Source organism: Melospiza melodia, chromosome W (genome assembly GCF_035770615.1).
Source record: "Melospiza melodia melodia isolate bMelMel2 chromosome W, bMelMel2.pri, whole genome shotgun sequence".
In the NCBI taxonomy this organism is placed as follows: domain Eukaryota; kingdom Metazoa; phylum Chordata; class Aves; order Passeriformes; family Passerellidae; genus Melospiza; species Melospiza melodia.
In genome coordinates, this window is record NC_086225.1 from 464,155 (window position 1) to 586,050 (window position 121,896).

A 121,896-nucleotide genomic window follows, 5' to 3' on the forward strand; every position below is an offset into this window, starting at 1 on the left:
GCCAGGAGCAGGCTGGCTCCATGGAGGAACTGCCGGGGTGGCTCCCAGACTGTCAGGGTCCCGAGTCCAGGATGGCAGCGTCGGCCCGGTAAGTGGGCCGAGAGAGAGAAGGAAAGAGAAAGAGAGAGAAGAAGAGAGAGAGGGGGCAAAAGAGACCCAAGGTATGCCCCCAGGGTCCCCATGACCGTGGCTGTTCTCCCCTGCTCCGGCCCTGCAGTGAAGTGGCAGCACCGGGGGAAGGGTGAAGAACGGCATTGACAGCAAAGCTGTGAAAAGTGAGGGAGGGGGCTAGCACTAAAAGATAAAATCAAAGCAGAGATTGCTGACTCTCCTAACCTCACAAAGTGGTTTGTTTTTCTTAAGTAAGAAGTTTTTTTGTTTTTTCTTTTGTGTGGTTTTTTTTTTTTGCTGTTAAAAAGAAGTTTGTTTTTTTCCTGAAGAATGGGTTTGTAAGGCTAAAACAATTAAATGCTGCCCAAGAAGTAAAAAGCAATAGATGTGATACATCTCGTGTTAAAATTGGTCTAGCTTTTCTTATTTAACTAACTGTAACTCACAGTAAGAAGAATTTGCCTCTGCAGCTATTAGCACAGCTGGATAGAAGAAGAAGAGGCTGCTGTGGAGAAAGCTTTTAGCTAAACCCAGAAAGTTTGGAAGAAAAACGAATGGTAAAAGTTAATGCAGTATTATCTTTCTTTTATTACTATGCTATTAAGAAGTCCTTTCCAGGTACTACTGAAGGAACAATCAGAATCGTGGAAATAGGGTGAATTCATGCCAGCAGAATAAAATGACTTGTGAAGAAACCTGAGGAATGGACTATCACATTTAAACCGGGTGATTCCGAACTGACTTTCCAATGGGGACTGAGTGGTAATGGTTTGGGAAAACCCAAATGATCCAAGAAATGTACAAAGAATAACACTTAATTAAGAAATAAGGCAATGCTTTCATCACTGGTTTCAAGCACTGCCTGAATAAAACATCTCCTTGGGGGAGGAATACTTCAGACAGAGGGGTCAAGACTGTTTTTGTATTCTGACCTTAGCCAGTGAATTGTACAGGGGAGAAGGGAAATTACCATTGTGGAAGGGGCTAGCAGCGGGCCTGTTAGCTAAAGGAGCGAGAAGTAAGAAGAAGAAGAAGCTGATAAGGAGCTTTCTCCAAGGCCGTAACCAAGGAGATCGAGAGAAGGAAGATAAGAACATTCTGCAGCTGGATGAAGCATTTTTAGAAAGTTAGGTGGAGTCAGAGTAACTTTTCACCAATGGCATGGTATTGAATTATTGTGGCCAATAGCTAAGGTAGAGGAAGGGTAAACAACTGAAAAGTGTATAAAAGATCAGCCATTTTCATTAATAAACTGTTGCCAAGTGTTACTAACTGAGACTGCTTGTGGTCTCTGCTTTATGTCGTGACCGCCTCGACTGCGACAACCATTTCCATCAGTACCATACTGTAAACTTTAATCGATTCATTCCAATACTGGACATGCTAGCTGAGTTATAAGTGAATGTTTAAATTGCGGGAATAATTAGTATTGCAGTTCACAAATTTTATGCTCTTCTTGCAGTTCACAAATTTTATGCTCTTCTTGCGAGAAGTGTTAAAGTAATAACTTTGTTTTGTGGATAGGAATTATTAGTGCCTGTTAAATGAGAGATACATGAAGAACGGTAAGAGACCACACTTAAAGGGTGTCAAAATCAATTTGCCTGGAAATTAGTTAAGAGAAAGTGACAAGGAAATAGAGGGCAAGACCAGATTGGCCTCTATATTCGCCACCAAGAAGATCAAATACACCTGCTGTGGGTTGCAACCTCACAGGCATGGGAGGTGGGAGTATAAGCCATACTGGACCTCTGTTATTACTGTTTCTGGCACTCATTTGTTGTCTTTTCCCTTTCGGGATACCAGAAAGATCGTGTCACAAATGCTACAGAAAGCATCACATGGAAAGAAACCAAAGTTCCTCTTTTATTACACACACCCATGTCAACAGCCACTGTTATAACCCATCCAAATTAAGAACCTGTAGGCAAAAAGGAGAAAATTATTGGGTTACAAAAAAAAAAACTTAGAAAAAAGTGGTAATAGATTTGGAATTGAATGTCCAAAAGAAGAGAGATGGATTTGTTTTACATTTAATCTTAAAAGATACGTTTCAAGATTCGGTAAAAAAACAAATAGTAAACAAAAAGGTAAAACCAGCACAGCAATTTAACTCTATATTGACCCCAAATTATATGTTGAATCGTATTACAGGGCTCCAAGCAGTTACAGAAATGATAGCAAATAAAGCCACCCAGGCATTAGAGTTAATATCAAGTCAGCAAAGCCAAACAAAAACTGTAGTGTATCAGAATAGGTTGGCTTTAGACTATTTATTGGCTAAAGAAGGGGGTGTTTGTGGAAAGTTTAATATATCAGATTGTTGAAAATTGATGACCACAGAAAAGTCATTCTAGAAAAAGCAAAAGAAACCAAAGAAGAAATATATATATATGCATATAATAACCCAGGTACCAGTCCAAAAATTAGAAAACAATGTTAAAACCTAGTTGGTGGTGTAATGTATTAGAAGAAATTAAGATCTTTCATTTTATGTGTTACAACTATTTTTGTATTCCTTCCTTGTGTAATCCCCTATTTTATTTTGCCAGCATAGTCAAGAAGATGCAAGTAGACAAGAGATATTGCTCAAGCCAAATGATTTACAAAGAATAAGAGTGGGGATTGTGAAAAACGCATGTATTTTATGATTGGCTTTTTGCAAATATTAAAATTAATATTATATGTGTTGTATTAGAAAGTAATGCTATATTAATTCTCTTAAGTAGTGTGGTAAATATAGTTTTAGGTTATAACAAAATGTTAAAGTAGAAACTATGTTATGTAGGATACTTTTTTTCTAAAGAAAAGACTCATACTGTGATAGCAGTCACAGGACACCTAAATCTTTCAGAGAAAGGGAATTTATTGCTCCATTATCAGGAGAAATGAACTTCTTCCTGCCTCGCACAGCCAGGATAACGCCTGTAGGCTTAGAGAAAGAAGTTGACACCGACCAGACAGAATCCTGTATTTGAATAGAATTTATGCATCATGTATGAAGTGTATGAATATGCAACAGGCTATTGTTTTTAAGGGTTAATCCTTTGTTAATGGGTGTCCTTTTTCGGGCTTGTGTTGCCCTGAAAAAGGTACCCGGACATCCGTAACTGTTTGTCTCTATTGTCTCATATTGTCCTAATTCAATTTGTCCAAATTATTATTACTCTAATTGTATTATTATTTTTATAACCATTTTATTACTATTAAACTTTTAAAATTTTAAAAACAAGTGATTGGCTTTTTTCACAAACCATAAACACAACAATGAGAAAAACTTGTAGAAAATGAGAGGGGTTTCAGGATTGCAAATTTCCCTGGACGGCTGCTATTCAGGAGAATTGAAAGCCACAAGAAAACTGTTTTCTTGTGGAGAAGTCTCCATAACATTAACAAAAGAGACTTCTTATCCTAAGTAAACTAATGAAAGACTATTCTAAAAGTGATAAACTAACTGAATTTTTGTTTCTTTACATAGTCATAGAAAAAGAAAAATTTGTAGGGAGAAGTATCATGAAAGCTTTGTTTTGATTCTTATTACTTTTTCTTTTAGTTAATAAATTTCTTGTTATACTCTTTTAAAGTTTTGAGCCTACTTTACCTTTTTCCTGTGAAAAAACCCAATTGTTATGAGTAAAAAAAAGTTACCCATTTTTTTTGTAAAAAGGTTGCAAAGTGAACAGGCTGGACCAGTTGCTGCCAAGGTGGAGTTCTACCTGTTTGTTATTGTAATCACCGGTCGTTTTCGTTAACTACTCCTTTTGTATCAGGACAGTCCTGCCTAAAAAGCAGGTTGATAGCCCTTCTCACAGCGAAAGGAGGGGACATGAAGGGGACACATCAGAGGGCATGCAAATTAACCTCGGAACCAGCATGCCATGGGAAGCCACCCCACCAAACTTACCGAAAAGACCCCAAAAACAACGAGCCAACACAGAATTAAGAGATCAAAGTGATGTCTGGACGTGAGGAACAAAGTACCGAGCCTGCAGAGATGCTGAGAAACTTTGTTGCCCCTCGCCCTGAGCAAAGACCTCAGCTGGAGCCAAGAGCCCGAGACGGCAAGGCTGAAAAGTTGTAACACGGGGTATACCCCCACTGCTCATGCGTGGACGGGACCCCCAGCTCTGCTCCCTAGCGGAAAAAGCTGCACATTACTACTCATCTGAGACACCCTGGGAGCGACGACGGAGAAGCTGCGGACACGTCGAGCCTCCCAGTCTTGAGCTGATCACTTGTAATAAATGCATTAAAAGGAGGAAAAGTCTCCTGCCCTGTTTATTTCACCTATTGTTGTTTTTAAAATTTTAAAAGTTTAATAGTAATAAAATGGTTATAAAAATAGTAATACAATAAGAGTAATAAAAATTTGGACAATCGGGATTTAGGACAATATGAGACAAACAGAGGATTAACCCTTAAAAACAATAGCCTGTTGCATATTCATACGTCTCATACATGACGCATAAATTCTATTCAAACGAAGGATTCTGTCTGGTCAGTGACAGCTTCTACCTCTTAATCCTAACGGCATCTCAGGGCTGAGCAAAGCAGGAAGAAGTTCGTTTCTTCTGGTATGAGAGCAATAAATTTTTTTTCCTCTGGAAGATTTAGGTGTTCTGTGGCTGCTATCTCGGTGCAAGTTCTTTCTTTAAAAAAAGTGTCTTACATAGCATAGTTTCTATTTTAACATTATGTTATAACTGAAAACTATACTTAACACGCTATTTAAGAAAATTTATACAGCGTAACTTTCTAACATAACACATATAATATTCATTTTAATATTTGCAAAAAGCCACTCATAAAATGCGCATTCTTCACACTCGTAATACTATATCACAACAGAAAATAATAAGCACATTCTAATAAATACACTAGTAATTAACCATCATTGAACCCACCACAGGTAGTTAGAGAAAGAATATTAAACATACCTTATACTAACCTAACAATTTCACTTTTATGTGGATTAAACAAGATGTTTTGTACTGAGGAGATGCTATGGCTGAAACTAAGTGCCAATTTTACCACTTTGGAATCCTCTCCATTATTTATCCATTGTTCAGGTAAAAATGTAATTCGATTTCTTATGTCGCTAACTGACAAATCTTAGGCTGACTTTTAAATAGCTTTCCATTCAACAATTAAGCAGAATTGCATGATTCACTCACATAATTTCAGCATAAAAATTCTAATCAGATTTATATAAAGAATGAATGAATAAACTTAATTTGCCCTCTTTTTCTGGGTTGTCGGGAGTTTAGTTCAAGCATGGCTTAAAGAAAAAGGCCATGAAGGCATAAAGTGAGAGAAAAGTAAAAGGTAGTTGCAAAGCAGTTCCAAAAGCAGTTCCCAGCCTGATTTCTATAAACAATTAGACTCTCTCAGGCATCACTTTATAAACAATAAGGTTCTCAGACAGTCTTCCCATAACAAGCAAAACACCCTCTCTGGGAAAAGATGGCACCCTGAGAACAGATGTGGAAGTTTTGGGAACCTTTCATATCACAGTGGGAACACTGGTTTTGTTTTGTGTAAACAATTATCGGTATTGTAAAACAAAAGGAGTGGTTAGAGTTTTCTCTGTTAGCCTATCATAAACTTGGATTTTGGAATATGCATGAAGTTAATTAACACTGTTATTTAAAGTGACTGATCGATCAATAAATCTGAGTTCGATGCATTAAAGGATGGTCGTCTCCACTTCAACACTGGGTAGTATAATAATCTCTTCACAGTACCACACTACACGAGGAAAGCTTGATTTATACATTGTGAACAAACAGCATACAAAGCAAGGTGGTATAAGAATAAAAGTATTCTAGAGTGCACAATCACTGTTCTTTACTGAAGTCGAATCATTTTCCAGACAGAACTATAACAATTGTGAATTAGTACATAAAGTGGAACATGGAAATATTAAACACATCAGCATGCACAAAACATCAGTGTCTACAGTCAGGAAAGTTACAGATTACATACAACACCTGGCCTTCTTACACCTGACAGGATGCATTTTTCTCAGAGGGGAAAGAGGATTTTTGCACTGGAGTTAGTGGGGCTCATTGATAGAGCTTTAACTAGACAGAAATGTGGAAAGGGACAAAATCAGGCTTGCCAGAGATGATCAGTGGGATGGCACACCCAAATCTGAAGGACTGAGTGCCAGTGAGATTCTTCAATCTGCCACACAAGGTATCAGCTACAGTAAACCACACTTGAAATGTTTCTCTACCAATGAGCACAGCACGAGGAACAAACAAGAGGTGCTCAAAGCCTTGGCCCAATCCCTGAGGTATGGCATCAATGTGTCCTAGTTTTGGCCAGGACAGGGTAATTTTTTACAGTAGCTGGCAGGGGGGCATGGCCAGACCCTAATGTTATTTGATATCATCTCACCTCACGTGTGAGGGGAGTAGGGACTCTCCTTTCCAGCAACACTCTCTCCTTTCCAGTGGCAGGTGAAATGGTCCAGTATTGTTGGACTTCCTATGTAAATAATTTCTTTGCCTTATACCTTTTGTTATTAATATTGTTGGTGTTACTGTTTCCTTATCTCATTGCTGTTTCCAGTAAATTGTTCTTATCTCGACCTGTGATTTTCACATTTTTGTGCCTCGAATTCTCAACTCCATCCCTGGAATGGGAAGAAGAAGGTGAAAGGGGAGTGAGTGAGTGGCATCTACTTTGGAAGAGCCTTGGTGGAGGCCCTGTTATGTACTTCGGACCTGATTAGCATAAGAGATCAGATAATTAGGATGCCTTGGCAAGAACAAACAGATCTTTGAAGACTGAATCAAGACAGGCTGACAGGAAAAGAAGAATCAACTTCTGCAAGCAAGAGATGTTGCAAAATATATAATTTTGTTTATGTGATGATTAACACAATCATTGTAGTAAAAAATTACTAGCCTTCCTAAAATAGTATATAAGCATACGTAGTCCACAATAAATTTGGATTCTGATCAACAGTCAGTCTCCCCGTCTCTCTCCATCACCGATAATTGGTTCCCCACATGAGGAGCAAGGAACAGCCTATCTGGCTCCAATCGGTGAGTTCCCCCAGAACTGGAAGTGCTGGTGTGAGAACCAGGAGCGGGCCCAAAACAATCCCTCCAAAACTGCCAGTATTTACCCTCAGTGCTGTAAGGGGAGGCAATATGCTAATCAATGTCGGTTCAAGTATGATTTTGAATGGCACCCGATATCGGGAAACCAGAGCTAAAGCATGGAGCAGCACCACACAAAGACACAGATGCCCCAGCCGATACCTCAGAGAAGACCACCTCAAGCCTCAGCCCAGCCACCGCCTCAAGCAGCCTTTGCCGGACCACAAGAAGCCCCCACTGGTCTGTCACTGACCAATATGCAGCCACCCCAGGCACTGCAGGACTGGACATCTCAACCAATAACACAGTAAAGTTGTCTGATTGCTCAGATTTTTGTCCCCCTACAGGAATCTATGGACACTTGAAACCTGGTAACCACGTTTTGCTTATAGGTAGATCATCTACCTCGATAACAGGGTTGTTTGTGCTGCCAGGAGTCATTGACTCTGACTCGGTTGGGGAAATAATGATCATGGCTTGGACCCCTCAGCCACCCTGTGTAGTCCCAGCTAGGAGCAATATAGTCCAACTCATGCTTGTCCCGGAAGCCAGCACCCCTATCTGCACCCCTGATAGCTGAACAGAGGGGAGGGAGGTTTGGTTTCATAGGGGTATCACAGATTTTTTGGACACAATGTATTACATCTCAGCATCCCACATGCCAATGCAAACTGACTCTGAAAGGAAAGGACATAATTTGAACAGGACTCATTGATACTGGTGCAGATGTGACTGTTATCTCAAAAAGCCAAGGGCCCAGTGATTGGCCACTAATGACTGTGTCTCAGGTACTCTCTGGCTGTGTGGGAATAGTCAAAGCTTGCAAAGCCAACACTTGGTGCAAATAACAGGGCCTGATGGGCAGATAGTCACAGTTAAACCTTTTGTGCTGTCTGTCCCTCTGGTTTTGTGGGAGAGGGATGTGTTAACAGAATGGGGGAATTTTTATGCATTCAAATTTTGTATAGGAGTCATTGAGACACCCCCACAATGGTCCCTTGCTGAAGTGCCTCAGGCATTTTCAAGCACTGGAAGGAGCAGCCCAGCTATCAAAGTGACACTTGATACAAATTTGTAGCCCTGAGTGACATCTCACCTTAGTCAAAACATTTCTGCTACTAGTTACTTGCCTTATTAACAAAGTAATTTTATTGTGAATCTTTTGGTACAGCTATTTAGTACTATATAACTAAATTTTTCTTGTTTTAGACTTTAATATTTATATCTCATTACTTTTATTAAGCCCAACTTAAAGCTATCCTACAAGCAATCATTAAAAGCTGCTGCAGGGGATGTGCCCCCCCCCTCCCCCCCAGCACCAGCCAGTGTTAAAATTTACCTTCTAATTTTAGTAACTTTTGATTTATGTTTTTTAACAGGATTGTTACTAGAAAAATTTGAAGGTGTTTGTGTAAAAGTGGTGTCTTCCAACATATTAGTAACATTGCAAAACTGCATAGTTCACTGAGAGTTATTAGATAAGTCGTAAATTCATGATTCTTTAGCTCACATATGTTAGAGACAACTGCTCACTTAAAAAAATTTAAAAGGCTTATTAAACCTTAACAAAAATTCAACAAAGGACTAAATAAGGAACAATTGCAGTGCTAGGAACTGCCCTTGTGGCTGCCTACCACAGGGTCGGTTTGTCTTCAAGATGGATGCTCAGTATTTTTATACTCCAGGGGGTTGCATCAGCCAGCCCTGGCTCCTCCCAAAGTCTGTCAGTCAACTCTTCTTTGCCATTTATTGGTGGAGACTGCTTTCTTGCAACTTGATTGGAAGGTCAGGTGTTGTCATGCCGTGCCCCCCTAGCAACAAGCTTTTCCATTCCCAACTGCCCCATGGAAGGGGCACATGTGAACACCTTCTTTCTACCTGTCCTAGACAACCCAGGCTGTCTGATGGCACCAATATGGGGGGTGGGGTGGTGGGAGGGAAGGGAGCTATGGGGAGAACAGAGGACATCTAAACTACAATAACATAACTATACATCAATAAAGCTTCTCTTAATATTCACACAATAGTCATCCCTTAATTGCAACAGCCAATCATCTCATTATCCATCTATAACACATACAAGACAAACTTTGAACTTTATTTGTAGTAGTTATTTGAGACTTAACTATAATTACTATATAAACTGTACAGTCAGCTTTATTCGTTGCTTACTTCTACTCCACAGTTTTAACAAAGTAATTTTATTGCAAATTTTTCTGAAAAGTTGTTATTTACCTTGATGTTTAATTGTTATATGACAAAGTTTCAGTACCCTTTTTGTAATAATAGAGTTTAAATGAGTTAATTCTTCTTAAGATTAATTTTGTTTAGTCTCAGTGATGTTAGCTATAAGTTTTTTTAAGTATATTTTTGTTATGTTTTACTGAAGTTAAGTTTTAGTGGAGCTGATTTTAAGTTTTGCTGAAATATACCTGTTTGAACAATAAGATATAAATTCTTTGGTATACAAGTGAATGACATAAAGCCTAAATTGATGTATACAAATTTGCTCATTTAAATTAAAAGATACAGCTATTTTGTTATAGAAATAAGAGCAATTTTTGCTTTTTATTTTTTATAAGTACTACTAAAGAACAAGTAACAATTTTATATTATGGCTGCTATCAGTTATAAGCTGTTTAATGCCTTTTTTGTTTTACTACTATTTAGCTAAAGATAAATGACAAAGCCATCTGCTTTACAAACCTTCACATATTGTTGCACAGCTATTTATAAGACATATTATTTTAAAGAACTTTCCTAACTACTATTACAAAGAGGTTTTCAAAATATATTAAAGAGCCTCTTCCAGTTAAGACCTGGGCCCTGGTCAAGTCCTAGTCTTAACTAGTGGAGAAACATACCAATAAAGCCAAGCGTTTTCTACACCAAAACTATACTCACGTCATTTTGACTTGCCAAATTTGGACATATAATAGCTAAGCCTCCTATTAAATACCTGGGAATAGTTCTCCAAGCCCTCACTGTAAAATGAAGTTTGCCAATTACTACAGACTCTAAGTAATAGTACAATATTTAGGCATTTTACAATGCATTATTTTAAATCACTATTCTATTTTTCATGTACTACTAATTGTACATATTATCTGATTTGTTTTATTTACTATAAGTTTATTGTTTTGTCACATATTTTGCTTTTATGTTGCCTTCATGTTCATAACGAGAAGCACACGCTATTTAAAAAAGGCAAAAAAACCAGAGTGTAGCTGCTCAAGAACTTTACACTAATATTTACACTAAAAATGTTGAAATCAAATCAAATCAAATTTAATCCCTTACCCTCCTGAAGTACCCTTGGAGCCCCAGGAATTAGAGCTCCGGGGTTCTGTGAAAAAGGATTTTTGTGTTAATTTTAAATACATGTGAAAGAATCAGTCTAAAACTTAAGATGCTTTTCCCTATCACCCTGTATATAAGAATCAAACCTTTTGGTACAATTACACTTCTGGCAGCCCTTCTAAATCCAGTAATGTCCCCCCTGCGGCTGCCATTGCGAATATTTTTGGTTTGTGGAGATCACACCTGTGCTTTTAGTGGCTGGGGTTTAGCATCCTAGCTAAAAGATTTTTTAAAGATAAGTATGCATGTGATGATTTTTATAATAATTGTATTAATCATGATACCTTGCTTGCTTCAATGTATGCAGAGGAAAATTAATAAAGCCATTAAAGGAGTGGTTTTGGTTGAAAAGAGAAGGGAGAGATGATGTACTTCGGACCTGATTAGCGTAAGAGATCTGATAATTAGGATGCCTTGTCAAGAACAAACAGATCTTTCAAGACTGAATCAAGACTGGCTGACAAGAAAAGAATCAACTTCTGCAAGCAAGAGATGTTGCAAAATATATAATTTTGTTTATGTGATGATTAATCCAATCATTGCAGTAAATAATCACTAGCCTTCCTAGAATAGTATATAAGCATACGTAGTCCACAATAAATTCGGATTCCGATCAACAGTCTCCTCGTCTCTCTCCATCGCCGATAGCGCTGAACTGGGGAGTACTATTCCTAAACCACAACACAGTGGCATAAGTGAAATGTGGTGGGATGAGTCCTGTGACTGGAGTGCCATGTTGAATGGTTGCAGGCTCTTCAGGGGGAATTGGCAGGGCAGGCAAGGTGGGGAATGGCACTGTATGCAATGGACAGGTGAATGTAGGGAGCTTGCAGTTGGCAATAGCATGGTTGAGAACCTCTGGGCAAGGATTAAGGGACAATCAAATAATGTGGATGTCATCAAGGGAATCTACTACAGACTACACAGCCAGGACAATGACACCAATCATACAATCATAGAATGTTAAGGGGTTGGAATGGACGTTAAAAATCCTTTAGTCTCAACCTCCCCTTCCATGGGCAGGGACACCTCCCACTAGACCAGGTTGCTCGAGGCCTTATCCAGCCTGGCTTTGAACACTGCCAGGGTTGGGGCATCCACAACCTCTCTGGGCAACCTGTTTCAGTCTCACCATCTTCACAGTAAAAAATTTCTTTTTGAAATCCAGTCTAAACTTCCCCTTTCAATTTGTACCCATTGTTCCTTGTCCAATCATTACAGTTCCTGACAAAGAGTCCCTCTTTGGCTTCCCTGTAGCCCCTTTCAGATACTGGAAGTTTGCTATGATGTCTCCCCACAACCTTCTCCAGGTTTAACAGCCCCAACTTTTTCAGCCTGTCTCCATAGGCAAGGTGCTTGAGTCCTTTAATCAAATTAGTGGCCTCTTCTGGACTTGCTACAACAGTTCTATGTCCTTATGTTGGGGACAACAGAACTGTATGCAAGGGAGGGTCTCACAAGAGCAGAGTAGAAGGGGAGGATCATTTCCTTCAACCTGCTGGTCATGCTCTGTAGCAGGCACAGGGTCTGCAAGGGCCCCGTGGTGTGCACAAGCCTAAGATAGGAAATGCCAAGTCATGATGAATGGGCTAGAAGCCCCTCTTCGGCCTTTTGAAGCCCCTGTTTATCTCTCTGTAACACTATAGGTCACTTTCCTTTAACCCTTGCCATTGGACAATTTCTGATTCCCCTGTACCCTATATAAAGGGCTGTTTTAGCCCAGCTCTGGCTAGAAGAGTTGTCACTGGGACCCTTCACAGAAGAACCAATAAATACATCGCTGTGGAACTCCACATGGCCTTCTCTCTCTCCCTGCGTCTGCCTGCCTAGGCACCTAGCAAGCTGAAGGGCCGAAATCACAATGAGCTGATAATCACTTAAGAGTTGATCTCACTTAAGCTTGCTAAGGTTACCTGCAGCTGAGAACTGCTTGGGAATTCGGACAGTCTGTCCCGAATAGGACTGCACTATCTGGGACCCTGCAGCCTGCCGGGGACACCCTGAAACCCAGCAAAGGCGCTTCAATGCTCCTTTGAATGCAGCTCAGGATTCCGTTGGTTTTCTGTGCTGCGAGCACACATTGGCAGCTCATGTTTTTTTATTAACCATCGCCCTCAAATCCTCTGCAGGGCTGCTGGGCTGCTCTCATTCACTTTGCCCAACATGCAGATGTGTCTGGAATTGCCACAATCCAGGTGTAAGACCTTGAACTTGGCCGTGTTGAACTTCATGAGGTTTGCACAGACCCACATCTCAAGCCTGTCCAGGTCCCACTGGATGCCATCCCTTCCCTCCAGTGTGTCGACCACACCACACAGCTTGATGTCATTAGCAAATTTGCTGAGGGTGGCCTCAATCCCACTGTCTATGTCACCAACAAAGATGTTGAACGGTATCAGCCCCAGTACCGACTCCTGAGGGACACCACTCATCACCAGTCTCCACATGGACAATCAGCTGTTGACCACAACATGGATTTGATGGATGGACCACTCAGTGGCACACAGACATCCAGCCAGTTCTTTATCCACTGAGTTGTCCGTCCATCAAATCCATGTCTCTCCAATTTGGAGACAAGGATGTCATACAGGACAGTATCAAATGCTTTGCATAAGTCCAGGTAGATGATGTCATTTGCTCTGCCCCATTCACCAATGCTGCAGCATTATTCTGGGAGTTAATGAAAAATACCTCAAGGACAACAGTCATGGGTCACAGCCAGCACAACTTCATGAAGGGAAAGTCCTGCTTGTCAAACCTAATTTCCTCTTTCGACAAGATAATCCACCTAGTTGACCAAGAAAAGTCTGTTTGGGATTTCTGTAAAGCTTTCAATATTATCTCACAGTATCTTTCTTGACAAAATGTCCAGCACACAGCTGGATAAACATATCATGCAATGGGTGAGCAACTGACTCATGGGTCAGGCACAAAGAATTATAGTAAATGGGATTACATCAGGCTACCGACCAGCCACTAGTGAGGTTCCACAGGGCTTCATCTTAGGCTCATTTCTCTTCAACATCTTGATAAATGACTTGGACGCAGGACTTGAAGGGACACTAAGAAAGATTGATGATGACACTAAACTGGGAGGACCTATTGACTCCCTTGAGGGCAGAGAGGCTCTGCAGAGAGACCTTGACAAATGAGAGGGCTAGGTAATCACCAATCATATGGAGTTTCACAAAGAAAAGTGCCACATTCTGCACCTGGGATGGGGCAACCCTACATGTACAGACAAACAGGAGAACAAGAGGCTAAAGAGCAGTGCTGCAGGAAGGGACCTGGGGGCCCTGGTCAGTGGGTAGTTGGATTTGAGTCAGCAGTGCCCTGGCAGCCAGGAGGACCAACCATATCCTGGGGTGTATGTAGCAGGCACAGGGCCTGCAATGCCTCCATGGCATTCAGCAGCCTAAGACAGGAAATGCCTAGTCATGACGACTGGACCTAAGAAGCCTGTCTTCCACCTTCGGACCCTTGCTTATCTCTCTGTATGACTATAGGTCACATTCGCCTCGACCCTTACTATTGGACAATTTCTTAAACTCCTGTATCCTATAAAAACCCCTACTTTTGCCCAGTTTGGCAGAAGAGCTGTCCCTGAGAACCTTTGCAGAAGACATCAATAAAGACATCTCTGTGGAATCTCATACAGTCTTCTCCTCTCTCTCCCTGCGTCTGCCAAAGGCACTTGGCAAGCCAAGAGCTGAAATCACAGATGAACTGATAATCACTAAAGAGCTGATCTCACTTAAGAGCTGAGCTTGCTAAGGTTGCCTGCAGCTGGGAGCTGCTCGGGAGTCCAGGCAGGCTGTGCTGAACAGGACTGCGCTATCCAGACCTGGAGCAGCCAGCTGGGGAATACCCTGAAACCCAGCCGAGGCGCACATTACTCGGGTGCATCAGGCACAGCATTGCCAGCCGGGCAAGGGAGGGGATTGTTCCGTTCTGCTCTGCATTGGTGTGGCCTCACCTCTAGTCCTATGTGCAGTTTGGGCACCACAATATAAGAAAGATATAAAGCTATTAGAGAGAGACCAAAGGATGGCAACTAAGATGGTAAAGGGTCTAGAGGGGAAGCCATACGAGGAGTGGCTGAGGTAACTTGGCTTGTTCAGCCTGAAGGAGACTGAGGGTAGACCTCATTGCAGTCTGCAGCTTCCTCATGAGGGGAAGAGGAGGGGCAGGCACTGATCTCTTCTCTCTAGTGACCAGTGACAGAACCTGAGGGAATGGCATGAAGCTGTGTCAGGGGAGGTTTAGGTTGGGTATTTGGGAAAGGTTCTTCACCCAGAGTGTGGTTGGGCTCCCCAGAGAAGTGGTCACAGCACCAAGCCTGCCAGAGTTCAAGAAGTGTTTGGACAATCCTCTCAGGCACATGGTATGATTCTTGGGGTGTCCTGTGCAGGACCAGGACATGGACTTGATCCTGATAGGTCCCTTCCAACTCAAGATATTCTATTGTTCTATGATTAACATAACATTCTCTATTCAATGCCAAGGTAATATAGTATGTAGTTATGAACGCATTTAACTTCTCATTGCTAAAGTGTCTTAACAAACTTGCTTTCCTATCCTAGGGAACTATCCCTGCCTTAGACTACATCAGTCATCTACTAATTCATAAGTCATAAGGGAGCCTGTTACTTTAGCATGATGGCTTGAGGATTATAACAATCATTTTGCTTATTAAACAGGCACTTTTTTACACCTACATTTCCAACCTTATCTTGATACACTACTTTGTGTATGGAAAGGTAGCTGTTCCAACATATCTGTAAAAGTTTATTCTAGTGAATTAATTATGTTTCATATAATATAAACAGGGAGGAAGACTTGTTATACAGCTCTGTTTAGCAAGGAAGATTTGCATGCTTACCTCTAATTGTGGGACTGCAGCTACAGTGCATAAGGTTAAACTCCATAGTAAGCTGCAAGGCGCTCTTTTAAGGGAAGAGGAAACTGGTCAGAGAAACGCCTCCAATTCTCATCCCCAACTTGATTTTTAAATCCATGAAGAATCTACAAATGAGAGGGGGGAGGGAAATCAAGATAATCATTAAGCAGTAGATACAAGATCATTATTTACTAGCAGCATATGCAGTAAGCCAGAAACTGCTGGATTCTGCATCTGTCCATTTGAATTTCTCAGCTTAATATTTAAATGTTACTAAGAGAAAAAGGAAGTCCAGGAAACTTCCTAGCCTGGTTCAGCTTTTGGACTACTATTCATTGCTTGTCCTCCATGTGAGTGGCAATGAAGTCATAAAGCATAGTTCAAGGGTGATCAAAAGAGACTTTAAACCCTTGGGATGGTTAGTGAGGGAAGCAGGAGCACAGGTTATTTTTTCCTCTGTTCTTCTAGGTACAGGCAGTAACATTGAAAAAAGCGGATGGACCCTGGCTACTAATGCATGGCTCCGTGACTGGTGTTACTGCAAAAATTTTGGTTTCTTTGATACTGGGATGGCCTACATGGCACCGGGCTTGCTGGATTCAGATGAGATTCATCTTTCTCAAAGGAGGAAGAGGATCTTGGGTCAAGAGCTAGCAGAGCTTATTGACAGGGCTTTAACCTAAATATGATGGGGGAGGGGGACATCATCAGGTTTAACAGTGATAAGGTGTGGGATGGCATGCCATCTCACTCATAGTAGATAGATGCCGGAGCCAGGAAGAGATGCCCAGAGCCTGAAGAAGGATCAAAGGTCAGCAGGAGAGAACCTGAAGGGCAGCACAAAGGAATGCCAGCCACTCCAGACAGAAAGTCAGCTTCATCTGGGGCCCAACATAAATGCCTCTATGCCAATGCATGCAGCATGGGCAACAAACAGGAGGAGAAAAACTATAATCTTATTGGCATCCCAGAGACATGGTGGGATGATTCCTATGACTGGAGTGCTGGAATGGAAGGATACAGTCTCTTTAGGAAGGATAGTCCAGGGGAGATGAAGAGGGTGTCTTGCCCTCTATGTCAATGACCATCGAGAGTGCATGGAGCTCTGCCTGGGGATGGATGAGGAGTTGACTGAGAACTTGTGAGTCAGGATTAAAGGGAGGGCAAGGACAAGTGACATTATAGTGGGGGGTCTGCTACAGGCCACTCAACCAGGAAGACTGAGTTGATGAGATTTCTGCAGACAGATAGGAGTGGTCTCACGTTCACAAGTCCTGGTCCTCATGGGGGACTTCAACCACCCTGACATCTGTTGGAGGGATGACACAGCAGGGCACAGGCAATCCATGAGGTTCCTGGAATGTGCTGATGACAACTTCCTTCTCCAAATGAAAGAGGAGTCCATGAGTAGAGGTGCTATGCTGGACCTTGTTCTCACCAACAAGGAGGTGTTGGGGAATGTGAACCTCAAGGGTAGCCTTGGCTGCAGTGACCATGGAATGGTGGAGTTCAAGACCCTTGAGGCAGCAAGGAGGGTGGACAACAAGCTCACTGCCCTGGATTTCAGGAGAGCTGACTTTGGCCTCTTCAGGGATCTGCTTGATAGAGTGTTGTGGGATAGAGCCCTGGAGGGAAGAGGGTCCCCAGAGAGCTGGATGATATTCAAGGATTGTCTCCTCCAGACCCAAGAGCAACGTATTCTAACAGAGGAAATGAGGGAAGAACACCTGTGTGAATGAACAAGGAGCTCCTGGACAAACTTAAACACAAACAGGTAGCTTACACAGGATGGAAGCAGGGAAAGGTAGCCTGGGAGGAATTCAGAGAGATTGTCCAAACAGTCAGGGATCAGGTTAGGATAGCTAAAGCCCTGATAGAATTAAACCTGGCACAGGGCATCAAGGGTAAGAAAAAAAGCTTCTTTAGGTACAGAGATAAAGGAAAAACCAGGGAAAATGTGGGTCCTCTCAGGAAGGATATGGGAGACCTGTTTACCCAGGACATGGAGAAGGCTGAGGTACTCAATGACTTTTTTGCCTCAGTCTTCACCAACAAGTGTTCCAGATATACTGTTCAAGTTGCAAAAGATGAAAGCAGGGACTGAGACCGGGTTTTGAAACCATTTAGGGTACCTGAAGGTGCACAAGTCCATGGGATCTGACAAGATACATCCACTGGTCCTGAGGGAACTGGCCAAGGATATCCATCATATTTAAGAAGTCATGGCAGTCCAGTGAAGTTTCCTGTGACTGGAAAAGGGGACACATAAACCCCATTTTTAAAAAGGGAAATAAGGAAGTCCCAGGGAACTACAGGCCAGTCAGCCTCAACGCAGTGCCAGGCAGGGTCATGGAGCAGATCCTCCTGGAAACTATGCTAAGGCACATGATAAACAAGGTGGTGATTGCTGAAAGCCACCATGGCTTCACCAAAGGCAAAACAAGCCTAAAAAACTTGATGGCCTTATATGATGAGGTTACGGTAGTGGTGGATGAGGGAAGAGCAACTGACATCATCTACCTGGACTTGTGCAAAGCATTTGACACTGTTCCGCATGACATCTTGGGCTCTGAACTGAAGAGATGTGGATTTGATGGGTGGACCACTCAGTGGATAAGGAATTGGCTGGATGATCACACTCAAATTATGGTCAACACCTCAATGTCCAAGTGGAAACCAGTGACAAGTGCTGTCCTCAGGAGTCAGTGTTGGGACCAGCACTGTTTAACATCTGTGTCAGTGACATGGACAGTGGAATTGAGTGCACTTTCAGCGAGTTTGTCAATGACACCGAGCTGTGTGGTGGGGTAGACACACTGGAGGGAAGGGATAGCATCCAGAGGGACCTGGAGAGGCTTGAGAGGTGGGTCTGTGTGAACCTCATGAAATTCAACAAGTCCAAGTCCAATTGCCCATGGGAATCACATAAGGTTTAATAAGAACAAGTGCTGGTGCTGCACCTGGGTCAGGTCAACCCCTGGTATCAACACAGGCTGGGGGATGAACAGATTGAGAGCAGCCCTGCTAGGAAGGACTTGGGGGTGCTTTTGGATGAGAGGCTGGACATGAGCTGGCAATGTGTGCTTGCAGCACAGAAAGCAAATTGTATTCTGGGCTACATTAAGAGGTGTGAAAAGCAGGTCAAGGGTAGGGATTCTGCCCCTCTGCTCTGGTGAGACCCCACTTGGAGTATTGCATCCAACTCTGGGGTCCCTGGCACAGGAAGGACATGGACCTGTTGGAGCAAGTTCAGAGGAGGCCATCAGGATGATGAGAGGGATGGAGTACCTCTCCTACAAAGACGTGCTGAGAGAGTTGGGGTTGTTCAGCCTGAAAAAGAGAAGGCTTTTGGGTGACCTAATTGCAGCGTTCTGGTAGCTGAAGAAAGATGGAGAGGGACTTCATAGAAGTTGTGTTTATGGACAAAAAGCATGACATGACTCAGCAATATGCACTTGCAGCCCAGATACCAACTGTATCCTGGGCTACATCCAGAGCAGCATGGCCAGCAGATGGAGAGAGGGGATTCTCCCCTTCTACTCCGCTCTCCTGAGACCCCCACCTGAGTATTGCATGTAGCTCTGGGGTCCTCAACACAAGAAAGATGTCTACCCGTTAGAGTGAGTCCAGAGGAAGCCACTAAGCTGATCAGAGGGCTGGAGGCCCTCTTCTATGAAGACAGGCTGAGAGAGTTGGGGTTGTTCAGCCTGGAGAAGTGAAGGCTTCAAGGAGACCTTAGAGTACCTTCCAGTACCTAAAGGGGGCTTATAAGAGCTGGGGAGGGACTTTTCACAAGGGCATGGAGTGATAGGACAAGGGGCAATGACTTCAAATTGAAAGAGGGCAAGTTTAGATTAGATGCAGTGATGGTGGTGAGACACTGGAACAGGTTGCCCAGAGAGGCTGAGAACTCCTTATCCCTGGAGGTGTTCAAGGCCAAGTTGGATGGAGCACTGAGCAACCTGGTCTAGTGAAAGGTGTTTCTAGCAGTGGCGGTGGATTGGAACTAGATGATCTTAAAGGTCCCTTCCAACACCAACCTTTTTGTGATTCTAATGTCTTTCTTAAAAAAAAAAAACCCAGCATTTCAGTTAAGGGTGACATATACAATATCGCTAAACACACAGATTAGCATAAAGTATATAAATATATATTTAATATAAATTTAAATATACATATGTGTGTGTATGTAGTTTTAATGACTATGGTGACAGCCTAGAGTGAGGCTGAACATTTTGTCAATTGATACCGTTTATATGTTAAGATTACTGTGTTCACATTCATCTTTTTAAACCTATAATATGTTCTGGGAGGAAAGCTGAGCCAGAGCCACTGCCACCATTTGACAGAATGAATGCCTGTCAATTTCTTGCAAAAAACAAAAGTATCCTGTGAGAGCTGTGTTTTTTCCATGAAACCTGTAGAAAAACTTACTAAAAAGGAAGCTATTAAAATATTTTGTGTTTTGAAAGAACAGAGATCCACAACATAAGAGGGGGGAAAAACAATCAAATCTGCAGGTTTCAGTCTGGACCCTCCAATGTAATAAATTAACTGAAAGCTACAAAAATTCAATGACACTGTCAAAAAGGTCTTAGTATTTTAGATCCTCTTAATAGAAAATAATTCAGTCTCTAAAGTTTTGGTTTGTTTTTCTTTTCTAAACTCAAAGGTACATAATTGTGGAACAGTCTATCATGAAAACATCCTCACAAAAAAGGCAATGTCAAAGTTAAAGCTCATGATACTGAGTTCACCCTCAACACAACATTCTCAAGCAGAGCTGTTTTTAAACAGCATGTATCAATAATATTACAGTGTCACAAGTTAATTTACTGCTTTTCTCCCTGAAAGAGACCTTCCACAGACAGATTCACCTCTCTTTCCTAACCCAAAGAGTCTGATTTGGCAGCTGCCAAGAAGCTACCAAAAAAAATCGAAGAATGTTCAGGTACAACAAAAGGAGCGCTTTTAAAAAGATATCTTACAGGACAATTTTAGCAATTGAGCTTCAGTTACAGTATTCAGATATCTTGCTTTTCTAAAACATTATACAATTAGGGTATATATGAGATCTCAACACTGGCAGCTCATGCACCTTTGCTCTTGGAAGGAGTATTTTCTCTCTTAGCTCTAGTGCTCCAAAACCAACAAACCAACCAATCCATTCCCCCAAAACCCAAACACCTTCCATTATCAAGAGAAAGACCTTGGGGGACTACAAATTTTTCTCATTATTTCTAAAAGGCATAATTATAATTGGAAAATATGTAACTGGACTACAATAATCATGCATTCAACTAACAAAAACTCATTCCAATGAGGAAGCAATCTAAAAAAATTGTATGCCATCACTTGAAGAAAGCTTTGTCTCTGTCCTTGCTTGGCAAAAACCACAAAAAATACACTTTAAAAAGCAAGGATGTCTTTATGCCAAGTGACCAAGAAACACTGTGTCTACTTTGAATGCATTAGATCCCACGTGGATATCCTGGAAAGAATCTGAAAAAGAGGAGCATAGCTTATTGAAGTAAGTATTGAATGCTGAAGGAGCAGGACAGAAACATGTACTGAAACTGCTTTGGACAGCCATCACAGACAGCATCCTGGACTTTCTTTTAAGCTTGTATTTCTTGTTTCCTTATGCTGATGCTAGAATACTCAGAGCCATGCATTTCCTGACCCTGATATTCCTTTGAAGGTTCTCAGATATTTGGTCTCCTAACTAGGACACTGAGATTTTTTTTGTCTTTGATACTCAAGTCAGGATTCCAATGTTCTAGTTCATTCTGATGCACACACTTGGCATTACTTGAAGAGGAAGTGCCAATATTGGCCCACAATTCAAGTATGTACTTAGAAATATGTTCCATTTTATCTTAAGGAGGACCATTAACTTTTGACATACATCCTTCCTAAAACTAGAGATTTCACTTTACAACATACAAGAAAAGCCTGAACAATACTGAACAATAACAGCATCTGTGCATGAAACTGAAATAAGTTTATTTTGTTCTGGTTTTTAACTGAAGACACTAGTGCATAAACACAGTATATTATTTTCTGTCTCTGTGTGTGTTTTGTTTATTTCACACAAGGCAAACATTCCTTTTGATTAAATTCTATTGACACTTTGTCTAGGGATGCATTCTTGGCTATATCTGTACATAAGTTTCTTGAAGACTTGCTTATCCAAGAGGAACTCTGAGGAGGGTTAAGCAGTCCCAAAAACTTATTTTCATCTGGAGCAAGATAAACAGATCAGGATACTACTGGAAGATTTTCCATTTTCAATTTTCTAGATATTTAAAAAAATATATATTCTTGGGGGGTATGGGTCTTAAACCACACAGATCTCATTTTCTAGAAAAGAAAAAAAAGGGGAAAAAAAGTTTTCTATGTGGTATAAAACCTCCTGTTCTTCCAAATGCAGCCAAAACATAGTAGGCTGGACATTATAAAAATATAGGTTAAAAAAAATCAGATTTTTTTAATGTTTTGTTTGACAGTTTATGACTTTGCAAGAAAGCCTTCATGACCACAAATACAGTAAGTTTTAATAATGGAAATAAACAACAAGAAAAAAAAAGGATCCAAAAATAACCACAGTTCAGATATACCGTCATACTAGAAACATTACCTTACAGAACATGTCTCGGAGATCATCTTTTGGGTTAATCCACGATGCAACAGCATCACAAAAAAAAATAAAGTCCTATAAGATTAAACAATCACATGGGTTAGGAACCTCACATTTATAGGTCTGAAAACAATGTCCAGTGTTTTTTCTATGAACTATGCAGGGTATCTGATCCTAACTCACAACTCTGCTTTTAGTTTTATGCCTTTATTTTCTAGTTAATTCAGACAATAATGGTAAGCTATTGTATGTTTAAGTATATGGAAATAGAAATAGCTGAGTGTAGGAATACCTTTGTTTCATAGGATTTTTTATTAAATTGAACCACAGTTAAAAACATCCCAAACCAACAAACAAACACCTCTTCCCTCCCCCACACCACACTTGTCTAACTAATCATTTCAGTACACATTATAAGTTTGAGAACCAATCATCTCAATAACAATCAACAAACTTGGGATCACACTTGCAACTTACTCTCATGTTTTTTCAGTTGGGAAAAAAGCTGTTGCATTTTTTTAAGCAGAGACAGAAGTTGTTTCTGGGATACACAGAATGTGTACATGTTCAAAACTAAAGCCACCCCAAAATAGCTATTTTGCTTTACCTCTGACTATACCATTAAAACATCAGTCTTAATGATTAAGTTGATAATGCATGTTTTTGGATAGGAACTGAGGATAACAACTACATAGGAGGAGAGCTTGGATAATGAAGAGTCCTTAATTGCTCTCTCCATTTAAGCTGTGTGAAAGAACAAACAAACAGACAGCAGAAGAGGAAAATGCTAAGTACAAGATAAGGGATACGTGAACTGAACTGAAAAATTCAAAACAAGATAAAGGTTCAATTCTTGCATTTCAGGGAGAAGGATTCCAGGCAGAGGAGAGGGAAATTCACCTTTATTTTCCTCTTAGAAAATATTACCTTCATACAGCTTTACCTTGGAGCTGCACAGACTAAAGAGCAAATCATATTCTAGAGATGTACAATTTATTTTAAAGGGATGCATCTTCCTTATCATGGTGACTATTTAAGCAATATAGCCAAAGCTGAAAGAGAATCTTCCCTGACCCAGTTTTAAGAATGAAGGGGTGGTTATTGTTTTTGTTTTGTTTCTTTTTTTAAAAGCCTAGATTGTATCTGAAAAACAGGTTTCAATATGCCAGCTTTTGTCTTGTATTTTCATACATATCATCAACATAAAAAAGACTGATAGAAGTATCAGAATACAGTTAATCAAAGTTCATTATTGACATATTCCTTGTAAGTAAAAGACAAAAATGAATTTAACAATGCTGTCTTCCTTTCCATAAGTGATAATTACTGAAGCAGAAATCCTGAAGTATCAGGATATGTATAATTTGGAATATAAACATTTTGGTCTTCTTGATGCCTAAAAAGAAGTTACAGCACATACTACTGGAAATCCACTTCAAGGTAAATATTTTTCATACTCCGTATACAGCTTTCACTAAATTTCACATGAGCAAAGAAAAAAGAAGTTAAGACCTATTTATGTATCTTACTTGGACTACTCCACTGGGGTTGACTGAGATCATGGTACATATCCCACGGAACGCTGAATCCTTTTCCTCATTGTCTCTTATGTTTCGCAGAGAAGTGCACCTAGTAAGTTGGAGAGCAAAACTTGAATAATTCTATTACTTTTTGATTCAGTCAAGTCAGAACTAGATGACAGCATTTGATGGAATAAGTCACACTGATAAGATTACCTGAAACACTATTTTGAACACTTAGAAAGTTACTTGTTGCACACAGTATTTACTAGTATATTCCCATTAGGTATCATCTACAGAATCTTGCTTTCCTGTTGAACTATATAGTTAGAAAGTGTGACCTGTATTCCATTAAATACAAAAGAAACACATATAAAAATAATTATAATTATAGAAACTATCATTATTAGAAGCAGAACATATAATACTATTGCAATATGAATTGTCAGATATCACTTAAAGAACAATTATTTAACCTTTACAGCAGCAAGCAAGCTATTTTATACATAACAAGTATAGAAATAGATTACTTACAGCAATTCAAGCTTCAGACTGAATTTTAAGTAAAGTAATGCACAGTTTAAATTTTAGAGTATTTGCATGCATTGTATTATCATTCTTGTGGATTTTAAAATGCTCTTTCATGGTCAAGCTTTAACACGCAAGCATGTGACAATCTTATCCCATGCATAAATTAGTCGTTAGCCACAACATAAAGAATACATGACAGTGCTACTAAAAACTCACAAACCTGATAGGACAAGATTAGTCACATGGTTGGCAATGATTAAGGATTGAGATTTTGTAACCAACTGAAAATATATCTAAAAGTGAGATAGAAGAAAGAAAGAAAGTGAAGAAAAATGAATTAAAAAAAATTTTGAATAATACACACCAGGGTCTTATAAACTGCTGTAGCATGGGAGCCACCTCTTGAGGACAAACGTAACCAAGACGACCAATTGTTATTGCTAAGGTAATGCAATCACGGTTATACACCACCAAACGCCAACCAAGACATGAGCAAATGAGGGGGGAGGAGAAAAAATAAAGAAAAAACAACAAATAACTCAGAAACAGAAGCCAACAGAATCTGTATATGATAGTAAACATAAGATTTCACCAATGTTGTTTATTACAACCCCTTGAATAAGAGGAAGCAACATATATGGTATAGTCTCCAGGGTAAAAGAAAAATTAAAGAGGTAAATGAGAGAACACCAAAAAACACAATTTGAAATACAAAGGCTTTCTGATGTAAGTAGTCATTCTGCTCTCTTCAGAATCACCTCTTACACCTACTTACACTTCAAAGTTTTTAATAAAAAGTACTATTATGGATACTAATGATAGAAAGGAATTAACCATTTTTGGTTTTAGTATCAAGTAGTCCTAAAAATTTAATTTTTTCAATATTTAGATTTTAAGATTTTGATAGGTCTACTATCAGTAAAAATACATTTATAAACACTTTTACATAGAATACATTGTGGTCTATCTAATAAACACCAAATAGATTAAACACTCTCAAAGAAACCCAAGTATTTGCTTTCTTCATAATCTTGTAGAAAAATTAAAGTGGTTGCTAGCTCATAGCAAGTGACTGGATAAAATTAATTTTTTAATCCAAATATTTTTCCTGTTTAGAAAAACTTCCTCATAAAAGTTGTATGATTATCTGACTTTTGATACAAAAGCATAAACACAAAAAAAGTAAAACTGCTTCTGTGAATGATTAGGTATTGTGGTCCTTTGTTCTGAGGGCCAGACTGAAAATAATATCATAATGAAAGTGTGTTTTAATGGTGTTTGCTCAACTCACAAAAGATTAATCTTCAGAAAAAAGAGAAGGTGGGAAATAATGTATCAGAATTACTTGAAGCAAAATCCATGAATAATACTAAAATCCAGCAGATTTATATGAAGCAAAGGAACCTATGTTCAAGGGACATACTATGCAACACTAATTAACAGGCGTTTGTGAACAGTTTCATGAAACATGTAGTAAAGCAGATGATGCTTTCTCCAATAAAAGTTTACTGTAGGATACACTAGCAGTTTTAAATGTACCCATTCCATGAAAGCTACATGTCACTGGTAATGTACTATTTTGCCCAGACATTAATTGATTTCAAATTTTCAGCAGATCTAACACAAAACTGCATTTGAAGTGATACTTTCAAATGAAAGTGCACTTTTAAGGTTTATCTGTAAATTCTCACAGCTAGAGTCTGTATGAGGAATAGTAATTTTTGTCAAAGGGTAACTTTTAGCATGTACTCATTATTTTCTATGCAACTATTTTACTTAAGCTGATCTCATATGTTTCCATAACAGAAGTGTTTTCATAGCTCATTACATAACAACCTACAATAGAAAACATGAATACTCTTGCACATACCAATGGCATGTAGCACAATATCCCACAAGAAACTTATCATTACATCACACTCAACATTTATTTACAGCTTTGCATCTGCATTTAAAGTAACTATTAAAATACTAAAAATAGTCAGTGTTTGGATGCCTAAAAAAATTCTCTGCCAGTTATGGAAGCAAACTTTTAGGTACTGGATGTTTCTCAGATACAGATATTACATGTCCATCAATACAGACAAAGGGGCTTGGGGGCAAGGGGTAAGAAAATTTATTTTGCTATACTATTCCATGGTGCATTTCATAACAAGTAATTAGCATGAAAATTATCTTTTCAAAAAGCAGTACCTATAATATGCCAGACAGCTAGGCAATTTTTCCTTTACGTTCACCTTCCATACTAAATGAGGGGATGGGGTGTGGAGAATACTGAAGGAAAAATATGCATAGAAAGAAATCCCAATTTATCTCATACTTAGCTCAAGCCCAAATGTAACTAGCACTGAATTTCCATAATTTCCAATTATGTTCAGTATAATGACTAAGCTATCATTTTTCTTACAAGACAGTTTTCAAACAGAAAAAAAAATCAAAATATTCTAAATTAGTAAAACAGTAAACCTGAAACTTGTTAAATTATTAATAAAGTTTTGCTGAAGTATGGAAGGTGTTCCTCATACCAGAACATGCCTTCTATAAATGCAAAAAACCAAGCCTCAGAAATTTCAGTTTAATAAGGCATTTGGGGACTGCTTCCAATTTGGAAGGCAAAGCAGCTGTCCAGAACATAGAAACATACATGCCACTGTTAAGACTTCTTTTCAGAAATTTGTCGTTAAGTGACCAGGTAATAGAAATTATACATAATTTCAGTTATGTTTTGGTAAAACTGCCATCACAGATCTAGATTTTTGTGCATATTGCTACAAAGTAATGTTTTTTAAAAAGTACATTATTGTAAATTCAAAGAGTTCATTATTTTTTATATATATGCCAATTACATTTGTTTCACGCTAGACATGTACATACAGTACTCATGAAAGGACATGCATATATTAAAATGAGTGTAAAACCACTAAGTCTTTAAGTGTTACTGCATATATCTGTCATATTGTATACATAAATAAAATTGGAGGAATACTTTAATAGATGATATATAAATATAAAATGCTATAAAGGTGAGAAAGCACTTTAATAATCTAGATATATGATAGATGTTTTTCTGCAAGACTGAGACTTGTAAGAGTTTCTCTAAAACAGTTGTTTTTGCTTATAAAAGCCAAACATATAGCAATAAAATAAGTTCTACTCAATTTTTTTAAATCATCGTAGAAAAAAAATTAATTCCCTTAAACATAAATTATTCAGTTTTTGGATACCTGTGTTCTCTAACAATGTCTTTGGTGTGTTGGGTCTGTTAATTATTTCTACAAGCTGGTGTAACACCATTGGAATATAATGCTGCATCTCTATACCTGAAACAGCCAAAAAAAAACATTCAGAAGAAAATGACCATTAATATATATAATCTATTTAGATCTGGTACATTGAACTTACTGTCAAAGACAAGAATTTAAAACTGAATTTAAATTTTTAACATGAAAGCATCACTAGAAATGGAAAACAATCCACAACCCAAACAAACCATTCTAAATATGTGAAAATTCAAAGAAAAAAATCTTACCCATTTGGATGGAGATTTCTCCAATTGCCCAGGTGGCATTGTTACACACAGAAATGAATTCAGGGTTTAGGTTTGTTCCCAAAATGGGCATGAAATCAGCTAGAAGGAACATTTTAAAATCTCATCACACAATACAAGCAACCATCTTGTTCTATTACTGTAAGATCACAAGGAGAGGGAGTTTAAAAAATCATATAAGTGTATTTAAATTCTTGTAAAGCATTACACTTGAATTAACAAGAGCTGTATTTTTGCTATATATCAGATTAGTCTGGAAGATACAACCTAAGCAGATCAATGCAAATCCTTTCAAACTACGATTTAAAAATATTTCTAATAGATTTTACATTGATGTAATTCTAGAAACCTTTTTTATCCCATTCCCGGGAGTAGGGAAAGAAAAGCACACCCGAATAGCTATGTATTCAGCTGTGCTAAAAAAAAATTACCAAACACATCTCCCCAAAACAAACACCCCCTTCAGCAACAAAAACAAAAAACCACCAAACACAACACCAAGCCCCCCAAAAAACCCCAACAGCCAACAACAATGAAGCCTAGAAAAGCAAATCCCAGCTTTGATTAAAATGACAGATGTTATGTTCTATCTTTGTGACTAATATTTCACTAAAATTAAAATTCCAAGCCTATCCAAGTATTCATAGATTCTAGTAGAGTAAAAATCCTACAAAGCAACTGTTCTAATTGAAGTGTAAGTACATCTGTTTTTCTGTATTCCAGCAAACGAGGAAGCATGTTACATTATAGAAATCAAGCAACAAGATGAATTTTTGCACTGTCTACAAAAAGAACAACACGTCTTAAAACACACAGTTTAAAGGAGAAAAGACAACAGACTCTTGCTGATAAAGGAAAACTAAAATCTACACCATGACAAGGTAACCCACAGAAAAGGGAACTTAAAAATGGCTAAACCATCCTCCTATCAGTTTATAAAACAAATTAATTATTTAATATGCAAAAGAAACATACCGATGCAAGGCTTAACATGCTGAAAACACGCCTTTGTCAGATCACCTAACAATGCAAAAGAACTCTGCCGCACCTCAGGCATTTTATCCTAAAGAGAGGAAGAAAAAAAACCTGACAATTCTAGAAGTGTTTCTGATTCTTTCTAGAAAGAAAATTTTGGATTAAACAGATTACTCATCTCACCTGCATACATTGGTACATTAGTGTCAGGATATTGCTGCAAGCCACTAGCTGTTCAATGTTGCCTCCAAGTCCTTCAGCTAAACCACTGAGTAAATCAAGAGCTACAATCATGAAATCTTTATCTGGAGCCTCATATTGGTCTGGCTGAGCATTGTGCAACTGCAACAAATAATTATGCATTTTCAAAATGAGTATTATATTTTCTCAGAGGCATGCATAAAAGTAAAAACAAACAAACAATTAAGTTTCAGAACTGCAGCTTCATTTAAAAATTCAATAATTAATACTACAAATCTCCTTGCAAACCACTAACTTTACATAGTTAATACATTGGTTTAAGGAGATATTCTGAAAACATTGGAATAGCAATAGAAAAATACCATGGCTTGTGCAAGAGTCTTCTGCACCAGATTGACACAACGCTGGTACACAGGCTCACAGTATGGAAGAAATCCAGATTGCAAGGCAGTAGCAACTGATGACAGGCACTGAAATAAAATAAAGAAGGAAAAAAAGTGAGAGAGACACTTTCTTCACCTCCCCCAAGTACCCTTTACTTGTGTGTAGCAAATTAAAAGCATTTTAAGTATACTCACAAGTAACTGTTTAAGCAAAAACAACCTGGAAAGGTAGTACTGATTAGCTGAGCCAAGGCAACCATCAGCTAATTGTTATTCTCTCCTATGTATGTCAGTTGAAAAAATTTCTCAGGAGCAGCATCTTCTTCAAGGTGCCAAGACAGTTCATATGAAGACAATTACCATAATTCAGCTAGCATTTACACTAAACTTGACCATGCTGACAATGTACAAGCCCTAACATTACCCAAGAGTTATGAAACTAATTTCTCTAGAAGTGTTTTCCTGCTTCACGCTTGGAAAGTACAGAGAACAGACTACATTGTCTGGTTCATACCTTCAGCCTGTTGGTAATTTTTTTAATGAAGGGACGAAAGGAAAGCAGGGAGAGAAGACAAGAATAACAGGGATGGAACAATTTTTTAAAAACAAAGAATCCCAAAGAAAACACCCAAGAATGGCAGGGAAAAAAATAATTCTAAAAGATTTCTGCTAAACTTAATAACATTTCCTCAGTTAAAAAAATTTCTCACTATTGTCATAATATTTTCTCCATAATGGGAAATACCTAACACTGACAGAATTTATAGTCACACTTCCTAATAGGAACATCCTTAGTAGAAGAGGCAATTCCCAAAAGACACATACTCAAATTTTAACATTTACCTCCAATAAAGGGAAGAGATCTTTATCTTCATCTTTCAACATGTTCCACTTCTGGATTAATGGAGGCATTAGCATCTGAATATATTCCTGTTTAAGATGAAAATGCATCAGCTACTGAAGCATTTAATTGCATACTAGTTTATTTCAAAGCTAGAAAATTTATATATTCTACTTTTTCAGGAGAAAAAAAATATACTGCAATTCAACCTTTGTTGAAATATATAGTAGTTGAATATTAGAACTTAAATTTTATGTCTTAAGATTTTTTGCTGAGGCACATAAGTACCTTTGCAAAACAAATCTTTTCCTCCAGGTTTGGCTTCAGTCTACCAACTTTTAATAGCTGCCTGGGTTGTTACATATCTATAGGATTGACTCAGGGGCTACAGAAAATGTTTTTACCAGCAATACAATCTAGCTGTGCATCTGCCACCTGCTTTTCTCAATCATCTTCCATTGCCTTAATGTTTCAACTCTATCCCCAGAAGTTCCTGAAACCTGTTCCTCATTCAATTACTCATCCATGAAGAAAGTAATTTTCTATCCCTCCAGAAATGCGCACTTACCAATTCTGTATAAAATGTTGCATCTTCTCAGCCACTGCTGTCACAGTCACAAGGACATTAAGCAAGGCATCCCTGTAGTACTGTTGCTCCCAGAAAGTATCCAAAGAGACAACAGATGCTGCCAGCTAATGCTATGTCCAAAGATACAATATTTTAAGCAACTGAAGAAAGTCCCACCATTACCAGGAGCTCCCATTTAGCTTCCTCCTGGTGCTGTCAGAAGTCAAGCTGGCCAGGGCCAGAGAGAGATTGGAAAATATGTCCTTTGACAGTGTGGAGTCTTGAATGGCAAATAAAATGCCATGGCAACAACCCAAATTGTTTTATTCTAGTTTGTCTATGTCATGTGAAGAACTATAGAGAAATAAACCAAATTTCAACAGCATGCATGTGACATATATGTATATCCTATTAATGAACATGTATACTACAAAACCCCCACTACACTTGCCTGTGCTCTCTGTGATTTACTCAAAGGATTCTGTGTTTTTAGATATAAAATGCACATCTATCCCACTTTTGGATGAAGCAATCTCTAATGATGATGTGCTTTGATGCATTGAAAGACAGAGCAGTTTAGCTATACTGAAAGTGATTACAAGCAACAAAAAAGTCATTAGAAATTAGCACACACATTCTACCAATTTCTTTAAAATCCCATGTCATATCTATATATATATCTCTATATATCTCCTTTGAGCTGAAAAATTCTGATAGTAAGAAAAAAAAGCCACAACAATGAGAAGTACATTTCGCAAGCCACCAAACACACAATTATTTATTCAAAATGGGGAGTATTTGTGTAGTGTGAAAATTACATACAGCCTATGTATATTACATGCAAATATTTATTATTATTGAATCCAGGATTTTTGTTTAAAAACATATAAAGCACACTACAAAAGCCACTCAACCAGTTTTTCAATATATGATGAGCGTTTCTACAGAACATAAAGTATACTCACAGGTTTATTTAGATGATGTCCTACAGAATCTGCTAGAGTTCCTATAGCATCATAAAGAATGAGCAGGTTTTTATGCTGATATTTACTAAATGCGAAGACCAAAGTGTCAAGTATATATGCAAGATAAGGAACAAGCTCTGTACAAGCCTCCTCTTCTAGAGTAGCAAAGGCACTGATGGACAAAAAAACCCATCCCAAATAGGTCAGTCAGTAGCTTGTAAAAAACAAAACACGACCACCCCAAAAAGCCCTAAACTACCCATTCCTGGTTAAACACAGAACAGTATTTAGTCTTTAAATTCATCCAAGGTATGTTTTTACAATGGTATTATTGAGACAAACTCAATCTATTTTGATTGAACACAAAGATTCAGCTCAAACTGTGATGAGCAAAATGTAAAAAAATTATGGTAAAAACCTTTAATGTATACATGTTACAGATGTAATCGTGCTTTATGAAGAAACTTTCTTGGCAGTCTGCTGTGCACTCCTCCCCTACACAAACTGACATGTAAAAGCTTTACTTGCTGAGCTTCCTGCACAAGTGGTATACCCATTCTAATAATGGTGTGCCCGTTCTTTTTTTTTTTTAAAAATATTGGCAGACAAGGGACAGAAGGGAATCTTACCTCCAAGGATCTCCTTTCAAGAGAAAGGGAATATCCCTTGAAATAGTTGTAACCCAAATTTTTTGGTAATCCTGAGCTAAATATAAACATTGCTAATGCAATGATGGGATAGTTTTCCCGTATTGACCTTGCTCATAGGCCTATAAAAGCCAGATTCCTAGACAATGAAATTTCAAATATTGAAAATAAACAGGTGTGACATACAGATCATTTCTTTTTACAGCAATAGATTGTTTAGTATGCTTTTCCTATATTCTAAAAACAAACTGGACAAGAGAAAGACAAATTATCTGGTTTTGTTTTACCACAACTCAGTTGTGATGATTTCAGAAGAAGCCCAACCCACCCCAATTTAAAAGGAAAAAAAAATACATTAAGAGCTAGAAACAGAGTTATAGAATAATCAATTAAGGCATTAAAATATTTTCCCATGAAAAAGCAGTGTCATGGATAGTACTTTTTGTTTAAGCTTTGGCTCACCTGCAGGCAGCTTCTTGTACTCTCTTGTTGCTATCCAGAATGCGCTTTAGCAACTCGGTCATTAATGGCTTCAAGTATGTGTCTGGGGGTTGACTAACTACCCAGTGTGCATAGCGACTAAGAGTCCAGCAAGTGATGGAGCGCACAAGAGCCTTTTTATTAGAGAGGCACTGAATAAGGTGAGGGATCAGCTCAGGAAGATATGGAATCATACCCTGCATGCAGCCTAGAAGGAAAAATATAGCTATTACAGTATGAGAATTAGAAAACATAATAGAGAGTTTTGTTATTTCCTAGAAGGGATATATTTTCTTCCTGTATCATGTAGTAATACATTTTGCCAATATACAAAGCAAGTCTACCTAATTTATGTTAAGTCCTAAAATGAAACCACACCATAAACAATAATTAAAATCCTCAATCGAATTTACATTTATTCCAACTACATTTCTACTTCAGTGCTTCTCCAATCTCCATAAATTCTGCTTTATTAAAGGGAGTATAGCAAGAATATCCAAATAAAATTGGTTTACAAAGCTTGGAAGTCTTATGCCAGTCTACTCAGAGTGACCAAGACAACAAGCAGAGAAAGATTAGGCCTTGATAACTAATCACCATATCATTAAAAAAGATTTCTTTAAAATTTTAATTTTCCTCTTGTTTTCTCTTAATATAACACAAATACTGATCAACAATAAAAGCTGCACACTTTGAGTCAGCAAGGGCAGTAATATACTAAGATTTGCAAGAAGTACTAACTTTTACCTTGCTTGACTTGAAATCAAAACCAACAAAAATGCTTTCTAGCAACAAATAAAATATATGTTCACTAGGCACTGTAGGAAAAGATAGATAATCCAGGCATGGACCCAAACATATTCCTTCAATTTCCAAAACAGACAGAGATTATGGAAATACAGGCAAAAAGCCATGACTGTAAGTAAATACAAAGAAATGGAAGTTAACACATTTAAACCAGAGAGCCATCCACGAAAAGCAGCTCAGGGCACTGAAGTCATGGGACTTGTCTTCTCCATTTCTGAAAACACTGAATGAAATGTAGATATTCCTGTTGTATCAAATCAAGGTAGTATTTCATGAGAGACCAAGAAATATATGCTACAGAGTTAAAAAGGGGAGGAATAAAAGAAGTTATCTAAGTTATTGAAGCCTCAAAAAAATGCACAGATTTGAAAATGAAAAATTAAACAAGTAACTGCAGTCATCAACCAGTAGATGTAGAGATTATTCACTTTAAAACAAAACCAAATAGCTAAGGATGTATACTTGCACAAGTAAATTCATCTAGAAGGAAACCCAGAACTGCTTTAGAACCAATAAAAATTCAGTAACCTGATATGCACTGTTGCCTTACCTTCAGCAATTGCTCCAAGAACAAGGATACCAGATTCTTTAACTACCCATTCATGATGGAAAAGCAATTCCTTCAAAAGGGGCAAGATGTGTGGCAGAAGTTCATCACGAAATACATTAGCCAGGACATCTAGAGCAGCAGCAGAACATTTCCCTGAGGGGAATTAACAATGTTAATCTTATTATACAAGCAGTTGTATTTAAAAAGTATGATCCTCATTTTAACTTTGAGCTGCCAGTGATGCCTTAAGTTCTTAAGTTTTATCTTTCATATTTTTCAGATTCTGTACTGCCTTACTGTGTAACTCTGAACTTCATATTAAGTGCTAGGAAGTTCTCTTCACAGTTTAGTTAGAGAAAACAATCCTTTACCAGCCTGAGAACCAAGGACACCATTGCAGCTTCGGGCACAAAAAGCATAAACAACAGTGAATTGAAGAGAGCAAAGCAGGAGGATGGGACTTCATAACCTGAAGCTGTAATTGGACAATAAACCCAAATATAAATGAACCAAAACTTATAAAAGTGTGAAAACTCATGACTGGTCATCCCTCTGGTGACCATCTTGGGTGTAGCCCTGGCCAGGCTCTTGTACTGCTCAAGGGGTATCCATTAGGCCTTTTAATAAATACCTACTTTATTCTTTAACTCTGCCTAGTCTCTGTTCTAGGTCAGCCTCTTTAGGCATCACCAGGGTATCAGGAGGAAAGAGACTTTAATTTCATTACAATACACAGGGATCCATTGTGCTCTGGTACAAAGCCATAGCTTTTAGGGAGCCATTTTTGCAGCATTTTTATAGCCACTAAAAGGACTTATACACTAGGGATTTTAAAACACTCACTGACAGGTGATGTACTTTGGACCTGATTAGCATAAGAGATTTTGATGATCAGGATGCCTTGGCAAGAACAAACAGAGCAAGAAGACTGAATTAAGAGAGAAGATTGAATCAAGTTCTACAAACAAGACATGTTGCAAAATGTATGTTTATATGATGATTAACCCAAACACTGTAGTAAAAAAATTACTAGCCTTCCTAGAATAGCATATAAGCATATGTAGTCCACAATAAATTTGGATTCTGACCACCACCACTCGGTCTCCCTGCCTCTCTCTATCGCAAATAGACAGGAACCACACCATTATATTGCAACATTATATACACTACATAATTTCAGGATGGTGTAACACTACAAAAGAGGGAAGGTCTGTGACATGAATGCAACATAGTGAAGAAATTAAGGAGAAATAGCCAAAAAATACTAGCAAGTGATTAAAAAGAAAATGTTCGAACATGACCTATGTCTCCAAGCAAAAAAAAGTCAAAATCATCAATCTCTAGAGACTGAAAGAAATTTGCTGACTTTTGCTCTGAGCTAGCTCCTAATTCTGTGATGGACCTATACAAAGAACACTACTTTGAAATTTGTTTGAAAGTGTTTAAACTCATATTTTAGCACACAAAACCTCATAAAAGAACAGTTTCAAAACATGATTCAAAAATCCTTACTCTGGTTTTCTGCTGTGGGGCTGACATGTTTAGAAAAATAATGCTAAGATGGATTTATAGAGAATGCTCGTATTACAGAATTTATACAGTATTTTTTTCCAGTATACTATGATGTCAGTTCCTTGATTCAACTGAAACAAAAGTAAATACAAAACAGGTAATCAGGCAAAATATACATAGCAAATGCAATATGCAAAATTCCTGAACTGGATCTAAACTGCTAGTGGGCCCAAGCAAGACACAGACAGTTTTTCACTTGGGAGGTAGCAACTACTAGAATAGATAATAAATACAAACTTTTTTCTACTCTGCTTCTAGATGATGTCCAACAGGTTTGAATAAAATCAAACATGAGCCTTCAACTCAGAGCAGATCTCCACTAAAAAACAAAACACCACAGACTCCCCAAGACCAGCACCTGCTGCTTCAGCTTAGACTGTTTTAGCTTTCTACTAGAGGAAAAAAAGGTGGACTCCCATATTTAGTTACCAGGTCTCATTACTAACCAATGCTGCTGTGTCAGGCTATGCTGACATTACCTCTCTGTTCAAATTGGAAGTCAAGTATAGAACACTGGATAAGAAATAGGGCATACAATTCTGAAATTCAGATAATCCAAATTCTGTCAATTACAGATAACATATATCAAAACAGATTTCTTAACTGTTCTGTTCTCTCTCTTTCCTAGGGAGCTTTAGCTTCCTCATCTTCTTAACCAAAACTGTGGACCACACAGCACCCTGTCATTTCAGTTATGTTTTCCATGAAATATTGATTTAATTCTGCAATCTCTACACACAATAACTAAAAGAATAGCATTATGAATCTAAAACTATAAAAAAGATACTTTACAAGGGAAAATATATTTGTGCCTTTTGTCTTCTAAATTATAATAATAATAACAGTATTATCAGTATTAGTATTATTTCAAAATTTAGATATGTCTCCAAATTGTTTGATCCATAAGCTTCAAGGCACCTTCATCTGTACTACATCTGAACTACTGGTAATAATGGTCAGTAGTAGCATGTAGGCGGAAGAAAAAAATCAAACACAAACCAGATATAGAGGGAACACTGAACTAAAAGAAAGCATTATTAAGCTAAGAACAATGTGTAAGATTGTATTGGATCTGGCTGAGCTGGAGTTCATTTCCCCATAGCAGCCCTCACAGTACTGTGCTTTGCATTTGGAGCTGGTAAAGTGTTGTTTAGACACCAGTGTTTTGGTTACTGCTGAGCAGTGCTGGCATAGCATCAGCACTGTCTCAACATTCCACCTCCCATCAGTAGGGTAGGGATGGGCAAGATCCTGAGAGGGGACACAGCCAGGCCAGATGACCCAAACTGACCCAAGGCATATCCCATACCATATGATGTCAGCTCAGATATAAAAGCTAAGGGAGGGAGGAGGAAGGGGATGGCATTCATTATTTATAATGTTTGCCTTCTGAAGCAACCCCTATGAGTGCTGAAGCCCTGCTTCTGGGAAGGTACTGAACATCGGTCACTGATGGGAAGGAGAAAATAAACCTATTTTGCTTGCCTCTTTCTTTGTGTGCACATTAACTTTCACTTTTGCTTTAGTAAACTGCCTTATCTCAATCTACTAGTTGTTTTCCATTTTCTCTCACCTGTCCAGCTGGTAAAGGGAGTGATATAGAGTGGCTTGGCGGGCACCTGGCATCCAGCCAAGATCAACTCACCACAAAGACTTTTACTAAAGTAAAAAGGAATACATGTTTTTTTATTACCTTGTAGAATTAAAATTCAAAATCCAAAGCTTCTGTTGAATTGCATCTAGTAGATGTTTGCAGCTCTATTGGCCATATTCAAAATAAGTTTAGAGGTGGCTAGATTTTTCAATAGTTATATAGTCAAAACATCACCTGAAAGACTCTCCTCTGCCCAAAACACCAATTATATCAGCAGATAGTTCATTTTCTATTCAAAAGCAAACCTCAGTATTCTTATACAAAAACTCCTTTGTTTACTGTGGTTCTTGTATTATGCAAGTAGCTACATTTTAAAACATTTTACACATTACTTTGACATACTTAAATTCCAGTCAGAAATAGTATCATCATCATCAAGACCATTGTCATCATCATCATCATCATCATCATCATCTTCAATACGATCTTCTTCATGTGGCTGAGCTACTGTCCGCGAACGATGAAAACGAGGTCTTATGTCCTGTTCACTATCTGGAATAGCTTCATCTTCTTCAACATCCCCCTGTCAAAAAATGTTTTATCAGATAAACCAGTGCAACCATATTGCTCAAGGAAGTTAAGAACGTAGTGCAAATTTTAGTTCAATACTTTATAAACATGCGTGAAATTCACATCCCACTTGTGCTGTCTAGATAACTAAAAATGCCATTGTTGCTGCATTGTGATACAGTATTTACCAGAAAAAATTCAGGAAAACAGAAGCAACAGAGGTAATCTCACAGAAAAGCACAAAGTACTCTTATTGTTAAGAAATTACTCTTGATGGGAAGGAATTAGAAAGAAGAAGAGATAGAGAAATTCTAATACACAGACACATTCTAAAATGTTGGGATGGAAAAAGCTGTGTAGTGCAAGCTAGAAGGGCATTAAAATTAATTCTGATAATTTCTTTATAGGCTGCTTTGCTGCAGTCATTCATGGGTAAAAGTATCCCAGCTCTGCCAAAATTTGGTGGAAGGGGAGAGGAGCAAAGCAGGAAAACCCACAGATTATTTTCCAACAAACATGGCAGCAGTCGCATTCAGTTTTTGGAACAGCACACCTTGCCCCAGAAAGCTAAATCTCCATTGAATAGATGGCAGACCAGATCTGGTCTACCAGCTCAACCATTCTGATTTACAAGTCAGAAGCTAACCAGATATTCTTACTGAGTATAAAAGAAAGGAATGCTTACCTTTAACAGAATAATATCAATCTCTGAATATTTCATACCATTTACCAGCACAGGTATCAGTCTACAAAGAAATATTGATACATGTCAAGAAGGAAGACCCTGGTAACTACAGGCCTGTCAGTCTCACTTCAGCACCTGATAAAATTATGGGGAAATTAATTCTGGGACTTATTGAAAAACACCTGAGAGACAATGCAGTCATTGGTCACAGCCAGCATGGGTTCATGAGAGGGAAGTCCTGCTTAACCAACTTAGTTTCCTTTTACAAGGTCACCCATCTAGCTGACAAAGGGACATCAGTAGATGTGAGGATTTTTGGATTTTTAGCAAAGCTTTCAATACTGTTTCTCACAGTATCCTTCTGCACAAAATGTCCAGCACACAGCTAGAAAGGTTTATATTAGATTGAGTGAACAACTGGCTGACAAGTCAGGCTCAAAGGGTTATAGCAAATGGGGTCACATCAGACTGGCAACTGGTTATCTGTATATTCCCCAGGGTTCAGTTTTAGGGCCAGTGCTCTTTAATGTTTTTATAAATGATCTGGAAGCAGGAATCAAATGTACATTAAGAAGGTTTGCTGATGATACTGAAGTAGGAGGAGCTGTGGACTCCCTGGAGGCAGAAGCACCCTGCAGAGAGACAGACAAATGAGAGGGCTGGGCAATCACCAACCATATGGAGTTTCACAAAGAAAAGTGCCGGATTCTGCACCTGGGATGGGGCAACCCTGGATGTACAAACAGGAGAAAAAGAGGCTGGAGAGCAGCACTACAGAAAGGGACCTGAGGGTTCTGGTCGATGGCAAGTTGAATGTGAGTCAGCAGTGCTCTGGCAGCCAGGAGGGCCAACCATATCCTAAGGTGCATCAGGCACAGCATCAACAGCTGGGCAAGGGAGGTGATTGTTCCACTCTGCTCTGCACTGGTGCAGCCTCACCTTGAGTGCTGTGTGCAGTTTTGAGCACCACAATATAAGAAAGATATAAAGCTATTAGAGAGCATCCAAAGAAGATGATGAAGGGTCCCAAGGGCAAGACTTATGAGGAGTGGGTGAGGTCACTTGGTCTGTTCAGCCTGGAGAAGAGAAGGCTGAGGGGTGACCTCATTGCAATCTACAACTTCCTCAACGGGGCCAGTGGAGGGGGAGGTGCTGATCTCCTCTGTCTAGTGACCAGTGACAGGACCCAAGGGTATGGAATGAAGCCACATCAGGGCGAGTTCAGATGGGACATTAGGAAAAGGTTCTTCACTGAGAGGGTGGTCAAGTCACTGGAACAAGCTCCCTAGAGAAGTGGTCATGGAACCAAGCCTGGCAAGAGTTCAAGGAGCATCTGGACAACACTCTTAGTCATATGATTTAGTGTTAGATAGTCCTGCAAGCAGCAGGGAGTTGGTTTTGATGATCCTTATCGGTCCCTTCCAACTTAAGAGATTCTATGATTCTATGTCAAAATAACACATAAATAAAGCAAGCTGGTTTTCAGTTAGCTGGTCAATAATTTTGGCTGTAACCACACTTCCCCTCCCCTCAACAACAACAAAAGAAAATCAACACAAAAAATCCCAGACAGAAACTTAGCCTAATAACAAGTCAGCACCTTAACCATACTCCATTTCATTCAGTTCATTAATACTTTGTAATATGAAAAAGTGTTAATTTCTAACTAGATGTAGCCAGATGGCACAATTGAGTGTTACACTTAAAAAATAGGATATTCTTCCACATGATGAAATCTATTTTGAAGTACCTTTCAGAAATTAGGTCAAAAGCTTTTAAGTAAGAAGTCACACTTCCAAAATATGTTTGATAAACAAGTTAGTACATTGGCTCTCCTGTATACCATTTGTCACTTTACTTACCTGTGGCTGAGAATTCTACCTCGCTACTCTTAAGGATGGGAGTCTAACTACATTGAGCCCTCCTATCCTTTTGTCATTACTTCAAGTATCACTCCTTAAGACAAGTCCCTGACTGCAGAGATCTTGACATTAGTCATCATTAGTCTTTATTAGAACTTTACTTAGTTATTAAACTGGTTATAGCCATGGGTCTCCAATGGTTATGTTGTATGGCAAAAAAAAAAGGACTAGGGGAAAAAAAGTCAAGTATTTCACATATAAACACATTCACTACAAAAATTAATCCGTAAAAATAAATATATGTATTACATGCCAAATCAAGTGAATACTAAAATCACCATGGACTGACCAAGCAACAGCAACAGACTCAGTCTCTATATTCTGCAGCCGAGAAGTATTGTTTCTGAAGGTATTCAGATCAGCAATAATAGTCATGCATCTCAATGGCAAAATGAACTAAACAAAAATTTCCCTCAAATTACAACTGGAACATGGCATTAACCTGTGTATAGGCACCGAGGCAAGAGGCAACCACACCACTGCTCTGTGGAGCAAGAGAGATTGATTTTAGTCATGACGGCTTTGTGGTGGTGCATCCCCCCCATCCTTGGGCCTGCCCTATGACCTCAGAAACTCTGGACAAATCTTGACCGAACCAGCTGAGCGGTGAAGCATCCCTTGACCGTACCACTTGGGCACTGAAGCATCTCTGACTGTGCCAGGAGCTCTTGCATGATATAGGTGGGAACAACACTGACCATGACAGGAACATCATCTGCCTGACCAAAGTGAAAAACAAGGATATGCAGTTATCCTTGTTAGCCTTGGTAAATAATTTACCTGATTCATAGCCCAAGTGAAGTGGTACCATTGTTAAAAAACCTTTTTAAAATTAATCACAGCCCAAGCGGAATGGTACCATTGTTACTGGACTTTCTAGGAAAAAAGCCCAGTAGTTACCAACTTGGGTCAGTGAGGCCCTTTGAGCTCTCCTGGACTGCAGTGGGCTGAGTCAGCACCTCCCTCTGAGTGGGGCCTCTCAGAGCTCGCAAACCTTCAAGTTTGTGATACTCAAAGGACCATCACTGATGATGAGGCCTAGGCTGATATTTCCCCCCCATTTCCATGCTCCCATAGGTGCAACCCTTGCCTGTTGGGAAACGCAAAGGAAATGGACATATTTCACTGAACCTGAGGGGAGCTCTTGATAGGTATATTTACACACACAGAAATAGGTGTAGACATGAGTTTACCTGTGCATGTGTAAATTGATTACAGTATGAATGTTTTTTAGAGTGAATCTATAATTTAGTCACTGTTATAACTGTAATAAATCCTACTGAATAACTTTTCAAATGTTAAATTAGTCAATGATTAAGTGCTGCTAAAGTCTTCTGCACCCTTATCTTTTGTATACATATCCTTTGCACCCTTATCCCTGTTTACATTCCTGGTCTCCATGCAAATAATTCTAAATTGATTCTAATCCAATTTTCCTATGTATGCTTCCTCTATGCAGCAATAGAGTGAATCTTGCCATCAAACTGTAAAGTCACACTTTCACAAATACATATTAAAACTTGCTTTTTGCCAGTACCTTTGATGGTGAGTCTGAGAAGCTGAAACCACTTGTTCACAACAATTACCTTCTGAACTTTCAATGAAAGAACACTAAGTAGTCAGATTAACACCCATTACTTGGCATTTCTGCAGCATACTTCATGAAGCATGCGGGAGGTATAAATTTTATCAAAAACCTACAGGAGCAAAATGGAACAAGATATTGAACAGGTTTCTAGAAGATCTTGCTCCACTTAATCTAATATAAAAAAACCCTAAGGTTATAATCAAGTATTGTCAAATTTATATGGCTTCTTAATCAAAAACTCACCAACAAACAAGTGGCTTTCAACAAAAATGACACTGAAAGATAAAAGATATGTAATGTTACTCTTATCTGTTTTACTAGAAATTTAAAAGCTTCTTTAAAAAAGCCCAAAAACCAAGGATGAAGCTGTTGGAATGTCAATGTTCATGTAGGACAGAAGAGGTTTACAATTTATACTGAGAAGGTGACTAGTATTAATATGTGTGTTAGGAAGGAGGTAGGTAGAATCAAGAACTGTGCTATCATTCTTTTGTATTTTTAGCTATAAGAGTAGGATTTAAGTAAAAACATTTTAAAACTGAAAAGTGATTTCTTGTAACATTGGTTCTTCTCTTTTCAAATCCTATTCCTGTACTGCTACAGCAGCTGCTTTAATCTCCATTCTGTTTTCTAAATGCTTATGAAAACTGAAATTTGGGAAGTCCCTCCCTTTTTTTAACAATTGCTTTACATCTAAAATGGTCGTTTTTGCTGAAAATAATGCATCTCTTCTCTCCACACTTTCACTGGAAGAGCAGAATCACAGACAGAACTGAGTTAGTGTTTTCAAAAACCTTCCAAGCATATATCAAAAATTGGGTCCTCATTTACTGGGAACACTGAAGAATCTGTTTCCTATTGAAAAAGTCTTTAGTCTGGAAATAGGTTATTAGCACAGTTGAAGACATGCAGATGTTCAAATCTCAAGCATGGGTGTTCAATTCCCGTTCAATCAAGGATCTACATTTTAAATCTTATGATAATTTTTGAAACTTACAAAAAATTTTTTGGAGCTTAAAAAACTACTGTCAGTCTGAAGAAGCATGAAAAACACATTAAACATGCTTTCAAGTTTAAATTGCTCTGGCAATTGATATGAAATTGATTCGTAAATCTAAATGATCTTGTCATTTTGTTATGTCTTCATAAAGATGAGAAACCCCTGGCATGACTATTCACATAGAAGCATTGCACAGAAATGCTCACAATAGCAGTTGTCAAGAAAACATGTTCATGGTACACCAGATATTATAGGTAATGTCACATGGAAATGTTTGTTTAAGCTCAAGCACATGTTAGTATACCTTTGCCTCCATCTGATACTTAACAGGATGTTAGGCTTGAGATAAAGCACCAGTGCCACAGTTTACATTGCCTCAGGAGCCAAGTCTGAAATGTCAAAAGTCTTTTCAGTGACCTCTGTGATACAGCCATTTTTAATATGTACAAGAACTAGCTAGAAGAAACTCCTGCCAAGCATACAGCAAGCTAGATACAGTCTCCAAAAGAGTAACCAGGAAAAAGTTAACTGAAGTTTAAGGATGACTATTTCAAAATGACTGGTTCTAATTCTTAATACTTACTTAGCAAGATGCCGACATAATACATCTTTACAAATTGGCTGTTCAGCCAAAGTCAGCCAAAACTCACAAGCCTCCAAAGCAACATTTTCATCTTGGTCCTGGGTCCTTTGAAGCATATACTACACAAAAAAAAAAACCAACACAATCTTGTGTAAGTTTTAAGTGAAGAAGCTATCAACATTGCAAAGTGTGTTTGCAAAAAAAAACTATGCTCCCAGAGTAATTTTGTTTCTTTGAGGCAATGGGAAGAAACAGGTATAAAAGACTACTTAAGGCTATAGTGAGAATAAGCCAAGACTTATTTCTCATTGCTAGATGATTCAGATTTTAAGTTTTTTCCCAGTTAAAGTGAGAACATTATTACCAAGAAACTACAGACAGAGACCCAAGATAATAAACAGTTTCTTGAGAATAGAGGGGGGATTTAAAAATTATTTTACCACTCCCCCCTTCTCCTTTTGAATAAAAGAGTACAATTACACACTTGGTAAGATGGAAATACTTTTTATATCCAGTACCATAAAAAAGACTCTCTTTCAAATATTGATTATCTGACAGGATGCAATTAAGTAGAACTCATAACAGGGGAAAAAAAAGTCTCACTTTTTCCAAGTATGAATGGTAATTCAGAGATTCAGTGTCAAATCTTTAAGCTTGCTGTTAAAATTTAAACCCCTTTAAACAAAAAATAATCAAATATTTGCATAAGCAGAAAGGCTAAATATACCATGGCTACATCAGTTTCTTGTACATGACTTCCAAAGCAATTTAGAGGAAGTGCTTGCAACTTCCAAAACAGTAATTTTTGCATTCTTCCATGCAGCTCATTTCTGAAACAGTTGGTCCTTCCACTCATTTTAGAAGCCTCATGGAAATCCATGCAGCTATCTTTCATCACACATTGATTTAAAATGAAGAAAATAAATTCTCCTTCAGAATACCATTTTGTTCTCAAAATTAAATAGAATGGGACAACCTATATTATCCTTATGCATTTCAGGGATGCAAGATTTGCAACAAACATATCCCTTTCTACAGAACTGCATTCCTACAGGGCTGCATCCAAAGCAGCGTGGGCAGAAGGTGGAGAGAGGGGATTCTCCCCTTCTATTCCGCTCTCTTGAGACCCCACCTGAACAACTGTGTCCAGCACTGGGGTCCCAACACAAGAAAGACATGGACCTGTTGGAGCAAGCCCAGGGGAGGCCACAAAGATGCTCAGAGGGCTGGAGCTCCTCTTCTATAAAGACAGGCAGAGAGAGTTGGGGCTGTTCAAACTGGAGAAGTGAAGTATTCAAGACCTTCTAGCACCTTCCAGTACTTAAAGGGGTTCTAAGAGAGCTCAAGAAGGACTTTTTACAAGGGCATAGAGTGATAAGAACAGGAGGAATGGTATTATGCTGAAGGAGGGTAGGTTTAGATTAGATATTTGGAAGAAATTCTTTACCTTGAGGGTGGTGAGGGCCTGGCACAGGTTGCCCAGAGAGGTTATAGACTCCTCCCCATTTCTGGCAGTGTTCAAGACCAGTCTGGATAGGGCTCCAACCAACCTGGTCTAGCAGAAGGTGTTCTTGCCCATGTGGGGGAGGTTGGAACTAGGTGATTTTTAAGGTTCTTTCCAATCCAAACCATTCTGTGATTCTATGAAATGCACTAAATTGCAAGTGTTCCCTAAAAGGTCATTATTGTGATTAAGAACTGATGGCAACAAAAATACTGCTCTGTTCTGAGTTATGAACAGATTACAGCTTGGAAAATTTGAAAAATGTCCTATCTATTTGTCTGTAAACTGCATGCTGCTTCTCCCTCCGCTTCACCCTCTCTCTCTCTCTGGGCCTAGCTTAAAGCTAGCTACAAGACCCATTTCTGGGCAAGAGAACAGATGATGGGGATACCAGCATCATAAAGTCACCCCAGGACATCATTGCAAGCAAGGTTAATTAATACAACTGAAGTGATTTGGCATTTTTCCCCAGATGGCTTGAAAATCAACACTTTTGTTGTATTCAGTTATTTGTCACAAAGACAAAACCAGAATGACAAAAAGTAATGGCTGTTTGAAGGTTCTCCTCACACTGTCATTTCAGCTTTAAGCACATTTTATAATATATGCTCCATAAAGTTAGATAGCAGTAGATTGAAAAGGCTACTTACACTCAGTGGTATAAGAGCCATATACACAGTCTGGAAATAATAAAATGTTTTGGATTGTTGTCCTGGTTTGAAAAGGAAGTGAGTTTTTTGGGATGCTGTGGTCAAACCAATAGGTGCTCAGATTTGAATATTGGCACCTCGTGTGGCAACTGAGGACATGGATACGCCTCTGAGAACACGGGGGGTTAAAAGCAGAGAACTCCCAGGAAAACTTTCTCTTGGGTTCTGTCTGTGAAAGAGGTCAGGCCTCCCCTGCCCAGCTGCAGGTTGGGCGGGGGAGGGGAAGCCATGCGGCCGGGTGAGGTAGGCCAGGCCTTGGACAGAGAAGGGAGGTGAAGGCCTCTGCAGGATGGAAGGGTGGAGGAACACTGAGAGGCATCGGGCAGCCATGCCACCCCCCCCCCCTCCAGGAAAGAGAGAGAGAGAGAGAGAGAGAGAGCTGGTGCCTGTGCTGTGCCACCTTGAAATTTGATAGCATGGCCAGCTGAGAAGGAGATGGGGGGTGGTGGGGGGGGTGGTGAGAAGGTGCCCGGCAGGGCAGCCATGGGAGTTCTAGACAAGCAGAGCCTGAGATTTTTAACCCTTTTCTTGAATAATGGAAACCGTGCAAATGCTGATCCTCCTGGAGTTGAATGAGAAGAGAGATAGAGATGAGATAAGAGGAAATGGGCCACAAGAGAAGTCGAGAAGAATCTTAGGTGGGAGGGATGAGGGAGTGGCCTTTGGCTGGACTTTTCTTGTATAGCCATGGACAGAACCATTTTTCCTGTGACACAGAGACTGCATTTAGGGGCAGGCAATGGCTTGGAGCCAAGAGAGTGCAGTGATGTTATGTGAAGGAGTATGTGAGCAGAGATGACAGGTGAGGAGGGTGGTGGTGCCCTCGATCTTCAGGGAAGAAGAAGACCTCTCTTCTCAAGACCCCTCAGCCCCAGGGGGTGAATTTGGGAGGAACAGGTGTCCCAAAAGTGAGAGACTGTGCTTCTTTTTGGAACTAGGCAAAGCATCCTTAAAGGAGGAACCCTAGAAGCAGCTCTGGTCCATGTCCAGTGGTGAGAGCACTGGGCATGGAAGGAAGATGTCACGATGGCAAATGATCTCCAGGCAGTGCCACGAGTGACATGGCAACACAAGAGGTCTCAACTGTGTTTCCAGGGGAAGCCTATGGTGCAAGAGGGACTCCTCTCTTCTTGATGAACTGAGAACTGATTATCTAAAAGGTGGTGATGGACTGAGAGTTGATGATCTGAGGGGTGGATATATTGGAAATTTGGTGGGGGGAGGAGGAATGTTTTTTGGAAGGTTTTCATTCTGAGTTCTGTGTGTGTTTCTTTTTATATATAGTTGTAGGCTAATTAAGTTTTTCTTCTTTATTCCTAAGTTGAAGCCTGCTTTGCTCTAGTCCTAAACACATCTCACAGCAGACACCAGGGAGCATATATTTTCATGGGGGCACTGGCATTGTGCCAGCGTCAAACCATGACAGTTGGAAAGGACCATAAAGATTATCCAGTTCCAATCCACCGCCATGGACAGAAACACCTTTCACTAGATCAGGTCGCTCAAAGCCCCATCTAACCTGGCCTTGAACACTTCCAGGGATGGGGCAGCCACAACATTGCTGGGCAACCTATGCCAGGGCCTCATCACCCTCACAGGGAAGAATTTCTTCCTAATATCCGATCTAACCCTGTTCTCTAACAGTTTAAAACCATTGTCCCTTGTTCTGTCGCTACACTCACTGATAGAATCCTTCCCCATGTTTCTTGTAGGCCCCCATAGTAAAAACAGTGATACTAGTATCGCAGCAAAGTATGGGAAGAGTATTTGAAGGCTTTTAGGTTTTTTTAGCATTCTTGTGCCATACTTTATTGAGTATTTTTAATGATAAGCTAAAAAAGTGACTTTAGACAATGGAAATAGTTGCTTCCTGACAAAAAATTACAAAATAGCATAGGAACATTATTCAGAACTGGTTTGCATACTCTGTAACAGTGTTGTGTTAGTCTTGCTATGTCAAACCATCAAGAAAAGAACGATGCACAATGCATTAAGAAAAATTCGTTCAGCAGTAAAAGATGTCTATCTGAAAACTACAGGATGCAATCAATCTTATTTCTTTAGCAACAAGCTGAGTTTCTGTGTTAGAACTTCATATTATCAACACCTTTCAAGTAATCTCATTATGCATTGTAAAATAAAAAGTCAGGACTTCTATTAAAAAAGATCTTAGGCACTACATGCCTGGCTAAATATGCTATATGAATATACAAGTGCAATCTAATAACTGAAATCTATTAGGTCAGACTACTTCTGATATATCCTGTTGTCATGTTCTCAGACAAAAGAAGGAGAAAAAAAACCCCACAGAGAAATACATATCTGCTTCTGATCACCTGGAAGTACATGTTCAAAAAACCCACTGAAATTGAAATTCAACCATCCCTGTTCCTCCAGGAACTTGGCAAAACAGTTAATATTAAACCTGTCTAGTTTAAAAGCATTACACTGGCCAAGACCTTGTCTTAGAATCACTACCAAATTATTAATATTCTTAACTACTTTAAATGTAATTCTCCATAAGCATAAAAAACCCTGTCATGTGGAGGGTTTTTCATGAAACATACCAGTTTCTTTCTTTTTAAGAATTCCTTCACTTAGAGCAGCCGCTATTAGAAGCATTCAACTTGGAGGTACTCAAGTTTCAAAATGGCAAAACCAGACTAATTTGAATTAAAAATAGTCAGTTCTCAGATATTACACTGTCACATATTAATATGTATGTATACAGAACTGGGCAAATCAGTAACAGTACACAATAGTTCCAGAACTGCAGAGGAAGGGAAGTCTGATCTTCAGAAAAAATTCACTGCTGCTGTCTTTTGTAGAGAAGATGCCTAGTAATAGTTTTCCCAAAAAAAAAAAAGGGATACAACAACAATGCAATCTTGGATCTTCTGGTTGCTGACATAATTTCTACCTGCAAAGTCCAGAAGTTCCTTACTGATTTGTTTGCTGACAACCCCAAGTTGTGTGGTGCAGTCGACATGCTGGAGGAAAGGAATTGCATCCAGAGGGACCTGTACAGGCTCAAGAGGTGGCTCTGTGCAAACCTCATAAAGTTCAACAAGGCCAAGTGCAAGGTCCTGCACCTGGTCAAGGCAATCCCAAGCACAAGTACAGGCTGGGCAGAGAATGCATTGGGAGCAGCCCTGCCGAGAAGGACTTGGGAACAGCAGTTGACAAGAAACTCAACATGAACCAGCAATCTACACTCAAAGCCCAGAAACCAACTGTGTCCTAGGCTGCATCCAAAGCAGTGTGGCCAGCAGGTCAAGGGGGGGGGGTGTGAGGATTCTCCTCCTCCACTCTTGTGAACATAAGGAGGATGTGGAGCTGCTGGAGTAAGTCCAGCAGAGGCCACGAAGATGCTCAGAGAGCCTGAAGCACCTCTGCCATGAAGACAGACTGAGAGAGTTGGGAGTGTTCAGTCTGTTTCCAGTTCAGAAACCTGTTCAGAAAAGAAGGCAGATTGCAGAGCACCTTCCAGTAATGGAAGAGGGGTTGGAACTAGATGATCTTTAAGGTTCCTTCCAACCCAAATCATTCTAGGATTCTATGATTGCAGGAGTGTGAAGAGTCAGAGAAGTTATCACTTGTTGACAATATAATCTTCAAAGCTTTATTCTCTTTCTCTCCAAAAAAAAAAAAAACCCAAACCAGACCAAACAAAAGAAAAAAAAAAAACTACCTCAAGTACCAACAATGCCTACTTGTCCTGTGTTAGATGAGAAGACATGTGCCAGGCTTGGTGTCATGGAATTCCAGACAACACTAGAAAAATACTGCAAGTCACCTCAGTTTTATGCCTCTCTAATGCCTTTGTCCAGAAGCACAAAAAAAACCCAAACAAACCTGCTTCATATTGTCTGGACTTGGCACTTATGGAATTTGACACTGGATTATGACCCATTTGTTCTTATATGTGCATGAGAAATATTCTGATCTTTGTTCTATTTCCAGTCTAGCAAGTAGTGTATATAAAGGCTATCTAGAAACTGCCACTGTTTCCCAGGAACATATAGAAATTACAGCTCAGTTGAGCAAACAAGTACCAGTTGATTGGTCTTCTGGTAGGCAAGTCTGCACTAATCTAGAATAATCAAGGAACTATGCAAGGACACCCACCTATAAAACTGAATGCAATGGCAGGCAGTTTTGTTAGTAGTTCAAAGAGCATCTCAGATATTTAAAATTACATTCCTTATCCTTGCTGTGGCAAAAGAGCCAAAAAGGTGACAGCTTCACTGTGTAAACTGTAACAATATCAGCACCAGAAGGAAGATTTTTAACATGATCTCACTTGTGGTCAGGCAATGCCTGGCTGCTCCATGGCATAGCTGATCTTGGCCATTTCAGGATCAATTAACTTAAAGAAGAATGAAGAACTGCCATATGCACTGTCAAATACAACGTCATGTTGGCAATTAGCTAAAAAGAAACTTTTGCAACTTCAGTCTTGAAGGAAAACAAAGAGTAGGCAAGCACAAATGGAAAACACAAGCACAAAAGTAACACACTCATTCTATGTATGCTTTTAATTTGCTATTATTTTTGCAATTCCAAACATGCTTCAGCATACAATCAGAGAAATAAGACTCACCTCAACTATACTAATCATATGAGGAAGCAGGCGATCCATTCGAACTTCTAGCAACATTACCAGAGCACGACAAACATTTTTGCGTACTTCAGGCTCCTCATCACCAGCCAGTGCAAAAAGATTCTGTTGGAAAGTAATACCAGTAGAAAAGCCTCAATTCATCTAGTTCAACTTCTATTAAAATTTACATTATTGGCAAACTAAAGTATGCAAACATGTACTTCTGTACCATCCCATCCCACACCTCAGAAAACTGCATTATTTCCTAAAGACATATGGTCTAGCAAATGAACTCTTCAGACTTTCAATGTGTATTGTTACCCAGTGTTTTGGTCATGTGTACATTAGACACAAGAACAGTAATCTCTGATTTTTTTTTCCTAAAACATTAATTAAGTTCTGAAGATAGAAAATGCCTTCAGAACATAACAGCAGCAAATAAACTACACCCTGGATAAGCCAAAATCTCATCCTTCTAATCCACATTCAGTAGTAGTATTCAGAGAGACCCATAATCTACTCAGTGACATGATGGTCCCTGTACCAAACTCTCCGTCACACATGTGACAGACTGCTGCCAGTACCTCTATGCAAGAAGAGTTTCCTGTATTTATTAAAAGAAAGCATTTTCAAAACACTATTTCCTTGGGCTGGGAGAGTGCTTAGACTAATTTAAGCATAAGCATGCAGAATGACTTTAAACCCATGGGGATTGAAGCTAGGAATGGGAAGCCATCAATGTGGAGTTTAGGGGTAGTGGAGGTTGTAAAACATCATTTAAAGCTCTTGATAATTAGATATGTTATTTGACTTACCCCTCCAAGCAAAAATGCACTCACCTCAATAAAAGAATCTATGTGCAACATAAGAGCTTGAGTTCTGCTGATAATAAATTGATTGACACATGCAACAGCATGAGACCTACAAATTGAACAGTTAAAATATATAAATTTTTAATGTCTTAAACATTTTCTAAACTGTACAAAGGCATCATATGTTGGAAAAGAAATGAAATTTAGCAAAATATTTAATTATAGTGAGTTGTGTGTGAACTGGTTTGTTAAAAGGTAGTTTTGTAGCCGTTGAAAGTGTGTTGGGTTTTGTGTGTAACCTAGCAGGTAGTCTTAGGGATTTAATAAATATTTAAACTAGTGCAGGAAAGTAAGAATGCTAACCTGTCTGGAGGCAGCATACAATGCTCTTAGAATAAGATAAGCAGAGGATTAATGATCTTGTTTGTGAACCAAGGAATGTATCACAAGGGGTCTGTGACTAGGCAAGGGGAACGGGGAACTGTTTCTTGGAGACTTTGTTGTGAATTGCATGTATAAGAGGGAAGCACCCATACGTGAATTTGGGGGCTCAGGTTTTAGGGACGTGAGTCCCCCAAGCTCCCCGGGCCCTTAATAAAGCACCCACAAAACTTATCCGAGTTTTGTGTCATTTATCAATCGGGCAACACATAGACATTAGGAAGTAAATAACACCATGTCTTAGGTTGCAAATGCAAGATGTGGCTGGGGGGTGTGTGTTCTACTGCCATCTGTTAGAGGTGGGGCAGTTATGGTCTGTTTATTACACCTCCTGTTAAAACCAGGTGGAGCAGTTTTCTTTATCTCTTCAACAACCAATCCTCCCTCTGGGGAGATATCTTCTGTTAATGGGCCATTGAGTGTCACTGCATAACTGATAAAATTACATCATCCCATTATGAGATGCTCCGCCCAGAGGGAGGAGCCAAGCATTCCTACCTGGATTTAATTGAAGATTTGGAACAATGCCATAGGCAGCCTTTTCTCACTGGATTCCCAAAAGAAGGTCAGGCCCATCTATACTATCACTGGACTACATCCTTTCTACAGGCTCACTGTTTCAACAGAACTGCATCTATCACTCCAGGAGGACTGCAGCCACTATTTAATTGGACTGCTACCAACACCCTGACCAGCAGGGTGTCAGGTTGTATTATGACTCTGTCAGTGTTGTTTTGTATTACTGCATTTTTATTTTTATTTTTCCTAATAAAGAACTGTTATTTCTACTCCCATATCTTTGTCTGAGAGCCCCTTAATTTCAAAATTATAATAATTTGGAGGGAGGGGGTTTGCATTTTCCATTTCACGAGAGGTTCCTGCCTTCCTTGGCAGACACCTGTCTTTTCAAATCAAGACACACTGTCCAAGCATATTCTAGAGGCAGGGAGGATTAAATCTGAACATATATATTGTTACCAACAAAAATTAGTAAACCACATTTTAAAATACTACCATATACTCCAATATATCTAATAGATAATTTTAATTAAGGTATTCAGTAAATAAGAACCATAGCATGATGACTACCTGGCACATTTGTCCCAAATAGTATGTAAGGATGGTCTTTTTCAGTATATTATGATTATCAATTTTCTCTGATATTGTTGCCAGATGAAGACTCATTTGCACCTTGTGAGTGTCCTGGGGTGACGTTATGATGCTTGTATCCCCATTCGTTATGTTCTGTGCCTTTAAGACTGGCTCTGAAGAGTGGAAGTTTTGTTTGGGTTTCTCTTATCAGGGACACAGAGACGGGCAGTACTTAGTGCTGCTTTCGCTTTTTGCTTTTGGCTTTCTGCTTTGCTCTCTCTCTCTCTGCTCTCGCTTCTGCTTGCTTTTGCTTCTGCTTATTAGCTAGTTCTAGCTAAACAGTCTAAATTCCTTCCTGGACTGTTTCTCCTCTCCTTTTCCTTTGATCATCTCGAACCTGCTCTGGACTGGGACCTGGGAACACCGAGGGTTTGCACCGTTTGGCCTGCAGCAGCTGCCCCAGCGACGGAGGGACTGAGAACAGAGTAACCACCCCCGAAAGAGACTTTCTGATTTTGTCATCTTTTTCAGAGTGGTGTAATCCGGTATTGTTCATTTTGTGTGCTGAGGGGTGCTGTGCCTGTTAAATAAACAGGTTCTTTCCACTTCTCTCTGAGGAATTCTTCCCAAACCGGTTGTGGGGAGGGGCTGTGTGGGTTTGCTTTCTGGAGGGGCCCTCCTTTGGAGATTCTCTACCAAATTTGACCTAAACCAGGACAGTGAGCTAACACAATACTTATTCTTCAAGGACCACTAGCCTACAGAACCACACAATGTTTTCTGTAGGAAGAAGAACTGGAAATCAGCCAGCGCAGTTATGCCAACTTTTACCAGTTAAACAGGAGGTCAGGTATGACTTTGGGGTTGCCAACCACCAGGGACCACCAAAAAGAACCTCAGGACAGAAAAACATGTGTAAAAGGGAGGGAAAATATGTTAATTACTTTGGGGAAATTATTATAATACATATGTTTCTTCTGGGAAAGCCTATGTATATGTATGTAAAATATAGCATATAAACAGGAGCTGTTTCTGTACTCAGGATGCACAATATTTTGGAGGAGCTATCCCCCTGGGCATTTGGCTAAATAAAGAATGCCTGCTTCTTAACGCTACATTAGTGTGAAGGAGTTTTATTTTCACTGATCTTTGGTAACAATGTTAACAATTCCATGCAAGTTAACACGGTGAAATTTTAGCATGCCCTTCTGTTGTAGTGTTTTTATACTTTGTAATAGTTTTGTTTTTGTATCCCCGTATTTTTCCCAAATGGTTTACCCCAGATTGTACCACCCTCCCTCTACCTGTGTAATCCCTTTCCTTTGCTGAGATCATCCCCAAATCCCCACCCTGGCTCTCTGTCAATCACTCAGCATCCCATCCCCTCTATCTAGAAGTTTTGGTCCAGGACGTCGAGTGATTAGCCAGAGGCTAGGAGTCAACCCCCCAAGTGTTACCCCATAATGTCTATCCCCCAGTATCCATCCCTTAGGGTCACTTATTGGTTAGTAAAATGTTATCTACTTTCGGTTTCCACCTCCCTTTAAATGTAACCTTGGCACCTCTCCTGGGGCTCTCAGCAGGAGGCCCCCTGAGGTGTAGGGGCTCCTCCGGAGCTCCTAGAATAAAACCTTGGATTAACCCCTGCTAAGTTGGCCCTTTTATCTTCTACCGATGTCTCTGGTGTCTCCTCTGCTGCAATGGCGACTAGCCTAGCTGCTTTCAGTACCCTCGGGGCACAAGAGTGTGTCTCCACTGTCGGCGGTGTTGGGGTTGCTCCCTCAGTGTCTGCTGACTCGGGACTGGCCGGGGTTCCTGAGAGGCTCCCAGAGAGACAGAGACAGCCTTCTTCATTTCTAAGTATCCAACTTTGCAAGATTTTTCCCATTCAATGAGACCAATATGCATCAGTAATATAGTTAGAACAAATACACACTTGCATTAGGATACATAATAAAACAATTGTGGTAGAAACAAACCATAAGTGAAGAGCTGGTTCTTTATTCCATTCCATGCAAAGCCATTGCTTACAAGTCTTTTTCATTCTCAGAGACTGAAAAGCCAAATTATATAAGTAGAGGCACAGTATAAAGCTACCTTTAAAAGCCTCTGAAGATCCATTCATGTATTTTTACTAATCTAACTCCAAACATCTAGTCTCTTCAGACATTTCTTGGAAGAGAGTCTCATAAACAGGGTTCAAAAGTTCTCTCTTCACAGATTTAAATACTGATAATATTTAAATACTATTAAGTACTAATAGTATTTTACTGACACAATTAATATTCTTCATACTTCTGTACTATGTACTGAAACCAGGCAACAGGTCGGCAGATGATCTGCTTTAAAGTTGAAACTGGTTTACCTATTTCAAAGCAAAAGCTTATCTTCCTATAAGTGCCACTTCATGCTTTGTTATATATTTTTCTTAGTGTGCATCTATTTTAGGGGAGTTTCTAAATCTTATTAAATCCCATCAAGATTTATTCCTAGTTATACGCTTCCTTTTATTCTTCACCATTTATGTTAGTGCTGGCAGTAACTGAGCCCTCCAAGTTGTAGAATCTTTTGATATAATTTTCAAAGAGGAGTCCAAAAACACGTTTCAGAGAATCACTCAGAATAATTGAGGTTGGAAGGGACCTCTGTAGATCATTTGCTCAAGTAGGGCCACCAACAGCTGGTTGCACAGGACCACATCACAACAGTGTGAGAGACTGGAAGGATTGCTGTCTTGAAACATTTCAGGTGCATGTGTGGGGGAAGGGGCAGGTTGGGCCTTGCTCTGGTGAGGCAAGGCTCTGTTCCGCACACCCCACACCCCCTGGGGCCTGTATCCCAGCCCCTGCAGGGGCCACCAATCACTGGCACACTGGAGGCAATGCTCCACACCCTGCCCCTGGAGCCCCAATCTAGCCCCAGAGTGTAGCCACATCTCTCTTCACAGAGAAAAGCAAGGCACAATTCTTCCCTGGAATATTTCTGGGTTTCACATTCTCTGAACGTCAGAGAATGATCAAAACAATTCCTATCTTATTTGCTGTGCCTGTGTTGTGCCAAAGTAGAATGCAATATGGAGATTGTTTACCCAAAGTGATGGTGTTTAGTTTCCTTGGCCTATCAGGGCCAAGTGTGTGTGTGTCAGGACTGTCGGCTGACAGTCATGAGGTTCTGTGCAGTTGTGTGCAGAGTTGAGTGCTTGGCAGATTCAGTTTAGATGTAATGTAATATAGATGTAATATAGTATAGAATAATATAGTATAATAAAGCAATTAATTAGCCTCCTGATAAGATGGAGTCCTCCTCATCATTCCTCCCTGCCACAGGGGTCAGCCTGTTTTGATACCAGAGTGGTCAGATGACTGGAAGTCCCACCTGGGGGAAGGACCCAGGAAAGCCTAAGGGTATTTAACCAAGGACATGCGGTGAGCATGTTTTGACCCTACTTCTTGGAATTTCTATCAGCTGAACATTGTGGAACTGGAACCAGGAGTGGTAGCTATATTTGTTCTTTTCTATATCTTTTTTTGTCTCTCTCCTTCTTCTAATTCCCTCTTCTTGGAATTTTGAGTAATTTAAAGTTGAATAGGCTAAGTTAATGCTTTGGGAAGTGTTTTATGTTGACTGAATGCTGCTCTAAACTTTTGCCAAAATTCTCTGATTTTACAAAGTTGACAGTAAATTTTTTTTGTTGTTGTGACCCCTTGTTAATATCTTGTCAGTATTTCTCCAGTGTGTCAAACTCAGAGTACATGAACAACCATAAGCCCTTTTAAGAGTCTCATCGAGCAAGTTTTCTGGGGCCTTACAGATTGCTTTTGAATATCTCCAATGATGGGGACTCTACCACCTCTCTGGGTAACCTGTACCAGTTCTTGGTCACCCTCACAGTAAAAAAAGTGCTTCCCACTATTCAGAGGGAACTTCCTGTGTCTCAGTCTGTGCCCACTGCCACATGTCCTGTCACTGGACACAACTGAAAAGAACCTGGCTCTGTCTTCTTTGCACCCTCCCTTTGGGTATTTATATACAGGGATAATGTCACCCCTGAACCTCCTCTTCTCCAGGCTAAACAGTCCCAGCTTTCTCAGTCTTTCCTCATAGGAGAGATGCTCCAGTCCCTTTATCATCATTGCGGCCCTTTACTAGATCCATGTCTCTCTTGTACTGGGGAACCCAGAACTGGGCACAGTACTTCAGGTGTGGCCTCATCTGGAGGGCGAGGGGAAGGATCACCTCCCATGCTGGCAACACTCCAGCCCAGGATGAGATTCAGCTTCTTTGTGGCAAGGGCACATTGCTGACTCATTTCAGGGTGTCATGGTTTGACATGAGAGACATTTATGGAAGTGATGTAAAGCTTCCAACCACTAGAAAGCTGGACATGCCTCTGTGAAAAAAAAAAATGTTAAAGATGAAAGAAACCCAGGAACGACTTCTTTTGCTTCCGGCCTGGGGACAGGTAACAGGGCCCGCCGCCCCTCCACCCCCACCCGGAGGGGGCCAGGCCCCTCTCCGGGGGAAGGGGGGGGCGGTCCAGGGGACTCCAAGCCCCGTTCTGGCCAGGCCGGGCCCCAGCAGCTGCCAGGCAGGAAGCGGGGCAAGGCTACGGAGCCCTGGCTGGAGCAGGGCTGGCCTCGGCTGTTAAGATCTTGCTGTCAGGTCCCCTCCCCCCAGCACAGCTGAGACCAGAGGCAGCCCCACAGCTGGAATTGAAGTCAGAGAAAACCAAAGACCAACCATGAAGCCGATCCTGACACAGCTGCAGCTCCTGCCACCAGTTACTGGCAGGTCAGATGATCATTTGCAGGCCCCAGGCTGTTAACCCTTTCAGTGCTTCAATCGTTCCTCAAGTGAGAGAAAGGAAAAAGATGCAAGCATGTAAAGGAACAACATGAAGACATCGAGGTCAGTGAAAAAGAAGTCAAGTCCCAGATGGGAGGGATGAGGAGATGCCTTGATTTTGGGGTTGAAATCCTCTTGTAAGCTATGCAGAAAGGACTCTTTTTCCTTATAATGCAGGAAACTATGGGGAGATGAAGGGTTCAGTTTGATATTGAGCAAAGGCCTCCATGTTAAAGTAAACAGATGTTAAAATAGCTGTGATCCCATGAGAAGTTTGAACAGAGAAAGAGAGAAGAGTAGTCCTGTGTCCCCAGGAGAAGATGATCTCTGTTCCCAGGGATTAAGATGATTTTAGAAATACATAATGAGAACTTTTGCCTTTGAACAGCTCATCTTTAAAACAATACCCCATAACTTGACATGGCCCATAGACAAACTGTGGGAAGGCTTGTGGAAAATGGGAGGGACTTCATGACTGCAGATTTCCCAGGGCGGTTGCTAGTCATGGAAATTGGGAGCCACGACAGGACTGTTTTTTCCTCCTGTGGAGAAGTCTCCATAACATTAACAAGAGGGACTTCTCTCCCTAAGTGAACTGAAGAAAGACTATTTTAGAGGTGGCAAACTGATTGGAAATTTTAGGTTTTGTTTCTTTACATTGTCAGTGGGAAGAAAAGGTTGTGGGGAGAGGAGAAGTGTTCTGAAGGGTTTGATTCCTACTATGTTTTTTCCTTTTAGTTACTGTTAATAAAATTTTCTTTATACCCTCTTAAAGTTTTGAGCCTGCTTTGCCTATCTCACAGCAGGAAGTGAGTGCACTGGTGATTAGCCAGCACCAAAACCTGCCACACTCTCTGGTGCATTGAGCCAAGAAATCTTAAACTTGGGGAAATCTTAAATTGGTGAACCAAAACCCCTACACAGGGTAAAAGCTACTGTTCTTGTTGATATATATTAGCAATAACAAATTAATTTTGGAATTTTTTCCTATACTTCTGTTACTTTGGAGACATTAATACTGTATTAAAGTAAAAGGATGTTGAACTGATTTAATTTGATATATCTGAAAGATAAAGAGCTTTATAAGTTTTCGTGGAGTTAAAGCAGAAAAATACTTTTCTGCAAGAACTCAGAAACCATTTATCAGCAAATGATTTTTTACTCTTTCATTGCTGGAGTCATAACAAAACAAATGCAAGATAGTTCTTTCTAATCAGAATTTGAAATTTTAACCACAGCATTGAAACTTTCATAATAATATGCAAATTCTTAAAAAATAATTTGATTTTCAAAGTCAGACAGATTTTTGATTTGGAAGATGTATAAAGAGGTGAGGCTGATCTAATAACTGAACAGATAAGCATGGAAATGACCAATGCATGAAATTGCTGTGCCTTCTCACATTTGCATATGCAGCATCATTTTAAAAACTAAGTATGTTTTAAACTGATCTACAAAATATCAACCTTGCTGCTCATGTAAATAAATTTTTAACAGATAACTTTAGTATAACTCCTAAACCTACCTTATTTTTGCACTGCTGTGTTTGAAGAACTGCAAGAATTTAGGTATCATGATATTGAGTGGTCGGTCCAATACATCACTATCTAAAATTTCAGCAGAATCTTCGCATATCTTCTGAAGAGCACCAAATGCACCCTGTTTAGAAACAAAATCAAACAAACAAACAGCAACCAAAAAAAAAACCAAAACAAAACAAAAAAAAAAAAAAAAAAACAAAGCAAAAGAAAATCTGTTACTTTACATTTTGAAGAAAGCAACATTTCAGGGTTTTTACAGAACAGGTAATTTTAGCAAAAGACCGCAGTAAATGTAGCTCACTAACTAAGTAAATGTAGCTAACTAAATATGGAGTTAAATTAAAATAGCCTTAAAGACTTTTTATTTAAGCACTTTATATTGTAATCTGTAAGATCTCAAGCTGGATGAGTCTATAATAACTAAGTGGTAATTTTAATTTTAACATTCATTTATTTAATCATATTTTTAAAAATGCTTAAAAGCAAGATTGTTTTAAAAATCAGACAAGATTTTTCTCCTCATAGCTTAAAAGAGTTGAGTTGGTATTTCTTTATTTTCCTTCATGAATACAGGAAAAAAAAGATTATATATGTGCATACATACCCACACAAAGTACTATACATATATATAGCATCTATGAAGAAAGGCAAAAAATAATCAAATTTACATGATAATACATTTAAAATAAGCCTCCTTACCTCACAGGTATTGTAATCTTCAGAATCCAACAGTCTGCAAAGCTTTGGTAAGAGGTCAGGCCAATTCTGCAATTCCCCTTTTGAAGCAATGGTTGTTATCAGAATGCCTAAGTGAATCAGAGGAATAAAGGAAATGAGATCTCATATATCTTCACAGGTTTCACACCCTTTTTTCTCATTTTACTCTTCTCAAAGAACTAAGGAGTCAAGAAATTTCTTGTTTTATTAAGAGCTGTCAAGCATAAAAAGAGGAAGCACATTTAATTACAAAGGTTATTTGAAGGGCTTTGAAATGCAAAGGCAGGTTGCCCCTTCCTGCTATCATGAATGGCTCAGATGTAAGACATCAAGCACAAAGTAATTCCAGTTAAGGTAATAATCATGTCCAAACACTGCAGGGCAGGTTCTGCTCTAAGTTTACTAAAAACTGTACAAATCTTGACCTCCAGTAGAGTATCCATCTCAAGTCACTCCCTCTTTATTATGATACAAAGGTATGAACACTGGAAACTGTCATTCAATAAAATGATAACTCATTACTAAATTATGTGTTCATTACTTTACTATGCTTACACAAAACATTAAGGGCACATGCTGATGTCCAGGTGTTAGAAATATAAATTACTTGTTGGTAGAATTGCCTTGGTGAGGTTTAGGGCTTGACATGCTTCACTGATCTCAGACCTAGGGGGAGGTTACCAAAGCTTGGGGAGAAGGATGTATCCCCGATAGTGGACACAAAGAATGCAGAATTTACAGGCCATAAGGATATTTGGCAGAACTCCCAAGAAAAGGAAGAAACTAATAAAGCCAGCTCAGCAACTGTGTTGAAATCAGCTCTGACTGGGTAAAAGGTAATTCTGGCAGAGGGAGATTGTGACCACTGACTCACAGACCACTGACCCAAGAAACCCACAGACCCAAAAGAAGAGGAAGATTGAGCATATGGACTAAATAGCATGAGAAGCAAGAGAACCATTAACTAATAGATGGTTGAATACTAATTAATAAAAGAATTGGGTAGCTTGTAGACAATGAACACTGTTTGCTAAAAATGTATAAATAACATAAAGCTTTGATGATTGGGGAGCCAACCTTTTGTGGGTTACCACCCAGCTCCCTACTTTGTGCCTACTACAACAAAGAAATAGAAGTACCTCGTCCTCGGTGTGTGAATTGGTGCTGTGCACAGGGCAGAAGGCCCATGTTCAGGACAAAAATTCTAAGACAGATACCTACTAACAGCTTACACACTATGGCAGGTCATCCAGTGATCAGCTGTAGGGGTTGGCTGATTCAGATCCAGCAGAGAGGATGGCTGAAAGAGTCACTTCCATTTTTAACACATACAGAAATGCCAGGAAAAGCTAATTAGGTGACAGGAATGGGGAAAGCTGCTTATAAACTAGGACTGACTATGAGTCCATTTTGCCTCAACTAATAATCTCCCAAATGAAAAGTGATGAAAAAAAACTTTCCTAAGCTTTTTCATTGAGCTAATCACCATATATCCTCTTTTTTTGAAATAAAATGTTCAAATTGTTATTAAATATACAAGAATACAGAACAATATTACACAGAAACCTCCTAAATAGATGCATTTATTTTCTGGTAAGTTTGTGAGTCCTAAACATATGCAACTGTATTTTTGAACTTGAATCCATATTTCAATGTTGGCACAAGGTTTTTTAAAACCTCTACCACACAGCACAAAGAAGTTTCACAATGTTAGTCATTTCAGTGTTTAAAAAAAAGAAAACCTAAGTAAGGATACAACGATGTGTAGTTATCATTTCATCTCCAATCACAGTCCTAAAATAGACTCTATTGACATCTTTATCATCCTCAGTGAGGTGACTTCTGAGAATGGGATTAATCAGTTTGCTTCCATCTGGATCAAAAGGTATCAGCTTTTCTTTGGGTAACATCAGATGCTAAAGACTACAAATGCTGCATTACTTCTTCCCTGATGCTGTTTTGATGTAGTTGCTCATCCTCCTCTCATAACTCCAGAGATCTTATTTGTGATTGGCTCATGAGGTTGTCAGTGCTTGAACAGCAAAAATACATATGCATCTGTGGTGATTTGGCCCTGTCTGGATGCCAGGTACCCACCAAAGCCACTCTATCACTCCCCTCCTCAACTGGACAAGGGAGAGAAAATATAACAAAAGGTTCATGAGTTAAGGATGGGGAGAGACCACCCACTGATTACCATCATAGGCAAAACAGACTCGACTTAGGGAAATGAGTTGAATGTATTAACAGTCAGAACCAGAGCAGGATAATGAAAAGTAAAACAAATCCTAAAAAACACCTTCCTCCTTCCCAGGCTTAACTTTATTCCTGATTCTCTATCTCCTTCCCCCCACAGCAGGGCAGGGAGATGGAGCATGAGGGTTATGATCAGTTCATCACATGTTTCTGCCACTGTTTCCTCCTCAGGTAAAGGAGTCCTTCCCCTGCTCCAGCATGGAGTCCCTCCTACAGGAGGCAGTCCTCCACAAACTTCTCCAGCACGAGTCCTTCCCATAGGCTTCAGCCCTTCACAAACTGCTCCAGTGTGGATCCTCCATGGGATCACAAGTCCTGCCAACAAACCTGCTCCAGCATGGGCGTCCTCCATAGTCTGCAGGTAGATCTCTGCCATGGGCTGCAGGGGCACAGCTGCTTCACCATGGTCTGCACTATGTGTCAGAGACTGAAATAGTTCATGCCTCAAATGCTGATATAAAGTTTTGCCCATTATAGCAAAACTGTATGAAGAAGCCCACCCCTGCCTAAAAGATGTCTGACTGGGACTTGAGACTGAAAGTCAAACTGATGATTAGAAATCCATTCTTCAGTCATCTCAGGCCCAGGGAGAAGGAAACAAATAAACTAGGAAAAGAATGAGAGCCAAACCCAGCAGCCATGCTGAGAGTCACCTCTGGCTGGGTTTGGGGTGGGGGAGACCACAGCCCACAGAAGCCAGGTTTACACAGCCTCCCCCTGAAACGAAGAGGGGGAAGGTTTCAGGTGTGTGGGTGTAACCTCTGGTCAGAGTCAGTGAATACCCATCCTCCCTTACACAAACTGGCCCAGCTGTGGAACCCTCAACCCCACAGGCCTCATCCACGGAACATTCACGTGAGAGGCAGCTGAGGGGGTGTCATAATCCATCAAAGACATCTCAAAGCACTGCCCAGAGGCTTTGCACCACAGGATTGCATATGATGCAACAAATCCAGTCTGCTGCAAGAAACTGTTCCCCCCTCCAGGGGAAGTACCTGGACATTGCCACCTGGCCCGAGTGTATATTAACCCATTGGATTCTATGCTTTTCAGGGGGACCTTCACCCTCAAGAAGACCAGAAGAAGAGGATCAACAGGATGCCATCAGGATTTATGGAGTGGTGATACTTTCTACTTAGTCTGTCTCCACCTTACTCTTCCCCCCCCCCCCACCCCCCAAGCTCCTCTTTCCCTATTTCTTTCTCTTCCCTTTTCTTTCCCTCATATTTACTATCAAATAAAATCCATACTATTGTCACTGGCATATGGTCTCATTTGCACCTTAATTTGGACTGAGGAAGACCTAAATAATTTTAATAACCAGACCCTAACACTATGGGCTGCAGGGGAATCTCAGGTCCAATGCCTGGAGCACTTCTGCCCCCTCCTTCTGCACTGACCTTGGTGTCTGCAGAGTTGTTTCTCTTACATATTCTCACTCCGCTCTTCTCTGACTGCAATTACATCTGTGCCATAACTCTTTTCCTTCTTAAATGTTACTCCAGAGGCATTACTACCATCACTGATTGACTCAGCACTGGCCAGCAGCAGGTCCATCTTGGAGCCACTTGGCATGGGCTCTGTCAGACATGAGGGTCAAAAAAGTCACCCCTGTAACCCCACTCGCTACTAAAACATGGCCATGCAAACCCATTACAGCATCTGAAAGAACAGCTATGCCAACTTATATGCTAACAAGGAAGTCTAGGCAGGTAGCAATATTTTTACACCTAGATAGTATGAAGAGACCAGTGAGTACTGGACCAACCTCACTATTGGAACACAAACCTACAAGGATTCAATACTTAATTACTTCACACAGCAGAGTAAAAAATACTAAATAGCAATTCTTATAATGTAAGCTTACAGTTAATCAGTTGGTACACATCTTCAGAGTTCATATATGCTTGAATAATCCTTGCCAAGACCACTTGAAGCTCAACTGTAATAGAGCTACTAATCCACAAATGTTTCCTCAAGTCAAACAATAAAATGATCAAAATGAAAATGCTCAAAATAAATATGCTTAAAATACATCCCTCCCCCAGCTGTCACCACCATCAAACGACCCTAAAGGTGCAATCCAAACACAGTTGTAATATATTCTCCTGAGAGACCTGTCTGATGTAGTTGCCAAGCATCTCTCCATGATATTTGAAAAGTCATGGCTGTCAGGTGAAGTCCATGGAGACTGAAAAAGGGAAATATTGTACCCATCTTTAAAAAGGGTTCAAAGGAAGACCCTGGAAACTACTGACCTGTCAGTCTCACCTCTGTGCATAGGAAGATCCTGGAACAGATTTTCCTAGAAACTCTGCTAAGGCACATGAAGGAGAGGGAGGTGATTCGGAACAGCCAGCACAGCTCCAAAGGGCAAAACCTCCCTCACCAACCTGTGGCCTTCTACAATGGAGTGACTCCATCAGTGGACAAGGGAAGGGCTACGGATGTCATTTATCTGGACTTGTGTAAAGCCTTTGACACGGTCCCCCACAAGATCCTTCTCGCTAAATTGGAGAGGGATGGATAGGAATTGGTTAGACAGTCACACTGAGAGAGTATTGGTCAACAGTTCAGTCCCAATGGACATCAGTGACAAGTGGTGTCCCTCAGGGTCCATTTTGGGACCAGGCCTATTCAACATCTCTGTCAATGACATAGTAGGATTGAGTGCACCCTCACCAAGTTTGCAGATGACACCAAACTGAGTGGTGCTGTTGACACACCTGAAGGACAGGATGCCATCCAGAGGGACCTGGACAAGTCAAGAAGTCAGCTCATGAGAACCTCATGAGGTTTAAAAAGACCAAGTGCTTGTGCTGCACCTGAGTCAGGGCACATCCCAGTATCAATACAGGCTGGGGGATGAACGGATTGAGAGCAGTCCTGCCAAGAAAGACTTGATGGTGCTGGTGGATGAGAGGCTGGACATGATCTGGCAATGTGCACTTGCAGCCTAGAAAGCCAATCATATCCTGTTCTGCATTCAAAGCAGCATGGCCAGCAGGTTGAGGGAGGGGATTCTGCCCCTTTGCTCTGTTAAGACCCCTCCTGGAGTACTGCATCCAGCTCTGGAAGCCACAGAACAGGAAGGACATGGGTCTGTTGGAGCAAGTCCAGAGGAGGCCACCAAGTTAATTAGAGGGATGGTGCATCTGTCCTATGTGGAAAGGCTGGAAGACTTGGGATTGTTCAGCCTGGAGAGGACAAGGATCCAGGGTGACCTTACAGAAGTCTTACAATACCTGAAGGAAGCCTACTAGAGAGATGGAGAAAGACTATACAAGGACATGTAGTGACAGGACAAGGGGAATGGCTTTAAACTGAAAGAGGGAAAGGTTAGATTGGAGATTAGGAAGAATTTTTTTATTGTGAGAGTGGTGAGGCCCTGGCATAGGTTGCTGAGAGAAGCTGTGGATGTCCCATCCCTGGAAGCATTCAAGGCCAGGCTGGATGGAGCATTGAGCAACCTGGTCTAGTGGAAGGTGTTTCTGCCCATGGCAGAGGGGTTGGAACCAGATGATCTTTGTGGTCTTGTCCAACCCAAACCATTCTTTAATTCTATTATATTCTTCTATTCTTTAGATATCTCCATTGTACTCCCCTGACAACTCATTTTTATACCAAAAAGGTTATTTCAATTTCTACTGTGACTGTGAGTGTTTAGCAGAGAAACAAGGCCTGCAGAAACTGCTCTCCAAGCAAGGACATGGGAAGATAAAGAAGAGACATCTGGCTCAGAAATCCAGCTACAGCCAAAACAAGGACTGAGTTTAGGAACTTGGGAAACATGGGAAGGGTTTTATGGTAATGGTCAAATTATAATATGCATGTAATAACTGTATATTACCAACACACTTATAGAAACCAGGGGGCACATTAGGATGAGTTATCTCCTGTATCACTCCAGGTGCCTGAATAAATGATGCCATCTTTAACACTAAATTGGTGTTAGGGGGTCTTATTCAACCATTTTTGGTAATTTGGTGACACTTCGAACAATCAATTAAGCACAAACTTAAATAATTACTGTCATTAAGAAAATGGAGCATTAATAAAGTTCACAGTAAAGCAAATTCACAAAGGGATGAGACAGTAGGAAAAGCAAAGAGATGGACATTTTCCTCTAGTCCAAAGTCCTTAACCCAGATGTCTGGAGAAGGAATCCTATACAGAAAGCAAGGGATTCTAAAGGTAGATTATTTGTCCTGATTTCATCTGGGATAAGAGCTCGTTTTCTTTTCGGTAGCTGACACAATGCTGTGTTTTGGATTCAGTATGAGAATAATGGTGATAATACACTCATGTTTTGGTTGTTGTTGCTGGGCAGTGCTTACCCTGAGACAAGGGCTTTTCAGTGTCCCATGCTCTGCTAGTGAGGACCTGCACAAGAAGCTGGGAGTGAGCATAGCTGGGACAGCTGACCTAAACTGGCCAAAGGGATATCCCACACCATAGAACATCATGCCCAGTATATAAACTGGAGATGGGAGGCTTGGCCAGGAGCTGCTGATCACTGCTTGAGGACAGGCTGGGCATTGGTCACTGGGTGATGAGCAACTGTACTGTGCATCACTTGTTTCTTTTGGGTTCTGTTACTCTCTCTCTCTCTCCCTCTCCCCCCCCTCCCATAATTACAAATATTATCAGTAGTATTATTAGTTTAATAACAACAACAACAACAATAATAATTTGTTTAGATTATTAAATTGTTCTTATCTCAACCCATGAGATTTACCTTTTCTTTTCAATTCTCCTCCCAACTTGGGGGAAGAAGGGTGTGGAGGGGGTGTGAGTGAATGGCTGCGTGGTTATAAGTTGCTAAGTGGAGTTAAACCACAACAGTCTTTTTTGGCACCCAATATAAGGCACAAAGGATTAAAATAACAGATCCTAACCAGAGCCTGTTAAAACAAATTTGTTATAAGTATTTATTCTATTAGTTAAGTAGTTGCTGATCACAATGTCTTTTCATTTGCTCTTAAGAGTTCCTGGGCTTTTACTCATGGGCACATTTGACCCTGGCTGAATGCCAGGCACCCATGACAGCTGCTTGCTCACCCCCCACTGCAGCTGTACAGAGAGGAGAAAATATAATGAAGGGCTCATGAGTTAAGGATCAGGAGAGATTGCTCACTAAATACCATCAAGGGCAAAACAGGCTCACTTTAGAGATCTAAAGTAAATTTATTGCTAACAAAATCAGAGCAGAATAATGAGAAGTGAAATGAACCCTTAAAAGCACCTTCCCCCCATCCCTCCCTCCTTCCCAGTTCTACCTCCTACCCCAGCAGTGCAAGGAGGCAGGGAATGAGGGTTATGGTCAGTTTATCACCCGTAGCATCTCCTGCTGCTTAGGGAGAGGAGTCCTCCCCCTGCTGCACTGTGGGGTCCCTCTCACAGGAGACAGTTCTCTGCAAACTTCTCTGATGTGGCTCACTCTTGCAAGCAGCAGCTCTCTGTGAACTGCTGCAGTGTGAGTCCCTCCCACGGACAGCAGTACCCCTCGAACTGCTACAGCATAGGTCACTCTTCCACGGGGTGCAGTCCTTCAAGGACAGGCTGCTCCAGCATGGGAGCAGGGCCTCTCTTTCCACAGGTCTCCCACAGGACCACAGCCTCCTCTAGACATCCACCTGCTCTGGTGTGGGCTCCTCCATGGGCTACAGGTGGATCTCTGCATCCCTTGTGGATCCCCATGGGCTGCAGGGGGACACCACCATGGTCCTCACCACAGCCTGCAGAGGAATCTCATTTCTGGTACCTGGAGCACCTCCTCCTCCCCTTCATTGACCTTGGTGTCTGCATGTTTTCATATTCTCACTCCTACTCCTCTCTAGCTGGAATTAAAACTGCACCCCAAACTCTGTTTTGATTTCTTCTTAAATATGTTATCACAGAGGGGTTACCACCATCTCTAATGGGCCCAGCCTTGGCCAGCAGCATGTCCATCTTTGTCGCAGACATTTTTTCATAGAAATCCTTTCTTTGGGATTTGTTCATCTTCTGGGAAGCTGAGGCCCCAGAAGTAGAATGTAAACAATTGTTATCGGCTGGTGTGGAATGTAACAGGTGCAGCGGTGATTTGGCTTCTGTGAGTGTTTGGATTTGATAACCACTCACTCACAGGAGAGTTTGTCCTTGCTTTCTGCTGGACACAGAACTTTGTTATTCATTCTTTTCTATGCTATTCTTAGGTTAGCAGCCTCTGCAACTTCTCTCCGTATTCCTTTTAGTATAGTTATAATGTATTATATACCATATATCAATAAATCCAGCCTTCTGATCATGAAACAAGATTCTCATCCATCTCTCACCCTGGAGACCTTCATCAGGTCGCTGTAATACATCTTCAGAGCCATCAGGGTTTGGCTCTGCCAGACATGGTGGAAGCTTCTAGCAGCTTCTCACAGAAGCCACCTCTGGGCCCCCCCCTGCTACCAGGAACCAGGCTGTGCAAAACCAATACATACTGGTTTTGGTGTATGTGTTCCCTGTGAAGTAGTGGTTTCTGATATGAAAGAATCAGTGGTCATGAACCTAATCTGGTATGTGTAATCAGAATTGGGGTCCCCTCTGTAACTTAGGAGATATCTTGTGGGGAAGATTAATAATTACACCTTTTATCTTTTTTCCTTGGGGATCCAACATATGGGATGAATATCTTAAAACTTTTCCTATCTTTTACCTTCAGAAGCCCTCTGGCCCTCCAGGTTGAATATACTGATTACAGTAGCATTTCAGAATTTTAAAGATTTTTATTATCCTTTGAATCCCCTTGAATCCAATGTGTTCCTTTTCCTAGAAACAAGCATGGGCTTGCTTCTGGTTCACATCTTGTTTAGGGTTAATGTGGTAGCTAGGGAAGAGGCGCTGCGGAAGATCTCGCGATGTCACGGAAAGCCAGGACCCTTGGTTCCCCATAGATAAGACCCTCAGTTACTCATAGATAAGAAATTAACATAGGAATGTGGTCCCACTAACAATAGGAATGTTGCCCCACTGAAGCCAGTAACTTTCCATCCCTTACCCAGTACTTTTCCATTCCCTACTAACCATAGGTAAGAAGGACAAACCCCTTTTTGACGTAGAGACCCCTTAGACTATAAGACCCCAGAAGAAGAAGTAATAAACGCCTTTTGACCGTCCACCACATTGGTGTCTGCGTATGTCATTGGCCCGAACGGCCCTAGAGAGAGGGCTGTCGAGCTGTACCTCAGAACCAGGTCGCCTGCCTTGATCTAGAAGGCAACAGGTTAAGCAACAAACTGTGGTCACCCCAACCCCTGTGACAAGCACTGCAGATTGAGGAAGAAGGAGAGGGACTGTGGCTATACAAATGTTGGCAACAAGCATTGTGGCTACTTCAATTCCCATGACAAGCAGTGCAGCCACTAAAACTCCAGTGATGGGCATTACAGCTCCTTCTGTTGCTGCAAGATGCACTGCAGCTATTAAAAATCTGGTGATAAGCATTGGGGCCACTCAAGCTACTTTAACCCTTGCGACAAGTATTGTGACTGCTCAAATCCCACTGATGGATGCTACAGCCAGACTTCAACAATAGGAAGTGCAGCTGAACCAGAGAACCAACCTACACTGGTATCAGTCACCCCTATACACATGAAGAAATGCACAAAAAAATCATCTTGTTTAGTAAAGTGCAAGGATGGCAAAGCAGGGCCATCACAGGAACAGGAAGAGGAGGTAGAAAAAGACCACTTCATCCCTATCCCCAAGTGAGCTGCAGAAGATGAGAAAATATTTCAGCCATCATCCCAGTGAGCACATTACCGCCTGGCTACTCTGATGCTGGGATAATGGGGTTAGCAGTTTGAAATAAGAGGGTAAGGAAGGTAAGCAGCTGGGATAACTTTCTATGGAAGCAAGCACTGACCTTTTGGCTGTGGGTTTGCTGAAGGGCAAAGAACAACAGGTGCTGATCGCTACCACAAAAGTGCACCAGAAGCTATATGGCACTAAGACTCTGTAACTCCCATCCATAAGCTGATTAGTGAACTGGAGAGCCAAGGAGTGATCAGCAGGACCTTCTCACGCTTTAACAGCCCCATATGGCCAGTGCAAAACTCTAACAGAGAATGGAGGCCAAGAATAGACTACTGTGGCCTAAATGAAGTCATGCTGCCTCTGAGTGCTGCTGTGCTGGACATGTTGGAATTACAATTTGAGCTGGAGTCAAAGGCAGCCCAGTGCTGCCACAACTGGTATTGCTAATATATTTTCATCAATTCCTCTGGCAACAGAGTACAGGCCACAGTTCCCTTTCACTTAGAGGGGTGTCCAGTATACCTGGAATCAACTGTGCCAGGGGTGGAGACACAGCTCCACTATTTGTCATGGACTGATCCAGACTGCACAGGGTGAAGCTCTGGAACACCTGCAATACATTGATGACATTGAGTGGGGCAACACAGCAGAAGAAGTTTTCGAGAAAGGAAAGAAAATAATCAAAATTCTTGTGAAAATGAGTTTTGCCATAAAACAAAGTAAGGTAAAGGAACGTGCACAGGAGATCCAGCTTTTAGGAATAAAATGGCAAGTTGGACATTGTCAAATCCCAGTGGAAGTGATTAACAAGATAACAGCGGTGTCTCCACCAACTAACAAGAAAGAAACACAAGCTTTTTTAGGTGTTATGGGATTTTGGAGTATGCATATCCCAAATTACAGCCTGTTTGTCAGCCCTCTCTATCATGTGACCCAGAAGAATGATTTCCAATAGGGCCCTGAGCCAGGACAAGCCTTTGAACAAATCAAGCAGGAGATAGTGCATGCTGTAGCCCTCAGGCCAGTCAAAACAGGGCAAGATGTAAAAAATGTGTTTTATGTGGAGATTCTCAGTTCAGTTGAAGAAAGAACAGAGATAATTTCTCCCAGGCTGAGCCTGGGAATCTTAGAGGAAAGAATTAAAACAATTATTATCTCTCTTTCTGTAACCATTGTTTATAGTTATGGTTTTCCACAGTGTGCTATTCATAGCACACCAATAGTGTGAGATGTTTCTACTTTGAAACCAATCAAGTATCACCTTAGCAAGTGACATTATAAAAAGACCCGCTACTTTCAAAAAGTTAGCCTTCAGATCCACCTGAAGACTGAAGTCTTTCTTTCCATCTCTGACTCAACACCATCATCTGGTGACCGCTGATGTGAACTGCAGCCTAGGCTGAAGGCACGGGACCCTGGAAGGTCCGGCCGAGTTTCCAGCCGAGGCTGAACACGGAGGGGTCTGGTGACCCCAAGTGGAATCGCAGGAGTCGGGACGAGTCCCGAGAGGATCGGCCCAGCGACCCTCTGCGATCGGACACCGTTTGCCCTTTTGGGTGAGGTAACGCTGACTGTGCCCCGTGTCTTCCTGAGAAGACTGGTCCCGTTCGGGCCACAGGCATCAGCCCCAAGAGACTGGGAACTGAGTGGGGCACGGTTTTTCCCAGCACGGCAGACTGTCTCTTGAAGTGGATGCCTGCTGAGGGACAGGTTTTCCTTAAAAATGGGAAACCAACCTTCTAGGGAAGAACACCAAGTTCTGACTGTGTTGAGGGCTTTCATTCCTCCCATGGGAATTGCAGTCTCGAATGAGGCGCTTTGCGATCTGCTGGCCTGGGCCAGGGATCACGGGTTCCCGGCAGAGCTGGGCACTGCGCTTAGTCTGAGAATTTGGGAGGAATTGGGCGATTGCCTCCTCGAGGAGGTTTGCAAAGGGGATGCATTCACGTTCGCCCTGGTCACCACTTGGAGATGCATTTCCCAAGCCTTACTGGGCAGAACCCCAAGGGGCAGCAATTCCGACAACAGCGTCACTTTATACTGCAGCTGGGGAGAATGGCCCTACCTGGAACCTCTGGCAGAAGGCACCAGGAGAGACTCAAGATCGACCCCTATTATTTTAGGGTTGGGGATACAGAGAATCTGAAGCCCACTATACTCCAACTGAAAAGGAGATTCTGGCAGCTTATGAAGGTATCCAAATCACTTTGGAGGTGATTGGCACTGAAGCACAGCTCCTGCTGGCACCCCGATTGCCAGTGCTGGGCTGGATGTTCAAAGGGAGGGTCTTCTCTACACATCATACAACAGATGCTACATGGACTAAATGGGTTGCTCTAATCACACAAGCTCACATATGAAACCCCAGTTTTGTATTTGCTGGGAGTATCCCAACGAAGGCAGGAATGATGCATCTGACTTCATGTTCTCAGAAGGCTAATTTATTATTTTATAATACTGTATTATAGTAAAGAATACTATACTAAACTATACTAAAGAATATAGAAAGGATATTTACTAAATGCTAAAAAGCTAATAATAAAAAATTCATTACTCTTTCCAGAGTCTCGACACAGCTTGGCCCTGATTGGCCAAAGAGTCAAAACAACTCACACCAGAATGCAATGAAACAATCACCTGTGGGTAAACAATCTCCAAACACATTCCAAAGGAGCAAAACACAGGAGAAGCAAATGAGATAAGAAGATAAGAATTGTTTTCCTTTTCTCTGAGGCATCTCAGCTTCCCAGGAGAAAAATCCTGGGTGAAGAGATTTTTTCAAAGAATGCGAATGCCACACCCCAGTGATCCAGGAAGTTTAGAAGTGATCATGGACTGGCCAGAAGGCAAAGATTTTGGAATGTCACCAGAGAAGGCGATAATACATGTTTAAGAGGCCCTATTGTATAATAAATTAACAGAAAGTGAGAGGCAATATACCTTGTTTACTGATGGATCCTGCCATCTTGTGGAAAAGCATCAGAAATGGAAAGCAGATGTATGGAGACCCCTACATCAAGTCTGAAAACTGCTGAAGGAGAAGGTGAATCGAGTCACTGCAGAGGTGAAAGCCATTCAGGTGGCCATAGACATTGCTGAATGAGAAAAACGGCCAATACTTTATACTGACTCATGGATGGTGACAAATGCCCTCTGGGGGTGGTTGCAACAATGGAAGCAGAATAACTGACAGTGCAGAGATAAAGCCATCTGGGCTGCTGCACCACAGCAAGATACTGCTGCTTATGTAGAAAGAACCTGGTTGTGAAGGTGCATCATGTAGATGCACCAGGAGTCCGGCCACTGTAGACCCAAGAGTCTGGCCACTGAAGAACATAAGAACAACTAGCAGGTGAATCAGGCTGCTAGAATTGAAGTGGCTCAGGTGGATTTGGATTGGCAACATAAGGGTGAATTACTTCTGGCTTGGTGGGCCCATGACACCTTGGGACATCGAGGAAGAGATGCAAACATATAGCTGGGTTCATGATCAAGGGGCAGACTTAACCATGGACACTATTGCACAGAGTATCCATGACTGTGAAATGCATTGCAATTAAGCAAATCAAGCAGGTAAAGTCCCTCTGGTATGGAGGATGATGGCAGAAATACAAATATGGGGAGACCTGGCAGACTGACTCTATCACACTCCCCCAAACCTGTACAGCAAGCACCATGTGCTTACAGTGACTGAGGTAAGTCCAGGGGTGATTTTAAGATCAGGCTGAACAGGGGAGTTCCAGAACTCAGGGACACTTGAGCAGCAGCCCAGAGCCCCATGAGGACCCAGAAGTGCATGACAGCCAATCAGAGGAGGAGGGGGCAGAGACAGGATCACCATGGGAGTTTTACATGGGAGCAGGAATGACCTGGAGCAGGCAAACAGGGGTGTGGCACAGCAGTTTGTGCAGGCAGGGCAAGCAGGTGGGACGTGCAGAAAGGGCTCCTCTCCAACCATTTGGGAGCAGCCAACAGAGGCAACAAACAGACTCAGTAGCTGGTGAAGAAGAGCACAGGAGATCCTTTCAGCCCCAGCCTTATTAGCGTACTAGTGTAAGCTTCCTCAGTTATGGCATTGATACACTGCAGCACTCATTCCCCTGGAGCGGCTGGACTCACTGAACCAGCCATGTCAGAGGCCTCCAGACAGACAGATCTGCTGATGGTAGACATAGCTCTCCAGGTCACAGGTTGATAGGAGTGCCTGATCTCTTTGTGCGAGGCTGGAGCCAACAATCATTCCTTTTGCAGAAAGTATGCTGCAGTTGACGAGCTGAGTCACCAGGTCAAGGAGCTACAGGAGGAACTGAGTAGGCTATGTAGTATTCGAGCAAACAAGCAGGAGACTGACCAGTTATTTTCAAAGACACTACAGTCTCATGACTCTTGGGACTCTTGAACCTCCACTGAAGTGGAGAAGCAGATGGACTCAGAACTCTGCACAATAATTAGTCAAGGGTCAGTTGAAGGTTTGGAAGCAGGTCACTGCCCATACCAGGAGGAAGGTTCCTCTTCCTTCTGAAAATTTAACAAGTAGGACTGGCATCTTCTACAACAGGCATGAGGCTCTGGAACTAGAAGGCCAGTCAACTGATAAGGTGGACAAAGGTCCTTCTGGGATAGAGGGACCTCCTAAAAAAGCACCACCTGTACCCTGCATCATGACCTCTGTTAAGAGGAAAAGAAGCATGGTTGTAATAGGAGACTCCCTTCTAAGGGGAATGGAGGGCCTGATATTGAGACTGGACCCAACTCACAAGGAAGTCTGCTGTCTCCCAGGGGCTTGGGTAAGGGACATTACTGGAAAACTCTCCAGTCTAGTAAGACACTGATTATTATTGATTATTGGTTGTTCAAGCCAGCAGCAATGAAATAACAAAGAGATAGTCCAAGGGCAATCAAAAAAGACTTCAGGGCCTTGGGAAGATTGGTTAAAGGATCAGGAGCACAGGTGGTGATTTCCTTGATCCTTCTAGTAACAAGAAATAGCACTGATAGGAATAGACAGATCCATTAGGTCAATGCATGGCTCCAAGGCTGGTGTTGCTGGAAAAATTTGGGGTTTTTTGACTATGGGATGATCTAGTCAACACCAGGTCTACTGACACCTGATAGAATGCACCTGTCTCAGAAGGGAAAAACAGTTCTAGCACAGGAGCTAGCGGGGCTTGGTGACAGAGCTTTAAACTATCTTGGAAGGAGGAAAGGGACAAAACCAGGCTTGCCAGTGATGAGCAATGGAATAGTGTGCCAAAACTTGAGAAAACAAGCACAAATTGGATCCCTCAATATGATTCAGGTGTGATTTTCACAGGCCCTCTGAACAGAGAGAAGCTGTGAGAGAAGCAGAGAAAAGAATGATCAAAAAAAATCTTATCCCATTTGCTGCGCCTGTGTTTGTGCACATGTGGAATGTATTGAAAGATTATTTACCTGAAGGAATTTTATAATTGGATTCTGCTAAGGATTGTTTTGTTTCCTTGGCCAATCAGGTCCAAGCTGTGTCCTGACTGTCAGGAGACAGTCACAAGTTTTCTTGAATATTCTTTAGGATTCTTCGTAGTACAGAGATAGTGTAGTATAATGTAAAATAATATAGTTTTAATAAAATGAGTGTTCAGCATTCCAAAGCCTTGGAGTCAGATGCCAATCATTCCCAGATTTGGGGTTGCCTGATTTTACTATATTCAGGAGGTGTAGGCTACAATGTAACACACCTGAAATGTTTCTATACCAATGCACGCAGCATGAGGAACAAATAAGATGAGCTTGAAGCTTTGGCCCAGTCACAGAGATTTGACATCATTGGTATAAGTGAAACCTGGAAGGATGAGTCCTGTGATTAGAGTGCCCTGATGGATGATTACAGACTCTTTAGGAGGGATAGGCAGGGCATAAGGGGGAGGTAGAGGATGGCGTTGTATGTAATAGAAGGGCTGGAATATAGGGAGCTTGCAGTTGGAAATGGCACAGTTGAGAGCCTCTGGGTAAGAATCAAGGGACAAACAAATAATACAGATGTCATCATGGAAGTCTAATACAGACCTCCAAGCCAGGACGATGAGATTGACAAATTATTCTTTGAGGAACTAAGGGACCCTTCCAAGTCAACTACTCTTGTCCTTAGGGGAGACTTCAACTTGCCAGATGTTTACTGGGAACACCACACAGCTGGTACAATGCAGGCCAGAAGATTCCTAAAACACCTGGATGAAAACATTATGGAATAGGTCCTAAGGGAGACTACTCAGAAAGATGCCCTCCTTGATCTACTGCTTGTCAACAGAGAGGATCTCATGAGCAAAGTGGAGATTGGCAGTTGTCTTGGCCACAGCAACCATGAAGCGACCAAGTTTAAAATCTCTGCTGACAGGAGGAAATGTCCCAACAAAATCTCAACTTGACATGAGGAGAGAAGACTTCAGGCTGCTCAGGGAACTAGTGAGTAAAGTCTCCATGGAAAAAGTTTTTGCAGGTGCTGGGGTCCATCAGGGCTGGTCACTTTTTAAACATCACCTCTTAAGGGCACAGGAGCAGGCAATTCCCAAATGTCAGAAGTCAAGCACATGAGGCAGAGGGCCAGCTTGGCTGAGCAGGGACTCTTGGAAAAAAGGCAAAAAAGGGAGGTATATGGCCAGTTGAAGCAAGTTCAGATGACATGGAAGGAATACAGAGATGCTGCTTACCACTACAGCGAGAAAATTCACGTGGCCAAAGCTCAACTGGAGTTGAAGCTGCCAGAACTGTGGACAGAGATGTTTAATGCATTCTTTGCCTCTGTCTTCAACAATGATGGACCATGGCAGTCTCAGTGCCCTGAGCTGAAGAACCATGACTGCAAGAATGTTAAACTCCCAGTCAACCCTGAAGTTGTGTGGGATCTGCTGCTCCAGCTGGATTCCTACAAATCTATGGGGCCTGATGGGATTCATCAAAGAATCCCAAAAGTGCTGGCTCGTATCATTGCAAAACCTCTCTTGATGATTTTTGAGTGCTCTTGGGAATCCGGAGAGGTCCCAGCTGACCAGAAACTGGATAACATTGTCCCAATTTTCCACATGAGAAAGAAAGAGGACCCCAGAAACTACAGGTCTGTCAGTCTCACTTCAGAACCGGGTAATATAATGGAAAAGATTATTGTGGGAGGTACTGAAGAACAGCTGGAGGCCAACACAGTCATCGGTCACAGCCAGCACGGCTTCATGAGGGGAAAGTCCTGCTTGTCAAACCTGATTTCCTTCTATGGCAAAGTAACCCACCTAGTTGATCCATGAAAGACAGTAGATATAATCTTTTTAGACTTCAGCAAAGCTTTTGATACGGTCTCTCGCAGGATCCTTCTGCACAAAATGTCCAGCACACAGCTGAATAACCATATTACGTGATGGGTGAGCAACTGGCTCATGGGTCACACACAAAGGGTTATAGTTAATGGGGTAACATCAGACTGGTGGCCGGACACTAGTGGCATTCCGCAGGGCTCCATCCTTGGCCCAGTTCTCTTCCGCATCTGTATTAATGACTCAGACACAGGCCTTGCAGGAATACTAAGTTTGCCAACAACTGTTAAATCCCTTGAAGGCAGGGAGGCCCTGCAGAGAGATCTAGACAAATTAGAGAGAGGTGCAATCACCAACCGTATGAAATTTAACAAAGATGTGCCAGATTCTGCACCTGGGAAAGGGCAACCCTAGTTGTGTGTATAGACTGGTGAACAAGAGGCTGGAGGGCAGCACTGCAGAAAGGGACCTGGGGGTCCTGGTTGATGCAAAGTTGGATATGAGTCAGCAGTGTCCTGGAAGCCAGGAGGGCCATCTGTGTCCTGGGCTGCATCAAGCACAGCATCATCAGCCAGTCAAAGGAGGCGATTGTAAACTATTAGAGAGTCTCCAAAGGAGGGCCACAAAGATGGTGAAGGGCCTGGAAGGGAAGTCGTATGAAGAGTGTCTGAGATCACTTGATTAGTTCAGCCTGGAGGAGACTGAGGGTAGACCTCATTGTTGTCTTCAACATCCTCACGAGGAGAAGCGGAGGGGCAGGAACTGCTCTCTACTCTTCTGTTACCAGTGACAGGACTCGAAGAAATGGCATGAAGCTACATCAGGGGAGGTTTATGTTGGATATTACGAATAGGTTCTTCACCCAGAGGGTGGTTGGGCACTGGAACAGGCTCCCCAGGGAAGTGGTCATAGCACCAAGCCTGACAGAGTTCAAGAAACTTTTAGATGATGCTCTCAGGCACATGGTGTGGTTCTTGGCATGTCTGACACAGGGCTGGGACTTATACTCAATGATCCTGATGGGTCCCTTCCAACTCAGCATATTCTATGATACAGTGGTGGAAGCAACCACTAGATAGCAGGAAGCATACTCTGTGCCCCATGCCACCACTTGGAATGCTATCCTGGGGCTTGAAAAGCAAGTCTTATGGTGACATAGTACCCCAGAAGGAATTGAATCAGACAATGGAACCCATTTCCAAAACAACCTTATAGACACTTGGGCCAAAGAACATGGCATTGAGTGGGTGTATCACTTTGCCTATTATGCACCAGCCTATGAAAAAATGAAATGATGTAATGAACTGTTAAAGACTACACCGAGAGCAATGTGTGCTGGGACCCTCAAACATTGGGATACACATTTGCAAAGGCCACCTGGTTAGTCAACACCAGAGAATCTGCCAATTAGGCTGGTCCTGCCCAATCAAAATTTTTACATTCTATAGAGGGGGATAAAGTTCCTGTAGTGCACATTAAAAACATGCTGGGGAAAACACTCTGGGTTATTCCTACCTCAGGTAAAGGCAAACCCATCTGTGGGATTACTTTTGCTCAAGAACCCTGGAGCACTTGGTGGGTAATGTGGGAGGATGGGGAAGTCCTGTGAGTGCCTGTCAGGACTTAAAGAATGCAGTTAAATGGTCTCAAAAACTTTCAAAGGAGGAAGTTCCTACAAGAGGAACTACCATAACAAGAGCTTATAATAAACTCAGATGGCAAACAGAAAGGTGTTAATTTCAGGCCTACATGGAGGTGAAAGGTTTGGAATTAGCTCACCAGACGAAATTCCACTATGCAGACTGTGGGAAAAGCGTAGACGGCAAAAACAGGAAAATGCCAGGCCTGGTGAGGCAGATCTGGGTAACCTATTCAAACAAAAATTCCCACCATGGCAAACTGTGAGAAAGGAAGCAACTGCTTATACACATGCCATTCAAAGTTTAGGGAACGGTACATACACCTTGTGGATACCCTGGACTTGTACTATATAAAAGTGGTACCTCCAGAAGAACACTCAGGGGACCCCCACCTCTGAGAAGACCAGAAGAAGGAGGACCAGTGGGATGCTGCAGGGGCCCGGGTTGTGGTGACTATCTTTCTACTTAATCTGTCTCTCTCTTTCTCCCCTCCTCTTTCTTTCTGTACCTCACATTTACTTTTAAATAAAATCTGTACTATTGACTTTGGCACACAGTCTCATTTGCACCTGAATTCAGGCAGAGGCCTCTTAATAATTGGACCTTGACATTATTTCAGGAGTGAGATCATAACAGTGACTCAAAGAGAATTTGATTTTGGATGAGAATAGCCAATGAATTAAATTCTATTATGTTAATTTCTGTATAACACTGTGTATTATCACCTCTGTGGCAGCTCTATGTGCATCACCACATTGAACATGTCACAGCATAGATCTTCACCACTCCAAATTTGAGGATCTGAACCCGACTTCCCTTCAATCACCACATTGATGAAGAATGAACTTGGAGAAAACTGAATGAGCACAGCGGTGGTGGGAACAGAACTGGCTTAAAGACACAACAATCCAACACCACACATGATCTTTCCTACCTCAAAGACTGTTAAGTCAGATAGAGCCCAAGGTCATGGACTAAATCATAGAATTATAGAATCGTTAAGGTTGGAAAAGATATTATAGATCATCAACCCCAACCATTTACCCAGCACCACCACCATGTTCACCACTAAACCATGTCCTCAAGCGCCATATCCACATATTTTTTTAACACTTCCAGGGATGGTGACTCCATCACTTGTCTGGGCAGCCTGTTCCAATGCTTTACAACCATCTCAGTGAAAAAATGTTTCCTAATATCCAATCTGAACCTCCCCTAGCACAACTTGAGGCCATTTCCTCTTATTCTGTCACTTGTTACCTGGAAGAAGAGACTGACCCCCACCTGGCTACAATCTTCTTTCAGGTAGTCATAGAGAGCAATAAGGTCCCCCCTCGGTCTCCTTTTTTTCTAGGCTGAGACCCCAAGCTCCCTCAGCTTCTCCTCATCAGACTTGTGCTCCAGACCCTTCTCCAGCTCCGATGAAACAATTGAACTGCTAGCTCCTAAAGTGGAAGAGGTTCCAGAATTAAAAATGAGACCCAAAATTAAGACCAAAGTGTCTGAAGGATCTCAAGGTCAGGAGGAACATGGTCAGAACTACTCCCTGGGACCCCCTGCAATTGGCAAATCTACAGGAAAAATATGGACAATAACCAGGGGTGTCAGAAACTAAGTATTTATGGAGACTGAGCCTCTCGGGGGGAGACAGAATATTGCTGGATGGAAATGAAGCTGACAGATACTGGGGGCCAAGAGTCTTATTATATCTAGGACCTGAGCCTACCAATCAACCCTATTCCATAATCAGCAGGGTTGCATGTTGGGCAGGAGGAATAGATGTTATGGAAAGAGGAGAATCAGCTTCCATACCCATACAGTCAGCTAATGAAATTGCTGCCACTGGTACAAGGGCAGGTTTGCCTCTGGGAAGTGTACAGTTGTGCAAATGGAGACACCAATCTCTGCAGAGGTGTATCCTAAATATATTAAGATCTCTATTGAGAAGAGCCTAAACATTGTTACAAACTTATTTAGTGGGGCAATGAGATGAAATTAGAAGAGATGTAATGCATAATGAAGCATTGCAAGATCCCCAAGCCCTGAGATGACCTATCCCCATGTGGGCAGGACTCTTGCATGATATAAACCACACAAAGAAAATAGGCTAGGAAACTCATCACGGAGAACAAACTCAGGCTATTGAGAGGAGCTCAACAACTGAAATGTGAACATACCCCACCCAAGATAATAGAAAGATCAAAAACCCCAGTTCACTTCTGGGAAGAATGAAATGAGCTGTGGAGGATGGCATTGACTTTAGGCATTTCCCTTGCAGCTCTGAGAGGACAACCCACTGCAGTAATAGCAGACTTAGTCAAAGTAGTACAACAAGGGGGAAACACAAAAAACAAAAACCTTCCACAGGAAAACCACTGTCCATTCCCCCCAACCCTTCTGAGACAACAGAAACACAAAAAGGAAAAACCTCATGGGCCTCATCAGTGGCTCATTATAACCTATCAATGGTCTTATAAGGATGTGCCCCATATCTACTTACTAGTAGGACCTAGAAAAGAAACTTTGAATTTTCTAATTGATATAGGAGCCCAAATATGTCTAATCACCTCCACAGATGCTGAAAAACTAAACTTAAGTTTTGAAAGAAAAAGGGTCCATCTACCAGGATTTAATGGACAAAGTATTATATGTTATACTGCCAAATTACATTTATGGTTACCTGGGGAAAACTGATGACCTCACACACATTTGCAATTGCAGACCATGAAGAAAATATTTTAGGACACAATATTCTTAAAGGAAAAGTTTGGCAACTGCCAAATGTGCATGTTTGGTTATTTGGGCCGGCAAAAACTCCAAATAGTAAATTTTCTGGAGAAAATAGGAAAAATAATCTATTAAAAATGTCTCCATTTTTATTTGGTTCTACTGCAACTAATATCAAACAGTACCCTGTTTCCCCTGCAGCCAGAGAAGGGATAAATTAAATAATTAGGGATATAGAATACAGGGGTATTTTATTTAGGACACACTCCCCATACAATTCTCCTTTTAGGCCAGTAAGGAAATGGGAGCAGATGCTTAACTACTGATTATTGGTGGCTGAATGCCAACACAGGACCATTCCCTACAGCAGTCAGAAACATCGCTAGTCTCACTGCTACCCTGCAAGTAGCTGCACCTAAATGGATGGCAGTTTTAGATGTAAAAGACATGTTCTGCATGGTTCCAGTTCAGGAAGAAGAAAAGCCCAAATTTCCATTTACTTGGGAGAGGACATAATATACCTTAAATTGCCTACCCCAAGGCTATAAGCATTCACCCACAATAGCACACAATGCTCTAGTTAAATTCCTTCAATAAATAGAAATCCTGAGAGGGGTACAAATTTATCAATACATCGATGATGTGTTGATAGGGGGTGAGGGGGAAGGTTAGGTTAGATCAACAGCACAGGATATATGTAATAAATTAAATGATGAGGGGATAGAAGTGCTCTCTGCTCAATGCCAAGGCCCCTCTAAGGAGGTAAAATTCCAGGGAGCCTGGTAGATTTCTGGTCAGGCTGTAATCCCAGAGAAAACCATTACAAAATTGGATGCTAAACCCACCCTGACTACTAAAAAGGAACTTCAAAAGATCATGGGTAGTTTAAGATATTGGAGAAATCATGTACCTGGATTTTCTATAATAGTGAGGCCATTGTACTCAGTGATGAGGCAAAACCAGACCACGGGAGTGGCTTGATAGTCACAAACAGGCTAATAGAAGAATTAAAAGCATATCAATCACTAGGACCAGTTCATCCCAGTGATCCTATAACAGTTGAATGGGGTTTTGCTGAACATGGGACTTAATATCTTCCAGAAAGGCTCTCATGGACCCAAATAACCAAAAGGGTTCAGTTTCACAGCATTAAAAGATACTGAAAAGAGATCCGCTGTCTGGGAAAAGGGATTATTGTCTCTGACCCGAGCCCTCAGATAGAGAAAATTCAACAGCTCCAACCTGTGCAAATCCAAGGATCTTTTAACTTGTTAGCCAGTATTGAAAAAGGCAATGCTCTGCCTAATGGGATTACACAAAAAACAATGGTACACAAATGGTATGCGTATTTCTCAGGACTCACAGATCAGATGGATATAACTAAAGGACTGAAAAAACCTACAAAATTGCAGATACCTGTGACCCCAGATATGCTGGCTTTGCAACAGCCATATAAGCCTAGTCCTATACAGGATGCTCCCCCATTAACTTCAGACTCTGAAGTTAGATACCTGGTTCACTGATGCCTCAGTCAAACATATTGATGGCAAATGAAAGTACAGAGCAGTTGCTCTTAACATTCAGACAGGAATGGAAGTAGAATAATAAGATATGGGAAATGCACAGGTGGAAGAATTAAAGGCTGAGCTACTTGCAGTAAATGAGAAAGAAAGGACAATATATGTTTGGGCTAATGACACACAGTGCTGGTGTCTATGGAAAGCATTAGGTTGGCAGGTAAATGGAATGGAGGTTTGGCAGAAGGAAGATTGGATATGGTTCTTGTTACAGGCTCAATCTCAACCAACCCACAAAGGATAGTTCAAAGCTCATGCCAATATACTCAATCCTTATAGACCAATTGAAACACCAAGGTGGATCATATGGCAAAAAATAGACAGATAAAAACTGATCACTTGGAGGATCCACAACATTGGTATTGATTGGGTGAGTGGTTACACTGTAAATTGGGGCATACTGGAGGTTTTATTTTTTGCATAACAAAGTAGAGGTTGGCCATTGACCAGGAAGATGTGTAAACACATTCTCACACAATGTCCCCAGTGCCAATTAAGACTTGTACAAAATCACCCAGACCAGGCACTATCTTTACTTATCAAAAATAACAAGGCACTGCGGTCCACTTGGCAAATAGATTATATTGGACCTCTGAAGACATCTAATGGTTACAAGTACATCCTAAGAGGTATGGAAGTGGTATCTGGACTGTTAGTTGCTACTAAAAGCAGGCAAAATGATGCCAAAGCTACTCTTTAAGGACTCTGTAATTGGTTTTCCAGTCTCCCTATTCTAGATTCTATACAGAGTAACAATCACACTTCACCAGTGTGATGGTGCAAGACAGGCACAGAAAGAAAAGTATCAAATGGGTTTTTTCATGTACCTTATTATCCTCAAGCAAATGGGATGGTGGAGCATACCAATGGTTTGCTGAAACACTACCTTAGATCACATAAATCTGGATGAGATGAAAGGTTACTCTCTGTATTATATGAGATAAATAACTGATATGAACCAATGGGTAGTCCTGTTTCATGAGCTTTCTTGAGCACCATATCTCTTGAATCAAGTTCAAATGATAAAATTGAAGCCTCTCAGGAGAATTTTAAATTAGACCAACCAGTCATGGTCAAATTACCCCAAACTGGAATTGTACCTATGACTCTAAGGGACACTCAAGCACCACTAGCCTGGGTGGCTACTGACTCTAATGGTCACCAACACAGAATCAGTTCCAGATGGGTATTTACCACATTTTCAACTAAGGAAACTAACCTGTCCCATCTGGTGCATCTGCTGAGATATACATTATTTTATTTTACAGGTCAATGGCTGCTATTGGTCATCATTCTGATAGTAACACCAGGAACGCTACAGTAGATACCAATATCCACCAATACACTTGGAGGCCTGCTTAAGCATGAACTTGCAGCAAACAAGACAGATCCCACGGGCCAGTATGTATGTCTAAAAAGGTCCCCCTACAACTGGTACATGGTGGTGTCATGCATTAGTAGAAGTCCTTTGAAAGTCTACTAAAGACACAGCCAAAATAGAAACACAAAACATGGAACATCACCAGCTCGTCTCACTCCAAATCTAAAGGACTGTGAAGTGAAACAGAAAAACACAGTTTTAATTCATTATGACATAGAAGCTGAGTATATATCCTGGAGTGTAAAAGGGTGCCTAGCATTCCTTCCACGAGTGCCACCAAAATTATCAAAAAGCCTGTAAAACTGACCCCAAACATCTCAGTGGTTGGGCCCTATGCAGTCAAATTGGTAGGACAACACATATTGTCTAATCCCTCTTGGTCTTGTCCTGGGTAACCCAAAATTATTGTATTCCATATCTATCTGTGCCCAAAATTGTTAGTGTTTGTTTAAGACCCGGCAATATTTCTATTACCAAAAGAAAATCCATCCTTAGATGAAATGACTGATGCATATACTAAAGTGAGAACTGAATCATATAGCATGGCTTTGTTAGCCAACTCTTTCGCAACTGCTGTGAGGTTGTCACGCCAATGTTATAGGTGTAGGCAACAAGGCCACATTCCCTGCAAGTCCAACTCATTGGAGACACACCAAAAACAAGGAACTGTGCCTACAGTAGTGTCCTGGTTTAGGACAAAATTAGGGGAAATCTCCAAAAGGGAGCCCCCCAAAACAAAACAAACCTCCAACCACCCCTCCCCCAACACCGGGTTCAGGAAGGAATTTCTCGGAGGAGCAAAGTGGAAAACAAAACCTATTTATTTACAAGTAACAAAAGAACACTCCCCAACACAAGAAAAGAAAAGAAAACAGACTGTGTTGTGAAGGGCGCTGAGCTTCTCTCGCAAGCTCCGGGTGTCCTGGACGTCTCAGGTCAGGTCCAGAGCCGTTCCAGTATCTTCAGGGGAGGGTAAGAAAGAGGGAACAAAAGAAAAGGGAAAAAAACAGCGCAAAAAGCAGAAAGCAAGCAAGCAAGCAAGCGGCTAGCCAAGCCAAGCAGCCAAAAGCCAAAAGCAAAAGTGCCTGGTCACACACTCCCTCCTCTCTTCCCCGCCCCGCCGCAGCAAGACGGCCGGGGGGGGGGGGGGGGGGGGGGAGAGAGAAAAGGCACAGCTGCCAGACACAACACACGATATTGGGATAAAGGCTGTCAACCCACAACACTCCACCCCTTATCCCATATCGTGAACATACAATAAAAAACTTTCATTTCACTTACTCACACCTTTGACACTTACGCATTCCTCTCATCTAACTTGCTCAGACCTTTGATCCTTACAGTTTCCTTCTGTCTCACATTCAACAAACAATGACATTCATATATGAGTCTCATCCCACAATCAGGTCTCCCTGAGGTACACACCGTGTTGTTCCATCTTTCTGCATTATCCACCATGTATAACCTGGTCCTTGAGCAAAGACAATCCCACGGATGGGTTTGTCTGTACTCGAGGCAGGGTTGATCCATACTGTCTTTCCCAACAAACCTCTGACATGGGCCACTGGGGCTTTATCCCCATCTACTATATTAAGGAGCTCAGACTGAGCAGGACCCGCTCGGTTGGTGGAACCTCGAGTGTTAACTAACCAGGTAGCCTTTGCCAAATGCTGCTCCCAGTTTTTTAAAGACCCCCCACCCAATGCTTTTAAGGTGGTTTTTAACAATCCATTGTACCTTTCCACTTTCCCTGCAGCTGGTGCATGATAGGGGATATGGTATATCCACTCGATGCCATGTTCCCTAGCCCAAGTATTAATAAGATTGTTTTTAAAATGAGTTCCATTATCCGACTCAATTCTCTCGGAAGTACCGTGCCTCCAAAGGACCTGCTTTTCAAGGCCCAAGATAGTGTTACGGGCTGTGGCATGAAACACAGGGTAGGTTTCCAACCATCCCGTGGTGGCTTCTACCATGGTTAGTACATAGCGCTTGCCCTGGCGGGTTTGAGGCAGTGTGATGTAATCAATCTGCCAGGCCTCCCCGTATTTGTACTTAGACCACCGCCCCCCATACCAGAGGGGCTTCACTTGCTTGGCCTGCTTAATGGCAGCGCACGTCTCACAGTCACAAATAACCTGAGAGATACTGTCCATGGTTAGATCCACCCCTCGGTCTCATGCCCACTTATAGGTGGCATCTCTACCCTGGTGGCCTGAGGCATCATGGGCCCATCGTGCTAAGAATAACTCTCCCTTATGCTCCCAGTCGAGATCTATCTTCAACTCCCCTATCTTTGCAGCCTGATGTACTTGCTGGTTGTTTTGTTGCTCTTCATTGGCTCTACTTCTGGGGACATGGGCATCTACATGGCGAACCTTCACAGGTAACTTCTCTAACTGAGTAGCGATATCTTTCCACTCTTCCGCAGCCCAAATTGGTTTTCCTCTGCACTGCCAGTTGGCCTCTTTCCATCTCTTCAGCCATCGCCATAGAGCGTTGGCTGCCATCCAAGAATCGGTATACAAATAGAGCCTTGGCCACTTCTCTCTCTCTGCAATACCTAGGGCCAGCTGAATAGCTTTGATTTCAGCAAATTGACTGGATTCACCCTCTCCTTCAGTAGCCTCTGCAACCCGTCGAGTGGGACTCCATACAGCTGCTTTCCACCTCCGTTTCATCCCTATGACGCGACAAGAACCATCAGTGAATAGAGCGTAACGTGTTTCTTCTACTGGCAACTGATTGTATGGCGGAGCTTCCTCAACCCGGGTCACTGGCTCTTGTTCCTCATCCGCGACACTAAAGTTTTCACCTTCGGGCCAATTTGTAATTATTTCCAGAATCCCAGGGCGATTTAACTTCCCAATTCGAGCGCGCTGCGTAATGAGGGCAATCCACTTACTCCAAGTAGCACTGGTGGCATGGTGGGTAGAGGGAACCTTTCCTCTGAACATCCATCCCAGCACCAGTAGTTGGGGTGCCAGAAGGAGTTGTGCCTCTGTACCAATCACCTCCGAGGCGGCTTGGACTCCTTCATAGGCGGCCAAGATTTCCTTTTCTGTTGGAGTATAGTTATCTTCAGACCCCCTGTAGCTCCGACTCCAAAATCCCAATGGTCGGCCTCGGGTCTCGCCAGGTAGCTTTTGCCAAAGGCTCCAGGACAGACCATGGCTCCCGGCTGCAGAGTAGAGCACGTTCTTCACATCTGGTCCCGTCCTGACTGGACCAAGGGCTACAGCATGAGCGATCTCCTGCTTGATCTGGACGAAAGCTTGCTGCTGCTCAGGGCCCCAATGGAAGTCGTTCTTCTTGCGGGTAACCAGTTAAAGGGGTCTCACAATCTGACTATACTCAGGGATGTGCATCCTCCAGAAACCTATAGCACCTAAGAAAGCTTGTGTTTCCTTCTTATCAGTTGGTGGGGACATAGCAGTGATTTTGTTAATAACATCCGCAGGAATCTGACGCCGTCCATCTTGCCACTTCACCCCCAAGAACTGAATTTCTCGGGCAGGTCCCTTGACTTTGCTCTTCTTAATGGCAAATCCGGCTTCCAGGAGAATATGAATTACCTTCTCTCCTTTCTCGAACACTTCTATTGCCGTGTTCCCCCAAACAATGATATCATCAATATATTGTAAATGTTCTGGAGCCTCACCCTCTTCTAGTGCAGCCTGGATCAGTCCATGACAGATGGTAGGACTGTGTTTCCATCCCTGGGGCAGTCGGTTCCAGGTATACTGCACTCCCCTCCATGTAAAAGCAAACTGAGGCCTGCATTCTGCTGCCAGAGGAATGGAGAAAAACGCGTTAGCTGTATCAATGGTCGCGTACCACTTTGCTGCCTTGGACTCCAGCTCGTACTGCAGTTCCAGTATGTCCGGTACAGCTGCACTCAGTGGTGGAGTCACTTCATTCAAGGCACGATAGTCCACAGTCAATCTCCATTCTCCATCAGATTTTCGCACAGGCCAGATAGGGCTGTTAAAGGGTGAGTGGGTTTTACTGACCACCCCTTGGCTCTCCAGCTCTTGGATCATTTTGTGGATGGGGATCACGGCATCTCGATTCGTCCGGTAAAGCCTGCGGTGCACTGTTGAGGTGGCAACTGGCACTCGTTGCTCCTCTACCTTCAAAAGTCCTACTGCAGATGGGTTCTCTGATAGTCCAGACAAGGTATTCAATTGTTTAATACCCTCTATCTCCACTGCAGCTATTCCAAAAGCCCACCTGAATCCCTTAGGATCTTTGTAATAGCCATTCCGGAGGAAGTCTATGCCCAAAATACACGGAGCCTCTGGACCAGTCACAATCGGATGTTCCTGCCACTCCTTCCCAGTCAAGCTCACCTCAGCTTCCAACAAAGTCAACTGTTGTGATCCCCCCGTCACTCCAGCAATGGAAACAGGTTCTGTCCCCACGTGTTCCGATGGCATTAAGGTACACTGTGATCCAGTGTCAACCAATGCTTCATAGTCTTGTGGCTCTGATGTGCCAGGCCATCTGATCCACACCTTCCAAAAAACCCAGTTCTCCCGTGCCTCTTCCTGGCTGGAGGCAGGGCCCCTCTAAGCCAGATTGTCCTTCTTTCCTTGGGCATATGCCTTAGAAGTTCCTTCAAGGGGATCGGACATGTCATCGTCATCAGCATACTTAATATCTCGGCTACGAGCGACCGGAGCTGCTCTCTTTTTGGTGATACTTCCTCTTTTCTTCAAATCACGCACCCGTTGTGCCAAAGCAGTGGTGGGTTTTCCATCCCATCTCCTCATGTCTTCTCCAGACTCACGCAGAAAAACCCATACCTCAGCCTGTGGGATGTACCTTCTCTCCCCATCAAAGGAGCGCCAGCGCTGGACACCAGGGCCTCTAATTTGTACAGCTGAGATTTGAATAAGGTCCTCCTTAATCTCTTCCCGGATTTTTTTATGATTCTCCTCTATTTTGTCCTCTAGTTTCTGCAGTCGGGTTTCCACTGCTGCAATTCTGGCATGAGTTGGGCCATGCACAGCATCTGCATACGCTCGAAGCTTCTTCGCCATATCGAGCACAGTCTCAAATGTATCATCCCGCTTCATTATTGCTAGGGCAGAAGCGTATTCAGGTGGCCCAAGTCGCACAAGTTTCCTCCACATTACAGGTGTGCATGGTACCAGGTCCGGATTCCTAGTTGTTGTGTCACCTGAGAAAATGAGCTCTGCCACCGCCATCTCTCTCAGGCATTGGATCCCCTGTTCTATGGTCTTCCACCGTGTCTGCTGCATATAGAGATCATCCGTACACAGGTATCGTTCTGCTACACTTCTTAGGACCCGTTCCCAGAGGCTGTGAGGGTTAGCCCCCCTCATCATACCTTGATCGATGACAGGATCATGTGACAGGGATCCCAAATGCCTCGCTTCAGTACCATCCAAAATCGTAACCTCCCCTGCAGCATCCCAAAGGCGGACTAACCAACTAATTATAGATTCGTCAGGTTGTCGTCTGTAATCCTTTCTTAGGCCTCTGAGGTCCTTCAGAGAAAAGGAGTCAATATTAGCTCCAGATTCTGTGCCCCTTGATGTGGCCTCTGATTTTGGTGAGGGTCCTGCTCCTGCATCATCATCATCATCCTCCACCTTTCGATCGGTCGCATCATCCTCATCATCCTCCACCTTTCGATCGGTCTTGCCTTTACACTTTCCACCTCTTGTATTAGCTGCAACAGCCATGGTTTGGGGCCTATTGTCTGATTCAGCTGCTAGCCTGGAGCCTGGGATGTTACCTGCAGCCTGGGTCACTGGGATAGTAACTAACTTATCTCCCTGTTCCCTTTCTGCTATCTGCTGCTCCACAGTATCTAGCAGAGTACGGTAAACAAATGCCAAGGCCCAGCTCACTGCAGTAACCCTTTCCTCCTTAGTATTACCATGGCACTTCTCCCTCAAATACTTTGCCACCTCGACTGGATCCTGAATTTGATCAGATGGAAAGTCCCAGTCTATAGGATCAGAAAATTCCTTTAAAGTCTGGCCCATAACCTCCCATTTGCTACTCCAGTCAAAATTTTTCCTGCTTTGTTTTACTCCTGAATCAGGAGTCTCTCTAACCCCTCTAGAAATCTCAGCTTTCGTTTTATATACACTCCAGACAGTATAGAAAAGGCTTAATAAATTAAATGCCAGAAAGATGGTTTCTATCAAACTCAGGGGAAATTCAGTATTTTCTAATAGAGATGTCAACAATTTGGAGGAGAAGAAGGAGGACAAAGGCTGAAAAGCCCCTTCCCCTTCTTCTCCCCAAACAAACCGAGTACACAGCCATAACAACAATCCATACATTCCTGAAATAAAGTCCAGCATTTTTATCCGACACATCATCACACATAAGACCAGCACAATGACTATTCTGGTTAGTGCCCCCCGCTTACAAAAGCTACTTATTAGGGACAACATTAGAGCTATTTTTGGGTAAGGAAATAACCCTAGGGACCACAAAAGTATTAAAACTTCAAAAACCCCTAGGGACCAGAAATACCGGCAAGCTTCCACTCCAAATGACATTATGAATCACCAATATGCCCACAAAACAACCAAAACCAAAATATTATTGTTATAGGTTTTTTTTCCACTGTTTTTGGCCTCCCTTTCCCGGCCAATGCACCAAAAAATATACTGTCCTGGTTTAGGACAAAATTAGGGGAAATCTCCAAAAGGGAGCCCCCCAAACAAAACAAACCTCCAACCACCCCTCCCCCAACACCGGGTTCGGGAAGGAATTTCTCGGAGGAGCAAAGTGGAAAAAAAAACCTATTTATTTACAAGTAACAAAAGAACACTCCCCAACACAAGAAAAGAAAAGAAAACAGACTGTGTTGTGAAGGGCGCTGAGCTTCTCTCGCAAGCTCCGGGTGTCCTGGACGTCTCAGGTCAGGTCCGGAGCCGTTCCAGTATCTTCAGGGGAGGGTAAGAAAGAGGGAACAAAAGAAAAGGAAAAAAAACAGCGCAAAAAGCAGAAAGCAAGCAAGCAAGCGGCTAGCCAAGCCAAGCAGCCAAAAGCGAAAGTGCCTGGTCACACACTCCCTCCTCTCTTCCCCGCCCCACCGCAGCAAGACGGCCGGGGGGGGGGGGGGGGGGAGAGAAAAGGCACAGCTGCCAGACACAACACACGATATTGGGATAAAGGCTGTCAACCCACGACAAGTAGGAAACTGTAACTGATGTAGAAAACCCGGTTACTTTGCCAAAGACTGTAGGTCCAAATTCCACATTGATGGACAACCTCTCAGGGAACAGGGAAACAAGAACAAGAGTGTGACAGGGAAGTGTGCACAGACACAAGCACCTTTCTGTCCCCCAGTGCGAGCCTATGTGACCAGCTCACAGGGAGAACAAAAGGCTCAGCTGGAAGAGATATTTCCACAGACTGCAATAACTATAGACTCATTAAAAGTGCATAAAGTTCCCCTTGAGACCCATGGGCCTACAGGGAGGGGGTTGAGTGCACGATTGTTAAGAAGATCAAGTGCAACGTTGCAAGGTATTTTTGTTCACCCAGGTGTTATAGATGCAGACTATACGGGACAGATATGTGCCATGGTATCAACACCTACTCCTCCTGTGACCATCCCAGCAAAAACTTGCATTGCCCAACTCATTCCCTTTAAGTCTTGTGTTCCTAAAACAGACCCAAAGCTGCGAAGAGACTGAGGCTTCAGATCGACAGGAAAACCTCAAGTGTACTAGACTCAAGTCATTTCCGATTGAAGACCAAACATAGTTTGTACACTTCAAATGCCTCAGATAAATCCGTCTCACATCAAAGTTTGTGAGATGATAAATACTAGAACAGATGTTACCATCATATCTGCCAACACATAGCCTCAATCATGGCCTACCACAGCTGTGAGGTCTGTTGTTGATGGCCTCAAGGATACCACACAAAGTTACTTAAATAGTAAACCTCTGTTAGTTAAGAATTCAGAAAGACAACCACAATTCATCTCTATGTTACTGCTGTGCCACTGAACTTGTAGAGAAGAGACGTCTTAGCGTGAAGAATTCAGGTAGGAACAGATTTTTAACAGGGGCCACTGTGCTGAAGAGCATAAAGCATCCTACATTGGCCTTGAAGTGGCTCACTGAACAGCCCATGTTGAGTTTATCAGTGGCCCCTCGAAACAGAAAAACTAAACGCCCTTAAATTCCTAGTTCAGGAACAATTAAATCAAGGACATATTGAGCCATCAGGAAGTCCATGGAGCACCCCTGTGTTTGTAATTAAAAAGAAAACAGGTAAATGGAGATTACTCCATGAGTTAAGGAAAATTAATGCAGTTATAGAAAGTATGTGTGCTTTACAGCCTGGAATGCCATCCCTAGCTATGATACCTGCTGCCTGAGACATTTTGATTGTTGATTTGAAAGATTGTTTTTTCACTATTCCCTTACATCCTGATGATATCCTAAAGTTTGCATTTACAGTGCCCCCCATCAATCATGCAGCACCAGTCGAGCGATATCAATGGAAGATGATCCCATAGGGTATGAAAAATAGCCCAATAATTAGTCAATGGTATTGTGCACAGGCACTCTCAATAGTGAGAGAACAATTCCCAGGAGCATACTGTTATCATTATATGGATGACATCTTGATAGCAACCCCAACCAAAGAAGGCCTTGTGCAGATTCAGCCAAGTTTGAAGCAAGCACTGCAAGAGTTACGGTTGCAAATTGCACCAGAAAAGCTGCAGCAGCAACCCTCATGGAAGTACCTGGGAGTTAAAATAGTAGATCAAACAATATAGCCGCAAACAATTCAATTTTCAACCAAAGTTCGGACCTTAAATGATGCACAAAAACTTTTGGGTATCATCAACTGGGTAAGACCTTACTTAGGGTTAACCACCCCACAATTATCACCTTTGTTTAATATTCTCAAAGGTGACTCTGAGTTAACCTGTCCAAGGAAATTATTCCAGAGGTGAAAACCGCACTTGAAACAGTAGAGTGGGCCATAACAAACAGACAAGTTTATCAAATATGTCCTGAAGTTTGTATTACAGTGTTTATTGTCATTGTTAATTTACATCCTACAGGAATCAGTGGTCAATGGGATGCTCAGTGGTCTGACCCACTACACATTTTAGAAAGGATCTTTTTGCCCCATCAACCTAAAAAGACATCACCTACTATTTTTTAATTAATTGCACAACTAATTATTAAATGCCGTCAAAGGTGTTTGCAGCTGAATGCTAAAGATCCCTCAAAAATTATTACAACAGTACAAGAGGAATATTTTGAATGGTGCTTTGCAAATAACACAGCACTACAAAGTGCTTTACAAAACTTTACAAAGCAAATTACTCTTGAGGTTTGACTCTTGAGGTCACACTTATCACCCAGTCACAAACTCTTGCAATTAAGTGAGACCACTGCATTGTCTCTGAAACCACTAAACCATCGAACACCCCTGAAAGGTCTCACAGTTTTTACTGATAAGTCTGAGAAAACAGGAAAAGCCATCGTGACCTGGAAAGATAACAATGAATGGCAAACGCTAGAGGGTCGCGATGGTAGATCACCACAGCTACTTGAATTACATGCTGTAGCCATGGCTTTTCAACGTTTTCCTCATGTTCCTTTAAATATTGCAACTGATTCTGCTTATGTTGCAGACATCACACAACAATTGGACCGAGCACTGTTAAAAGAAATTGATAATGCTGCACTATTTGAATTGTTAAAAACTTTGTGGCACACAATCCAAGTCAGAACATGTCCCTATTATATATTGCATATTTGGAGTCATACAAACTTGCCGGGCTTTATTGCAGAAGGTAATGCTCGGGCTGATTAGCTATCTAGTCCTGCTTGGACAGCGCCATAGCCAGATATGCTAGCACAAGCAAGAGCATCACATGCCTTTTTCCATCAAGGTGTTCGAGCCCTACAACGACAATTCCTGTTAACAAATACAGAGGCACGCAATATTGTTAATACTTGTGCTGACTGTCAAGGCCACATTGCACCACTGCAGATGAGAGTTAATCCCCATAGTCTGCAAGTCTTACAAGTTTAGCAAACAGATGTCACACATGTCGTGGAATTTGGTCGCCTAAAATACATGCATGTTTCAATAGACACTTTTTCATCTGCCATATGAACCTCAGAACACACTGGAGAAAGAAGTCACAATGCTATTGCACATTAGCGATTAGCCTTTGCTGCCCTAGGCATCCCTCACACTATAAAAACTGACAATGGCCCTACATATGTCTCACAGAACACTTGACAATTTCTACAACTCTGAGGTGTGTCACACCACACTGGTATTCCTCATTCCCCTGCAAGACAAGCCATTGTTGAGCATGCCCATGGCACTTTAAAGCGTTTCTTTGAAAAACAAAAAGAGGGAATGTGTGGTAAAACCCTGCAGAGTAGGGTGGCCAAAGCTTTGTATATGCTGAATCATCTCACGATATTGCCAAACTCCCAAAACCCTGTTATTTTAAATAATTTTTTATCATTACAGTCCTCTAGTGACATTGAGTTGCTCAAATCTAAGGTACTGGTAAGGGACCTCATTACCAATAAATGGGAAGGTCCTTGGGACCTTGTCACTTGGGGGTGCAGGTATGTCTCTATTTCCACAGATTCATTCAACGGGTACCTGCTCGGTGCATGCATCCTGCTCTGCTCTGGATCACAACCAACAACGCCTCCCTGATGGCCCCACAGCAGATGCCGTAGAACAGTAACCAGAACAACCTTTTGCACCTGCTGTATGGAAATATGGAACCTTTGGAATGACAATTTACCTATGACTTCACTTAAACCTCAAGAGTCAAACAACTAAAAGACATTACTAGCAGAAAGACGTGAAACTTTTAATTATACACCTGGAAGACCAAACTGAAACAAGAAAGCAAAGTGTTCCCTCTGATAGTTTTTTTAATTGACTTGTTTAAAACAAATAATAAATGAAACTTCCTTAAGTTTGAGTGATTCAGTTATAGATGTAAATAGCCTGCAGCATGCCACCCAGTGAAATTGTGCTCTTACTGATCTTTTTTCATTAGCTCCTGGACATGGTTGTAAAAAATTTGATGATGTGTGTTGTGGGAGAGATTTTAGATCAATGGCTGGAAAGGTTAGGCTTGTCAAGTTGGGTGAAGAGCCTCATTCAAACTGGGCTCATCACCTTTGTGTTATCATAATTGTTTTACTGATTGTGCCGTGTTTGTCGTCCTGTCTATCAAGGGCCCCATAGAGGATTACAAGGACTGCCTCTGTACTTGAAAAACAAAAAGGGGGAACTGTGACAGCTATCAGCTGGCCTGAAAGCCTCACAGGCACAAGTAACCCTGACCTTAACTCAATGAGCCTATACCTGTGAAAGAAAGGAAACATCTTTGGGAGAGAGGGCACTGAGAGGCAAAGAGACTTGACTGCAGAGAACAGACGCCAGCCAATCCCTGATGAGCATGTACACAGGCAGCTATTGGTCAGTGAATTCGGTGGCACCAAGATTCTAGCCAATCGGGGTCAACCATATAAATGCAAGTGGTGAACATTAAAGTTTTGCTACTGCCACATGAACCTCAGAGCATTGTGTCGTTTCTGTCTCAACTGCGACATTGTCTCTCCACACATGGTTGACTGAGGGTGCCATCTTGGGGGGAAGGGCTTGTCTGCCATTTTCCCTTTGTCTTTCAAGTCACAGGGTCATCAATGGAAGGCACCATTTTGAGGGAGGGGTTTCTCCATCATTTCATTTCTCTTTGATCCCAGGGAGTTCATGAGATTTCGCAATTTTGTATATAGTGATTATTTACTGTTATTTTTTGCCTGTTGCTGTTTCATTTTTTAGTAAACTGCTATTTTTTCATTTATATCTACTTGTATTCATTTCTCCTTTTTGGTGGAAAGGAAATAGTTAAAAATAAATGGGAGGTTACTAATTTTGGAGTGTTTGTCCCCTTAAATTGTCTTAAACCAAGACAGGTCTTTAAAAAAAGTAGAAATGTCCATGCAAACTGATGTTACAGCTATCAGACCAAAGTGTTTGCCTTTTATACATACCTCTTCTCTTCGATAGTATGCCAGGCTAAACAAGAGGACATTGACTTCTTTAAGGAAGGATGTAACTGGTATATTCTGAACTGGGATGGGGGTATTAAACAGCATTGATCTTGAAACTCTGGCTAAAAAGTCAGTTACAACCATTAGTGATTTGAGTACAACAGAGCAATTTTTAGAGCCCTCCTTATCTGCTTTAGGAAACACTAAGAGGTTCGCTTCAACTTTCTTTTCTGAGACAGAAAAATATCGAAATGCTGATAATGAATTACTGGCTGATGCTTCAGGAATTACTCAATGTAATGTGTCTAGCACTAAGCTGCATCCAAGCTCACTTATGGCTACAAACTACCAGTGCTGCAATAATTAGAGAATGAGGAAATGGATTTTTTACTTATTGAAATTTGAAAGGTAATTGGGGACAATGAAACTAAATTTCAGAGGGAATTTCAAACCTAGTGGTCTTCAACGAGATGTTACTATGACCCAGTCGCTAATAAGGCCACAGCTTTTTTATGGACAATAAGAAATGCTTCAGTGTATACCTAGCCTACTTCTGGGCAGGACAGAGTTAATTTTTTGCAGTAGCAGGAGGGGGCATGGTTAGTGCTCAGAGGTTATTCTATACCACCTCTGGTCATTGCTAGAGGAGGGGAGAAAAAGACTTGCTTCAGAGGGGTTGAGAAAACACAGTGGGTGGAGCAGTCCAGTATTGTTTATTGTCAGGGGCTTTCTATGTAAATAGTTTCTTTTTCTTATACCTTTTATTATTAATATTGTTGCTGTTACTGTTGGTTTTCTTATCTCATTGCTAATTCAAGTAAATTGTTCTTATCTCAGCCTGTGATCTTTGTCTTTTGTGCCTCAAATTGGTGAGGGAGGGAAGCATCGTGTGGTTTTAACAGGAGTATTACATTTGAAAATAACATTCCTAAACCACTACAATACCATATACCAAATCATTACACTGGGACTAAACCACAACAAAACCATAATCTATCCGTTGCAACACTGAACATAGGCTTTTAAAAACAATCCCACACACACGGCAAACAATTGAGGTAGATGCTTGTATGGTGAGAGTATGACAGGGACATAGATGTTAAAGTAACATTTAAAAAGCCCAAGATACCTGTTTAGAAGCAGAACAAAGCATTTGTCACTTTGAAATGTACTCCGACAACGATCCTGAATCTGTCCAGGTATACATAGGACAAGGATGTGCATATTTAAGAACCCCTTGTGCTAACAGTAAATAACACAAAGATCCAGCTTTCTAACCACTCCAATCTATAAATTTGTAACTTTATTAACATAGAAGGATGTGATGTCAACTATTTCCTACAAGAAACTGTGTTCTAGAACATATACAGCAACTTTGTGTTATATGACACTTTGTCTCCAACACCTAATGGAATGGACATTACCCTGGTCAAAAAGCTGTTGGAACATCCTGATCTACACAAACTAATAAAACAACTGATTTTATTGTTGTTAGATTCTACTTAAAAGAAGTAGAGAGAGAGATCCCCCCTCAGAACTCAGCAGCAAGCTGTAAGATTTTGAGCATCACTTTTGTGCTGAGTGTTTCAAATAGCAGAAACCTAATCCCAGTTTCTTCTGAAGCACTGCAATGAATTTAAGCTCTTCTCTCAGACTTCCCCTTCATTATTTACTTAAAGCTTAGACCTGAAACTAAAGGCAAAGTGAGTGAAGTTTTGTAGACCAAGAGAGACACATCTGAGAAATCAAGTGCTTTAGAAGAAAAAAGAGATTCCCTGAAGTCTCTACATTTCAGAACAAACATCTGCCTCAAATATGACCTAAACCTCTGTCAGATACACTTGTGAAGTGTGTCTGAATTTGCAGTATGAACCCAGCACATCCCTCTAGCAGGGAGGGATAGTCATAAACAAAAAGCAGTTCCTGTTCCCCATAACAAACATCTAACTAGCATATTAAAGACAAGATTAAAAGTTTTAAATAGAATTGATTCAAAAATACTAGTGAATAAACTAGCCACTGCAGCAAGTAGCCTAACAAAATTGAAGCAGCCTTTATAGTAATCTCTATTAGTATTAAGAACTAGCCAGTGACAAATTTCAAAAGTACTGCCAAAGTAAAGAAGTATGAAAAGGCCGAAGACCAAGACCACAAGTTGATAGTAAAAGCACTTAGTATAGTTCAAAATAATGTGTCTTTAGCTTTCAGTTGTATACAAGCACAGTTATAGATACAAGCCACAGCAACTCTAATCATATGAGAAAAAGGTGAAAGTAATTTTCCAGCTGAAATTCAAGAAATTGTGTAAAATAATGCAATTGATTTTGAAAAGAAGTTTCAATCTTAGTAGACTATGGTGAATTTCACCTATGATCCTCTTTCTAATGTAGCAACTGCCTTTGTGCTTACCGTACCTAATACCACTGTTTATGTTATCCATCCCACCATTGCCCTAGGATTAAACCATAAAAAAACAATACTCTATCCTTCAGAACATAGAGTGTAAGCACGAAAGATAAATAGAGAGTGGCAGACAGTAAACTTAGAATCCTGCATTACTAGAGAACAGATGAGATTCATTTGTGAAAGCAATACTATTAATGCTCAAGATGTGTGTTTAGACACTGAACAAAATATTTGTCACTTTGAAGTTCATCCAGTCACTGACCAGAAAACTGTGCTCGTATTTACTAGAAAAGAGTGTGTGTGTCTGAGAACTGCCTGTGCTACTGTACAAATTGATAGCAATAATGTTATTCTGTCTAGTAAAAACCATTCTAATTTCTGTATTTGTAATTTTGTTAAGATTATTGAGTGTAATTTTTCGTATTTAGTACCAGTAACATCCCACCAGCCGATTAAAGCCAATTACACACTGTATCACAGACTACCACCTACCCCTATTAAGATGAACCTTACATTAGTGAAACAATTAATTAAGCACCAAGACCTATTAGAAAGCTTAAAAGAAATCCAAAAAAGAAAAAAGAAAACCTTAATTACTGTCCAACATGATACAAAGGAAATAACCACAGTTCTACAAAGAATAAAACAAAATATATATCATCACTAGTAAAATGTGATCTTTAAGTAGTCACCAACTGAAAATAAAATCTTTAATAAGTTGTGCCACCCCATTGTAGTTTTACTAATATTAGTTAAAATAAGCTTAAAATTAAATTATCTATTATATTGTTAATTTGAAACTAAAGAATGCTACAACAAATAGCTGTACTAACATCTTCGTCAAACGTACATAATGAAACACTAAAAGACACTATCGTGAAAGTTTTCATTAAGTAAAAAAATTTACTTATTTCCTAGGAAAGGGGGGAATGAGACAGAGTAAAGATCCATTCTGAATTAGGTGAAGTGTCTAAGAAAGGTGAAAAGTCTGTGAGGCCAAAGTTGAAGGAAAAACTCGCATGCGGAGACAGCAAGGAGACAGAGAAAGAAAAACAGAAAAGACCACAAGTTCGATTTGCCCCCGACTTAGAAATTCCTTTGATAAAGAAGAACTGGTGCTAAATGTCACGCGGAATGAATATGTATGAACTTATTGTGGAACTGTATGCATATGCATTTAGAAAAGAAATAAAAGAAGACCCAAAGTCTTCAGAAGCACACTTGCCTTTTTAGAGAAGCTTGCATGCATCGTAATAAAAGCATACCAAGCTTTACAACTTTTATAAAGTTGTAAAGTTTCTTCTTTTCTCCGCAAAACAGGAAAGTTGGAAAACACTAATCACTGTCCCAAATGATGTGGAAAAAAATACATCATGTTCTAGAGCAAATAAAAAGGGATGGAGAACATAACAAGTGGGACAACTTGTTTGGATGCTGTTGGGAGGAAACAGGTAAAAGCAGAAGAATGGTGAGGAGGATGGTAGATTTGCTCAAGGGACCTTGCAGCTGGGAATACCAAGGCCTGGAGAATAACAGTGCAGGAAACTCCATGTATTATGCCTACTGCTGTTTATCCTCTGTCTGCTATGAGAAGTAGAATCTCTATGTAGAGATAACATAGGTGTTTGGAGAGACTTGGAGACCCTCTCACAGACATGCTTGAGCTCACAGTCTTAATAGATGGAGGATCAAATCTCAGAGGTCATAAAAAGTACAGAGGAGATAACAGCATAGTGGCAAACTACATGTGTGTAGGTCCTTGATAAATGGGTGCAAACAGCAGCCCTACCATCCGCTAGGAAGGACTGAATCTATTGGTGCTGTGTTCCTGCTTGTGTGTCTCCACCCAGGTGTTGCTTCAGGATCCTCCATTTAGTGAGGTAATGAAATAAATTTATTTCTTGCATTTCAGCCGTTGCTTTGTGGTTGTTTTGGCCACCTGCCTGCGTCAACTCACACAGATGGTCTCCAACCACAATGGGCATTCTGGACTTAATGTTACAACTTGTTATTGCAATATTGTTATTAATTGGAATCTGGTTTTTATTAGTAATCAGTGTATATATGTGTCATCTTTTGCCTGAGAGACATTTAAGGAAGTAATGCAAAGCTTCCAACCACTAGTAAACTAGACAGGCCTCTGTGAAAAACACATGTTAAAAGACTAAAGAAGCCCAGGAACTTCCTCTTTCCCTTCCTGCTGGGAGTGAAGTAACACGAGTGGGCGACCCTTACCACGGGGCCAGGCCGGAAAGCCCTGCTCCGGGGCTGGACTCCCTTCCCCTGGGTCCTGGATGGAGCTGGCCTTGCTAACATCTAGCTGCTTGCTACACCACCCCCCCCCCCCCAGCCTGGGGCCCAGCCAAACCCGCTGGGCCCCGGGAGCAGCCCCAGGTCGGCGCTGGGATTTTACCCCCGTAGAAGTTGTCCACAACAGTCTGGCAGGGGGAAGGAGAAACCACTAGCTCCCCCCCTCCAAGAGTACTGCTGCTGCTGAGTTCTAGCCTGGCTGATTAAATCTGAGCCGCCCCTCCAGCCACAGCTCCTGCAGTCTATAGCAGCCAGCCCAACCAGAGTCAGGTTGACGATCTGCAGGCTCCAGGCAACATGTTAATCCTTTAAGTGCTTCGATCCTCCCTCAAGTGAGAGAAAGGAACAAAATACAAGCATATAAAGGAACAAAATGAAAACATCATGGTCAGTGAGGATGAAATTAAGTCCCAGATGGGAGGGATGAGGAGATGCCTTGATTTTGGGGCTGAAATCCTCTTGTAAGCTATGGAGAAAAATACTCTTCTCCCTATAACACATAAAACTATGGGGAGATGAAGGGTTCAAATTGATATCAAGCAAAAATCTCCATACTAAAGTAAACAGACAATAAAGTAGCTCTGATCCCATGGAAAGTTTGAACAGAGAAAGAGAGTAGTCCTGTGTCCCCAGGAGAAGATGATTTTTGAGATAGATAATGAGAACTTTTGCCGTTAATCCACTCATCTTTAAAACAATACCCCATAAGTCAACATAGCCCATAAACAAGCTGTGGGAAGGCTTGTGGAAAATGAGAGGGGCTTCACAATAGCAGATTTCCCCCGGGAGGCTGCTATTCGTGACCAAATTAAGAACCACGAGAGAACTGTTTTTCCTCTTGTGGAGAAGTCTCCATAACATTAACAAGAAGAACTTTTCTCCCTAAGTAAACTGAAGAAAGATTATTTTAGAGGTAGTAAACTGACTAGAAATTTTAAGTTTTGTTTCTTTACATTGACAATGGAAAAGAAAAAGTTGTAGGGAAAAGTGTTCTGAAGGGTTTGCTTTGATTCTTATTACTTTTTTTTTCTTTTAGTTACTATTAAAAAATTTTTTATTATACCCTCTTAAAATTTTGAACCTAGTTTGTATTCTCCTAATCCTATCTCACAACAGGAAGTAAGTACATTGGTAATTGACCAGCACCAAAACCTACCACACTCTTTAATGCGTTAACCAGAAAATCTTAAAATTAGGGAAATCGTAAGTTGGCAAACCAAAACCACTACAATAGGTGTGGTACCTAATCCAACAAATAAGGATACTAACCCTTCCAGAAGTATATAAATTGAAATAATAAGTGTTTCTTTTGCCAAAATTGATAGCTAACTATGTATTATGCTCTGTTTAATATTTCTGAATATTTCTGGCTAAATTCTAACTGATTTTGATAATAACTTTGTGTGTAAACATGTAATGTATAATTATAAAATAGCTAATACTATCAAAGCACATGAGTTAAAATAGCAAACCTTGGGAGATTGATGTACCTCAACATGTTTAAGGATAATGTACACGTATGCAGTGGATACTTTTATAGCATGAAGGCAATAGATACCTGCATTACTATTTGATGAGATAACAATTGACTGAAGTCACATGGTAGAGTGTAGCAGGATGCTCTGCCTGGAATGGGGAAAACTTGAACAATGTCCTATTTGCAAAGTTATCAGAGATAAATGAAGAAGGGGGAGTCCTGCTGCTTTTGGTGTTGAACAATGCTGAAACCAGTGTGACTCATCAATCCCAAAGTTTAACACCCTGATAGTGAGATGAAGATGTGGTAGACCTGGTAAAATACTCGGATAAAGGAACAAATTATACTCCTGATAATTTATCTAAAGCTGCTGAGCTGACAAAGCTGGTCTGGAGACATATGACTGACAGTCAATCACTGTATACTATAAAAGTCCAGTCCCAAATTTTAATGTCAGGGTCTTTTAACATACATCTCCTTGACGTGTATCTGTGGAGATTCCTCCCTTAAATGGGGACACCTCTCAAGGTTACTCCTCGAGGCCAAGTAGAAGAGATTTGCTCACGATCATTGGTATGAGTGAGTAACATCAATCTCTACTCAACTGTTTTAACTAGCTATACTATTGCTTCAAAATAGTACACTATACTACACTAGACGTTATAACTCCTATACTGTGCAGTAAATAATTCTGATTAAGATATTTTTGTCTAATCATTATCATAATAAGTCATATATATATTTATATAAATACATCTGGTTTGTCAGCCTTAATCCTGCAGAATAAAGTTCTATAAAGATTCATTTACACCTATATAATCCTATAGATGTAAACTGTTAACCAAGTCTGGGGCTAAGACTGGATTCAGCTGCACCTAGGCTCCTCTCTCTGAGGAGTTTTAGAAAGCAAGGCGGTTCTTTCTGCATCTCGTGACTCAACCAGAGGGCTTCTCTAATAAACTTTGTCTGAAACTGTCCTACTTTGCCACAAAACAGCCACCCTGCCCCAAGCCTGTAGCACTGCATGGAGCTGCAGGACCTGGCACTTGGAGTGAATGAACTCAACAGACTTACAGGGTCCATAGTCCATAGACTAAGGGAGTATATGTGTGTGTATACCTATCAAAAGACAGGTGATGGGGAACTGGGAACTGTGACCTGGCATGATGTCAATGGTATGGAATTAGAGGAGGAAAATGTTCTGGTTTCTGCTGGGAGAGCTCATTTTGTTCTCAGTAGCTGGTACATTCCTCTGTTTTGTATTTAGTATGAGAATAATACTGATAACACACTGATATTTTGTTTGTTGCTGAGCAGTGCTTACCCTGAGACAAGGGCTTTTCAGTGTCTCATGCTCTGCCAGTGAGGAGCTGCACAAAAGAAACAAGGAGGAAGCATAGCTGGGACAGTTGATCTTACAATATATAATATAAAGTAATTCATGCTTAAGGGGAAAATGTATGAAATAAAAATTGTAAACGGAATCTAACATCCAACAAGCCTCTGACCACGAGCAACCCGGAGACAGATTACCACATTGGAATTACAAAACTCCTGGTGGCAGCAGGAGAACAATGCCTCGTTTACTAATAAAAGAACGTGGCCAGCATGGAGATGGGCTTCCTCCCGAGCCATCAGGGAACACCCTAGGACGATCATCACTTGGCAGATATCATCAATCAAGATAATCCAAGTCACCAAGGAACATACATCTGAATACACAACTTCCCCTGACATGATCAGCGCCTGCCACTACCCAGGAAACAGCAATTGTCCATCCCTGCACAGTGAAAGAAACCTTCATACATATGTGGGGTTACAAAAGAAATAGGGGCACCTCTGCCTCAGGCATAAAAAGCTGTATAAAGCAGCCCTGCTGGAAACGGTATTCATGAACAGAGGGATATCCGATGCCATAGAGGTTGGATATAGGTTCACCCAGCACCGATCCCGGGCTCAACGCTGTCTCTTTGGCTGTGGTTTTTGAGGACCGTATTTTGGTTGCAAAAATGAAATCTTTTGCATTTATTGATTTGGCTTTCTTGTTGATCATTATAACAATCTGAACTGGCTAAGGGGATATTCCACACCATAGAACATCATGTCCAGTATATAAACTGGGGGGAGTTGGCTATGAGGGGCCAAATGCTGCTCAGGGATGTGCTGGGCATCAGTCAGTAGGTGGTGAGCAACTGTATTGCGCATCACTTGTTTCTCTTGCCTTCTGTAACTCTATGTTCTTCTTGTGACAATTATTAGTAATATTATTTGCATAATTTTATTATTGAAATTATTATTTTGTTTCAATTATTAAATTGTTCTTATCTCAACCTGATTCTCCTCCCCACTAGGGGGACAGATGGGGGAGTGAGCAGGCCTCTGTGTGGTACTTAGTTACTTAGGGGTGAAACTATGACATTATTTTGTAACAGAAATCAGCTGACACAGGCTGAATGCCTTTCTGAACTTGCATCCAATCCCTGTTTTACTCTACTGTACTTAAATATACATTAATTTCAGGTTTTTTTCTAGTTTTTGAGTGGACAAGGAAAATTACAATTGCAATAATTGGGGGAAATCATATTCTCAAAGACCAGACAGAAAACCAACATTACCTAAAAATAAGTAAAAATACCAAATATTCATGTTATGGAAGAGGTGTACTAAACCACAGGATTTAGGAAATTAAAAAAAAAAAAAAAACATACAACAAAATCACTTGTAGCTGGTGTTCTGATCACCACACATTATCTACTGTTTTCTGATAGAAGCTATCTAAAAAACATAAACTCATTTATGTTAATGTATGTAACATCTGGTGTAATGATACCCCGAAGAGGTGTGCATATGGGGAAGCAAAGAGGAAATGCACAAACAGAAGTGTTTTACAAATGCAAGTGGAGTGCTGAAATAGTTCTGAACTCAGAACCTTTACCTTACTCCTGATTTTGGTAAAAAAATTGGCAGCAAGCTGAATTTTAGCAGATTCAAGTAAACTTATGTTCAGTCACATTTCAAGAGATACGAACAGAATTGCTAATTCAGTTCTAAGAAAATAGGAAAGAAAAATATATTTGTATATCCAAACTGAAGATTAATATCAAAATCAAATCATGATGTAGTTGTGACAATTATCAGAAGCAAATAGTTTTAGGAGTTTAATAACTCTCACTAGCACAGCTCTCACTTATATCAGTAACATTTTCAGTGTGCAGAATACAGTAATAAGAGTAAACTTACCTACAGTAGCTCTAATTAAGGGGGAGGAATCACCAATATTGTTCAAACATTCACTTTTAATGAAGTCAGTTACTCCATTTGGAAAGTTGTGAAAATGTGCTTTTACATTATTCTTCAAGATGAGACCACTCAAGGAACGTGTTGGCTCATCTGCAAGAGAAAATAATTGTGTTTCTAACTTCCATCAGTTCTTAGGATAAAGTAGATTTGCAGAACAATGCAACAAGATCAAAGCTTACAGTGATAAATATTAATCTTTATTTCCTTATCCCTCCTTCCAAATACAACCATCAATTTATATAGCAAAGTGTTTTTAGTTTTAGAGTTCACTTGTGAGCAGATTCATGTTTAGTTCTTCAACCAAGGGCATAAGTAACTTGGTATTATTTCTGAAGCATGCTGAAAGTGAGATGTGGATGTTCTACATAGAAAGGATTAGTTTATAATAAAAGAAAATTTAAATTTAAAGTTTACAACAATCCAAATCAGCCTATACAGATAATTTTAATCAGCATTTTAGCTTTTGGTCAGTTGTGCACCCCCATCCTACCCACTGGTGGGTTGGCATGAGAAGCAGAAAAGGCCTTGGCTCTGTGTAAGCCCTGCTCAGCAGTAACTAAAACATCCCTGTGTTATCATAGTTTCCAGTACAAATCTAAAACACAGTCCCATATCGGCCACTGTGAAAAAAATTAACTCTACCTCAGCCCAAACCAGAAGAGAAGCCCTGATTTTGGCAAAAAGTAAGGATGTTTAAAGTTCATTTGCACCGAGTTACAGTTTACACACAGATCTATTATAGGCCTTCAAAACTATTAACATCCCCAAAGAAATATAAGAAAAATAAGAGATATAACTTTCAAATATAAAATATTTTAAAACCAAGTTAGTGCATCATAACACAAGGACTCTTATCATACCCATGATGACTGACTGAGGGCCATTAAAAATACTTTTTGAGTGCAACCGTTGCTAGTTGAACAAAAATGGCACTTTTAAAAAGAGGGGTTATGGTTAAAATTAATTTTAATCAACTGATTATGAGTTCCAAAACCAGAATGCTGTATACGAGTATTAGAACAAGATTTAAAAATATATTTCAGTCTTCCTGTCTTAGGTTGGAAATGGGGGTGTGTATTCTATTCCTATCTGTTAGAGGTGGGGCAGTTATCTTCTCTTAATTGGGCAGTTTCTTGATCTCTTCCACAACCAATCCTCCCTCTGGAGAGATATCTTCGGTTAATGGGCCATTGAGTGTCACTGCATGACTGATAAAATTACATCATCCCATTGGAAGAAACTCTGCCCAGAGGGAGGAGCCAAGCATTCCTATCTGGATGTAATCAGAGATTTGGAACACCACAGGGAGCCTTTTCCCACTGGATTCCCCAGAGAAGCAGCTTTCTTCTCTACTGGATTTCCAGAGGAAGACCAAGCCCATCTACAGCACCACTGAACCTTCAGAGAAAAACTACACCCTCCAACAGGATCACTGCTTCAACAGAACCACATTTGTCACTTCAGGAGGACTACAGCCACCATTTAATTGGACTGCTACCAACACCCTGACCCACAGGGTGTCAGGTTGTATTCTGACTCTGTCAGTGGTTTGTTTTCTTGTTTGTACTATTGCATTTGCGGTTTTAATTTTCCTAGTAAAGAACTGTTATTCCTATTCCCATATCTTTGCCTGAAAGCACCCTAATTTCAAAATTACAATAATTCCGAGGGAGGGGGTTTACATTTTCCATTTCAAGGAAGGCTCCTGCCTTCCTTAGCAGACACCTGTCTTTTCAAACCAAGACACTTCCTAAAGAAGCACTAATTTTCATTCTCTGTAACTATAAATATTGATTGACAAGCATCGCTCTTACATAGAATTCAGTAACTTCATAAACTAGGAATCCACCCAATGCATATATATTTAAGACTTCCATAACTTTGCCTATACTACAGGTTTTAAATACCTACCAACTTCTAAACAATGTAAAAATAAAAGTTCTTGCAGGGCACTGCATTTCAAGGGCCAAAAACTTTACTACGAGAACAGATTTACAATTTTAAATAAAAAAAGCAAAAACTAGATGAGCAGACATACCTCTGTCAACTACAGAATGTGGTTATGAGATGTGACAAGTATTATTATCATTATTATTATTACTTAGGAAGTCAAATAAAGTAATTTTATCATTTTGCTTAAAATTTTGAAGACGTCAATAACAAAGGTCAGGTGGAGAATATCCTAAAGGAGGACATTCTTACTTGAACTCTTGATCAGTCTCAGGTTCACCTGAAATGCTCTCTGAATTCAAGGTAAAATCTCTCCATTTATTATTACACTAATTTAATATGTCAAATTATTATTTCCTTGCATATTTATAATCCACTGATAGGTATGCTCATATCCAAGTAATCCAGTCCTCCATAAGCAGTTATTCAGAATTAATGTTGCATCTGGCCAGGAAGTAAGCCAAAGGCATTTTCCTTTCATTTACACACTATTTACAGCCCTTGCAAGCCACAATGAAAGCATTATTTTTAGCAGCCACAGTTAGACACAGAATCACAGAATCATTTAGGATGGAAAGGATCTTTAAAATCATCAAGTCTAACCATTAACCCAGTACTGTCAAGTCCACCACCAAACCATGTTTTCAAGTGCCACATCCACAGAGCTTTCAAATCCCTCCAAGGATGGTGACTCCATCACTGTCTTGGGAAGCCTATGTCAGGGCTTGACAACCCTTTCATAGCAGAAATTTTCCCTAATACCCAACCTAAACCTCCCCTGGTGCAACTTAAGGCTATTTCCTCTTCTCCAGTCACATGTTAACTGGGAGAAGAGGCCAATCCCCACCTGGCTTCAACTTCCTTTCAGGTAGCTGTAGAGAGTGATAAGGTCTCTCCTGAGCATCCTTTTCCCCAGGCTGAGCCCCCTCAGCTGCTCCTCATCAGACTTGTGCTCCAGACCCTTCCCCTGCTCCATTTTCCCTTCTCTGGACATGCTCCAGAACCTCAATGTCTTTCTTGTTGTGAGGGGCCCAAAACTGAACACAGTACTCGAAGTGCAGCCTCACCAGTGCCAAGTAAAAGGGAACAATCACTGCCCCGGTCCTGCTGGCCACACTATTTCTGATACAAGCAAGGATTCAATTTACTTTCTTGGCCACCTGGGCACACTGCTGGCTCAAGTTCAGCCAATGTCAATCAGCACCTCCAGGTCCTTTTCCACAGGGCCACTTTCCAGCCACTCTTCCCAAGCCTGTAGTGCTGCAGGGGGTTGTTGTGTCCCAATGGCAGGACCTGAAGTGTGGCCAGGATGAAAAATTATGGCCAAAGCCCTCTCTTACAACCCTATAAACAGCAGTCCAAAATAAGACCCTTTGAGCTCTCTTGGCCCACAGCAGCTGCAACCAGCAACCTCCCTGAGTGAGTCCTCTGAGACACAGCGAACTCTTAAGTTTGCTATTCTCGGAGGATTGCCAAACAACATTAAATCCTGGGCTGATGTGGATGTGACAGCCTGGTCAGAGAGCAAGAAAACGAGATAAGTTTTCTCACAGCGGACTTGTGAGACTTTTAGGGAGTTGTAGAGAAAGGATGATAACTTATTATAAACAACCTGAAGGTGTTTTCCTATTCTCTGTTTTTCTGTTCTCACCAAGGATTGTTTGGGAGAAAAGTGCTTTTGTTAATTAGCCAATCAAGTGGAATGTATCTGAACTGTCTATAGAAGAGAAGAGTTTTTCGCATTAAAGCTGTTGTTGTACAAACCAGCCTGCTTGGAGTCCGTGCCTCTTTCTTACTCAATAGTGACAGGCTGATACCCCCCACTCCTCAAGGCTTGACCCTTTGCCATTGAGAAGATGCAAAGGCATCTGAAGTGAATGTTTCACTACCTTTGAGAGGAATTTTTCACAGACACCTTGTACAGACTTGTCATGGTTTGATGCTGGCGCAATGCCAGTACCCCCATGAAAATATATTCTCCTTAACAGCTGCTGTGAGATGTGACCAGGAATAGAGCAGAGCAGGCTCAAACTTAGAAATAAAAAAAGAAACACTTTATTAACCTACAACTATAATAAAAGGAACACACACAAAATTCAGAATGAAAAAACTTCCGAAACATTCCTCCTCCCCCCGCCAGTTTCCACCCAAGCACAGTGAGACAAAATCTTAGATTCTAGTCAAGTTACCATCCCTCAGATAATCAACTCTCAGTTCATCAAGGAGAGAGGAGTCCCTCTTGTACTATAGGCTTCTCCAGGAAACACAGTTGAAACCTCTTGTGTTTCCATGTCACACATGGCACCACCCGGAGAACATTTGCCATCATGACACCCACCTTCCTTCCTTCCTTCCTTCCTTCCTTCCTTCCTTCCTTCCTTCCTTCCTTCCTTCCTTCCTTCCTTCCTTCCTTCCTTCCTTCCTTCCTTCCTTCCTTCCTTCCTTCCTTCCTTCCTTCCTTCCTTCCTTCCTTCCTTCCTTCCTTCCTTCCTTCCTTCCTTCCTTCCTTCCTTCCTTCCTTCCTTCCTTCCTTCCTTCCTTCCTTCCTTCCTTCCTTCCTTCCTTCCTTCCTTCCTTCCTTCCTTCCTTCCTTCCTTCCTTCCTTCCTTCCTTCCTTCCTTCCTTCCTTCCTTCCTTCCTTCCTTCCTTCCTTCCTTCCTTCCTTCCTTCCTTCCTTCCTTCCTTCCTTCCTTCCTTCCTTCCTTCCTTCCTTCCTTCCTTCCTTCCTTCCTTCCTTCCTTCCTTCCTTCCTTCCTTCCTTCCTTCCTTCCTTCCTTCCTTCCTTCCTTCCTTCCTTCCTTCCTTCCTTCCTTCCTTCCTTCTCCTTCCTTCCTTCCTTCCTTCCTTCCTTCCTTCCTTCCTTCCTTCCTTCCTTCCTTCCTTCCTTCCTTCCTTCCTTCCTTCCTTCCTTCCTTCCTTCCTTCCTTCCTTCCTTCCTTCCTTCCTTCCTTCCTTCCTTCCTTCCTTCCTTCCTTCCTTCCTTCCTTCCTTCCTTCCTTCCTTCCTTCCTTCCTTCCTTCCTTCCTTCCTTCCTTCCTTCCTTCCTTCCTTCCTTCCTTCCTTCCTTCCTTCCTTCCTTCCTTCCTTCCTTCCTTCCTTCCTTCCTTCCTTCCTTCCTTCCTTCCTTCCTTCCTTCCTTCCTTCCTTCCTTCCTTCCTTCCTTCCTTCCTTCCTTCCTTCCTTCCTTCCTTCCTTCCTTCCTTCCTTCCTTCCTTCCTTCCTTCCTTCCACAGTGCTCTCACCACCGTTCATGGACCAAAACTGCTCATAAGGTTGCTTTGCCAAGTACCAAAAAAGCAACAGTTTCTCACTTTTGGGACAAAGGTCCCTCCCATTTTCACTCCCCCTGGGGCCGAGGGTCTTGAGAACAGAGATCTTCCCTGAAGACAGAGGGCACCAGCACACCCTCCTCATCTTTCTCTGTTCTCTCCACTCCTGCACTTGGCATCACTGTAGCAGGTCACTCTCCTGCACTGGCAATCACTACAGCAGGTCACTCTCTTGGCTCAAGCCATTGCCTCCCCCTAAATGTAGTCTCTGTGTTACAAGAAATTGGTTCGGTCTATGGCTATGCAAGAAAAGTCCAGCCAAAGGCCACTCCATCATCTCCTCCCACCTAGGATTCTTCCCCATCTTCTTCTGACATCCTTCACTTGCTCAGACCTTCACGACACTTGCCCATTTCCTTCTATTTCATGTCTGTCTCTCTTCTCGTTCAAATCAAGGAGGAGTAGTGTTTCGTAAAGTTTTCACTATCCAAGAAAAGGGTTAAAATATCAGGCTCTGCCTGCCCAGAACTCCCATGGCAGCCGGGCACCTTCTCGCAGCATGCCCCCCCCCTTTCTCCTTCAGCAGTGCTGCCAGCACAAGATATCAAATTTCAAGGTGGCACAAGCACAGGCACAGGCTCTCTCCCTTTCTCTCTATCCCAGAGGGTGGCGGGGGGGAGGGGAGCTGCCCGATGCCTCTCAGTGCTCCTCCACCCTTCCATCCTGCAGGGGCCTTCACACCCCTTCTCTGTCCAAGGCTCTGGCCTACCTCACCCCGGCCGCATGGCTTCCCCTCCCCCACCCAACCCGTGTCTGGGCTGTGGAGGCCTGACCTCTTTCACCAACCCGGAACCAAGAGAGAGTTCCCCTGAGAGTTCTCTGCTTTTTAACCCCCTGTGTTCTCAGAGGCATATCCATGTCTTCAGTGGCCACATCAGGTACCAATATTCAAATCTGAGCACTGATTGGTTTGACCACAACCTCCCAAAAAACTCACTTCCTTATCAACCTAGGACAAGACTCTTTATATCTGTGTCCATATGCTACAGCAAATGCAGAGGAAACACTGCTCTCTGAGATTCTCAAGTACTTTGGATTTGTAAATTATGCCTGTAAGAAAGTTACTGTTGTGCTACAGTAAATCCTATATGAATCCCTTGATAAATTGTTTAAGTTATAAATTAAGTTAAATGCTGTTAAGGTGCTGTCAAGTTTAAGTTAGGATAAGTACTGATAAGTTTAAGAACTGTTAAGGTTAAGTGCTGTTGGCCCTTTAGGCCATATTAGTTTTTATCCTTACCCTTTTTATCCTTTCGTCTGTCCCCCACCCCACCCTGATAATTTTGGATTTATTTCAGTTCGGATTGATTGACTGGATTTTTTTTTTGTTTGCTTTTCCTCTGTGTGCCCTAATCATCTAGTTAGTAGAATGAACCTTGCCAATGAAGGTTGTTGTGCTTTTGCTTTTATTTTAAACCTGTTTTTACTGATACCTTTGCCAGTGATTCTTTAAGCAATATTAAAACACTCATTCAATTCATGACACAGTGGGAGCACTAAATTGGAGAGTACCATTCCTAAGGCATGACAGCTTTATTTGGTGCCCAATGTGCAGCACAAAGGCTCGAGATAACAACAGATCTGACAAGAGAAGTTTGGAAACTAATTTGATCTAACCATTTGATGTATTAGGTGTGGAGCCATTGGTCACAATGTTGCTTGGTCTGTTTATGTGGGTGTGGTGCCGAATCCTGTGTCTGTTCTCATATATGCTCCTTGTGGTGCTCTTTTTCAGAGCAGGGAGAGGGATCAGGATCGCTTTGTTGCCATACGGTAGGATATCAGTTTATGACGTGATAACATCAAGTGCAATGAAGATCAATTGGGATGTATATTCAGTGTTGCTCTCCTGCCCTGGCCTTGGGTGCTACCTTTGGGAGTCCATTAATAATTGTACCCATCCTCTGGGGGGAACAGGGGAGGATGAATTTCCCCAGACTTTACCCCCTTTTCCTCCTTCAGGCCTGTTACATCAATTTTGGGGAATTTTGAATTCCCTTTGGATGTTAAGTAAAGCATGTTCTTGCTGCTACATCTGCCAGGTCTCCTCAGTGCAGTCCACACCATGTTTAGAGTTAAGAAAAAGGTTTCTAGGGAGGTTATTAAAAGATCTGCCCTGAGTGTAGATAGTCATTACTGATCATTACCAAGGAATTGCCTGAATTTTCCAACTGGGAGAGGCTACACTATGCCATAAACAGTTTGTACAAATGTCCATAAAAATAAGCCAACAGTAAGAAACTACATTATTTTTAGAATTAAGGCTTCAGAATGAAGATTCTACAGACATTATATTTGGACAATTCTAGGATGTGATTATGTGGTTTCAGATAGGGTAGAGTTAATTTATTCTCAGTAGCTGTTACAGTGCTGTGTTTTGGATTTAGAATGAGAATGGTGTTGATAACATGCTGATGTTTTCATTTTTTGCTAACTCATGTTTATCCTAAGTCAAGGAATTTTTTCTTGTCTCGTGTTCTGCAAGTGAGGAGGTTCACAAAAGAAACTGGGAGGGAGCACAGCTGGGACAGGTAACCCAAACTGACCAAAGGATATTCCACACCACAGAATGTCATGCCCAGTATATAAATTGGTGGGAGTTACCCAGAAGGGTGGTGGATCTGGGTTCGGGAAGGGGGGGTCTGGCATCAGTCAGCAGATGGTGAGCAATTGCATTGTGCATCACTTGTTTCTCCCTTTTTGTTATCATTATTATTATAATTTACCATTATTACTGTATTTTACTTTATTTTCAATTATTAAACTGTTCTTATCTCAACATATAAGTTTTACTTTTGATTCTCCTCCCAGGAGTGTGGGGGAGAGATGGGGATTGAGCAAGCAGCTGCAACAGTAATCTTCTAAATATTTAATAGATTGATTACTAGGGAGATCACAATCACAACTGGATTTAGCAGCATGTTTTATAATGTGTATAGTAATGATTCATCACCATGACATGCAAAGTTATTCCACAGTTTCACTGTAGTCTGATAGAAGTATGATGCTCCCACATTTTTTTTTAGATTTCATTGGAATTTTAGAATGGTATCTCTTTCAAGACTGAAACTACAAGCACCATGTTATCAGTTTTTTTTTTTTCACAAAGATTCCCAAGAGGATAAAAAATTCTTCTACATGACTATGGAGATCAACCCACCAGCACACTGAGTATAAAATCAGTTTCCTTTTTCTTTCAAGCTAAATAAAATCATTTTTTTAAATAAAAAAATAGAATAAACCAGTCAATATCCCAAGAACTTACCTTCAGACTTCAGCTTTGTAAGAACAAAAATCAGGTAGTTGTTGAAATCTGGATACTGATTGAGTTGTTCTAGTTTCTGAAGAGAAAATCTGTTAAGGAAATTAAAATCTTCACACACAGCATTTATAGCTTTCTGAATACTATGATTAAGTGAGCTATGTACTACTGCATCATTTAAAAATGCTATGACTATAAACTCACAACATACAGGCTATGAACACTTTAAAAACAATTTCTGTGATTTTCATACTGAAGCAGTAGCTCTTTAGTTATGCTGAAATCTGAGAAAAGAATCCAGGAACACAGAAATTCCTGCCCTCCCCCAATCCCCTACATTCCTCTGCACAGTTTTAGATTTCAAAATTTGCACTTAAAAGTCAACAAAACCTAAGGAATCCACTGAGGCACAATCACATAAGACATCATTTTTTTACTCCACAATAAATAAAAGCATTTCAGCATTAAAATACAACTATGATGATTTTTATAAGCTAGTCACTTTAATATTAGTCATATACATTTTTATGATGCTAACTAGCCAGTCTGAGCTTTCAACTGCGAGAAGCTGTTTCATTGTAAATTCCCAGATATTTGTACAAAGAAGTTCAAGTTTATCCATGGTCTCTTTAAAAAAAATGCTGTACACAAAACAATTTTCTAGAGACACCTCTCTGAAAAAGCATCTTACTAGCAATACCAACCTCTTAACTATGTTCTCTGGGGCAACTGCAAAAAGAATTATTATGTTTCTGCACAATTAGAAGGTACGTAGCTGTTTTTCTAAAATTTGTTATTACTTTTGCCTCAAATTTCTAAGTATTCTGCCACTGCTTGCCTAGAACAGCATTCTGGCATTCTCCTTGTATCTTGTTCTCACACCCTGGTATTAATTACTAGTATGCTCAACAATATTTTATGTCATAAGCATGCAGTTACCAAATATACTAGATTTCATCAGTATGGCAAACAATGAAGACATTTAGCAAAAAAATTATTTTTAGAACTAGTAGGATTATTTGCTTCATAAGCATTTATTTTACTTGCTGTACAGCTAAAGCTCTAAATATTCAAAGTTGCTAAACCCTGACCATACATAATGATGTTGACATTGATGGGCCTTGCACTGATCAATAGCCAGATGCCATTATTTGAAGCAGACCTTTAAAATGCAATTTTACATGAAAGCTAAATTATAATCACTGCTGCTATAATCACTTTTGTATTTGAAATACTAAAGAGCACCTGTTTAAATCTGGGGCATTATCAGAACATATCACCGAAGGGGTATAGGGGACAGACAAAGGTGACACAGAAACTCCATCGTCAGAAGGCATGAAAAGGCACTTTTTATTAGAAATTCACAGTTCTTATAGAAACAATGGTGGACCTAAGACCTGATTGGCCTTTAGGAAGCTTCTCTCACCTATTGGTCAAAAAGGGACAACTCCTTCTTGTAAACATCTTTGACAAACAGAGATTGCCTGCCAGGTGCAGAGATTGAGATAGTAATTATTTTAATTTCTTTCTCTGGTCTTTCTCACAGCTTCTCAGGAAAATCCTGGGAGAGCTGTGTCTCTCTCTGTTCAGAGAATATGTGATTACCACAAGAACACTTAGGAACTTCTGTATAGTATTTTTCATAGGACTCAATACCATCTTAGGAATCTGAAACATGGCTGCAAAAACAAGGTGAAATCGACCTTCACCTTTCAGGTAAGAACAGAAGCCTTCCAAGGTTTGACCACATCTACTAGGAAAAAGCCAGGAAGTCAAGCAAATTTGGCTTCAAGCTAAAGTCCTAACACAACATACATACGTATTCTTACCTACATAAATGTTTTGTTGCCTTTTGTGAAGACCTTCAAGCAAATGCCTTAAATAAAAAGAGATCAAGATGCTAAACTCATATTCTTCATAGGAGGATATCCTTTCAGGACTTCTAGATATTTTAAAGCACCTCTATAGTTAGCTTAAGGAACAGGAGACTAGATGAGAGCTTTATTTTACAAGACTTATGCTTCTACTAGACTTAATGTGAAATTTTCCTCTTTCAGTCTTTGGTCCTTAAAACCTTGCGATTTCATCACTTCTACAGTCAAGAGAGACCTGAGGGGGGAACAAACAACTCCACATGTTGGAAAAGAAATGAAATTTAGCAAAATATTTAATTATAGTGAGTTGTGTGTGAACTGGTTTGTTAAAAAGTAGTTTTGTAGCCGTTGAAAAGTGTGTTGAATTTTGTGTGTAACCTAGCAGGTAGTCTTAGGGATTTAATAAATAATTAAACTAGTGCAGGAAAGTAAGAATGCTAACCTGTCTGGAGGCAGCATACAATGCTCTTAGAATAAGATAAGCAGAGGATTAATGATCTTGTTTGTGAACCAAGGAATGTATCACAAGGGGTCTGTGACCAGGCAAGGGGAACGGGGAAACTGTTTCTTGGAGACTTTGTTGTGAATTGCATGTATAAGAGGGAAGCACCCATACGTGAATTTGGGGGCTCGGGTTTTAGGGACGTGAGTCCCCCAAGCTCCCCGGGCCCTAAATAAAGCACCCACAAATCTTATCCGAGTTTTGTGTCATTTATCAATCGGGCAACACACACCCAAACAACAAACCAAGAATCCACAACACTAAGGCAAAATGCACTGCAAAGCTGCACAAGCCACATAGGGTAGATTTCATTCTTCCTGTAAGATGTAAAAAGTGTAACGAACAGTATTTCAGGCTCAGGATTCTAGGCAGAAACATCCTCACAACACAGCAAAACACGGTCAGAGCCAGCAGGTCATGGAGAGCCTGCAGTCGGCTCCACCAGGAACGCTCCTCCCACCAGCTCTGGCTTTTGCCGTGAATCCTACCCTGGATTAGTTTAGGAAGCCCCTGCTCACCCCTGCTTTGCTGTAGGGGCGACAGCTACCCCGCGTCCCATCATCAACTCTGCCTGGCGAGCAGAGGACCCCCCCCCCCACCCCCCGCTCCGGCCTTCTCGGTGGGATATGCTGAGAATAAGGGCTAGGTGCTGGCAGCGGCCCAGCATGGAGTAATCTGGAAAGGCAGCAGATACCAAAGCCGCCACAAAGGAGCCAGGGCTTCAAAAATTAAAAAAAAAAAAAAAAAAAAAACAAAAAAAAAACAAAAAAAAAACAATAACAACAAAACAAACAAACAAAACCAAAAAACCCAACAAAAACAAAAACCGAACCTTGGCTCGGGGTTCGCAACAGGTGTCCGGGCTCTCGGCGAGGGAAGGCGGCCCTGCGGCCCCATAGGCCGCCTTAGCGGTTCAAATGCCGCGCCACGGCCACCCGCTCAAGCGGAGGCTCAGCCCACAGAGTTCGCTGTGGCGGCTCGCCGGAAAGGCCCGGCCGCCACCTGCCTACCACAGCACTGGTCTGTGGCCGCGCTGCTCCCTACCCAGAGTCCCCAGCCTCCCTAGCGGTCGCCCGGACGGCCGCAGCCCCGCTCTGCCTGCTCCGCCCGCCCGCGGTGTAGGCCTTGACCAAGGATACTTGTTGAACGGCTCTCTGCGTGGTGGTGTCCGGAGACTGCGATTCCTTGAGCAGCTGCAGGATCTGTAGAAGCCCCTGTTCATCAGGCTTCCACTCATACTCCATCTTGGCTTGCTGAAAAAAAACATCAAACAAGAGAGGAAGGAAGGAAGGAAGGAAGGAAGGAAGGAAGGAAGGAAGGAAGGACGCTAGCTAGCTGGCTGGCGGCATGATGCCCGGCCTGCTCTCGCCCGGCCCCACAGGACAGCACTAACCTGCTCCAGTACACGGACTGAGTCACGGCGAATTTGCAATCTCGCTCTAAGAGCTGCCTTGCGTCCTCCTGGGTCCTAGCGCCACGCACGCCCCGCCCGCCAGCGCCGCCGTCAGCCTTTCCCCTGTGCGTTCCACACCGTCAGGAGCCTGGGGGCGACAAAAGGCGAGCCCCTCAATTCTGGGTGGGGGAAAACGGGGTACCTCATCCACAGCCCTTCCCCACCACCACCCGAAACCAGAGAGAACGCTCCGGAAGCCCCAACAAGCAAAGGGTGAAGCAGAGCCTCCGCCCGACCTCCTCAGGACAGCTGCCGCCACGCACCCGCAATACCTGTCAGAGACCTAGGAGGCTGCAGCCCACGACGAAGTGGGGATACGAATGCAGACCGAAGAATTAAGAACGTGGTACCTGCTTTGCTGTCTGTGTTACTTCCACATGATTTAGTTTAATGATGGAAAGATTTCATAAATTCTCAATGTCACGTGTAAAGAGGGAATAAGACCAACTACACAAGAAGGGGGGAAAGAAAATACTTTGAATACCTAGTGTATCTTATCCTTAGCGTCAAAATATATCAGACGAAATTTCAGGTCAAAATTAGCAAATTTTGTGTATATAGAATAGAATAGTTCAGTTGGAAGGGACCTGCAATGGTTTTAGGAAAAAAAAACTTCACAGAAAGTGTTGACAAGTATTGGAACAGGCTGCCCAGGAAGTGGTAGAATCACCATCCCTGGAGGGATTTAAAATACATTTAAAATACATTTGTGTTCTGTACGTATTATATATGTATATATATCTCATACATATGCTACTGGGCAAAATAAGAACATACACTGATTAAAACTGGTCTAAAATATTAAAATCAAAACCAGTAATTACTTATTCTTTTACAATCTTATTTTTAGTCATTGTGTTTGTAATTATCCTGCTAACATTCCCCCTTTCAGTGAAAACTTTCTGCTTGCTCTCCTGTGGCACAGTACTCAATATGAATGTCACACACATGCTGCACATCACAAGCCTTAACAATTGTTCAGAGGCACCGAGGACAGGAAACATTAGTGGTTCCTAAGTGTGGCCCTGGTAATGTTGTGTGGTTCCTAATCTCACCTCACCAATGCTTTCAATTAAATCCATATTTAAGTTACAGTCAGCTGTCCAGTCTCATGCACTAAGAAGTGTCATGGAGACAAGTATCTCTAGGTGCTAAGAAGTCTCCTGGGTGAGTAAAGGCTTACCAGTTAGTAAGAAAGGATGGGCACAAAGGTTTATATGAAATTTTTGTGAGCAGTCCCTCTAGTACAGAAAAGTGTCAAGCAAAGAATCTAGGTTAGCCAGACTCAGGCCATTAAAAATTATGCTTATGTCTCAACAACCATATGAGCAGGAGAGTTCTCTGTAGTGATGCTTGCACAGATGGAACAGATGAAAGGTGAGGTCCAGCAAAACAAGAAGTGCTAATTTGGGTCTCATTACCTTGACTGCTGCCTTGCCAGGCAGGCTGTAGAAATTCAACGATCTTTGACTTTTGGACCCCCTATCAAATTTGGTTGAAATTGATTAGAGCTTCAAAAGTTACTATTCAGAAATTTATGACACAAATAATTACATCTGTCAAATTTTAATCAGGAAACCAAGTGCACTTGAGAAAAAGAAGATTAAATATGGAAAACAAGAACCAGAAAGGAAGGTGAGAGACAGAACAGGAAAAAGCAGGAAGAGATGCAGGCCATGGATCCATACCTAAGAAAACTGACATAGGTTTTCTTTCCATTAACATGACCGAACTTGCATCTTAATAAGATGTTTTTGCAGTGGAAGAGAAAAAAGCCTACAAATCTGAGTATGAATGTGAGCCTCTACTATTAGTGGGAACATCAAAATGCTTTAGACAATCATCCTTCAGGGTAGGTTCCTCCTTAGGCTACATACAGGATCCTTTACCACTGGGAGCTACTCAACATATATAGAAATCAAAGCAGGTTCCAGCCAAGATCAGCATGAGGGGGGTGTGGCCAAGACATTCTGTTATTCATTACCACCTTACATCATTGCTAGAGGTAGGCAAAAGGGACTCTCAACTTTTGAGAAGGGCATCCCTTTCAAATAGAGCAAAGCATGGTGGGATGGGGAACCAGTCAGCCATTGTTCATTGTCTCAGGGTCTATGGTGAACATTTTTGCATGTGAATCATTCCCTTTTTGCATACTTTAATTATTAACATTGTTGCTATTACTTTTCAGTTTTTATCTCATTGTTTTTTCTGGTAAATTGTTCATATCTCAACCTGTGACCTTTGACTTTTGTGCCTCTAATTCTCCTCTCTGGCCACCTGCAGGGGGAAGGGGGGAAGGGGGGGAAGAGGGGAGAGGAAGCCAGCAGCAGTGTGGTTTGGAAAGTCTCAGTGCAAGAACTTAATTGAGGAATACCATTCCTAAGCCATGACAGCCTTATTTGGTGCCCAATGTGCAGCACAAAGGGTTGAGATAGATTGGGCATTGTAATGGGCTGCCCAGGGAGGTGGCAGTCACCATCCCTGGAGATGTTTAAGAAAAGACTGGATATGGCACTTAGTCCCATGGTCAAGTTGACAAGGTGGTGTTAGGTCATAGGTTGGACCTGATGATCTCAAAGGTCTTTTCCAACTTATTGATTTGTGATTCTTTAAATTATCCTTGGAATAGAGGGGTGATGGCTGGGTTTCTGATATAGTGAGGCCTGGCAAATTGACTACATTGGACTACTACCACGAACACTCCAAGGCAAGAGCTACATACCATGGTAGAGGCAACAACTGCCTGGCTGGAAACACACCCTGTAAACCATGCCACTGCTCAAAACACTATCTTAGGCCTTGAGAAACATAATTTGTGATGACATGGTACCCTAGAGAGAATCGAATCAGACAATGGGACTCATTTTCAAAATAACTTTATAAACTCTTAGGCAAAGAAACATGGTATTGAGTGGATATATCCCATCCCTTATCATCCACAAGCCTCTGGAAGATTGAGAGGTATAATGGATTGTTGAAGACTACGTTAAGAGCATTAAGTAATGGGGCGTGGAAGCACTGGGATACAAATTAAGCAGAAGCCACTTGGCTGGTCAACACTAGGGGATCTGCTAACTGCCTGGTCCTGCCCAAACAAAACCCCTACACACTGGGAGAAGATAAGGTCCCCATACTATGGCATATGGAAGTGGCTGGGGAAGTTGGTGTGGATTTCTACTCCCATGACAAATGGCAAACCCATTTGTGGGATTGTCTTTGCCCAAGGACCAAGAGGCGTAATTTGCTGGGTAATGCAGAAGGATGGGGAGACCTGGTGTGCCTCAAAGCAATTTAACCTTGGGGGGAAAATAATCTGTGTGAGTTTTATGCTGCAGGAAGTAAAGTACCAGGGATGACCATGAACTGATGAAGAATTAATTTTGTGAGGAGCAAGGAGAATGT

At 41.3% G+C, this 121,896-nt stretch overlaps 1 protein-coding gene across 4 annotated transcripts; it reads right to left on the reverse strand.

The window, feature by feature from the left end:
* Window positions 1-15,465: 15,465 nt before the first annotated feature.
* On the reverse strand, window positions 15,466-118,300 carry LOC134431444 (transportin-1-like). 4 transcript variants are annotated; one of them, XM_063179456.1, is made up of 23 exons: window positions 118,181-118,300; window positions 114,669-114,744; window positions 106,065-106,214; window positions 59,900-60,006; window positions 59,185-59,318; window positions 51,309-51,390; window positions 50,470-50,592; window positions 43,653-43,771; window positions 38,560-38,620; window positions 37,707-37,887; window positions 34,139-34,291; window positions 32,764-32,989; window positions 31,655-31,826; window positions 30,124-30,210; window positions 29,260-29,367; window positions 28,880-29,038; window positions 28,697-28,784; window positions 27,704-27,802; window positions 27,399-27,494; window positions 24,539-24,614; window positions 23,653-23,752; window positions 22,124-22,198; window positions 15,466-15,608 (listed from the first exon to the last, which is right to left on the reverse strand). In XM_063179456.1, the coding sequence occupies exons 1-23, from the start codon at window positions 118,283-118,285 to the stop codon at window positions 15,501-15,503; spliced, it is 2,685 nt and encodes an 894-aa protein (XP_063035526.1). In that variant the 5' UTR covers window positions 118,286-118,300; the 3' UTR covers window positions 15,466-15,500. The 4 variants fall into 4 exon arrangements, with proteins under 4 accessions (XP_063035526.1, XP_063035524.1, XP_063035527.1 ...); XM_063179454.1 differs by having other exon boundaries at window positions 27,399-27,488; window positions 118,181-118,285; XM_063179457.1 differs by lacking the exon at window positions 106,065-106,214.
* Between the last annotated feature and the right edge of the window lie 3,596 nt (window positions 118,301-121,896).

Bases quoted from the DNA above. Each gene is read 5' to 3' on its own strand.
- LOC134431444 (XM_063179456.1), bottom strand. From the start codon at position 118,285: ATGGAGTATGAGTGGAAGCCTGATGAACAGGGGCTTCTACAGATCCTG. The intron at 114,745-118,180 runs GTATCCTTGGTC...TTTTCTCTTCAG, and splicing joins CGCAGAGAGCCGTTCAACAA to AAACTAGAACAACTCAATCA. The intron at 27,495-27,703 runs GTAAGATTTTTT...TGGCTGTTTCAG, and splicing joins AGAAATCTCCATCCAAATGG to GTATAGAGATGCAGCATTAT.